The 144,179-nt window shown below is 43.1% G+C and overlaps 1 protein-coding gene across 5 annotated transcripts; it reads left to right on the forward strand.

The window, feature by feature from the left end:
* Nucleotides 1–13,094: 13,094 nt before the first annotated feature.
* On the forward strand, nt 13,095–101,889 carry MTMR14 (myotubularin related protein 14). 5 transcript variants are annotated; one of them, XM_056524685.1, is made up of 19 exons: nt 13,095–13,401; nt 28,272–28,420; nt 31,752–31,860; nt 32,800–32,875; nt 34,705–34,762; nt 35,757–35,876; nt 36,096–36,169; nt 37,142–37,212; nt 41,035–41,109; nt 44,753–44,819; nt 46,548–46,633; nt 65,884–65,960; nt 66,070–66,106; nt 69,547–69,620; nt 72,428–72,486; nt 72,652–72,790; nt 74,374–74,544; nt 83,823–83,978; nt 98,752–101,889. In XM_056524685.1, the coding sequence occupies exons 1-19, from the start codon at nt 13,312–13,314 to the stop codon at nt 98,930–98,932; spliced, it is 1,869 nt and encodes a 622-aa protein (XP_056380660.1). In that variant the 5' UTR covers nt 13,095–13,311; the 3' UTR covers nt 98,933–101,889. The 5 variants fall into 5 exon arrangements, with proteins under 5 accessions (XP_056380660.1, XP_056380659.1, XP_056380662.1 ...); XM_056524684.1 differs by having other exon boundaries at nt 13,096–13,401; nt 74,374–74,571; XM_056524689.1 differs by lacking the exon at nt 13,095–13,401 and adding an exon at nt 13,822–14,151 and having other exon boundaries at nt 74,374–74,571.
* Nucleotides 101,890–144,179: the final 42,290 nt, after the last annotated feature.

Consider the following 144,179-nt stretch of genomic DNA (forward strand, 5'->3'; position numbering starts at 1 on the left):
AGAGCAAGTAACAGGTATGGGCAATATAAAAATCACACCTGAAAACATAAAAAGGAGAGAAGTTCACTTAGTCTTTGTATTGCTTGTCTGTGTGTGCCACACTAAGCATGGACAACAGAAAGAGGAGAAAAGAACAGTCTGAGGACTTGAGAACCAAAATTGTGAAAAAAAACTAACAATCTCAAGGTTACAAATCCATCTTCAGAGATCTAAATTTGCATTTGTCCACAGTGCGCAACATTATCAAGAAGTTTGCAACCCATGGCACTGAAGCTAATCTCCCTGGGCGTGGACGGAAGAGAAAAATTTATGAAAGGTGTCAATGCAGGATAGTCTGGATGGTGGATAAGCAGCCCCAAACAAGTTCCAAAGATATTCAAGCTGTCCTGCAGGCTCAGGGAGCATCCGTGTCAACGCGAACTATCCATAGACATTTAAATTAAACACTATGGCAGGAGACCCAGGAGGACCCCACTGCTGACACAGAGACATAAAAAAGCAAGACTACATTTTGCCAAAATGAACTTGAGTAAGCCAAAATCCTTCTGGGAAAACGTCTTATGGACAGATGAGACAGAGATAGAGCTTTTGGTAAAGCACATCATTCTACTGTTTACCACAAACAGAATGAGGCCTACAAAGAAAAGAACACAGTACCTACAATGAAATATGGTGGAGGTTCAATGATGTTTTGGGGTTGTTTTGCTGCCTCTGGTACTGGGTGCCTTGAATGTGTAAAAGGCATCATGAAATCTGAGGATTACTAATGGATTTTGGGTTGCAATGTACAGCCCAGTGTCACAAAGCTGGGTTTGCGTCCGAGATCTTGGGTCTTGCAGCAGGACAATGACCCCAAACATACGTCAAAAAGCACCCAGAAATGGATGGCAACAAAGCGCTGGAGAGTCCTGAAGTGGCCAGCAATGAGTCCAGATCTAAATCCCATTGATCACCTGTGGAGAGACCTGGAGCAGTTTGCAAAGGAAGATTGGTCCAACATTCCGGCTGAGAGGTGTAAGAAGCTTATTGATGGTAACATAGTAACATAGTTCATAAGGTTGAAAAAAGACCAGAGTCCTTCAAGTTCAACCTATATCCCTAATGAGTCTCTACTGAGTTGATCCAGAGGAAGGCAAAAAGCCCTCATACAAGAGGCAAAAATTACTTCCCGACTCCAAATATGGCAGTCAGAATAAATCCCTGGATCAACATTCTGTCCCTATGATTATAGGAAGCGACTGATTTCAGTTATTTTTTCCAAAGGGTGTGCAACCAAATATTAAGTTAAAGGTGCCAATAATTTTGTCCAGCCCATTTTTGGAGTTTGGTGTGATATTATGTCCAATTTGCTTTTTTTCCTCCCTTTTTTGGTTTAGTTCCAATACACACAAATGGAATAAACGTGTGTAGCAAAACATGTGTCACTGCAACCCATTTCTGTGAGAAATACTTCATTTCCTTGAAAAATTTCAGGGGTGCCAACATTTACGGCCATGACTGTAGCTTTTCATTTTATGATCTTGGAGTCAATACATAACTTTCACATATTACCCACTAGCAGGGTTAATGCATTTTAAAAGTAAGGGACAAAGTCAATGATATTTTTTTACATCCAATTAGTGTAAAAGCTGAGCCGGGCCGAGTATATGATGAGGTGATGAGATGATCTAGCCACCAAGTGATGAGATAATCCAGCCACCATGAGGACACAAGGGACAAAGAACATGATGGCATCTAGCATGTGCAGACCTTAAGGAACTATAAGATTCGGCCCACACATCTTGCACATGTTACGTGCTTAAAGGGGTACTCCTGTGCTTAGACATCTTATCCCCTATCCAAAGGATAGGGGATAAGATGCCTGATCGCGGGAGTCCCGCCGCTGGGGACCCACGTGATCTTGCACGCAGCACCCCGTTTGTAATCAGTCCCTGCAGCGTGTTCGCTCCTGTCTGATTACCGGCGACCACAGGGCTGGTGTCGTGTTATGTCACGCCTCCGCCCCCATGTGATGTCACGCTCCGCCCCTCAATGCAAGCCTATGGGAGGGAGCGTGACAGCTATCACACCACCTCCCGTAGGCTTGCATTGAGGGGCGGAGCGGGACGTCACACGGGGGCGGAGGGGTGACGTCACATGCCACCGCCCCTGTGGTCGCCGGTAATCAGACTCGGAGCGAACACGCGCCGGGGACTGATTACAAACGGGGTGCCGCGTGCAAGATCACGGGGGTCCCCAGCGGCGGAACTCCCGCGATCAGGCATCTTATCCCCTATCCTTTGGATAGGGGATAAAATGTCTAAGCACTGGAGTACCCCTTTAAAGGAGTAGTCCAGTTTAGGAAATAGGGGGATAGTTTCTGATTGCGGAGGGGGTGGGTTATCTGACTCTTCCAATGCGCATAGCTGTGTCAACCACTACATGAAGTGGTGGTCAAAACGCCATCCATGCATCTCTCTGAGAGATCTGGAGTACAGCATGGAGAGTGCCTAGAGACCCCCTCAGTTCAGGAGGAGAGCCAGAGGTCTGTGCAGGAGATTGCGGGGGGTCCGACTGCTCCCACCCTGTGATCAGACACTTCAAAGGAAAGAGGATACATTTTCGTAATTTGGAGTTTTCCTTTAACCCCTTAAGGACTCAGCCCATTTTGGCCTTAAGGACTCAGACAATTAAATTTTTACGTTTTCATTTTTTCCTCCTCGCCTTCTAAAAATCATAACTCTTTTATATTTTCATCCACAGACTAGTATGAGGGCTTTTTTTGTTGCGCGACCAGTTGTCCTTTGTAATGACATCACTCATTATATCATAAAATGTATGGCGCAACCAAAAAACACTATTTTTGTGGGGAAATTAAAACGCAATTTTGCTAATTTTGGAAGGTTTCGTTTTCACGCCGTACAATTTATGGTAAAAATGATGTGTGTTCTTTATTCTGAGGGTCAATACGATTAAAATGATACCCATTATTACATACTTTTATATTATTGTTGCGCTTAAAAAAAATCAAACTTTTTAACCAAATTAGTACGTTTATTATCCCTTTATTTTGATGACCTCTAATTTTTTTATTTTTCCGTATAAGCGGCGGTATGGGGGCTCATTTTTTGCGCCATTATCTGTACTTTTTTTTGATACCACATTTGCATATAAAAATCTTTTAATTAATTTTTTATAATTTTTTTAATAAAATGTATTAAAAAAGTAGGAATTTTGGACTTTTTTGTTTTTTTTCCGTTCACGTCGTTCACCGTACGGGATCATTACCATTTTATTTTAATAGTTCGGACATTTACGCACGCGGCGATACCAAATATGTCTATAAAAAAAAATGTTGACGCTTTTTGGGGGTAAAGTAGGAAAAAACGGACGTTTTACTTTTTTATTGGGGGAGGGGATTTTTCACTTTTTTTTTTACTTTTACTTTTAAATTTTTTTACATTTTTTTTTACACTTGAATAGTCCCATAGGGGACTATTCATAGCAATACCATGATTGCTAATACTGATCTGTTCTATGTATAGGACATAGAACAGATCAGTATTATCGGTCATCTTCTGCTCTGGTCTGCTCGATCACAGACCAGAGCAGGAGACGCCGGGAGCCGGACGGAGGAAGGAGAGGGGACCTCCGTGCGGCGTTATGAATGATCGGATCCCCGCAGCAGCGCTGCGGGCGATCCGATCATTCATTCAAATCGCGCACTGCCGCAGATGCCGGGATCTGTATTGATCCCGGCACCTGAGGGGTTAATGGCGTACGCCCGCGAGATCGCGGGCGTCGGCCATTGCCGGCGGGTCCCTGGCTGCGATCAGCAGCCGGGATCAGCCGCGCATGACACGGGCATCGCTCCGATGCCCGCGGTTATGCACAGGACGTAAATGTACGTCCTGGTGCGTTAAGTACCACCTCACCAGGACGTACATTTACGTCCTGCGTCCTTAAGGGGTTAAAGGGGTACTCTGCTGCCCTGAAGTTTATTGTCCCGAACGCTGTGTGCGGGCTTCCGTGTTCAGGGCCATCCCTCCTGACGTCACGCCCGCCCCCTCAGTGAAAGTCTATGCGAAGGGGGCGCGATTGCCGTCACGCCCCCTTCCCTTAGACTTTCGTTGAGGGGGCGGGGGCGGTCGTGACGTCACGAGGGGCAGCCTTGAACACGGAAGCCCGCACACAGCGTCCGGAACAATAAACTTCCGGACGCTGGGGAGCGGAGCTTCCAACACAGGGCAGCAGAGTACCCCTTTAAATTTGATGCAGACTTTAGTGAAGATTTTGCTCCTATATATTGAGCGTGAAATCCACTGTGAAAATCTGTGACAGAATCCACTACCAGCAGATGTATTTGTCTAACACCCCATCTGCATGTATTTAAAAATATGTAGCAATTCTGCAGCGTTTAAATTCACCTTATGGTCTCATTCACACTTCTTCATTTTGAATTACTTCTGTATTATTTCCATTTTGTTAATTATAAAAATGTTATGTAATGGCAAGTAAATGGTATTATTGCTATTCAAAAATGTATCAAATTGTAAAAAATACAGAAAATGATCCAATCTAAAAAAAAATCATGAAATTGTAAAGACTGAAGAAAAAACAAAATCTGTATTATTCATCCCTATTTTATTTGCATTTTTCTACAGACATTTTAGTATGTTTAGAGAATTTTTTTTATTTATTATTTAGTGGCTTCTACAATGCGCAGGATCATTGCTTACTTATGGCTCATCCTTACCTTTGCGTTCACCAAACAGTGTGTCTCCAGCTGTTGGAAAACTATAATTCCCAGCATGTCTGGACAGCCTTTGCTGGGAGTTGCAGTTTTGCAACAGCTGGAGACACACTGTTTAGAAACCACTTGTGGTGTCCCAGCACCAAAGGCTGTCCTGTGGGTTACGGACTTCCTCTGGCAGACCTGCGGCACAGGTGTTGGGCCTCCTAAAAGACTTTATTATTAAAAGTAATTTATTACTAATTATTATTAGCGATGAGCGAATCGAATCTGACAAATCCGAATTCGTTACAAATTTTAGGGAAAATTGCAGTGGCAGTTTTCCAAAAACTGACAGATAAAAAAAAAAGTGGAAACTTAGCCTCAGGACCTTTTCAGAACCCGAGTGACCTGGAACAATCTTCAGTCTTATATCAAGTCAGTATTAAAGGGGTATTCCAGGATTTTTTTTTATTTGACTATGCTACAGGGGCTGTAAAGTTAGTGTTGTTCATAATATAGTGTCTGTACCTGTGTGTGACGGTTTTCTCACAATTTTGCTGTGATTATCGCACCAATATTTATTTTTAACAGCATACAAAATGACTCAGGTCTCAGGATTTCCCAGGTTGCAATGTGTCCAGACCGGACATCACAAGTCAGGTGATCAGAGGGAGTCTGTCCTGCTTCAATGGGTGTTCTTTTTTCTTCAATGGGAGATCATTTTGCAATAGCTGTAGGCACCCTAATTAGGAAGCACTTGTGTACTGCCTTGAAGGGATGACAGGTGTGTTTCAATGGGTGGGTGGCTGATGTGTGGGAGGGAGGAAAGTGACCTCATATTTACAAGCATGGAACTATCGAATGTGTAGTTTAGAAAAAGAAATTCAACAGGAAATACCCAGTTCTGGCCGATACGTACCACTAAAATCACCTTATGGTGGATAACCCCTTTAATCAATTGGGGGAAAAGCACCATAAGTCCCAGCAGTGCAACAGGGCTCCCAAGGGGTTACACTGCATCCTCTCCACTGAGCACCATACTGATGGTGTATAGAAGGATGCAGTAAAGTGGAAGCTTGGATCGCGCTGCTGAAGAGGATCAGTGATCAAAAATGGCAAACATGGGAGACTTGAGATATCTTTATGATGTATTTTATTCACACAATGCGTTTCTGGGTATATAAAACCCTTTCATCAGGCGTGATATAACAGAAATGAAAGACAAACTTTTAGATGATGAAAAATAAGGTAAATACCGTAATATAAATAAAACCTTATAAATAATATATCTAAATATACATTTATAATATTATATATACATTTATATTCTTATATATTGATATAGATATTTTATTGTTAAGGTTTTATTTATATTACTTACCTTATTTTTCATTATCTAAACGTGTGTATGTAGATAGTATTATGACGTTTTTCCATAGCCAGATACGTCACTTCCGGTGATGATGTCCCTGTTTTTCGTGTATAAAGTTTGTGTCTTTCATTTCTGTTATATCACACCTGATGAAAGGGTTTTTTTTATACCCAGAATAAAATACAGCGATATCTCAAGTCTCCCACATTTGCCATTTTTGAGCACTGATCCTCTTCAGCAGCGCGATCCAAGCTTCCACTTTCCTGCATCGTTCTATTGTCCATTACACACCAATGTTCCTGGCATGGGAAGCCACAGAAGCTGGTTTCTTCAATGACATGCCCTTGTAAGTGTTGTGCCTGGATATTGCACAACCGTTCTAGGTGAGCGCATTACTTATTCAAGCGCAGCTACAACAATTTTTTTGGTGATCCCAGGCAAGAAAGCACTTTGGGGGAGATTTATCAAAACCTGTGCAAAGGAAAAGTTGACCAGTTGCCCATAGCAACCAATCAGATCGCTTCTTTCATTTTGCAGAGGCCTTGTTAAAAATGAAAGAAGCAATCTGATTGGTTGCTATGGGCAACTGGGCAACTTTTTCTCTGCACAGGTTTTGATAAATCTCCCCCTTTGTGTTTTTGTGTTTTCTATACTGTTGGTGTGATACTATAGTAGGATAAAACACAAGACAGAGCTTCTCATTGGGCAGTATGTTTTGTATGGTTGGCACTACAGGTGAGTCGCATAGGCGGATCACTCACCTTGTAAGGTTGTGTTTGGCACACAGCAACCTTGAGAGCCTTTTGATGTATTCAGAGTTAGCAGGGTGGCGGTGCAGCCGTCTGGGTATTTCGAGTTTATCCTCTTCACACTCGATAGTAGATTCAGTAAGTAGTAGATAAAAATTTCCGGGTGATCGGCGCAATCCGCATGATGTAAAAAATACAAAGTATGCTGGTAAAAATCCAAAGGTTCTTTTATTTGCTTGCGTCAGACGCGTTTCGAGGTTTCATACCTCTTTTACAATGACTACAGCAGTGATCTGTTGGTACTGTTGGTGTGTAATACCATCTGCACCCTGCTCAGTAAAAGGCAGTTATCCATAACCCAACATCAGTGTGTTTCATTACTCCCCGTGTCTGGCCCAGGAGAAGCTGTCTCCAGCCTCGGACTGTGTATAGGCTAACGGTGCCCTGGCGTCACAAAGTAATCAGGTATTCCTAGCGACCCCGTGGCACCACACATTGCCTTGGCAATATATGCATAGGCCTATTGTTAAGTCTGGGCAGGGAAGGAGTGCACACGATTCTCGCCCACTCCCCCTATCCCTGCCTACTTATGTACTCGCCCTAGGTAGCGGGTCCGTAACCACTGTGACAGTCCCTACTTACAATAAGTGAGGGCAGTCCAGTCAAAATAATAAACTATAATGCAGACGGAGGTCGGGACACATAGTGGAATCACTCAGAAAAACAACAAAACATACACACAATAAGTCTCTGTCTACAGTTCGAGTCGATACCAAGAGGTTACAGATAAGCCAATTCGCAAAACCAGGGTCAAAATGTCAGATCTAACAGATACAGGTGCAAGGTCAGCTGACCAGTCCAGACAGCTGAGTGTAGCCCAAACCAAAACAAAACAGAGAGAGCAATCAGAACCGTTTAACCCCACGGGTTCTGACAGTACCCCCCTTTAGGAGGGGCCACTGGACCCTTCATAACCTGAGAGTAAAGAGGTATGGATGAATCATCAATTTCTACATCAGTATCCTCACCCTCAATGTCACACCACTCAAAACTGGTTCTAAGACAGTCTATGGTATAACATCAGTTTGCACTGAAGATGAAACAATGCCCCCCAGAAGAACTTTGCCAGGCGTAGTTCTCTGAGGGACATGACATACCTGTGCGCCCAAGTGGCCTCCCTGAATACCACTTGGACGCGGATGCTTGATACAGGATGCGATAAAAAATGAGTGTCCTCTCCACACTAAAAACACAGACCATAGAGTTGACAAAACCTCCTGCATTCTTTCAGGGTACAAATGGACTTTATCTGCATAGGTTCATCCATTGGCAAAGATTTTGAGACAGGAGAGGAATTAAGCAGGATAGGAGAGACAGAGGATGGAGATCACTCCCGTTTGCGTTCTTGCAAACATCTATCCAAACGCACAGCTAAAGTCATGACTTGGTCAAGGGTGTCAGGAGAGGAATAAGTAACAAGCAAGTCTTTTAAGGTGTCAGATAACCCTAGTCTGAACTGACAAATCAAGGCTGGAGTATTCCAGTTGGAGGCCACACACCACTTTCTAAAATCCGCACAGTACACCTGTACTGGTCTGCGACCTTGCTTTAATGTACGCAGTTGACTCTCAGCATATGCAGCGCGGTCCGGTTCAGCGTACGAGAGACCCAATCCCGCAAATAAGGTATCCACTGAGGACAACTCCGGAGCATCGGGACCAAGGAAAAACACCCATTCCTGGGGACCCCCTTGCAAAAGAGACATAAATATACCCACTCTCTGGGCCTCAGTACCAGATGTGTAAGGACTTAACTTGAAGTACAATTTGTAGCTCTCACAAAAGGTTTTGAACATTTTGCGGTTACCAAAACCAGGAGCTGGAGCAGGAACAGATGACACCTGAGTTTGGGCGGACTCCAGCTCCTGAATTCTGGCTAGCAAGCTCTGAATTAACTGCTCCTGATCTTGCAACCTCTGAGTCAAGGTCTGGACTAATACTGACTGAGACTGAGAAGACTCATATTGCTGAAGTCTTTCAGCTAAATCATGGACAAGCTGAGTCAAGCCCTGCATTTGCTCCACCAAAGCAGACATAGCTTCCATAATGCAGGAACAATGCAAATGCAGGTATGTGTGCCTGCTATAATGTCACGTCTGGTCAAGGAAGGAGTGCACACTATTCTCGCCCACTCTCCCTTTCCCTGCCTACTTACATACCCGCCCTTGGTAGCGGGTCTGTAACCCCGGTGACGGTCCCTTCTTACAATAAGTGAGGGCAGTCCAGTCAAAATAAGTAATAAGTTGAGGTTACAGATACGCCAATTCGCAAAGCCAGGAGAAGAGTCAGAGAGCGGAGACAAAGGGTCAAAATGACAGATATAACAGATACAATATAAATGCTAGCGAGGAGTACACAGAGCTCTAGAGCAGGCAAGGATTGGGAGTAGACTGCCAGCTTATATAGGCCCAGACCAGGTGCTCACGTCAAGGTCATCTGACCAGTCCAGACAGCTGGGCGTAGCCCAAACCAAAACAAAACAGAGAGAGCTGTCAGAACTGTTTAATCCCACAGGTTCTGACACCTATATCACACTGATTGCAAAAATAGAGAGACCTCTGTCTGTTCTAAATAGGAGGGGATGTATTGTATGGAGAGGTGGCCACAATCCCCAGTCTATAGGGCATGCTGGGAGTTGTAGTCTTGCATCAGTGGGAGGCAACCTGTGTGGGAAACACTTTTATAAGAGATATACAAATGGGGGACATTTTTAGATGTTAGATTCATAGGAGAAACTCTTTTGAAGTACCCAAGTATATTTTAGTAGTCGGATCATGAAACTTATCAGTCAAAAATGTCCTGTGTCCCCACCGCTGACCATGTCTAATGGACTTAATGTTACTGCTGTCTATCCATCACTATTAATATGTGCTGTGTTTTCTCCTATGTCACCCAGTCTAAGGGGTATTCCAGGATCTTTTCTTCTTCAGCCTTTGAGCCCATGATGCCAAGTTATAATACTGTGATATGCTTCTATTACCTCCGTGCGCTGCTTGTTTTTATATTTTCATGCACTAATCTCTACCCATAAGTGTTGTATTTTTATTTTACTGTAGCCTCTCACCTTTCCCAGCATTCCATGCGGCCAGAGACAATAGGGGACATTTATCAAAGTCTAGGTAAGTGTAGGTGCACTGATGTTATACACAGGTTTTGATGTTGTAATTGGAGTGTACAAGCACCAAATTATTGATGCAGGGCCTGTGATAAATATGGGGCTAGTACGAATCTTTGGGATATTTCACTTCAGAACACCACTTTGTATGACTCCTTCTCTGAGATCTTTTTCACCTGAGCGAATTTTGTGCGACTTAAGAAAAAATAAAAACATTTCTGTCTATTGATGGTAGGGTTGCCACCTGGACGGTATTTTAACGGCACAGACTGTATTTTGGCCACCCTGACAGTATTTTATAACCTCTTGATACGCCCGGTCCCGGTATTTAAAACGGGGTCACGCCATGACCCTGCATCATACCGGGTCAGTTCCGGCGGCTAATGATAGCCGGGACCCTGGGCTAATACTGTGCGGCACCGATCATTGTGCCGCACACTATTAACCCTTTAGACGCTGCGATCAAAGTTGATCGCCGCTTCTAAAATGAAAGTGAAAACTTCTCGGCAGCTCAGTCGGGCTGATCGGGACTATCGCGATAAAATTGCGATGTCCTGATCAGCTAGGATGCGAGTGGAGGTCCCCTTACCTTGCTCCGTCGCGTCCGATTGGCGTTTGATTGCCCTAAGCCTGAGCTACAGGCTTGACCAATCGACCACCTATGACGCTGATCCATGCAAAGCTATGGCTTTGCAGGGATCAGTGTAAAAGATCAGTGTGTGCAGTGTTATAGCCCCCTATGGGAGCTATCACAATGCAAAAAAAAGTGGAAAAAAAAGTCAATAAAGGTCATTTAACCCCTTCCCTAATAAAAGTTTGAATCACCCCCCTTTTCCCATAAAAATAAAAACTGTGTAAATAAAAATAAACATATGTGGTATCACCGTGTGCGGAAATGTCCAAAATTTAAAAATATATCATTAATTAAACCGCACGGTCAAAGGCGTACGCTCAAAAAAATTCCAAATTCAAAAATAGCGTATTTTTTTGTCACTTTTTATATCATGAAAAAATGAATAAAAAGCAATCAAAAAGTCCAATCAATACAAAAATGGTACCGATAAAAACTTCAGATTACGGCACAAAAAATTAGCCCTCATACCAGCCCGTACGCAGAAAAAAAAAAAGGTATAGGGGTCAGAAGATGAGAATTTTTTGTGTATAAATTTTCCTGCATGTAGTTATGATTTTTTTTCAGAAGTACGACAATATCCAACCTATATAAGTAGGGTATCATTTTAATCGTATGGACCTACAGAATAAAGAGAAGGTGTCATTTTTTACAGAAAAATGCACTGCGTAGAAACGGAAGCCCCCAAATGTTACAAAATTTCTTCAATTTTGTCGCACAATGAATTTTTTTTCCGTTTCACCGTGGATTTTTGGGTAAAATGACTAATGTCACTGCAAAGTAGAATTGGTGGCGCAAAAAATAAGCCTTCATTTGGAATTTTATGGGAAAAATTGAAAGCATTATGATTTGTAGAAAGTGATGAGGAAAAAATGAAACTGCAAAAACGGATAAACCCTGCGCCCTTAATGGGTTAAAAATACCGGCAATGCAATGGCCGGTATTTATCCAACCAACCCTCAAACTCCCGGAATGTTGCGCCATAACCTATATCAGATTTTCCAAACCAGAGCGCCTCCAGCTGTTGCAAAACTACAACTCCCAGCAGGCAACTAAACTACAACTAAAGCAGTAATGCGCATGCGCAGCACTATGCAAATAGCGGAGGAAAGGACAACTGAGCACGCGCAATACTAACTTTAGCCCTACGCTATTTGCGTAGTGCTGCGCCTGCACAGTACTACTTTACCTGCGCCCGATGCTCTACTGTATGTTCCCAGCTCCCTGAGAGTTAACGGGGGACGGGGAGTAGAGCTGCGGGCGTGGGGTGTAGTAAGCGCTCGCGGGGAGGCACGCTGATGACAGCGCTATCGGGCATAGGGATCCCGATAGCGCTGTAGATCTATAAAGCAGTAAATGTAATAAAAGAGTAAATGTATGAGCCATATGAGCTGAGTAAATGTATGAGCTTCTGTGGCCCGATTGAATTGGGCCACAGAGCCCATGTGAGCTCCGTGCAGCTTCAGCTATCACAGGGAGAGGAGATCCTCTCCCTTTGATAGCCAAACTGAGACTGCTGTGCGCGTCGATGCGTGACGGTTATATATGTCACGTGACAAGAGAGAGCCAATAGGATGTGATGGAGGCGGAGCATCTCATTCTATGGCAAATCTCATTCTATGGCAAATGAGACAGCCAACGGCCGGGCCTCCTGGGAGTTGTAGTTTTGCAACAGCTGGAGGCACTCCTGGTTGGGAAACAATGACTTACACTATATACTACTATTTAGTTCAACATGCTGGGAGTTGTAGTTTTCGTTTGGGGCAGCTGCTGAGTCACAGGCTGTATCAGGGCATGTTGGGAGTTGTGGTTATTAACTAACTGCAACTCCTGAATTTATTTATTTTAAAAAGCGATCAAAAAAGTCACATCAAAACAAAAATGGTACTGTTAAAAACCAGAAATCGGGGCACAAAAAATATGTCCTAATACAGGCCTTTTAAGAAATAAAAAAGTTATAGAGGTCAAAATAGGACAAAATTATCCCCTGCATATGTGTATCCTGTGATTTTACGCATATATAATTATTGTGAAAATTTGCATGGGCGGAATTTTTTTTTTTTGCAAGAAAAGTGGCAACCATAATTGAGGGCCATGCGACAAATCTGTGACTTTTTGAGAGAAAACTCTTACCACTGCAAAGTAAAAATAGCAAAAGTGGGTACCTAAGTTATTTAGTTGTTTTTTTTTATATATATTAATGTCCCCCCAGTGAGTGCATATTTGTTTACTTTTTATCCTTTTCTTTAGTTTCCTCAGACTATGCCAAATGGAAGAAAGCTCCACACTGCCAAACAGTGGCCATACACGGTATTACAATAACAAGTCTCCACCAACACATCCGCTGTAATGCTTTACACTGAGCCGAGTGCTTGTAAAACAGCAGACATCCTCTATGGCAGCTGTCCTACTCCCCAATAACTTGTTGTCATACATAACCAAGAGTGATGAAGACATCTATACTTTCACTTATCTCTTTTCCTTACGAATCTCTTATTCCTCAACCAAGATGGCGACGCGGCCGGGCCGTGACGTCATCATCATACGCCCTGACAGATGTCACTTGGCGCATTATTAAAAAGCGACACGGTGCTGCGGATGTCCTGTCAGGCGAGCACCGGTGCCTCGGTTTTCGGGATGGGCCAAGCCCTCTGATACCAGGGTGGGCGCTATGGAAAACCCCGGCCGGGTGACCAGGCTGGAGGAGCTTTTGGAGGAGTTCTCCCGTGCTCAGTTCCGGGCCAAGGATGTGGGGGCAAAGGTGAGAAGCTCGGTACAGCCCACCAGAGGGCAGCAGAGTGCAGGGCAACGGGTTGTGTACACGGGGCGGAGCGGTGATTCACTGCAGGGGGCTTTGCGCCGTGTATGCGCAGTAGCAGCGCCACCCACTGTCTATAATCACACATGACAACTGTCATTGCTGCCATGTTTACCACAGGCAGCTGAAACTGTACACCTTACACTGGGGCAAACCTCTGCACCTCACCCCTGGAGGCCGACCCCCTGCACCTCATCCCGCCCCCCAGGGCAACCCCCTGCCTCACAACTGTCCCTGTTCCCCCATATCCTGGGGCCAGCTCCCTGTGCCTCACCAACCCCCCCCCCCCCCCCCCTCTCAGGGCCAACACCCTGTGCCTAACTACCCCCTCCCCTGGGGCTGACACATAGGTACTTCTTCTTTTCCCTTATTTGTCTGGCCAATTACAGCTCAGTACCTATTACTTTCTTCTGTGCCATGTTACAGTGTTGGAGAAAGTGCACTGGACTAGACTAAACAGGCTGGTACTGTTGATGGGGATAATTTACACAGTACAGTACTATAGAAGGCCCGTGGGCGGGAGAAGGGATTATTGTACTGTGTCCCGTCAGTTGAAGATGACCTGCTCCTTGCTCGTGTCTATATAAGCTTCTTAATGTAATGGAAGTAACTTGACATCTTGGAATATTTCCTTTTTTCACTTCTCGCTACCTGTTTCACTTCCTCCGGTTGTCCTTTTGCTGACTGTAGCAGGTTGGTATATTTCTTTATTGGAGCCATTACACAATCTGCTGGCCACTTGCATAGTTGTGTCTCTGCCAAAGTTCAGCTAAGTGTAAACTCTCATATGGAGTTCTAGTGCAGAGGGTTGTCCTCCGCCAGCCATAGTAGGTATCGAGGAGGATGGACGAATACTGGTCCATTCTTATATATATTAAGCATAAAAAAAAGGCTTGAGTGTTTTTTTTTTTTTTTTTTTTTTTTTTATGTGTGTATATATTTTTATATATATATATATATATATATATATCATAAAAAAAAATATTTGAAAATGGTGAAAAATATATATTTTTATGTTAACACATTTATGACCCCCCCCCCCCCCCCCACCCATGGCCTATTATAAGAAATTGATCTGTTGCTTATATATGCGGTGTCCATTCTAAGACATTGTCAGCCGTACCTCCGTCAGGCAAAACAACGTCCCGCCTCCTCCCTTGGAACAAGCTCCGTCAGGCGTCAGCCGCAACTCCCTCCTTTGTCATCCTAAAGTCTCTCATCCAAAACTCTGTCATCCCTCAGACGAAAAACCTTCCTACCGTGTAGCAGAGCAGAGTCTGTATCGGCTCTCTGCTATACGGGTTCTGCTGTACATGCTATTCTATGTCGGCAGTGCTATACAGTGCTGTGCAGCGTCGGCTCTGCTATGCGGCAGGAAGTGGCATCTGAGAGAGAATAGTCTGAGGCAGGAAAGCGTTTTGGATAAGGAACTTTCAGATGAGAGAGTTGAAGGATGACAGCGATTGGTGTGTGGGACACCGTTTAGCCTGACGGAGGACGGAGTTGCAGCTGACAACTAACAGCGATTGGTCCGAGGGAGGAGGCGGGACATTGTTTTGCTGGACGGAGGTATGGCTGACGCCTGAAGATGTCCTAAAATGGACACCGTATATATAGATCAATGTAATGCATAAGTATTACGTTGATCTCGGAGATCAGCGTTCTATTGCTACAGCCTGTCATAGGCCAGCTGTATCAATCGCCGACTCAGGGCCTGCACTGAAACACCTTGATTATTTTGATGTTTGTCATTACCGGCAGGTATCTGCTGCAGATAACAGCTGGGACCTGCTGGGTATAAGGCGTGCCTGGCTCCTGGACAAGCTCCATACTGCCCCATGCTGATGCTGAGCAGCCCCGTCTTTGCACAAAAATTGTAGACATTTTGCTGATTTAGGCCATTTTCTCCAAGTTGGCGGGACTTAACGTAAAGGGATCATGACATCTCATGCCCACCAGATTTACTAGACCTTATGCCAGGGAGCTCCGAGCTGCTGTAGATTTTAAAGCGTAGCGCACAGCTCGAAATGCCAGTGTTTAATAAATTTCCCCATTCAGTCAAATGATAAAATCCTGGCTTCCTGCAGCCAACACTAGAGGGAGTGTGGGAGCTGACTGTTTAACATATTATGGCATGGCCACAAGTTGTGGGGCCCACCTCTGGCACCTCTATCATAATAATGGTCATATGGCCTGGTTGAGATGTTTTGCAGTTCACATGTAGAAAAATGACACTTTCACAAGGATTGCGTTTATATGTCCACTTTATCCAAACACTTGTTCACTTAATACAAAAGTGTAGTATAAAGGACCTCACATTCACCCGGTGCAATGATATCGCAGATAACAAGCTCTGCACGGTGTCTCCAGAACATATTCATCCCCTCCTGGGCAGTGCGTTCCTGGCCTCTGAGAGCCGCCTTCCTGAGGGCTGAATAGAAACGCTCGCTGGCGTCCGAGCAACAGTCGGGACGTTTCAGGAGTTGCCTCCCTTCCTCAACCTAACTTCTGTGCACCCATCACCAAAATACATACAGGTATAATCTTGCGAGATCTTCCTTTCTGAAACATTAAAATTGTATAAAAACGTACTTAAATTAGTAACGTTGTATGAAGTACAAAACTCTGACCAAGATAGTATTAACTTCTACGAAAACACATTAAAATTACCGTTCCTAACCGTTGAATCCAATAAAATTCTCTTTGGTTCAGCTTCCTTTTAACCTGTTCTTTGCCGTTTCCTTCCACTTCTTCCAAAATTAACCACCTTAATTCACATTTCTGGTGTTTTTATTTTATTTTTTATTCCCCCCCCCCCCCCGCCTATGAAATGCCTCGTTAAGCTTGTTTCCCCATATTTGTCACTCTGTTCGTCATCTTTCCCTTCTAGTTTCTTTTTAACCCCTTAAGGACCAGGCCAATTTTCACTGTAGGACCAGAGCGTTTTTTGCACATCTGACCACTGTCACTTTAAGCATTAATAACTCTGGAATGCTTTTACCTATCATTCTGATTCCGAGATTGTTTTTTCGTGACATATTCTACTTTATGTTATTGGTAAAATTGTGTCGATACTTGCATCGTTTCTTAGTGAAAAATTCCAAAATTTTATGAAAAAAATTGAAAATTTTGCATTTTTCTAACTTTGAAGCTCTCTGCTTGTAAGGAAAATACATTCTAAATAAATTATATTTTGATTCACAAATACAGTATGTCTACTTTATGTTTGCATCATAAAGTTGACATGTTTTTACTTTTGGAAGACTCCAGAGGGCTTCAAAGTTCAGCAGCAATTTTCCAATTCTTCACAAAATTTTCAAAATCGGAATTTTTCATGGACCAGTTCAGGTTTGAAGTATTCAAAATGACATTCGGTAAGTATGTTAACCAATTAGGTTAACCCTTAAGGTGTTTCACAGGAATAGCAGCAAAGTGAAGGAGAAAATTCTAAATCTTTATTTTTTTTTTTACACTCGCATGTTCTTGTAGACCCAGTTTTTGAATTTTTACAAGGGGTAAAAGGAGAAAAATCCTCTCAAAATTTTTAACCCAATTTCTCTCGAGTAAGGAAATACCTCATGTGTATGTCAAGTGTTCGGTGGGCGCAGTAGAGGGCTCAGAAGGGAAGGAGCAACAATGGGATTTTGGAAAGTGAATTTTGCTGAAATGCTTTTTGGGGGGCATGTCACATTTAGGAAGCCCCTATGGTGCCAGAACAGCAGAAAACCCCCCACATGCCATACCATTTTGGAAACTACACCCCTCAAGGCACGTAACAAAGGGTCCAGTGAGCCTTTAAACCCCACAGGTGTTTGACGATTTTTCGTTAAAGTCTGATGTGTAAATGGAAAAAAAAATCTTTTCACTAAAATTGCAGTTTTTCCCCCAAAATTTACCATTTTTATAAAGGGTAATGGGAGAAAATGCCCCCCAAAATTGGTAACCCCATCTCTTCTGAGTATGGAAATACCCATTGTTAGGACGTAAAATGCTCAGAAGAGAAGGAGTCACATTTGGCTTTTGGAAAGCAAATTTTGCATAAATGGTTTTGGGGGGGGGGGGGGGGTGTCGCATTTAGGAAGCCCCTATGGTGCCAGAACAGCAAAAATACCCACATGGCATACTATTTTGGAAACTACACCACTCAAGGAACGTAACAAGTGGTCTTAACACCTCACAGGTATTTCACGACTTTTTGTTAAAGTTGGATGTGTAAATGAGAAAAAAAAATTTCACTAAAATGCTGTTTTTTCCCCAAATTTTTAATTTTTACAAGGTGTAATAGGAAAAATTACCCCCAAAATTTGTAACCCCATTTCTTCTGAGTATGGACATACCCCATGTGTGGACATCAAGTGCTCTGCGGTCGAACTACAATGCTCAGAAGAGGAGGCGCGCCATTGAACTTTTGAAGAGTGAATTTGTTTGGAATGGATTTCAGGGGCCATGTGCGTTTACAAAGCCCCCTTGTGGTGCTAGAACAGTGGACCCACCCCATGTGACCCCATTTTGGAAACTACACCCCTCACAGAATTTAATAAGGGGTGCAGTGAGCATTTACCCCCCACTGGCTTTTGACAGATCTTTGGAACAGTGGGCTGAGCAAATGAAAAATAAAATTTTTCATTTTCACAGACCACTGTTCCAAAAATCTGTCAGACCACTGTGGGGCGTAAATGCTCACTGCACCCCTTACTACATTATGTGAGGGGTGTAGTTTGCAAAATGGGGTCACATGTTGGGGGGGGGGGGGGTCCACTGTTCTGGTACCATGGGGGCTTTGTAAACACATGTGGCCTTCAATTCCGGACACATTTTCTCTTCAAAATCCCAATGGCGCTCCTTCTCTTCTGAGCATTGTAGTTCGCCAGCAGAGCACTTTACATCCACAAATGGGGTATGTTCTTACTCAGAAGAAATGAGGCTACACATTTTGTGGGGCTATTTTCCCTTGTGAAAATGAAAAATTTAGGGTAACACCAGCATTTTAGTGATTTTAGCATTTTCCCATCCAACTTTAATGAAAATTCGTCAAACACCTGTGGGGTGTTAAGGCTCACTATACCCCTTGTTATGTTCCGTGAGGGGTGTAGTTTCCAAAATGGGGACACATGTGGGTATTTATTTTTTTGCGTTTGTCAGAACCACTGTAAAATCAGCCACCCCTGTGCAAATCACCAATTTAGGCCTCAAATGTACATGGTGCACGCTCACTCCTGAGCCTTGTTGTGCGCCCCCCGAGCATTTTGCGTCCACATATGGGGTATTTCCGTACTCAGGAGAAATTGCGTAACAAATTTTGGGGTCTTTTTTTTCCTTTTACTTCTTGTGGAAATAAAAAGTATGGGGCAACACCAGCATGTCAGTGTAAAATTTTTTTTTTTACACTAACAGGCTCGTGTAGACCCCAACTTTTCTTTTTCATAAGGGGTAAAAGGAGAAAAAGCCCCCAAAATTTGTAGTGCAATTTCTCCCGAGTATGGGAATACCCCATATGTGGCCCTAAACTGTTTCCTTGAAATATGCAGGGCTCCAAAGTGAGAGAACGCCATGCGCATTTGAGGACTAGATTAGGGATTGCATAGGGGTGGACATAGCGGTATTCTACGCCAGTGATTCCCAAACAGGGTGCCTCCAGCTGTTGCTAAACTCCCAGCATGCCTGGACAGTCAGTGGCTGTCCGGAAATGCTGGGAGTTGTTGTTTTGCAGCAGCTGGAGGCTGAGTTTTGGAAACACTGCCGTACAATACATTTTTCATTTTTATTGGGGGCAGTATAAGGGGGTGTATATGTAGTGTTTTACACTTTATTTTGCGGTAGTGTAGTGTTTTTAGGGTACATTCACACTGGCGACAGTTTACAGTAAGCTTACCGCTAGGAGTATGCGCTGCGGCAAAAAATTTGCCACAGCTCATGATGAAGCAGGAAACTTACTGTAAACCTGCCTGTGTGAATGTACCCTGTACGTTCACTTGAGAGGGTGGGGGGAACAGAAAGTGCATGCTGGGAGTTGTACTTTTGCAACAGCTGGAGGCACACTGGTTGGAAAACCTTCAGTTAGGTTCTGTTACCTATTCTGTTGTCTATTTATTTATACATATCCAGGAGGAATAAATAGAGCAGTATTTACCAGCCAGTGTGCCTCCAGCTGTTGCAAAACTACAACTCCCAGCATGTACTGACCGCCGAAGGACATGCTGGGGGATGTAGTTATGCAACAGCTGGAGGTATGCAACTACAACTCTCAGCATGGCGAGACAGCTGTTTGCTGTTTGGGCATGCTGGGATTTGCAGTTTTGCAACATCTGTAGGGCTACAATTTAGAGATCTCAAAACTGTGGACCTCCAGCTGTTGCAAAACTACAGATCCCAGCATGCCCAGACAACAAACTGCTGTTTGGGCATGCTAGGAGTTGCAGTTTTGCAACATCTGGAGGGCCACAGTTAGAGATCACTGCCAGTGATCTCCAAACTGGGGCCCTCCAGCTGTTGCAAAACTACAAATCCCTGCATGCCCAAACAGCTGTCTGGGCATGCTGGGAGTTGTAGTTTTGCAACATCTGAAGGGTTACAGTTTAGAGACCACCGTATAGTGGTCTCAAACTGTACCCTCCAGATGTTGCTAGGCAACTTACCGGCTTCCGTCGGATCCAGGGAGCCTGCCGCACGACATCACCGGACTCTGATCTCCTCCAACGATGGTCAGCGCCGGTCCTCTGTCGGTTCCCCGTTCTGCCCTGCCTATTGTGGGTGGGCAGAACGGGGAAACCGAAAGTAAAGCCCCCCCCCCCCCTGCCTCCAATCTGCTATTGGTGGTCGTGTCTAGACCACCAATAGGAGGGGTGGCACCCCTGCCACCTCACTCCTATCAGTTCAGGGGGATCGTGGGTGTCTTGGACAACCGCAATCCCCGTTATATTCCGGGTCACCATAGACCCTTATGACCTGGAATAGCCCCCGGGGCATTTGCGCGGGGTGACTGCTGATTGATATCAGCAGTCACCCCCATTCGGTCCCCGCCCGGCGCGCGGCAGGGACCGAAATTTCCACGGGCGTACGCGTACGTCTTTGGTCCTTAACTACCAGGGTGCTTAGACGTACGTCCATGGTCCTTAAGGGGTTAAAGGTCCTAATAGAGCTTTTATGTTCATTTAGTCTGACTCTTATAGGTCTGGATGTCTGGCCAATGTATGCCATCCCACAACGGCATTTCAACGTATAAATGACTTGTTTAGATTCACAAGTGTAGTGATCTTTTATTGGAAACCTGTTCCCTTTCATAGGATGTGTAACAGCATCCCCTCTTATTATGCTATTGCAATCCTGACAGGCCATACAGGGGGAAAGTATTAATTTTTTTCTAGTTTTTAAAAACTTTGTTTAGACTTTCTCTTTTCAGTAATATCGGAACAAACCAAACAAATAATTTGCTATGGATTTGTTTTTACGGTAAGTGAACCTAGGTCTCTGCTTGAATAGATTCCCATATTTTTCATCTGCTATCAACACATTCCAGTATTTATTAACCACCCTTATAAGTTGTGAGTGGCCATCATAAGTAGATAGAAAGGTGAAACCCCCTCCTTTTCATTTTTTAGTACCTTTCTTCTCTCTTAACTGATCTCTGGGTATCTGATCCACTATTCTACTCACTTCTATCAATTCGGACCTCTCATAACTTCGTTGGCCAAATTTATCTGTGATTTTTCTCTTTATTTTTGTGTATTCCTCTTCTGTACTGCAAATTCTTTTTGCCCTTTATGAATTGCCCTTTAGGAATCCCTTTAAAAACTTGCGGAGCATGTCCGCTATTTTTGTAGTAGGTTGTTCCTATGACTTTCCTTAAAGGGTTATTCTAGGCAAAGACTTTTTTTTATATATATCAACTGGCTCCGGAAAGTTAAACAGATTTGTAAATTACTTCTATTAAAAAATCTTAACCCTTCCAATAGTTATTAGCTTCTGAAGTTTTCTGTCTAACTGCTCAATGATGATGTCACATCCCGGGAGCTGTGCATGATGGGAGAATATTATCCCCATAGGAGCTGGACAGCTCCTGGGACGTGAGTCATCAGAAAGCAGTTAGACACTAAACAGCCACTCGACTTCAGAAGCTAATAACTATTGGAAGGATTAAGATTTTTTAGCAGAAGTAATTTACAAATCTGTTTAACTTTCCGGAGCCAGTTGACATATAAAAAAAAGTTTTTGCCTGGAATAACCCTTTAAGGAAAGTCATAGGAACAACCTACTACAAAAAGAGTGGACATGCTCCGCAAGTTTTTAAAGGGATTCCTAAAGGGCAATTAATAAGGGCAAAAAGAATTTGCAGTACAGAAGAGGAATACACAAAAAATTAAGAGAAAATTCCAGAGCCAGTTAATACATAAAAAAAAGTTTTGGCCTGGAATACACCTTTAATATATAATGTAATCTTGAATTTCCCTTCTCCCTTCTCACGAGACGTTCGTGACTAATCAAATTTACTGTAAGTTCGCTCATCTCTAGTGGGGATATTCATATACAGGATTTTTTATATCATGCGTACATAATTGGCAATTTCTTGACAATTTTTTTGAAGAAAAGAATCAACATACACTGCTAGTGGGTAAAGGACTGGGTCTACCCCCAAGACTATGGGATGTCCCGTGGGCTGACTCATGTCCTTATAAATTTTCGGCAAAAGGTATAGCACAGGAACGTTGGAATTTGTGTTAGTAAACATTTCTTTTACCTCCTTTTGAAATTAGCCCATTATTCAATGCATCATCTAGTACCCCATCTACTTCATTTTTGATCTTGCTCGTGGGATCTTTTTTTATTTTTTTTTATTTCATATACACACTTGTTTCACTCAATTGACTATGGGGCTCTGTCAAGTACGCTTGATATAAAAATCCTGTATATGAATATCCCCACACAGGAAGGCATGTCTGCTATTAGAGAGGAATTGATCAAGGATGTAACATTGGATAATGCGCAAATTGGATTCCTAATTACTTTGCTGGAATAATACTATACATAAATTATTTTGGTTTTGGGGCAGATTTTTATTTGCAGCAACAGGGGACTTTGATGGGGTCCTCTGTGGCCCCCAGTTTAGCTAAAAATTTTATGAATAAGTTTAAGGAAAAGTGTGTTCCCGCACACTCATTAGGGATCCACGTCAAAAAGATATGTGGACGACATCTTCGTCCTGTGGACGGGGACCCAAGAAGAACTGACAAAATATTTAGGGTATCTGAACAGCTACCATCTGCTAATAGAGTTCACATGTGACCTTAGCCCTAATCTTATACACTACCTTGATGTTGAGGTGTGTGTATATAAGAGAAGGGAAATTCGAGACTACATTATACACTAAGGAAAGTGATAGGAACAACCTACTAAATAAAAAGAGCGGACATGCTCCGCAAGTTTTTTTTTAAGGGATTCCTAAAGGGCAATTATCGTAATAAGGGCGAAAAGAATTTGCAGTACAGAAGAAAAATACACAAAAAATAAAGAGAAAATCACAGATAAAATTGTCCGAGGTTATGAGAGGTCTGAATTGATAGAAGTGAGTAGGATAGTGGATCAGATACCCAGAGATCAGATAAGAGAGAAGAAAGGTACTAAAAAATGAAAAGGGGGTTTCACCTTTCTATCTACTTATGATGGCCATTCAAAACTTAGAAGGGTGGTTAATAAATACTGGAATGTGTTGATAGCAGATGGAAAATATGGGAATCTATTCAAGCAGAGACCTAGGTTCACTTACCGTAAAAACAAATCCATAGCAAATTTGATTCTGATATTACTGAAAACTAGAAAAAACTAAAAGTACTTTCCCCTGTATGGCCTGTCAGAATTGCAATATTGTAATAAGAGGGGATGCTGTTACACATCCTATGAAAGGGAACAGGTTTCCAATAAAAGGTCACTACACTTGTGAATCTAAACAAGTCATTTATATGTTGAAATAAGGGATCGACTGATTATCGGTTTGGCCGATATTCACGATTTTGGATGTTATCGGTATCGGCAATTACCTTGCTGATAATCCGATAATGCCCCGGACCCCAAACCCCTACGCCCCCCCCCCCCCCCATCATCGCACAGCACCGCACCCCCCACCGCACTGCACTGCACCGCCCCGGCCAGACACCACCGCCGCCGCTGCCCCATTGCCTCCCCCCAACCCCGGTTTTATAATTACCTGTTTCCGGGATCCGCGCTACTTCAGGCTCCTGCGGCGTCCTGAGTTATGCTGTGCGCTGCTCAATGACGAGTGACATCCTCAACGCGACGTCACAGTCAGTGCGCACAGTGACAGCTCAGGACCCGCCGGAGCCAGAAGTAGCACGGACCCCGGGAACAGGTAATTACAAAACCGGGGATGCGGGAGGCAATGGGGCAGCGGCTGTGGTTGGACTAAGGACCGGCAGGGGGAGAGAAGGGGGCGGTGACTGTCTCTGGCCATAAGATAGGCAGGGGGGACAGCTTTGGTGGTTGGACTCAGGAGGACCCCAGGACAAGCAGGGAGAGAAGCTGGTGGCGGCGTCGGTGCTGAAATAGCCGATAACTTATACCGAAATATTGGTATAAGCTATCGGCCTTAAAGGCCACAGATTATCGGTATCGGTATCAGCTCTAAAAAATAGATATCGGTCGATCCCTAGTCTTTTCAATCTTATCAAAGGGAGGGGGTGTGTCCATCTCTTGCCTGCTTTGTGCGGACTCCTTCCCCTCTCACACTCTGCCTACAGCTTTTGGAAAACTACAACTCCCTGCATGCCCAGACATCCTTTGACTGTCCAGGAATGCTTGTAGTTGTAGTTTTGCAACAGCTGGAGGCACATGATTGCTTAAACTCTGTTATAGCAGAGTTTCTTTCAGCTGTGTTCCTCCTGCAGCCTTGTCAGTCAGCCATCTTGTGTCCATGACACTTGGACACGCTCATGCTGCTGTGGGACTCATCAAGCGCATACAATGTGAACAGAGCCAAAAGCAGATGGCTCCATACACTGTGTAAAGGGTCACTCATTTAGAAAAACTTTTGACATGTTATCCAGACATCTCAAAAGTATAGATCGCATCAGGTCCTGACTGACTGCAAGCTATAACCTTGAGAAGTGCATGGCAGTGCTCTTCACTCCCCAGCCAGCTGCTCTGTCTGACTCATTCACTGCATTAGTCTACGGTGAGCGAGTCGGGTTTGAGTGACAGTCAGGGAGTTAGGTGCTCGCTGCCACACACTTCACCCGGTTGTAGCTGGCGATCACAGCGGTTCTCCAGCCTGATACCTGGTGCATGACAAAAGGTTTTTCTAAATGAAAGTAACCCTTTAAAAAAAAGTGTTCTCCAGGGAAATACAACTGATGGCCTATGCTCAGTTGATCGGTGCCAAAGAGCTAAAGTGAATAGTAGCATAGGCTGCACTAACACTGCGCAGCCACTACACAGTCTACGGAGCCAATGGCTTCCGTACTCATGCTCTGTATAGTGCGGTGTCGAACAGCTGATTGGTGAGGGTACCGAACAACTAATGATGGCCAATCTTGTGGATGTTCCATCAACAGGATTTCCCTTCAATCCCAAAAATGCTTGTGGTACAGGTTCCTTACACGTCAAAATCTCCTGGCACATAGGTTAAACATATACATAGACCCTCATTCCCCACCCAATGCAAGGTAAAGTGTCATTTTAGCCTTTATTCAGGTGGTTTCCATTGGGTTTGTTTATTTGATGAATGGAATAGCACAGACTCACTCCAGATTTGTGCAGCAGCAGCTGCTGTTGTATTTCACAGACCCCTGTCTAGACTGGATAGAACTGTATCCAGTATGTACGGGTTACCGGAGTTATGGAAACAGTGTTCTTTGCCATGTTAGTCTGTTTACACATCTTCCATTAATGGGGTATGCCCAGACATAGGTAAACCTGTAAGGCATATCAAATTAAATTCATTTTTGCATATCCTCTTGATATTTCTGCTCCTTGTTGTCAGCTTATAGCCTACAGGAGGTTAAAGACCACCACTCCACTACAGAAGAGGGGTGTGTGTGTGTGTGTGTGTGTATATACATATATACACAAAGTAAGTGTCTCATCACACCACCATATAAGGTAGCATGCCCTCTGATCAGGACTGGCTCTGATTACAAAGTCTCAGAAGCTGATTGGGATTAATGCCAAGTCAGAGATCTCCCCAGAAGGGAAGAGAACCCATCTGCAGACAGCTGTTTCGGCGTGCTTGCCCCTCGTCAGTACAGAGCAGGGTGTTCTGGCTTGGTTGAGGATATGAGACCTGTAGCGACTAGCTAAAAGGGACAAGTATTTTCCTCAGGGAGAGGCACCTTCCAGTGTAAAATGGTGTGTGTGGCCATTAGGTTCCTCACCTCCCTGCAACCCCTGGGCATCTTGGCTTCGGTCAAGATGCCATCAGTATACGGCTCCTCGGCTGATACCTTGGCTAACGCCTGGGTTGAAGCCAGGAGCATTTTCGGCCCCTTAGTAGCTTCGGTGAAAAGGGGCATCGAACCTGGATCCTTGCAGGTGCCTTTTGGCCCGGAGGTGAAAGGTAGGTTTGTTGGGGGGGGGCCTCTCTCATGTCGGAGAAGGGCTTAGCGATAGACCGCATCCTTTGTGCACGTTTTTTTTAGTGTGACACGTTTGCACTTTTTCTTGCACTTTGGGTGATAGAGAGCACTTGCACCCCGAAACAGATGGGTTCTCTTCCCTTCTGGGGAGATCTCTGACTTGGCATTAATCCCAATAGGCTTCTGAGACTTTGTAACCAGAGCCAGTGCTGATCAGAGGGCATGCTACCTTATATGGTGGTGTGATGAAACACTTACTTTCCATACTTCTTACCCAGAAAGCCCGCGGAGTGCTAATGGCCTTTTTGAATCTCAGTTTTACACCGGAAGCGGTGCCTCTCCCTGAGGAAAATACTTGTCCCTTTTTAGCTAGTGTATGTGTGTATGTGTGTATGTGTGTGTGTGTGTGTGTGTATGTATATGTATGTATGTATCTATATCTCATGTGAACGAGGCCTAACTTGATGTGTCCTACAAGCTTACCTATGTTAGTTGAGATGGGAATACCCCTTTAAAGGATTTTTATTTTATTTTATTTGAATATACTACAGGGGCTGTAAAGTTAGTGTAGTTCAGAATATAGTGTCTGTACCTTTTGTGTGACGGTTTTCTCACAATTCTCATGTGATTTTTCACCCCAATATTTATTCTTAACAGCATACAGAATGACTGTCGTCTCAGATTTTTCCCAGGTTGCAATGCGGCCGAGACCTGACTCACTAGTCAGCTGATGACAGGGAGCCTGTCTGCTTCAATGGGTGGAGCGGTCGATCGCTTGGTGGGAGAGAGATCAATCTGCAACAGCTGTAGGCACCCTGATTGAAAACCACAGGTCTTTTGAATGGATGCAGCTCATTTATGTTTCAATGGGTAGGGTGGCTGATGTGTGGGAGGGAGGACAATGGAATTATGGGATTTTTAGTCAAAAAAAAAAAAAAAATCTAACAGGAAATACCAGTTCACAAACAGCTAGCCACAGTGTTATGTAATCTCACAACATAGCTATTTGACCCAAAGACAAGCGCAGATTCTTCCTAAGCATGTCCATTACTGCCTGCCAGGTATGTACTAAAATCACCTTATGGTGGAGAACCCCTTTAACTTCTGTGAAGTTTACACAAATGGCACAAAACAGACCTCATACAATCATATATAGACTGACAGCTGGTGTAAAGCACTGTGGGTGGCTCCCTTGTGTCTAGCTAGTGGCTCCGTATTCCCCAGCCACATAAACCAGTTCACATGAAGAAAAATGACACTTTCACAGGGATTGCGTTTATATGTCCACTTTATCCAAATGCTTGTTCACTTAATATAAAAAAGTAGTATACAGGACATCATATTCACCCGGTGCAATGATATCGCAGATAACAAGCTCTGCACGGCGTCTTCAGAACATATTCATCCCCTCCTGGGGCAGTGCGTTCCTGGCCGCTGAGAGCCGCCTTCCTGAGGGCTGAATAGAAGCGTTCGCTGGCTTGCGAGCAACAGTCGGGACGTTTCAGAAGTTACCTCCCTTCCTCATCCTAACTTCCGTGCACCCATCACCAAAATACATACAGGTATAATCTCGCGAGATCTTCCTGTCTGAAACATTAAAATTGTATAAAAACATACTTAAATTAGTAACGTTGTATAAAGTACAAAACTCTGACCAAGGTAGTATTAACTTCTACAAAAACATGTCGGTGCCAGCGTTCCTAACCGTTGAATCAATTACAGCTTCCTTTTAACCTGTTCTTTACCGTTTCCTTCCACTTCTGCCAAAATTAACCACCTTAATGCACATTTCTGGTGTCTTTTTCTATAAAATGCCTCGCTAAGCTTGTTTCCCCATACTTGTAATTGCCCATACCGTCCAAAATCGTGAATATCGGCCGATAATATTGGCCAAACCGATAATCGCCAATCCCTAGAAAAGACAGTGAGCAGCTGTAATATGCTTCTTTTTTTTTTTTGTGTGTGAAATATTGATGATAAATACATAAAAATTACATGTAAATGATCGGGATGCGGTACTGAGTAACATGTAACAGTTTTTTGTTTTTTTTTGGGGGGGGGGGGGGGGGGAAATCTGACAGGTACGCTTTAACTGTGTTCATTCATCAACTAAATATCACTGGTGTTAATACGAGTATGCAGTATTAGGGAACTGCATATTGTGCCTGTCTTCCTATGGACTTGAGTTGCACTGCTGTCCTGTACTTATCTCTCACTGGTTTCGCTCCTCAGGTGGAGAGGATTGAGCAGCGATGTCTGGAGCTGTTTGGAAGAGATTATTGTTACAGCATCATCCAGAACCCCAATGGGGAGCTGTGTAGCCACTACCCCCGACAGATCGTCTTCATGGAGTACGAGAGCACAGAAGATGACAAGCACATGTATGTAACTTATACTGTATAACTCCTTATTTCCATCTGCAGCATTTATGCCATATCCAATGATATGGCTTTCTATATCTTTTATTGGCCTCAAAAAGGAGAGCTGTATGCAATCGTGCTCATTAGAGAGGAGCGAACTTACAGTAAGTTCGATTCGTCACAAACTTCTCGGCTCGGCAGTTGATGACTTTTCCTGCATAAATTAGTTCAGCTTTCAGGTGCTCCCGTGGGCTGGAATAGGTGGATACAGTCCTAGGAGACTCTTTCCTAGAACTGTATCCACCTTTTCCAGCCCACTGGAGCACCTGAAGGCTGAACTAATTTATGCAGGATAAGTTATCAACTGCCGAGCCGAGAAGTTCGTGACAAATCGAATTTACTGTAAGTTCGCTCATCTCTCCACTCCACATGAGGCATTTATAACATATCATGTGAATGCTTAGGCCAGCGTTTCCCAATCAGGGTGCCTCCAGCTGTTGCAAAGCTACAACTCCCAGCATGCCCGGACAGCCGTTGGCTGTCCGGGCATGCTGAGAGTTGTAGTTTTGCAACAGCTGGAGGCACCTTGGTTGGGAAACACCCGCTTAGGCTGCTCTTACACTCATTGCTAACAGCTAGGGCTACCAAGGCTTTTAAAGTAGTGGCAAGTCAAGGTGCAGCCCGCAAGAATGGATAAATTAAAGATCAAATCCCAGTCCAGTCTGCAAATAACATTAACGTCGCGCTAGCCATAACTATTAGTCAGAGCAGCCTTAGGATCTGTTTACACGTACAGTATCCTGAGCATATTTGATGTGCAGAATTTGAAGCTGCAGATTTTATGCTGCAGAGTTCAATGTAAACTAAATGACTGAACGCAGCTTCAAATATGCCGCTTAAAAATCCTGCACATGAAATTATGCGCATGATACTTGAAGGTGTGAAAATACCGCTGTAAATAAGACATCCAATAATCAAAAAGATCAGATAATACCGCAATTGTCCCCAGTTCAGATCCACAAAATATTATGTGATTTCACTAGACCAGAAAAAAACTGAGGATATTCATCTGGTGTCTGAATCATCATAACACAAAGATGAGGACAAACAGTGTTAACACTTTTCATTTAGGTGTGTTTTTTTTTTTTTTTTTTTTTTTTTTTTTATCTTCAAAAATATGTTTCTAGGACTGTCCAATAGTCCACAATACCGTATTTTTCGCCGTATAAGACGCACTTTTTCTTCCCCAAAACTGGGGGGGGGGGGGGGGAGAAAGTCGGTGCATCTTATACGGCGAATACACCCCTATCGGGGCTGTCCCTGCGGCCATCAACGGCCGGGACCCGTGGCTAATACAGGACATCACCGATCGCGGTGATGCCCTGTATTAACCCTTCAGACGCAGCGATCAAAGCTGACCGCCACGTCTGAAGGGAAAGTGACACTATCCCGGCTGTTCAGTCGGGCTGTTCGGGACCGCCGCGGCGGACCCGAACAGCCCGACTGAATAGCCGGGTAAGTGCTTACAGGACACCGGGAGGGACCTTGCCTGCCTCCTCGGTGTCTTCCCCATTCAGGGATCCCCTGTATGGCTGGCGCTCTCCTTCCTCGTCATCACGTCGACGCGTACGTGCGTCGGCGTGCGTAACGACATGATGGCGGTGACGGAGAGCGAGGATACCCGGCCGGCAGCAGAGACGTTCCGGAGCGAAGTGGTGACGGGTCTGGAGCGGCAGGGACAATTGAGTACTACCTCCTATGCAGTGGTCTTCAATCTGCGGACCTCCAGATGTTGCAAAACTACAACTCCAAGCATGCCCGGACAGCATGCCCACCATTGTGTTCAAAATCTTTATTTTTTTTTAATTTTGCACCTATAAATTGGGTGCGTCTTATACGCGGTGCGTCCTATAGGACGAAAAATACGGTATTAGATATCGTATTTATCGGCAAATAAAACACAATTTTTTTATTTATTTATTTTTTTAAGCCAAAATGTTTAGCTTAAAGTCTACCTGTGTTCCGCTGCAGGAGCGCGCCCTTTTCCAGGTAAAAATGAAAGCAGTTATCGCAGCGGCTTTTGCAGGGCCAGAGTTTATCGGAGTATACAGGCACCCTCATTTTAACAAAGATATTTGGGTAAAAAACCTTTTTTACCCAAATTTCCTTGAAAACATTTGGGTGAGTTATAGGCTGGTGCATGGTATACCGCCATAAATACAGTATTTAATCAAAACTTTTGTCATATTTGTGAAGTCCCTTCACCTTTTTATACATTCTTTTCTTTTCCAGCTGTCACATTTACCTTTGTGCAGGAAGGGGGCAGCACCTCCATACAAAATAAAACCTGTAAAGCAGATTTAGCAAAATACTGGTGTTTATCTCCCATGTATCACGCCTGGATTAGTGTCTGCTGTGGTGCTAGCACTGGTAATCCGCTATGTAAATATGATACTTTCTCTTATGACTTGTGTAATCTGGTCACACTGCAGGAGTAATGTGTAATTGCTTATCCAGCAGTCCAGTTCTCTAGGGCAGTAGGATGAATTGGTGATATCGGATATATTTTTACCTGCACTGATACATTGTAGAGGAGAGGGATTCTGGGAGAGATTTATCAAAACCTGTCCAGAGGAAAAGTTGTTAATTGCCCATAGCAACCAATCAGATCGCTTCTTTAATTTTTAACAAGGCCTCTGCAAAATAAAAGAAGAGATCTGATTGGTTGCTATGGGCAACTGGGCAATTTTTTTTTCTTTGCACAGGTTTTGATCTCCCCCTCTGTCTTTTCCTTTTCCTTGTGCCAGTCTGTCTCCATCTCTCTTGTAGTGACCATACACCATAGATATCTGATCGCTGCACAGCTATTCTTGCTAGAGATGAGCGAAGTTGCAGTGATTCGATTCGTCACGAACTTCTCAGCTCGGCAGTTGCTGACTTTAGTCTGCATGAATGAGTTCAGCTTTCAGGTGCTCCAGTGGGCTGGAAAAGGTGGATACTGTTTTAGGAGAGAGTCTCCTAAGACAGTATCCACCTTTTCCGGCCCACTGGAGCACCGGAAAGCTGAATTAATTTATGCAGACTAAAGTCAGCAACTGCCGAGCCAAGAAGTTTGTGACGAATTGAATTACTGGAAGTTCGCTCATCTCTAATTCTTGCTTACCAATTCAGAAAACATAATTTGAGGGGGATCTTGGAAAGCGGTCGTCGGACATCTATTGTATGTGTATAAGGGAAGGAAATATTAGAGAGTTATCAGCTGTATCAGCCTCTGTGTCTTATTGGCCTCTTGATCCATCACTTTCATCTCTTTTATCGTATTCCATAATAATTCGGTGATTTCATGTTGCAGGTTTGAGAGTACGGTGCATGTCAGCAAATTACAAGACCTTGTTAACCGCAGTAAAATGGCGAGATGTAGAGGACGCTTTGTCTGCCCCGTTATTCTTTACAAGGGAAAGGTGAATATTTATTTTCTTGCATTCCCTAGTATACACAGTGTCTGGCAGCTGCTCGTTCTTCTCCCCCACCTTCTCACCATTCTCAGTCGTCCTCTTTTTACTCGAGTAATTCCTCTTGAATTCTCCGCTCCATATTAATGCCCATCTCCTCTGCCCATTGACTCTAATGTTTTTTCTGCTGTCCTGTTCACACTGCGGAAATTCTGCTAGCAGAATTCCGACGCTGAATTCCGTTCTGCTTGAAGAGCATGTTTATTCTTCAAGTGGAATCCGCTAGCTGAAATCAATTAAAGTCAATGGAAAAAAAAACTCCGCCCGACATCGTTTTCGCACGAAATTTGCGCAGAATTCGCGTGCAATTTGCGTGGAAATGGCTGAAAAACCCTTCACTTCTTTCTCCCCCATGTCCGTGCGCAATTCCGCGCAAATTTCCCGCAAATTGCGTGCGAAAAAAAAATTTCCGCCCGTAAATTTTTCAGCGTGAATTACTCTTCATTTACTGTGTGAACGCACCCTTACAAGATCTTAGCAGATAGAATGTCTAAAATTTTTTCCCCCTTAAAGTCTGCATACAACCCAAAAAAACAAACAATGCGAACCCCCCCCCCCCCCCCCCCCAAAAAAAAAAAAGCAGCTACAGATAGTCAGTCAGTCAGTCAGTCTGTCTCTAAAATAGATATGTGTGTAAATTATTTAATATACCATAAGGTCTGACACCTGTTTCCAGGAACTGCAGAATTTTACTAAAGGAGAAAATACTGAGGCAAAATTTGCAAATTCCTCTAGATAAAGTAGTGTGTTTTTTAACCATACACCTTTCTAAATTGAAATATCAGTGATATATATATATTATATAATATTTTTATACATTTGCACACATTGAGGACATGTCAGATTTATATATTTATCTGAATGATGTTTCCTGCTTTTCCATTGCAGCACATTTGCAGGTCAGCAACTCTGGCCGGATGGGGGGAGTTGTATGGACGCACCGGGTATAACTACATATTCTCAGGTAAGTTTAAGCATTTACAGTCTTAGGTTCTGTTTCTGTTCCCAACTGTGATGTAGTTTCTAGTGGTGCACTGAAAAAAATAATTTTGGCCGAAAATTACTTGTCCCGCCCACTTTTTAAAATTGTTTTTGTGTAATTGTATTATCTTATAGTGCAACATGCTGGAAGTTGTAGTTGTGGGAATAGTGACCTATAGCAAGGAACCTACTGAGCACGTGTCTGTGAGTAGTGTCGATTAAAAGTTCAGTGCTGAGGTTCAAGGTCAAGCCCCCTGCCCATGAGACTACTACTTGCTGACCATGTAACCTGCAGTCCTTCTATCAGGTTATCAGTAACAAGGCAACAATAACTCGAGAAAAAACATGTGCTTCTCCACTGCTGATGCCCTCCTAGAGATCCAGCAGCTGGCATTGTGACCCCAGGTCTTTGGTGTACTCACCTAGGAGTCTTTTCCTCGCAGCTCCTGCTGGCTCTGTGCTCATTGTCCTCCCCAGACCACTTGTTGCCTTCTTCTTTTCCATGACATCCACAACATGCACTTCACACAGGAAATTACGGAATGAAAATGTAGTCCCACAGAAAACCGATGCAGTATTAGGGTAGGTTCACATGGGCGGATTATAATTTTTTAGATTTTCCGCGGCGGAATTTACACTCCAGAAAAATCCGCTGCAGTCCCTACTGACTTCAATGGGACTTGTGGCGGATTTTCTGCATCGTAAATTCCGCCGCGGAAAATCTAATGTGGACAGCCGAGAAGAGCCCGCCCACTTTCAAATACGCAGTGGAAAACCCGCAAAAAAAAAACTGCCCGTGTGAACGTACCCTTACAGCTAAACAAAGCAAAGGTTCCACAGCAGTTAGGCAGCAGATATCTCTGTATACTCAGTAATGCTCCCTGTACCTTGAATCACCACAGTCTGTACAGGATGTCCTGGCAACAGCTGTTATTAAAATCTGTATCGTTGGTTCCATTGCAGCTGTATATGATGTCCCGCCCCATTTTTGGCACATATTTTCCTTTCGGTTGCTGAAATTTCACTGCATCCTTAGTGGTTTTCTTTTATAATAGAAGTCTCGAAAATGCCAGCTCCGTTATGTCATAGATGCCCAGAGGACCAGACTTGCTTAAAATGGATTCCGTCATGTCCCTGACACAACCTTAACGGGAAACTGAGAGCCTGTTCACCCGCACTTAACCCAATACACTGGGTTGTAGTGCGGGGGAACAGGAGTAGAATGAGGGGGTCACTTACAGAAATGTGTCAAAGTACTTTAGAAGCTATGGTCCCTGTTGCTTGAATGCAAAGTAGCCTCCTCCTAGGGGCTGTGCAATGCCCACCTATTATTTAATTATTCATTAATATACACTCACATCCCATTGACATGAGAGCCTTCGGTCATGTGATCGCTCTGCTACTGTCTTATGTATTGTCAGGCTTTTAAGGGGTTATCAAAGAATAGAAAAACAGAGCTACTTTCTTTTAAAAACTGCTCCCCGACTGTCTCCCAGGATGGGTGTGATTCTGAAGCTCAGGTCCATTAAAGCAGGGTTTCCCAACAAGGGCGCCTCCAGGTGTTGCAAAACTACAACTCCCAGCATGCCTGGACAGCCAAAGGCAACATCTGGAGGCACCCTGGTTGGGAAACACTGCATTAAAGTGAATAGTTGTAAAACCACACACAACCTGGAGACAGACGTGGAGCTGTCTTTTGAAAGAAATTAGCTGTGTTTTTCTATTCCTGGATAACCCCTTTAATATTGGTCTTTGTTAAGGTATTAGAAGGTATGTTGTTGTTATGGATTTAATCTTGCTGATTTGCTGCAGGGGGCGCTGATGATTCCTGGGCAGATACAGAAGTTGCTGAGGATGATTCTGTAGCCAGGTATGTATGAAAAGCTCTAATATTTCTTGACTAGGGCCTTCCAGATATGCTGGGAGTTGTCACTTTGCAATAGCTGGAGGCACCCTGTTAGGAAACACTATTAGAGAGCTACTTTAAGAGGTTCTCCAGCTTTGCAAAAATGGTGTTTAATTCTTATCAAGTATCACATTGATGTGGTCTGACTCTTGGCACACATACCGATCTGCTGTCTGCAGGGGCACAGCTCTGTTATAGCTCAGAGCAGTGTTCTCCCATGGGAGGGTAGAATATTGGTGTACTGTGTGTGTCTTTTTGTCTTTTTTTCCATTTTAGGTCTGCTTTTCTTTGTGTTTCTCAAGTGCAATAATTGCAATATAAACCTCTTCCTGGGGTCTTGTCCTGACTTGTACAAGAAATGTATTTATTTATTGGTGAAATCACAATAAATAAATACAACATTGACAATAGCTTTTAACAAAGTTATAGCTGACATAATGTATGAAGGCAAAAATAAAAAAATACATTTTTATTTTAGAAGGGTATTCTCTTCTGCAACATTTGTCGTAAATGTCCCATGGGCTATATCTAGGATGGCTTATTTTTTTTTTTTTTTCCCCCTCTGCTCTTTTTGTGGCCTAATCAGCTGTTTTGCGCAGGCTCCATAACTCCCATTGACTTTAGTGGGAGTCACGTATACAGTGAAGCACTACTATTACAAACGAACATTGTAGGCGGTGGGGAAAGCGAGTCATGAAGGTATGCAACGTCTCAAAGAATTCTAAGGATGTAGTTTTGACGTAAAAGAAGATGATCCCTTTTGGCTCAGCCTCTTTTATCTCACTTGTGCTGAGCTGCAATACCCAACAGTCTATGAAGAAGTGGGACCATGTTTTTTAAAATCAGTACATACCCTTGTCTGGTCATAGAAAATCTCTTGTCTTCTGTCATTGTGGTAATGGCTGCACCCAGAATTTTCCCAATTATTTAACCACTTTATTCTCATGGCTTTTCTCAGGAATGGAGACTCTCAGTTTGACAAAGTTCGGGGCCATGACATTAAATTGTTACGATATCTGTCTATCCGATACATCTGTGACCTAATGGTAGAGAACAAGAAAGTTAAATTTGGGCTCAAGTGAGTATTGTTTGTTTGTTTTTATTTTTTTCCCTTTTGCCTATAATTTTGGTATATAAATGTTCATGGATAACTTCTGTAGGCTGGAGTACTGCCCTAACTTTTTTTTTTTATTTTTTTTTCCTCTTTGCAGTCAATAGAGGGATGGCTTGTAAAACAAAATTCTACTGTAAAAATAAATAAAAACAAAACAATAATTTTTTTAATCTTTTTATTCAGTGTTACCTCTTCTGAAAAGGTAGACAAAGCTCAGCGGTATGCAGACTTCACGCTTCTGTCTATTCCTTACCCAGGTAAATCACTTCTCATTTGGATTACACATCTTGGTTTGTATGAGAGAACAGTAAGGCTATGTTCACACAATGGAATTTCCATGCAGAATTCCGCATTCAAATTCCACATGTAGATTCTGCAGCAGCCATTTCAATGGGATTCTGCTGCACTTTTCACATAGCAGAATTTCCATGCTAGATATATCTGGCGAGGAAATTCAAATTCCGGTATCCACAGAGAGAATAGATGTCTATTATTTCTGCAGCCTCCACAGGGAAATGCATTACTAGACGCCAGAGACGGCAGATTTCTGAGTGGTCCTAGCGCCTGCATGTTCTTCCAGCACTCCACTCCCATGTCATGGGAACATAGCCTAATTACTTCAAAGGGAATTCCCATTTCCCTAAGAGGGCTCCCTGGTTCCCTCTGGCCTGGTTACAGCCACCAGAGGTTGTCAGGAAGTCAAATACAGTAGAGCTGAATGTTTTACACAGCTTGCATAACCCACATTGACTTTGATAGAAACAGTGTTGCACAATGAACTGCAATGTTAATGTAAATCTCTGAGTTGCATAAGCAGTTTAGCTCACTGTAATTTATTGTTGGAAATACCTCCTTATGGGTTGTGTCACGTGTAGCGTATCAATTATGTGTGACCTAACCCTTAAGGGCCAAGCAGTTTTTCTGTCAATGGGACCATATAGAGGCTTGTTTTTTGTAGGACTCGTTTTAATTAATTAAACTAAATCATTAGTGTAATATTTGGGTGCTTGTAACTCTGCTGGGCATTATACTGTTGTCTTGACAAATGTACTACATAACATGCTGCAGTGTCTCTTCACACACAGTCAGGATAGGAGAGAAGAGAAGGCTTTTAGTGGTGACATACTTTTATCACTATATCTAATAGCTTTGTTTAGTGTTGTATACACCCTGCAGATCTAGTGGGCTCATATGCTGTTTACATTACATTTATTGATCCACTCTTGCAGGCTGTGAATTTTTTAAGGATTACAAGGATCGAGACTATGTTGCAGAAGGCCTTGTATTTAACTGGAAGCAGGTAAGTTCAGCTTGATAGCATGGCCATGGTACACACAGTGTCAATATGTACTATAAGGTATGCATGTTGAAAATATGTTTTGATATGTTAAATGACAAATATATGCACAGACAATGCAGTTGGGCTCCATCACAGAAATCGTATGTTTTACCTTTTTTAAAATGTAAATTTGGTGCTTTTCTGCTTACTGGTGGCAAGTAGTAGTAGTAGTAGTATTGCCTGGATGTTACTGTAAACAGTACCAGCTCAAAGGCTATGGACACTATTGAACGTGAGGAGGAGAGAGGATATAAGGCCTGGAGACAGCCACTAGGCAGAAGATTTTGAGATCAGAACGCTGAAGTCTGCACTGTATGTGAAAACAAGGAGGCCATAAAGGAAGAATAAATAAAATCCATTCAAAGGTGTCCATAACCTTTAACCCCTATAAGTGTACCCGTCGCCAACACAAAATTTTGATATAATGTAGATAATACCATTATATGTATATTTGTAATATACATTGATTAAAAAATTTGTATATTTTTGGGTGAAAAAATGCTGTCCCTTCAGCTATTGTCTGTGTGTGTCTGAGGAGTCCAATAACTGGAAGTGAGAGTAGGACAAGCAGGAATCTGTGCAGACTCCTGGATTGTCAATCATCCTGATGTATGAGCCAGAAGCATGTTATAGAGCCTCAGTGCACACTGTCCTACTTTTCCTCAGTGCACAGATCCCTGCTTGTCAACCCTCACTTGCTGTATTTAGACTCTTCATTGAGTCACTCATCTGTGTCGGAGTGTGGAGGAAGGGACCTCAGCCTCTTGTGTCCACCTGCAAACACTGCAGGCGGCCACAAGAGTGATTGACAGGGTGAGGAGCCAATGGCTCTTCGCTCTGTCAAACCCAGAAGTTAGCCCTGCAGGTGATGTGTCAGTGACATCACCGGCAGCGACCCACTATGGGGGCAGCCAGGCACATGCCCAGCGTGCCCGATGGCCAGTCCAGCCCTCATTCCGACCATTGAGAACCCATGTGCCCAATGTATACAGACATGTCAAATGTTTTCAGTGATCGCTAGAAGTGGGGAGAAAAGTGTGCAGCTCAGTGCTTCTCTTCCTGTTCTTTGTGAGTGTGACGGAGTCCTATTGCCTTACATTGTGAATCTGCTGAGAGAGAACGCACTTTTCCAGGCTCCTTCTTTTTTTTTTTTTTTAAGAAATTGGTTGGGGTCTGAACAATCCGACCCCAATTGATCAAAACTTTTGCCGTCTCTAATACATAATAAAAGATTATTTAAAGTGAAATTGCCCATTTAAGTTGTTATAATGACCTCCCGCCCAGAATGCAAGATATAAATCCTTGTATGGTTAGGACCAGTGTCACTTTAGCCATATGACAAATGCTGTGCTTGCGCTGGTTCTCTTTGCTTAGTGTCACATGGAGATACCTAAGGCAGGCACTTTGGGAAGCATCTATAGATGGTGCATACTGTTGACAGATTTTTATTTTTTTATTTTTTATTTTTTTGTGCTACTGTTTACGTAGCTACAGTTTTACCTCCAGTGGAAAAAGAGGTGCATGGCTACAAGCTTTTTAATCGGATAGTGGATCCCGCATGTCACTCAGTCAGAGGCTATGTGCCCAGCAGAGTGAGTAAGGCTAAGTTTCTACTTGTTTTTTTCCTGCATTTTTTTGGTTTGAAAAAAACGCAAGAAAAAATGGCAGTGCAATTTCCTGCGTCTGGTGTTTTATTTTTTCGTTTGTGTGGAAATTGCATTTTTGTGACCTTTTTGGCTTTATTTTTTTTATTTATTTTACGGTATTGTACCAAAAAAAATTAATAAATAACTTAAAAATAAAAAAGGATGCAGTAGTGAAAGAAAAAAAAATGTACATTTTTATAACTAAATTTTAATAGTGTGTGTGTGTGTGTGTTTCACATTTTTTTTTATTTTTTACATTTTTTTTTAGGTAGTACTATTACTACTCCCAGCATTGAACAGACTGTTCCATGATGGAAGTAGTAGTACCTGTACTAATAGACATATCGCCCCGGGTGTCAGTCGTGACACCCGATGCGATCGTCCATAATATAGCAGAGATGCGAGCGGCTCTATACAGCTCTCGCATCTCTGCTCTGTAGAGCAGTGATGCGAGAGCCAGAGATGCGAGAGCCAGTGATGTGAATAAAACACCCAGAGTTTTTTCCACCCAGAGTGGGTATTGGCCGGATGGTTTCAGCCAATCACCGATCTCTGAGGGAAATATGAATAAGAGGCCAGCCGGAGTATAGTACAGAGATGCGAGCACTGTATACAGCTACTCTGCATCTCTGCTATAGACAGGACAATCGCATCGGTTGTCAGTAGTGACATCCGCTGTGATCTGTTCATACCTGCAAGGTACTACTACTCCCAACGTGGAGCACACTCTGCTCCATGCTGGGAGCTGTAGTACCTGCATTAAAAGACGGATCGAGTGTAACTTCTGACACCTGATGTGATCTGTCTATTAATGCAGGTACTACAGGTCCCAGCATGGAGCAGAGTGTGCTCCATGTTGGGAGTAGTAGTACCTGCAGTTAAGGAAAGATCACAGTGGATGTCACTCCTGACACCCGCTGTGATCCTCCTGTATAATGGATAGATGTGGGCGGCCGCTCTTCTAATGTCCCCTGCACTGCCGTATATATACACATATTCCTATTTCCCACAGAGGAACAGGAACCATCCGGCCAATCACAGCTCTCTGCGGGAAATATGAATAGGTGTGTGTGTATATATACGGCAGTGCAGGGGACCATAGAAGAGTGGCGGCCGCATCTATACATTATACAGGAGGATCGCAACGGGCGATCTGTCAATTAGTACAGGTACTACTACTCCCATCATGGAACAGTGTGTTCCATGCTGGGAGTAGTAGTAGTACTACCTAAAAAAAAATTTAAAAAATAAAGAAAAGTGAGAAACACACACGCTACATTTTTATTATTGGCTGTATTTTTAGGCCCCCGGCCACCCACATAAATTGATCCCTGTGTAAAAATATATAAAAATTTTGTTATAAAAAAGATACATTTCATTAGATACATTTTTTTTCCTTCACTACTGTATCTTTTATTTTTTTTTAAGTTTTTTTTTATTTTATTATTTTTTTAATGGTACTCTACGAAATTTTTGTAAAAAAAGGTATCTCCATCACTTTTTTGGATCCAAAAAAGAATAAAAACCGCCTGCAAAAAAAAAAAAAACGCCAAAGTTAAAACCCACATCGTTTTTCTTGCCTTTTTTCACTCCCATAGACTTCTATGGGAGAAAAACGTCACAATTTTGAAAAAAAAAATCGCCAGTGGCTCAACATGCTGCGATTTTGGAAAACCGCCAAGGAGCTGAAAAACACCAAAAGGATGATGATAAAAATAAATAAATAAATAAATAAAAAAACGCCAAAGTGAAAAACGCCAAGTGGAATAAGATTTTTGCGATTTCTCATTGATTTACAGCTAACATCTAGCCACAGCATTTTTTTGCCCGAAAAAACGCCATGCAGCAGAATTGGCGTTTTTCCTCCAAAAAAACAAGTAGAAACTTAGCCTAAGGGTCCCATCCGAAGTGAGGCCACTTCCAAGCTAGCTATAGAATTGCTGTTTAACTTGTTTTCAGTCACGAACAGCAAAATAAAGTAAGGAATTTAATGAAATGGCTCAGTGAGGAGTATGCGCAGGGTCAGTTTAGGTGACAGTGGTTTATTTTTTTTATTTATTTTTTTAATTTTTTTTTATAAATTTAATGAGATCATCATCGTAACATATATATATATATTTTACTTCTCAACCTCCAGGATTATGTTGATGCCCCTTTAAGTATCCCAGTCTGCTTGACAAGACACTTAAACATTGACTGGAGGGAATACCAGGTAAGCCCCATAATGAAATGAGTATTCTGGTCATAGAGCGTATTAGTCATATGGTATGCTTTCCGCTTCTCGTACATCTGCTTAGAGATGGGAGCTGTGCTGTCATTTGCCCTTTCTAATTCCCCCTGAGGCTCTGTTGAGATGCACAGCAGAAGACAAAATGATGAAAGTAGACACAGTCAGGAGCGGCGCCTCTCCACCATCGCTCTCAGTCCTGATAGGGCAGGTTTCCCCACTTTAAAGCCTCTGGGATATTCCAGCAGAACTGGGGACCAGCATGTGCTAAGCTGGAAAAAGTGGGTCAGCACATGGCAGGAAGCGCTGCAGGCTGCTCATATTAATGGATTTTGCTCAGAAAAGTCTAATTGTGAGTCATTTTGCAGGTGCCTTTCTCAGTCTACAGGGACAAGACTGAATATTCTTATTTATTTTAATATAAGTGTGTGTATATGTAACAATACGCTGCATCTTGTGTCCATGAAGAAAAATGAGACCAATCTGCATTTATTGAAAGGGGTAATGCTGTTTCTTTCCATGATGCCAGCAGAAAGGACACCTTTTAAGATGCCAGATCTGCAGGCCTCACATACATTGTATGGTGGAGTCTCGGCAGCTCCTGTTTATTAGTAATAGGCGGAGTGTATTTTAAAACTGGTGCAGATAGAAGTCGGTAGAGTGACCTCTCTAAATTACTGCCCGTATTCCTCTGTTGCATATACAATTTAGCAAGTGTATGAAAACCCGTCAGCAGACACCCCCTTTTACGTCATCATTGTAAAGATAAGCTCTGAGCAAGACTAATAATGATCCACAAAGTAGTAAAGAGGCACTCACCACTTATGATGCTAAATCTTCTTTATTCGTGCATGAGGTAAAACAGTCAGGTCGGGTTAGGACGCCAACAGGGAGCTTGCAGTGACAACGCTGTTTCACACCATCCGGTGTATCATCAGACTACGCCCCCCACCTGGTCCGGTGGAGGTGAAATCCTCTTCCTCCCATGACGTCAGGAGGGGGGCTGTATCAGCTAAATATACACACTTGTTACCTGTGTGTGAATCGGTACATACCAAAAATCGTTAAAAACATATAAACATATAATGAATGATGGCTATCATTAATCAGAGAGATCTCCTATTCTGTTTTGGTAAATAAATCTCTGTATTCTGCAGTTCCTCTATTTTAGTGTTTCACAACCAGGATGCCTCCAGCTGTTGCAAAACTACAACTCCCAGCATTCCCAGACAGCCTTTGGCTGTCTGGGAATGCTGGGAGTTGTAGTTTTGCAAGAGCTGGAGACACCCTGGTTGGGAAACACTGCTCTATTTATTCCTCCTGGATATGTATAAATAAATAGACAACTGGATATTCGCATTCCCCTTTCATTAGGGTGCGTCCCTACAAAATCTGACACTGTGCAAGCGGAGTTGACCGTTCACGTTGCGTAAGGATATACCTTATTGACTAGTGGAATCATTAGCACATATTGTTGTCGGTTCACTTATACATTTCCTGCAGGAATGACAGAGAGAACAGAATAGAAAAGATGCTCCAAAATTATGAATTCATTGGGAACGCAGACCTATCCAGAGAGATGACAGATCCTCTTCAACCCTGTTTCCACATTAGAATGTAAATATATGTTGCAGCTACAGACCCCGTACCCCCAAAGGAAGGATGAATGAACAAAGCGGTAGAGAAATTTACATTCTTGAGCTGAAGGTGCCTTTTATAGTGATGCCCTAAGTTCTTTCTTTCGGTCACATGTTTGGAGGCTCTTGTGAAAGTTTCTTTTAGGAAAAATTTTGTACGAGGCGTGACTGATTTAATCATCTTTCAACAGGCAGAATTAGGACAGAGCCCAGCAGGCAGCGGGCAAGTGCTGAGTTGGCACTTGATATACATTGCGAGAGGATCACCCAGGGAACTGTCATGCAGAGGAATATATATGTGTCATGAATACATTATTACTGTTCATTCCGGCATCTCTTTAAAAGAGACTCCTCTTAAGGGGTTGTCTGGTGTGTGTGTGTGTGTGTGTGTGTGTGTGTGTGTGTGTGTGTGTATATATGTATATGTGTGTGTGTGTGTGTATATATATGTATATATATATATATATATATATATATATATATATATATATATATATATATATTAGTGAGAGATAGAGATAGATATATATATTAAAAAATTCATATACTCTTTTAGGGAATTCTGAATTAATAGTGGGGTAGCGGGTGGCTTTCATTCTCTGATATAATAGCTAGAAGGTAGATCCACTACAAAAGAGCGTGTCTCCCTGGAGGACCCAGAACATTACATACATTACATATACAGCTCGTTGCTTTCATTAGAAACTGTATAATGCTTCATTTCCTCTGATGGTCGTGCAGGAAAATAAAACCCTTTCTGTTCTGCAGTGTTACCATTGATCAACCGGGATCTCAGTATCAGGACAACCTTTAAGGAAAATTAAACAATTGGATTGTTCAGTGGGGAATCCTTTTAAATAGTCTATTGTACATAAATGTTGTTAGTGAGCTATTCCCTCTATCATCAGGATATGTGATACATGTATGATTCCTTGGGTCCGATAGGAACCCCAGTAATCATGAGAATGGCAGTCCCTTGTGTGACTAAGTCGCAAGTATGCCTGCAAGAAGACGTACAGCCTCCCAAATCATTTACTTTTGCCTGTTTGTAAAGCAGGTAACTCATATATTCTTTTTCACTAGTGGTTTAGTTACTTGTACTTCTCTTTAATCGAAATCTGCTCATGCCCTGAATTGCATAGCTGCAGTGTAAAGCATGAATGAAAACCCAGACTAGCTTGGACACGATCAGTAGACAATGGTACTAAAATGGAGCCTATGATTGCATCTGTGCCTTCATGGAGAACAATGTGTGATTTTCAGGGAGAAAGTCATCTTTTTATGTATGTGAAGCACCCTGTAAACAGTGCAGCACACTGATGTAGAGTAAGGTTGGGTTTACACGGTAGATGATGTGCGGAATGTCCAAACGGAAAACACATGCGCTAGAATCAAACAGCAATTTCCTTGCGGAATCCGCAGAAAGAATAGACAAATGCCAGGATAGGAATTTCCGTGGCAGAAACATCTGATGCGGAAATTCTACCGTGTGAATAGTGCAGCACAATCCCAATGAAATCAATGGGATTCTGCTGCAGCGGAATGTCCGGGCGGAAATCTTCTGCAGATCTCTGCATGAAAATTCTGCTGTGTATACATATTTAAAAGAAGAATCTTGGACAACACAGGTAGACTGTATTAGAGATGAGCGAAGTTACAGTAATTCAATTCATCACGAACATCTCGGATCGGCGGTTGCTGACTTTATCCTGCATAAATTAGTTCAGCTTTCAGGTGCTCCGGTGAGCTGGAAAAGGTGGATACAGTCCTAGGAGACTCTCTCCTAGGACTGTATCTACCTTTTCCACCCCACCGGAGCACCTGAAAGCTGAACTAATTTATGCAGGATAAAGTCAGCAACTGCCGAGGTTCATGACAAATCGAATTTACTGTAACTTCGCTCATCTCTAGACTGCATCTTTTTCTTTTAACAGTAGAGTTCTACTATATAGTACTTACTTTTTAAATGTATGTATTTTTTTGTATTGCAGAGTTGGGACTTGGTAAAGCAGACACAAAATTACTTGAGGCTCCTCATTCACCTCATCAATGGGGATGGTAAGAGCCTCCTGATAGAAATGCCGCACTGCTGAATGCCTATTGTTGGTGATCTGGAGATCTTAGAATTTTGGGCACTATGTGTAAATTAAGCTTTTGGGTAGCTAACAAGCCCGTTATTAGATGGTCTTGGACTCCATAGTCCTAATTGTTTATTTATTAGTTGGAATTGGAATTATAGATCTTAGTAGGTTGGTATGAATAAATTTTGGGGGGGGAGGTGGCATTCGCCATGCCAACAATCCCAGTACTTGGAATATAGATAGAGGCTGCAATACACTTAGCATATAGCCAGCTGTAAGACTGTCACCGCGGAGGGAATTTTATAGCCACTCCAAGGATGAGTCAGGTAACACATTTATCCATTGTGTTCTTCAGGTCCGTGGTAAAATAATATGCAGATTCTCAGCTAGAGCTCACATGGTGCCTGCAGCCAAGTCACACATGACTAAACACTTACATTTAGCTTTTGGAGAGGGAGGAACAGTAATTTCACAGTTCTTTGTGCCACCTGAGTCCAAGAGCATGAAAAACATTTACCGAGCAAAATTTTAAAGGCGATGTTTACATTACCGTAGATATGCAGAAACGGGTGTACTTGTGTCTAGGTAGATCTAAAAACGACTAGCCCGTATTTAGGGGACTTTCTCTGTTATCACGGGGTGAGCCCTTGTCCGGGCAAAGGTTGTCCGTGTATGCTGGGAGTTGTAGTTTTGCAACAGCTGGAGGCACCCTGTTTGGAAAACACTGATCTATCTGTTTACAAGGTAAGTGGCAGCTCTTGTTGTTTCCAAAAAAAAAATAAACAGACTTTGAGCCAGAGTATCCAAACCGAGGTTTGATGGATCCTGAGACCAGGTATAGGCAACCTTCGACACTGCAGATGTTTTGGACTACATCTCCCATGATGCTTTGGCAGCCTTTTGAGTGTGACAGCGTCATGGGAGATGTAGTCCAAAACATCTGCAGTGCCAAAGGATGCCTATGCCTGGTCTAGACCAATGTGGCATTCCTCGTGGGGGAAAAAAATTACTTTTTTTTTTATTTTTTGTCTTAAAGGAGTACTCCGCCCCTAGACATCTTATCCTCTATCCAAAGGATAGGGGATAAGATGTCTGATCACTGGGGACACCCGCGGATCTCTCCTGCAGCCCCTGTGAAGTTCGGTCCGTGCCTGATGACTCACTATACAGGGGCCGGAGGATCGTGACGTCACAGCCCCGCCCCCTCATTGCAAGCCTATGGGAGGGGGCGTGGCACCTGTGATCTGTGCAGCTGATGACAGTGGGAGCTGCAGGATAGATCGACATGGGTCCCCAGTGATCAGACATCTTATCCCCTATCCTTTGTACCCCTTTAAACATGGAAACCCCTTTAGGTATGTGCCTTACATGTAGCCTATCAAATGGGTTTTTCAACCTCTCAAACACCTGTGAGATATGGAAAAATGTAACCTTTTATATTTGCAGTTCCTCTCCTATCCTGACTGTTCTCTAGTCCTGAAAAACATGATTAATGTAATCTCATGACTTCTCATCCACTTTAGCCTGTAAACAGCATGGCCACATGAGGTTACAGCACCATGGATGTCAAGATAGCCAAGAACTAGTGAAAATACAGGAACTACCGTGGGGTGGGGGGCTGGAGAAGACTCTGTAATACTGAATACAGCTATAGCTGAATATATCCAGGGACTGACATGTGCTGTTCTCTTCTGTTTCCCTGCAGATAACAGTGGGTTGCTGGTGCACTGTATATCCGGGTGGGATCGCACACCGCTGTTCGTTTCACTCCTGAGACTCTCACTCTGGGCTGTAAGTAAATTTAAAGGAAGAAGTCTTTTCTTCTTTCAGCCATCCACTACTTAAAGAGCATCTCTTATGATCTTGCTAAACGTTATAATCCTCCCAGTTCACTGCCCACATCATGATAAACCACCCCCTGCCTTTTATTTTTATAATATTTTTGTTTTCTACTTTGATACTGCTCTGTATTTTCTGCAGTCTGTCGGTGTGTGGGGGGAGGGGGGGGGGGGGGCAAGGGGAATGTGCTCCTGACAAGTAGGGAGACACCTAGTGGCAGCTTTTTTAAACACAAATAAAACATATATATATATATATATATATATATATATATATATATATATATATATATATATATATATATATATATATATATATATATAATTTCCATAAGGAGTGCAATAGCAAAATGTTTTTTTAAAGATAGTGTCCATTTAGCTTCTTGGACCACAGGATTTCTTTTTAGTTTTAGATCACTGCATTCCAAGATCTATTAAGTTATTTAATTTTTTTCTATCGCCATAGCTGTATGAGGTTATGGTGAGGTTATTTTTTTTTTATTTTTTTTTGTGAGATTACTTTTTATTTTCAGTGGCATCGTCCTTGGGTTACATATCTTGTTGTTTGAATTTTATTAACTCTTTTGGTGGTGGTGGACGGTGTTATCTTAATGGAAGGAAAAATAAAACCGAAATTTTATTTCTGTTTTTATTTTGCACTGTTATACCATGTAACATGACCCCAATCCATGTTCATGTTTTTACATTTTTTTTTTTTTATTTTTTTTTTTTTTACTGCTTTTGCACAATAATAGCACATTTCATGGAATGAGGTGACAAACATTTTATTTCAAGAGCCATAACTATTGGCTTTCATTCAATGTCACTGTCAGGGATGGCTCGAGGTGAGGCTTTCAAATGTGATTGACTGTGCTGCTATATACTGCTAAGTGTCGACATAAGAAAATATACACCAGACAGGTTGTTGGTATGAACTCTCTCTTAGCAGGAAACTCAGCTGTTCCCCAAAAGAGTTCTGTTTAATCCAGGAAGTACATTTTAGTTTTTACATTGGACAAAGGAGGTTTAGTTATGAAGTCAAAATTATTATGTTACATTTTGATTGGTTGTTTATTGCGTCCGTATATATTAGCATCTCTAGTGTCCTAAGTTTCGTGGCAGAAGTTCCTCTACTGGGAAATTCCAGAGTTCTCTGTCCGTCAGATATTTTGTCTTTTTCTCAGTTGTATCGGCATCATGGCAAGGCCACCATCATAGTCACGAGCATATTGCAAGCTGATGTATATGGGTTAAGGGGTAGGTTACAGATATATTTTTACAGCAGCAATGACATATTAGTATTAATATATTGATCATTCATTAGAAACATAAGGGTCATCCCTATCATCGCCATATGTGTTATGTGTCATATATTTTCTTTTTTTTTTTGTCCCACTTGGGGACTTCACATTGGAATTGCTTCTATACTGCCTTGATGGGCAGTCTATTATTCTGTGCATTTTGCATTGCCTAATTTCCTTTTATAGACATTACAGACCTGAAGGGCTTTGATAGGCCCCTTGCCGACATAGCAACCCAACAGCACTTCACAACCTGTGCCCCTTTTTATACTGCCTAGATGCCGTTGTCACTAGGGTCCATGGCATCTAAGTGGTTAGTTTTGATCCTTTGTTGCAGTTTGTATATTACAACCAGCACCTGCTACAGATGATGTACATGTCTCTCCTGTGCCTGTCATTCACTGTTTGTAATGGTACATCCATTTTCTGTAATGCTCTGATGAAATAGACTACCTTTAACCCCTGTCAATAGACTTTTATATGTTCATTTCAACCCAATGTAAAAGTGGTTTTGGGTGCAGTTCAGTTACAATACCCAAATGCAGTAAAAATCCTATAAGCTTAGTGGCATGTCCCAAGTGTGCTCTCGCCAGAGCTGACTTAAAATTGTGTATGGCTGTACCTACATGTGCAAACTTTCTGGACTCTGCTACTGCAGTATTTTTACAGGATATGGAATATTAATTTATATCTTAATCCTGTCTTAAATATTGTTATATACTGCTCCTGATACAGAATGTTGCACTCTTGATAGCTGAGAACCTTTCTGCAAAGGTAGCTTTCTGCAATACTGATGACCCATGACCTATGGTCCCAGCTTAAAGGGGTTATCCAGAAACAGATCTAATTTCTGTCAAAAACCACTCCCCGTCTGTCTCCAGGTTGGGTGTGGTTCTGCAGCTCTGTTCCATTGAAGTAAATGGAGCCAAGTTGTAATACCAAACCCAACCTGGGGACAGACGAGAAGCTGTTTTTGAAAGAAATTAGCTCTGTTTTTCTTTTCCTGGACAACTACTTTAAATCATGCACGGAGTTGGGGGAAAAATGAGTTGCTAAGCCATAAAGAGACAAGGACTAAAATCCTCATCTCCTTTCTTCTACCTCCTTGGTGTTTATGCAGAGTGGTGATGTGGAGCTTGTATTAGGGTTTTTGTTTTTTGTTTTTGTTTCTCTTTTTAGCTCTATTTTGCTCTGTATTTGCTAGTTGAATTAATTTTGATTGCAGCTGATTGTGTAGCCATCCATATTGATGGGACACAATCTTGATCCCCATTTCCTTTTTTGCTTGCTTACTTGCCACTGCTGTCTGAAGATTTCTAAGGTCTAGCGCAGCCATTCTTCAGAAAAGTGATTTGATATAATCAAAGATATATTATGCAACTCTCAGACCTTCACCTTTGACTTACAAAAACACCCAGCCACTGCCACAGGGCACATTACTAGCATCTGTAGAGGTGCCAGCTCATGGACCACCACTAAAGGGTTATCACTGTGACAAAATTTCCGCTTTTGTAATAATTTGCTTTTGCTTTTACACCAATGCATCTAAACTAGTTTTATTTTGTGTGTGCAGCTGCTGTGCAGACCTTTGTGTACAAGGCTACCTAACAATCTCTGAAGAACTACTCTGTAGAACTACTTTGCTTTTTGCTGTAGAGGCATTTATAGCCAGAGCAGGACAATAATTATTTACATACTCAAAGTTACAGATCCTGGTGGTCTGAGTCGCATATTCTTATAGGGCAACATTTTATCATTGTTAGCTCTGGTAAGCGAGTTCTGAAGTAATTTTTTTTTTTCTTTAGTTTTACTTATGTGCAACATATTTCTTAATATCTCAGGGGGTTGATAAATTTGGCACACATAAGCACAATAAATCACTTTTTTTATTTAAAAAAAAAATATTAATTTACCACTTTTTTTTCTTTTCAAAGTTTATTGAAAGATTATTTAGAATTGAGATATATCAACAGTGCAAGATAAAACAATGTATATAAGGCAGGAGGTCATGGTGTGAATCCATAACCACATACAACAAGGTAATCCAAGCAGTGTCTTGATGTCCTAATCACAATCGGGTCCCTTGGCTAAGGTGCGATCATGGGCCATTAACATATGGCAGAACTTATCTAACGGAGAGAGGTAGAGGACATTTCCCACCCCCCAAATCATCAAGTATAAAAGAAGGGCCTAGGGGTTCTTGTCCATATAGGCATCCTAGAAGGTATATCCACGGTAGGTGACAAAAACCTTAACCCGAGTCAGATACACTGGTGTGCTTCAAGCAAAGTATAGGGAATAAGGGAACAGAAGGAAAATAAAGGAAAAGAGGGAGAAGGAGAAAATGGGAGCAGAGGAAGAGAAGATGGGGGGGGGGGGGGGGCGCAAGAGCAGAGATGTAGCCAGTTAGTCTGTAGTATCATAGGAAATGTAGAAAAGTACCTGCGAGTAGGACCAGTTCCAGACCTCCGCGACGAGCAGCATTATATGGTAGACAAAGCAACCCGTACTAAAGGATGGTGATATATGAATGTCAGGGGGGGGAGGTAAGCGGTGGTGACTGGTTCATAAGTAGAGGCGCACTCCCAATTCAGTCAGTGAGATGCAAGTTAGTGAAGCTCCGGGAGGCCAAGAAAGCATTCCATAGGCGCCATGTCATGGTGTAACGTAATACTTGATTGTGAGTGTCAGCGGTCAGTTCCTCCATGCTATGGATGTGGAATACTTCCTGAAACCACGAGGAGATCGTGGGAGGGGCAGTTGATTTCCACAGTCTCAGAATAACCGTTCTAGCGGCCATCAGAAGGAAGGTGAGGAGTCGGGAGGAGTCTGTAGGAAAAGGGTGGGGTAAGATGGAGAGGAGGGTGACCTCTGGGGTGGATGGGAAGCGGACTGAGGTGATGTGGTGTATGGCATCCAGGACTTTCGTCCAGAAGGTAAACAGAGGTGGGCAGGTGAACCATATGTGTAGCATAGTGCCTTTTGCTGAGTTGCATCTCCAACAGGTGTCAGGTATTCATGGATAAAAGGTCGCTAGCATGGCAGAGGTTTTGTACCATCTTGTCAGGATTTTATAGTTGGTCTCTTGGGCTTTGCATGATATGGATGATCTGTGGCATTTAACAATCGCTGTGTGCCAGTTCTCATCCGAGATAACGTGGCCCAAGTCTTTTTTTTTTTTTTTTTCCAGCCCGATTTGAATGGAAGAGGCCGGTCAGTGGTGGCATTGAGTAGTAGGTTATATAGGATGTTAATTGGAAGTGTCTTGGGATTTGCAGCAATATACAGATTTTTTAAAGTGTGTTAGCGGGCAGTGAAGTTTAAGGGTATGTTTGTTAGTTTGAGAAGTGTCTCAATTGTGTGTATTGTAGCAGTTGTGTGAAGGAGGGGGTGGGGTCACGGATTAATTCAGTGAGCAGTTTAAGTGAGGTTTGGTTCAGGAGATCATGAAAAGTAATTCCACGGCCTCTTTGGTAAGATAAAAAGCTAGAGTTTGAGAGTGGTGGAGGAAAAAGGGCCTTATCAAGGAGAGAGGGGTTAAGGGACCTTCTGGGGAGAAGAGTCCCAATTGGGACAGATATGAGCGCACACAGTGAATTGAGGGAGGGATGAGAGGAGGAGCGGTTCACAGATCACAGCCAATCGTCTGTCCCTCCATTGATACCCATTGCTTGGCTGCCTTATGATGGCAGCAGTCCAGTACTCTAGTCAATACAGATATGAGGTAATAGGAGAGGAAATCTGGCAGAGCAAAACCTCCCTCTTGTTTCCTCCTAATGAGGACATGTCTGGCAAGTCTGGAGTCTTTTTTTTATTTTTATTTTTTATTTTTTTATTTATTTATTTATTTTTTAAATTTTTTTTTTTAGCCCAGACAAAGCTCGATTGGGGTGAAGGGAGTTCTTTAAAAAAGGTACGTGGCAAGTGGAGAGGGATGCACGAGAAGAGATAAAGGAGGCGAGGGAGCACATTCATCTTAAAGATGTTGATTCTGCCCAGCCAAGAGAAGTCCCTTCGCTCCCATCAGGCCAGATCTTGCTTGAGGGAATTTAAAAGGAGGGGGGGGGGGGGGGGGGGGTTAGTTGAGACGATAAGCTTCAGTCAGTTTAGTCGGAACCTGGATCCCCAAGTACTTGAGGGATGTGGCCTTGTCACTTAAAGGAGTAGGAAGAGCAGAGATGGGAGACGGTAGGTAGGGGGAGGGGTCACGTTAAGTGCTTCACACTTGGATAGGTTCAGTTTGTAGTTACTGTGGAGGGGAAAAACGAAGAATCGTGGACATGAGAGATGGCAGAGAAGTGAGGGGAGAGGATAAACATAGGAGTAGGTCGTCTGCAAATGCTGAACATTTGTTATGACTTTTCCCTGTGGAGAGGCCCCGTATGTCAGGATGTTGACGTATGGCAATTAGAAGATGTTCCATACAGAGTACAAACGAGCGGGGATAAGTGTCATCCCTGGCGGGTGCCATTGCAAGTATCAAAAGGGCGGGACAGCCTACCATTGATTCTGAGTTGAGCCTGTGGACAGGAGTAGACTGCTATTATACGGGACAACATCACCCCACCCACCCCGATCTTTGACAATGTAGCTGACAAATTCCTAGTCCACCCGGTCAAAGGCCTTCTCGCATCGAGGGAGAGGAGTGTTATGCTTATGAGCATAATGGATGGTCCAGAAGGTTCGAAGAGTGTTATCTCTTGCCTTTCTGCCAGGAATTAAGCCTACTTGGTCCGGGTGGATCAGGGAACTCATGTGTGGTGAGAGTCTGTTGGCTATTAGTTTGGCAAAGAGTTTTGTGTACGTATTGATTAAGGAAATGGGGCGATAGCTTGAGCACAATAAGGGATCTTTGCCTTCTTTTGGGATGACGGTCACATATGCACGTAAAAAAGAGGTGGAGGGAGGAGAGCTCGCGGATATGGAGTTGAAGGCGGTCAGCAAATGGGGAGATAAGTCAGACTAGGGCATTTTATAGAATTTGGCTGTATAGCCATCGGGTCCAGGGCCCTTACCCACCGACATAGAGGAAATAGCCACCTCCAGCTCCGTAGACATGAGCGGGGCCTTCAGGTCCTGTATCAAGTGATCAAGGCGAGAAAGAGCAGTTTCTGCAAAATAGTCAGACAGGGGAGTGTGGTTTACCAGACGAGGGCTGGCCATGTGGGGGCTGCAGATTGTATAATGAGGTGTAGTATTGGCGGAATGCCTCGAGTATTTCAGGGGTCAGGTTACATGGGGTGCCTACGTGCGTCTTTAATGGAGGGAATAAACAGGGAAGACCTCTTGTCTCTGGGAGCTGATGCAAGAAGTTTTCCAGATTTATTGCCCCATTTGTAGAAGAGACGGCCAGGAAGTTGTTTATAGTACTTATGTTTTGAGGACAGTTGGTCTAGAAGTTTGCTACGAACTTGAATGAGTTTTTTTGCAAGACATTGTCCTGCTGAGACTGTTTGTGATGCGTCTCAAGGAGTTGCAGAGAGTGGTAAAGGTTAGATGGTTTCGCTGACTCTTCCCTTTTCAGACCATCCCCATGCTTAATCAGTACACCTCTGAGGAAACATTTCAGTGCCTCCCATTTAGTCAGAGGGGAGGAATTGTCTGCGGCATGGTCAATAGTAAAATTTTGGATGGAATCCTTACTATCCTGTAGGCACACTGGGTCCCTCAGGATGAATTCATTAAGGTACCAGGATGACTGAGGTCTCGAGAGAGGGAAGCATCAACGTGAAGGAGACTGGGGCATGATCTGACAGTATCCTCAATCCGATGCTTGTCGATGTAACAGAGGGCAATAAGTGGTGGGGGCAGAAGATGTAATCAATGCGGCTATAAGTTTGCCTCTGGAAGGCGTAAATGGTGTAGTCCTTATCTTGTGGGTGATAGGATCTCCATGTGTCACTCATTTGCATGGAGTGCAATTTTTCCCGCAAAGCCCTAAGCTTATTATGGGAAAGGGTTGAGGAGCATGATGATGTATCAAATTTAGGTAATAAGGGAAGGTTGAGGTAGTGTATTAAGGGTCCGTAAGAGAAATGGTATCTGATCTTTGTTGGGGGCATAGATGGATGCTACGGTGAGGGGATGATTAGAAATTTCACAGTTCGCGAATATAAATCTAGCACATGGGTCTGGGAGGGAGGAAAGGATTTTGAGGGGGAGGGATTTGTGAAATGCCAATGAGATGCCTTTCGACCTGGAGTCCCGATTAGTACTATGGACCCAGGTGGGAAAATATTTGTTGGACAGGGTGGGGACATGGTCAGATGTAAAATGGGTTTACTGTAGTTCCACAATGTGTTTTATGTTTATGTAGCATGTATAGTATTTGAGCGCGTTTTTCCGGTGTGTTAAAACCCTGAGCATTTAGGGTGACTAGTTTTGTCAGCTGCCATGGAGATGGTTGGGGGATGGGAGCGGCTTACCAGCTGCGTGGCAAAGGTCCAGAGCATCCAGGTCGCAGATTGGTTGGTCAAGACGAGAGAGGATCCTAAAATTAAGTAAAAAGAGAAGAGGTGTGAGTGAGGGAGAGTGAGAGATAGGGCAGGACAGGGTACGAAGCAACCATAAGGAAATGGTAGCAAGGGGTCTAAGAGGAAGGGCCATAAGGGCCAGCATTCGGACCGGGACCAGCCCAGTCAACTCGAATGGGAGCCAAAATGGAAGGATTGTCAGGAGTGAGGACAAGCCCGGCGGCAGGGGAAGCTAATATGGGTAACATAAAAAAATAGTTCGTAACGTACAGTAACAGGGCCTAGAGAAATATCAGGGAGATAAGACTCTCCGCTAGGGGAAATAGCAATGGGTAACCAGGATTAGGAGGCTTTTTAACAATAGGAGAATAGGTTAATTCTCACAGCAGTATTAAGGTGGGAGGCAGCAATGAAACGGTATAAAAACAGCAGTAATGTGTGGCAAACCTGCAAATGCATAACAGTGGGGGGCGCCTCTAATAGGCGCCATCAAGAGAAGATATAATATATTACCGGATAATAGTAGAGTAGGGTTCAGCATTCCAGTTCAGAGTGGGGGGGGGGGGGGAGGAAATACATCTGGCAGTAGCACCAATGGGGTGCGTTGCATACGGGGAACAGGTAGTCCCTCAGGTCAGGAAAGTCAGGTCTTGTGGTGATGGACCGGAGTTTTTGGGCCAGGTTGTAGTCAGGAACAGTCCATCCCATTCCGACAGAGGCAAATGTGGCAATTTAAACTCTGCTGGGAAGGCCGGTAAGTCTTCAGGATGTTTGTGTTGCAGTCGTTCGGCCATATCTCGCCGTTAACGAGAAGGGGAAGCCAAACTTGTAGTTGATTTGGGCATTTTGAAGCATGAGAATGAATGGTTTGAGAGCTGCCCTTAGTTTGAGGGTTCTCACGGAGAGGTCTTGATACAGGTAGATAGGAGAGCTGTTAGAAGTAAGAGGTTTCAGTTTCTGGCTTTGCGCATGATTTCATCCTTCACTAGGAAATGGTGTACTCTACAGATGACATCCCATGGTTTAGACTTGTGGGAGAGATTAATAAATGGCGCTGCTGGGCCTAGGGGGTAACAGGCTGGCATTATTTAGGCTGGGGCGGCCCAGTAATAATGGTCCTCACCCATCCTGGTAATGTCAGTGCTTGGTTGGTATCTGGCTTAGAATGAAAATACAAGTAACTCCACACGTTATTTGCATAAATAATTGAATATTTTAATTCTTAGCCAGATGTCAACCAAGCAGCAACTGCCTGACATTACCAGGGTGGGCATGGACCATTGTTACTGGCCCTCCTCAGCCTAAATACTGTCAGCCTGTTACTGCCTAGGAGCTCCATTTTTGATGCTCCGGCCCGATTGTCACCGGCTCTTCCTGCCACCCCTTTGGTGGTGGGTACCTGGTAATAATTGGTGTTAGTGCTAGCTGTTTATGAGGAAAAAACTAAGCCCCAACTAAGTAATGGACAGCTTCCATTACTAAGCCTGTGAAGTAAATAAAAAATAAGCACAACACGTTGAAACATTTTTTATTTATTTTTTATTCCAAAAAACACTCCCCCCCCCCCCCCCCCCCCCCACAAGCCGCCGTCAACCATTAAAAAAAAAAATATTAAACCTAAAAAAAAGCGGGTCATGGACGTATGCGAAGTCCTCTGCATACACAGATATGAAATGATATATATATATTTTTTTTAAACTACGAAAATAGGTTAGTACATTTATGGCGCTCTCCCCTGGAGAGAACTCTCAAAAAGCGGCATTTCCAAACAGGTAGCCTTCAGCTGTTGCTAAACCACAACCCCCATAATTTCCACACACCCTTTGGCTGTCTGGGAATGATGGGTGTTTTAATTTAGCAACATAGAGCCTTCAGTTTAGCTACAGCTGGAGTCTCGCTGTTCCTAAACTACAACTCCCATCATTGGAGTTGTAGTTTAGCAACAGCTGGAGGCACCTTGTTCAAATGCAAGCCAGAGAAGTAGGCCGCACAGCTCCCCCGCTGGCCGGCTCACACGAATATGAAACATCTGCACTGTAATTTCATATGAGGAAGGCATGGATGCTATGGACTGGCCCACCCGTTCCCCAGACCTGAATTTGATTGAGCACATCTGAGACGTCATGTCTCGCTCCATCCACCAATGCCACGTTGCACCACAGACTGTCCAGGAGTTGGCGGATGCTTTAGTCCAGGTTTGGGAGGACATCACTCAGGAGACCATCCACCACCTCATCAGGAGCATGCCCAGGAGGTCATACGAGCACGTGGAGGCCACACACATACACACACTAATGAGCCTCATTTTGACTTGTTTTAAAGGACATTACATCAAAGTTGGATCAGCCTGTAGCGTGGTTTTCCACTTTGATTTTGAGTGTGACTCCATATCCAGACCTCCATGGGTTGCTAAACTTGATTTCCATTGATGATTTTTGTGTGATTTTGTCAGCACATTCAACTACCGTATTTATCGGCGTATAACACGCATTTCTTAGGCTAAAATTTTTAGCCTAAAGTCTATCTGTGTGTTATATGCCGATAAGCCGCTGCAGTTCAATGATTTAAAGTGGGCGCTTTAAATCAATGAACTGCAGCGGCTTTTGCAGGTGCAGAGACCTGCCGTCGCTGCCGGCTTCTCTGCCGCTGCCTGTCCTGGGTTCTAGAGCCCTGCTGCCGCCACTTCTCTCCCGCTGGCTATCGGTGCCGCTGCCCCATTGCTAGCGCCGATAGCCAGGGGGAGAGAGGCGGCGCCGGCAATGGGGCAGCGGCGCCGATAGCCAGGGGGAGAGAAGGGGCAGCGGTGCCGATAGCCAGGGGGAGAGAAGCGGCGGCAGCAGGGCTCTAGACCCCAGGAAAGGCAGGGGGAGAGAAGCGGGCAGCGACGGCCTCTCTCTCCCTGCCTTTCCTGGGGGCTTCTGTGGGATCAGAAACAGTGTATCGGGGTATACACATGCGCACACACACACCCTCATTTTACCAAGGATATTTGGGTAAAAAACTTTTTTTACCCAAATATCCTTGGTAAAATGAGGGTGCGTGGTATACCCCGATAAATACGGTATGTAAATACAAAAGTATTTCATCCTGTTAGTCATTCATTCAGATCTAGGATGTGTTTTATCTTAGTGTTCCTTTATTTTTTATTTTTGAGCAGCGTATGAAATTGAAGTGCCGTAGTTTCATATTCCTGTGAGCCGGTCGGCTCTGTTCCCCAGCCACCCGGCCACATCTACCAAACGCCCACCCTTGCACATCAACCTCTTGCACACCTGCCCGCATCTACCACTAAACTGACAATGCAAAAATTTTATGATCTTAGCCTTATTTTGAGTTTAAATGCAGGGTAATGTGCTGCAACGCTAGTCAGTACATTGTAAATTGCTATGGTCTTGTGATGTGTACGTTGGCTATGCAGTTTTTACAGATAACTAACATACAGCCAAAAACCACACTGCAAGACCCATCCGTTTGTTAAAGGAATTTTACTGTAGTTGAAGTAAACTTCATGTAGCGCCCATTTCGCTGTTCTCTTACAAACTTGATCACAGCTGGTGATAAACGTATATCTGCTCTAAACTATTTGCCCTGTAAGACTTCTTCCTGGTACTGATGCATATAATGAGCGATGAGCTCCTGCCCTGCTGAGATACTGAACATCGATCCTGCTGTGCCATTGAGCCAGTTTATTCCCCTGGATGCTAAGACAAAAATGAAAAGTAAATGCAAGCTGTGAACTCACAATCCCAGAGTATTGCGAAATACGTCTTTTAAGGGATCGCTGCTTTTCTTAATGAGAATATCACAGAGAGAAGCTTCAAATGAAAGATTGGAAGATTCTCAGGCAAGCATGGCAGATGAATGTCTCCTCTACCACCCAGATGGGATGCAGGTTAAAAGAGGGCACTAGAGTGCCCCTCTATACTGCCTTCTCTTGTGCCCATGATATTTAAATTCAGGGATTATCTGTCAATAAAGTGAGTTGCACAATTTAAAGAGGTTTTCGAGGAAAACCTCATAGTTAAGCCTATGACTCCCATTGCAATTAAACAACAAAAGCCTATGTACTTGCCTCACTAGCTTCCCCCGCACTGCAGCTGTCATATCTTCTGGCTCCTGTGTCGTTCTTCCTCCTTTTGATGATGTCCCACTTAGCCAATGACAGTGTAGGGGAGCGGGCCATCACGTGAAGAGGTGAGAACAACACAAGTGGTGACTGAAAGCTATGCAAGCAGCTGTGCTGGGGTAGCAGGTAAGGAAAGTATGTAGGGTTAACTAGAATATTTTACTGAAAAAAACTCTTTAAGGTACCCTGTTTATCCCTTTCATGCTGCCTGAGCCACAATACACCAGGGAGGCCTTAATCAAGGCCTATGGGGTTGGAAGAAGAAATTGACCAGTGCTCCAACGACTTATGTTTCAGGCAGCATGAAAGTGTTGACTGGTTCCCCATAACCCCTTTAAGGACTCGGCCCATTTGGGCCTTAAAGGGGTACTCCGGTGGTTAAGATTTTTAGCTATATTTCATTTTCTTTTAATGTTCATGTATTTTGCAATTGACATGTATTATATGTTTGTGTAGCATGTCGTTTTTTTTTTGTTTTTTTTCTTACCTGTTTGTGGGCCAGGAAGTTCTGTAGTTCTATGTTGGATCTCTTACTGTTGTCCACAGGTTAGGATTAGGCTGTGGACAACATGTCATGGCTTTTTACTATGCAGGTGTGCATGAGCGAAAGAAGCCAGAACAGGGGGAGAGAGGACATACACAGCTCCTCATCTCCCCTCCCCCCTGCTCTGTCTTCTGAGGATGCAGGTCTGCACTGATAGATGACAGAAAAGATAAGAGTGTTATCTGAAGGGGAGGATAACAAGGTGCACGGTCTGGGGATGTATAGACTGCAGGGGAATCAATCTCGGACCGGGGATGATTTCTGTGTGTGAAGGGAGGGGGGACTCCTGAATGACACATGCTGGGAGTTGTAGTCCCTGTTATGTGTGTGTATTCTAGTGTTTACAAACCTGTGTGCCTCCAGCTGTTGCAAAACTACAACTCCCAGCATGCCCTGACAGCCTTTGGGCATGCTGGGAGTTGTAGTTTTGCATCCGCTGGAGGCACACTGATTTTTAAACTGGCCTAGCCTATTCAGTATATTACAAACAAAGTGCATTGTTTCCCAACCAGGGTGTCTTCAGCTGTATCAAAACTACAACTCCCAGCATGCCCGGACAGCTTTTGGCTGTCCGGGCATGCTGGTAGTAGTTTTTTAGCAACACCTGGAGGCACCCTGGTTGGGAAACACTGGTGTGTGGTGAACTAAAACCCCCAGGAGCATACAGAGGCAGCATGCTGATGTTATACCACAGACTGAAGACTCCTGAATGACACATGCTGGGAGTTGTAGTCCCTTTTGTGTGTGTGTGTGTGTGTGTGTGTGTGTGTGAGCCAGTGTATCCCAACCAGGGCTGATTATATTAGTGTGCTGTGTATAAGGGGGCCGACCCGGGAAAATAGTAGTGTGGGTAAAGGGCAGAACAAACAAAAAAAAAATAAAAAAACATGTGGCATGCTGGGATTTGTAGTTTTCAGCACAGCAAGAAACAGGAAATAGAAGCAAAGATAGGAAAACAAAGTGGGGGATAAAAAGACAACAAAGAACTAAAATCGCCTAAAAAACAAGAACAGAAATGAAACAAAACAAATAGGGTAAGTCAAAAACGGAAAAACACGTTGACCACCGGAGAACCCCTTTAAGGACTCGGCGATTTTTATTTTTGCATTTTAGTTTTTTTTTTTTTCCCTCCTCGCTGTCTAAAAATCATAACACTTTTTTTTAAATATTTTTATCCACAGACAAGTATGAGGGCTTGTTTTTTGAGGGACCAGTTGTCCTTTTGTAATGACATCACTAATTTTACCATAAAATGTATGTCGCAACCAAAAAATACTATTTGTGTCGGGTAATTTGTAAGAAAACCACAATTTAGCAAATTTTGGAAGGTTTTGCTTTCACACTGTACAATTTATGGTAAAAAGGACATGTTTTCGTTATTCTGTGGGTCAATATGATTAAAATGATACCCATGAGTACATACTTTTCTATTATTGTACTGCATAAAAAAAATCTCAAACTTTTTAACCAAATTAGGACATTTAAAAATCCCTCTATTTTGACAACCTATAACTTTTTTTTCATTTTTCCATATAAACGACGATATGAGGGCTAATTTTTTGTGCCGTGATCTGTACTTTTTTTTTTTATTGGTACCACATTTTTTGTATATAAATATTCATAGGGCATAGCACTGATCAGTATTATCAGCTGTCTTCTGCTCTGGTCTGCTCGATCGCAGACCAGAGCAGAAGACCCGAGGAAGATGGCGGAGGCAGGTGAGGGAACCTCCATACGTCGTTCTGGATGATCAAATCCCTGCGGCAGCGCTGCGGGAGATCCGATCATCCATTTTAGTGACCGCACTGCCACAGATGCCGTTATATATATTGATCACAGCATCTTAGGGGTTAATGGCACAAATCAGCGCGATCGCTGATGTGCACCATTACCGGCGGGTCCCTGATAGCAGCCGGGAACTGCCGCGCATGGCGCGTCGTTAATAGGTTAAAGGGGTACGCTGGTGGAAAACTTTTTTTTTTTTTTTTTTTTTTTTTTTTTTAAATAAACTGGTGTGAAAAAGTCACACAGATTTGCACAGTACTTCTTCTTCTAATCCTTCTTAATCCTTCATGTACTTACCAGCTTTTGTATGCTCCAGAGTAAGTTGTATAGTTCTATTCTGTCTGTCATGTCAGACAGGAGCAAATCCCCATATCAAACCTCTCCTTCTGTGGACAGTTCCTGACAGACAGAAGTGTCAGCAGAAAGCACTGTGGTCAGGCAGAAAAAAACTATAAAACTTCCTGTGGAGCATACAGCAGCTGAAAAGTACTGGAAGGATTAAGATCTTTAAATAGAAGTCCTTTACAAATTACAAAACTTTTGGGCACCAGTATATTTTAAAAATATATTCCACCGGGTACAAGCCACTAATCCAGGGACTTAACAACATACAGGTGACAATTGATAAGCAGAGACCAGTCAGTGGTGATCATCCAGTCAGTAGTGGCGCTCTACATAAAAATGCATCCTGGGGTAAAAGAATACCATACCCTAAACCCACTTTAACACCAAGTAATATGTAGGTGGTAGTGATTTCTTTTGTGCTGCGAAAAGGCTATACATAAGAGAGTCCGGGACCGAGTCACATGTGCAGGCCATGGGACGGGAATTACATTGGAACGGGCAAATAACTTGGCACTTTGAAAGATGAACCTGCCAATGTGAGTAAGCCTGACACGTTATGGAGTGCTTCTTTAAAGGCTATGGACACCTCTTCCCATTTTTTATTGTTTTGTTTCCTGCAAGCAAAATGAAGCAATTTTCTAAATAGTCTTCATTAGAAATTTTCTACTATTTAGCTGCTGCTTAAAAGAAAAAAGTCAAGATAATCAGACTTCTAATATTGAGAGAGCAGATACTCCATTAGAAAACTGTGACCAGTAAGTCTACAATTATCTGTTTTCCATATCAACCCTTAGCATCAATGAAAAAAAAAAAAAAACAGAAAACCTTCCACCTTCATAGCGGAATTTAAATTTTTTTATTTAATCTTTTGCATTTTTTTGTCTTTCTTTCTTTGTTCAAAAGATTCAAAAGATTTTCGTAATACTTTTTAATTTCGTTCCCGTTGTTTGATGAATTATTAAGCTCAAATAAGGATGTCTATATTCTGATTATCAGATGTGTATATATATGTATCTATTTTTCACTGTGCAAAAATCCATTACAAGCAAGGATCTCGGAGCCAAAATGAATATTTGACATTAATTTGGACGAATGACCCGTCTTGCCGTACAGCTACTGCATTCTTAATGAGATGTTCAAATCTTCAGTATAAACTGCCCTGCCTGTAATTCTCTTTTATGCCAGTATTCATAATTTATTCTTTTTACAAGGCACTTTGTCAGCAGATGGGTTAAGCCTTGAGAAACGGATTTCATTTATGCTTATGTGATTCAACACTGGTTGATGGTAAAAGGCAATTTTAGCATCAGGGCTGTAGATTTGTGTGTGATATGTAGTGATTGAAGGGTTATGTCTCCTGGCATTTGCCTTAAAGAAAGCTATACAAGTCAAACTCAATAATACTATGCAGGTTTGATTGTTAATTTATCAAAAAATACTTCTTACTCCTGGTCTTCCAATGCCTATGATGATGTGATCCAATAATGACCGATGTGGATGATATTGTTGGCCAAAATTATCTAGAGCTTTCCAAACAATTGGCTGAAATAGACTTGACAGTCTAAGAATTGGCCAGATTGCGCTGCAGTTTTAGCAGTCTCAACTTAATCTGTGCCTCTCTCCAGTGAAGCCACACTCTTTGTACTAAAGCTCCACCCCCTTGTCGAACATGGAACAAAAAGAGCCTAAAATCACAAACTGTAGGGCTTAACGGGTTGGGTAGTTGGGTGGTGTCATGTTGCATATTGTTTTACTGAAATTCAGTGTATGAATGTATGCCTAAAGCTCCCCCCCCCCAATGGTCGCCGCAGACAACCAGAATTGTGGATTTGTAGCTTTTGTCTATATTGTATTTAGCGTTAATTATATTGTGTATATTCATATTTTAACAAAAAGAAATATAATAAGAGAGAATTATATAACCAGTCCTCAAGAAGTAGTGAAAATAAGTAGTGAAAAAAGGGGAAAGAATAAAAAAGGGGAAAATTAGTGGTTAGGAATAAAAAATGTACAATGATATGTGAAATAAAAATAAAAATAAAGACAACAGTAAAAAATAAAAAAAAATAAAAAAATAAAAAATAAAAAAAAATGAAAAAGAGAAAGGGGAGAAGAAAATGATAAATAAATGAGGAAAAATAAAAAATAAATAAGTGCACAGTATCGAAGAAAAAAGAATGAAATCAAAGTGATAAATAGAAAAAAATGTGAATATTAATAATTTGTTAAAAAACAAAAAAATAATGAATAAGCCTGCAGAAAATGATAATACTTAAACAATCATATGCATTTATTAAAAATAAAACTGATTGATGCCTGGGCAGGGCCCTTGCTCAGGCATGCGATAAAAATATACCAATAAAATAATAAAAAAATGCCAACTATCTCAAATTACAAAAATAGTCCTTTGTAGCCGAAAAAATGATGTGAATAGCAACAATATTAAATGAAAAATCCGGTGATCGGAGAGACTGTGTGCTCCAATGATACTCCTATATAAAATACAGTCACCTTGAGCTGTGATAAATGTTTCAATGTTTCATTGTAATTGCTCGCTCTTATCTACTTGTGTCCCACAACAAATGTTTGTAGAAATAACAATATTGATAGCAAGATACAGTTGCTTATGTGAGATCAGGCACAGTACCTTATGCTTATGTTCACCGTGATGATCGGCGGCTGTATATCTCCAAAGTTGCAGGCTCCGGGGAGCCCAGTGCCCGCACGGACCGGATCGATCACTGCCCTGGTATGGGTAAAGAGGTACTTATCGTGCCGTGGTTGGGACGATGTGATGATCCCGATTACGATAATGTAAGCCGCTGGGTAATAGATCGTAGCCAGGTGGGAGTATCGTGCTTCGCACAGCTTAATGGCCGGTCTATGGAGAAAACGGCAGCCGCTGCCCGGCGTCCTCGTGGCGTGTGAATGGCGCGTTAATTCACAGTGGTCCACTAGTCTGGGTCCTACAGCGCTGTCCAGGTAGTATCGGCTGATACAGGTGTCAAGCCAAATTTGAGATAGGGATGGCAAATGGATGTAAGACAAGGCTAAACGCGTTTCACGACTTAATGTCGCATTCCTCAGTAGCCTGATTAGGTTAAGACTTAACTTAACCTAATCAGGCTACTGAGGAATGCGACATTAAGTCGTGAAACGCGTTTAGCCTTGTCTTACATCCATTTGCCATCCCTATCTCAAATTTGGCTTGACACCTGTATCAGCCGATACTACCTGGACAGCGCTGTAGGACCCAGACTAGTGGACCACTGTGAATTAACGCGCCATTCACACGCCACGAGGACGCCGGGCAGCGGCTGCCGTTTTCTCCATAGACCGGCCATTAAGCTGTGCGAAGCACGATACTCCCACCTGGCTACGATCTATTACCCAGCGGCTTACATTATCGTAATCGGGATCATCACATCGTCCCAACCACGGCACGATAAGTACCTCTTTACCCATACCAGGGCAGTGATCGATCCGGTCCGTGCGGGCACTGGGCTCCCCGGAGCCTGCAACTTTGGAGATATACAGCCGCCGATCATCACGGTGAACATAAGCATAAGGTACTGTGCCTGATCTCACATAAGCAACTGTATCTTGCTATCAATATTGTTATTTCTACAAACATTTGTTGTGGGACACAAGTAGATAAGAGCGAGCAATTACAATGAAACATTGAAACATTTATCACAGCTCAAGGTGACTGTATTTTATATAGGAGTATCATTGGAGCACACAGTCTCTCCGATCACCGGATTTTTCATTTAATATTGTTGCTATTCATATCATTTTTTCGGCTACAAAGGACTATTTTTGTAATTTGAGATAGTTGGCATTTTTTTATTATTTTATTGGTATATTTTTATCGCATGCCTGAGCAAGGGCCCTGCCCAGGCATCAATCAGTTTTATTTTTAATAAATGCATATGATTGTTTAAGTATTATCATTTTCTGTAGGCTTATTCATTATTTTTTAGTTTTTTAACAAATTATTAATATTCACATTTTTTTCTATTTATCACTTTGATTTCATTCTTTTTTCTTCGATACTGTGTACTTTTATTTATTTTTTATTTTTCCTCATTTATTTATCATTTTCTTCTCCCCTTTCTCTTTTTCATTTTTTTTATTAATTTTTTTATTTTTTTTATTTATTTTATTTTTTTTTATTTTTTACTGTTGTCTTTATTTTTATTTTTATTTTTATTTCACATATCATTGTACATTTTTTATTCGTAACCACTAATTTTCCCCTTTTTTATTCTTTCCCCTTTTTTCACTACTTATTTTCACTACTTCTTGAGGACTGGTTATATAATTCTCTCTTATTATATTTCTTTTTGTTGATTACTGGGTCTTTTGTTTTTTTTTAGACCTACCAGTTAACCTCGGAGTAGATGGTAGATTGAGCTGCACTGCCTCTTTGTCTTCTATTATATTCATATTTTGTTTACTTGCCCTTTTTTCTATCCTTGTCTGTTTATTTGCATGGAGGAGCTTTGCAAGGCCTAATGAAGGAATAAATGTAGATTTCTTAGTTCTTTTATGACCTTCATTGGAATACATCTGCCTCTAGCATTATCAGGTATAGGCATATTTCTCACTTGTTCTTGGTTTTTATAGGATGGGATGGTCCACAGATCGTTGGAGCCGGCCGAGATCCTTTACCTGACAGTGGCCTACGATTGGTACCTCTTTGGGTGAGATAATTTTAATTTTATTTATTTATGTAATCCCCTAGTCAGTATGTGATTGCACCCTCTGTAACTGTAAGGACAAGTACTCATCGTGCATCTTCCTAATTTTCAGACACATGTTGGTTGACCGTCTCAGTAAGGGTGAAGAGGTAAGTTTTGCTTATTGTTATATTCTATATGTTTAATACTTTATTCACATTAAAGTGTGCACTTTACTGTGAATAACTATTGTGCACTTTTAGCAAGATGTATAATAACATATAAGTTTCTGCTTTCATTCTTAGTAGCATTATATGGCACAGATGATTATTAGCCTTGTAGCACATTTGATTTGTTACTATTCTGGCATATATATATTAACACTGATATTTGACTACAAAATATCTCCTTATTTTACACTCTTATAAGTGGTTACATAAGTGTTAATTGGAGATTATGTAATTTTAGCTATATACTATTGCATAATTTATGAATATTCTTAATAGGCCACAAGAGCCCTTTGACCTATCAACTATACAATTTAAATGGGCACTGTCACCAACTTTATTTTTTGATATGTTGTAGTACTTATGTACTACAACATATCTCTAATATACTTTTTATTATTATTTTTTTTCATTAAAAAGGTTTAATTTACTTTTAAAAACCGGCCACTGAAAAAGGACTGATTTTGGAGTGCCAATCAGTCCTTTTTCAGTTACACTGCACCTCGCTCCCTGCCTGTCAATCAGACAAGTGGGAGCGAGCGCATTGGCTCCCCGGCCACTGGCTGGGAGGCCACTCCTCCCGCACATCGCCGCCGCCGCCTCGTTGCCACCGCTGTGTAATGAGGGAATGGGGTATGCGGGGCGGGGTGGGGGGGGTGGGAAGGAGGGAACGTGCTAGTGCCGTAACGGGGGTGGGGGGGAGGGGCTGGGGTGGGGGGTAAACGGGCTAGCAAAAAAAAATAGGATGGTGGGAGCTACCATTTAAAAGTACAAGATTACCTTTTTTTTTTATTATTAAATTATTTTGATTTAATAAGTCCAATTGACCCCAGAGCACCAAAATTCTGGTATTTTTCTGCTTTGGTTACCTGTTGCCTGACAACTATTTGAAAATTTCTAAGGTTGGTATTTAGCCAGCTGACACACAAGAAGCAGCCCATGCCCTTCTGAAATTGTCTCCATAAGTTATTATTCACTGTGTATCCTATAGGCCAATAGTCTCCAGCTGTTGCAGTATTGCATCCCCTGCCATACCTTGACAGAATGTGACTGTTATAACATACTGGGAGTTGTAGTTATGCAAAAGATGGATAGCAACAAGTTGGAGACCGCTGCTGTAAGTAGTGAGTATCTCCCTGAATACCTTGATGCCATATATGTACTGTCAGTCAGAGGGGGGGGGGGGGGGTCTGGCTGCTGTGACCTTTGCTAATGGCCAGAACAAAGTGACAGCTAGGCTAGGGAAGCATCATACCGACTTCAGTTGGCTGACCCATGCTAGCTCCTGAAATAGCTGAGCTGTGAAATGCTGAGGGGTGCCCAGTGTTTTTAGTGCAGCTGTCAGTGCATTCTTGTGATCATTGGGTCACGATGATTGACCCCTCACCAATTGGACAATGGTGGCATATCCTATTGGTGAAAATCTTTCCTTAGCATTGTATTTCTGGATTGGAGTGTTCACCTTTTTGTGGAACTGGAGTTGAACTGCAGACATTGATTTATAGGGTAACACTATATAGGTAGAGTTTTCTTTCTTCTGGAGTTGAGCTGTTTTGCATATTTATCCCAGGGTACATTACCTTTTTTTTTTTTTTTTTTAAGGGGTTAGCACCAGGTTGATGTCCTGAGTTTGTGTGTGGTATTAAAGCTTAGTTCCATTGTAGTGAATTGAGTCAAATTGTAATACTGCATATAAACTGCAAGCAGGTGTGGTGCTGTTTCTGTAAGCCATGTTTTTCTAACCCATTTTAGACTCACAGCTAGCTGGATATCTCCAAGAAAATGGAAAACTACATATAACTCCTCCATGTTGTATTACAACCTCGTATTACAACCTCTGCTAAGTCAGGGTTAATTTCTCTCTTCACATTGGGTGGTTCAGGTTGTGTTTCCACGTTCTGGTTTAGTTGGACGTACATCTTTCCTATAATTATATAGTGATTACTCAAGCATGATGAAAGGCAGTGCTGCCAGACTGGCGGCTTTACACAGACCTACCGAAGATTCCACGTTCCTTCCTCAATCTAATGAGCAAGATTCGTCAAAGGCAAACACTTCTCGCTACAAATCAAGCCGGCATCTGTCTGCGAGGGCTCAGCTGCAAAGTTTTTGCTTTCCCTTTCTTGTCTCTGTTTTTTTTTTCTTTTGTTCCTTTTTAATCATCGACATAAACACGATCCGCACTCAGACTATGAGCAAGAAGAGGTTGCTGTTCATTTCTAGCAATGCAAAGGCAAGCCAAGGAAAGAGGAGTACAGTAATCAGTTTACATAAATCAAGAGCTATGGTTGGAACTAGTAAAGTTCTAATACACCAATAAACCTTCTAGTGTCCCCTGTTGTAGTAATTAAAATTATTGGTAGGTTCGGTGTCTGGTACTTGCCATGTAGAAAAGAAAAGGTATGTTCCTATAAGATGGGAAAGATTTGTCACTAATATTACTGCCCTGCATTCATCTGCACCTGTCTGGAACATACTGGTGTAGCCGAGCCGGTTGGATTCCAGTTTGCTGTGTGTCGGCTTTCACATAAAAAAGATTGTAATATAGCTTAAGACTTGTTAAATGAGCTCTAGTTAAATCATTAGTTGTCTTAGCCCCAGAACATTGTAATTTTTCTGACTTTTAGAAGCCTGACACCCCATCTCGTATACTGTATGACCATAGTTGATGACCTAATTCTGTCAAACTTCCTTGCCAATTTTCTGCTCTCAGCTGAAGACGTGACTCATTTCAAAAGGACCAGTTGGTAGAGAAACGCCACCTAACAGCTACCTCCATTTAATTGGTTGTCAGGCATCATGGCCCCTAGAAACCAGTCTGTCACAGATTACAAGGTTTAGTTTTTAAGGGCTGAACTTGCACTGAGCTAAGGAATTTTGGTAGCACTAAAAACCTGTCTGTCTGTCTCTCTGCAGCTGGCTATGGGCACTATAGGAAACAGAATCTAAGATGTAATTTCATTGGTATTCTAAGAATCCCCCTCAGGCCCCTTACTAGATATTGCATCAGTTTTCTTGGAGTACTTCTAATCCGATGTCGGCAGACAACATCTGTGATGCAGCCTCTTTCTTGGGTCTAGTTACTGTTGGATTTATGACAGTGACAACCACTGGAGGCAGTCATTACAGTGACCTTGGGGAAGTTGTCAACCAGCTTTTTGCAGACTCTAAATACTGTATAAATGCACATAATTGTCTAGTTACATCTCCTCCATCCCCTCTTTTTGCTTCCTTATCGTAACTAGGCAGCATGGATAAAAAAAAAAAATTTTCACTATTAGACAGCTGCAATGTATAGAATGGCTGTGAAATTCTTTGCACATACCTAATTTGACATGTTTTCTGCTATTCCTTAGTTAATGATTCCTTTTTCTTCCTTTCAGATATTTTTCTTCTGCTTCAATTTTCTGAAGCACATCACATCGGACGAGTTCTCCTCGATAGGGAGGAAAGCACGGTAAGCAAACGGTGTAGAGAAAGCCATTGACCTGGTTAGCAAAGCGGGTGATGGGATATTGATGGAGGCCACGAAACCTCTAGTGTCCTGACCCAGTTTATCTAATTTATTCTCTGCTGGAAATGCTCCCAGCCCGGGACCTGCCTCACATGGAGGTGTGCATGGAAGTACGCAACGCAATAAAAAAGCAAGACCACATAATTAGAGATATATATTATTAGCTTTGCTGGGTTGTACGAGTCATGCATGGGTGGGAACTGTGTGTTTATATTGTATTAGCACGCAGTCAGAATTTTTTCACAGGTTTATCTTATCCAATCTGTAGCTAGAAGTGTCTGATATTAAAAGCTGTCATTATGGTTTTTATTATTGTTTCTTGATTATAAGAGATGGTCAAGTCAGTTGCTTATTTAAATATTATGTCAAGATTCTCAGTCATGCAGATGTATTTGGTTAGGGAGCTTCCTGGACATCCTGTCATTTATCCCATTAAAAATAATTAATGTCCCATCTAGGGATCAACCGATATCGTTTTTTTGGGGCCGATACCGACACTCTGTGGAGGTTAGGGCCGATTGCCGATAACTTATACCGATATTCCGGTATAATTTAACGGCTATTTATCCTCCCCCCAACTATAAAACCGGGGATGGGGGAGGCAATGGGGCAGCGGCGGCTGTCTGTTCCGGGGGGGGAGGGGCACAGTGCGATGGGGGGCGGGTCATTATCGGATTATCGGCAAGGTAATTGCCGATACCGATTACATCCAAAATCGTGAATATCTGCCAAACCGATAAACGGTCGATCCCTAGTCCCATCTTTAAATGGCTGGTTACAGCTAATGTTAGAATTGATTCTGATTTTACGTTTAGAGTCATAGTTAGTTTAATAACCTTTTATTAACCCATGTTTATGTTTACCTCCTACTTCTATTAGCAAGGTTCCTATCATATCCTCTGTGTCAAAATTGGGTGCCCTCAAAGCTCATTTTCAACACTGAATGGGAGATGGCAATAATGCCAAAACAAAATTGACAGTGGCATTTAAACAATGTTAAGCGCATGTCATTAACGTCATTAATGGTGCAGTGGCTGGATCAGCAGCCAAGACTTTTTCTAGGCCTCTGTGGCTGCCATGACCTATGTACTGCTACAGCATGCCTGTGGCCAATTTAACTGTGTGTAAATGGATAAACATTAACCAAAAACTAAGGTTTGGTGTCCCACGTGGTCAACAGCAAACCCCAAAAAAATAAGGCAAAATTGTTTTGTTTTTTTTGTATAGATCATAAAAAGGAAATAATAAAAATCTAAGTCCTATCTAAATCAAAATAAATAGTACTGATAAAATCTATGAATTGTGAACAAAAAATTAGCCCCCCTACATCTACTTTAGACAGAAAAGTAAAGTTATAGAAGTCAGAACATTATCTGAATATTGTAAGCATATATATTTTTTTTTTATAAAAATGTATTTTCTTTTAAAATAATTGCCAAAGCCTGGGGTAAAAAAAAAACTATTATGTGCCCACCTCTAAAATTATCATTTTTATTGATCAATATTAAAAGTCCAAGTGTGAATTAAAAACCAAAGGTCTGGTGTTATATTGTGAAATACTGATGGTCTGATTGACCACTAATATACAGGTAGATCTCAGTCTCCACCTTAAGTACTAACACCAGAACCTATTGTTAAAATTAACAACGTGCCCCCTCTACATGTTTTGTTGCATTCTGAAGGAATTTTTAATCTTGACCCTTATGACCTCATCAGACTTCCTCTCTAATAGACCTATTCTATTCCTCAGTACTTACTGACTCATATGTGGTCCAATCAGTATCCATCAGACATCTATTGCCTTTCTTAATTAGTCCCAGCGGTCTGTATGGGTACTTACATCCCCTCCCCTGCGTGACTATACTTCCACTCCTGTGTGCACGTGCACATGTTCGCGCTTGCACTGTTCTTTTAAAATAAAACGCTATATAGTCTTGATATCAATGTTATTGTTCCCACACACAAAATGCATATAGCATGTCAGTTTTACTTCTTATCGTGCACAGCATTAAGACAAAACGATAAACCCCCCCACCCCACCCCCGGGATTACCAAATTTGTCTTTTTATTTTTATAAATTTTTTATTTTTTTATTTTACCCCACAAATCATTTTCTTGGTAAAAATAAAAATACATTAGATAGTACAATTAATTCAACAAAAAACAAGCCATCACATGACTCTGTAGATGGAAAGGCATGGCTTTTAGAAAGCGAGCAAAGAAACTTTAAAATGCAAAAAAGTATATTGGCCCAACCATTATTACATACAGGGATCTGTAAGTTAATCAGAGTGGCAGAAAGGTGAGGAGGAGTGGAGGCGTGCCAAGCTGTGGCACTTTAACAGCTCAGCCCCATCTCCTTGACACTTGGCTGAGAAATAAAAAAATAAATAAATAAGTGGTAAGTTTGGCAGCCACCATCAGCTCCAGGAAAGGTACACTTTGCTTTTATATCCTAAAATGCTATCCAATGGTGTCTGAAGCTCTTAGCAGCAAATACAGCTGGCAGATCTTTAAGCTGGTGTATGTATATTGGCAGTGTATATATATGTGTGTGTGTGTGTGTGTATGTATGTAATAGATAGATAGATATAGATATAGAGAGATATAGAGAGAGATATAGATATAATATATCTCTATCTATCATATATCTCGTTTGTTTTACTGATGAAAGTTGGGTGGCATGAGACAGGGAATGTTGTTGTGAGAACAAGATCAACGGTAAATATTATGAACTTTCTGTATTGCAGGCTGAAAAGTTCACAGCCCAGGGATCCTGGTTTAACATTAGAAGATTTCTGTGCATTAAGTAGGTGTCCTATGTTTAATTCATGTATCCTAATGGAGATAATAAAATGGTGAAAAAGTATGCTAGAAACTTTTTACCTGTTGCCCTCCTGGTCCCACTGTTGCCAGAATTGATGTATTTAGTTGTATGTGTGGATTAATTGACTTTATTTTCCGATTCCACTAGAACCTCGTGATCGTGGCAGTGCCACCAGTCTAAGTAGCGACTTCTCAGTTATTACTGAAGATTCTCCTAGTGCCTTCGGAAGCTCAAACTGTGAAGCTGTAGACCTCATAAATTTTGGAGTGCAAAGCCACGCAGTCTGGTGAGGATTGGATTATATTCTTGATAATTTCCTAATACAAGGAGCATATTTCTAATCTGTTGCCAAAGAGGAAAAGCTTTTATTTATTTATTTTTTGCAGTCCCATATGTTGTGGCTCTGGAACAGAAGCACACATATGTAACCACTACTGCACTCCACCAGGAGACTTGGGACCCCACTATTCCCAAGCTTGTGGGGGTCTCGCAGTCTTAAAGGGTGTTGGAGGGACATCCCCTTTAAAGGCGTTTAATGTACATAAAGCTTCATCACTGTTAAAATGAAAAGTTATACAACTCTATTACTTTGTGTTTCAATTCCTTACTTCTGTCAATTATTTGCTTTCAGTCAGTGAATGAGAACACTCTTGTTTACATTCACAGGCTGCAAACTAGTACATAGCCAGTCCTACACTAAGCATGGCCGCAACTCTAACCAGTCTAGGCAGTGCTTTTGTAAGCTGAACAGCCTAGACTCCAGACTGATACTTTTTGCAAACTCTCATAGATATGTGCAGCTGATGTACAGATATGTACCAATTTGTTGGTACCTTTCTGTTAAAGACAATACCTATGATGCTTCCTGAAATACCTTGAAACTGACAAAAGGAATAATAAATAAAATTTACTTAAAATTAACTGATGAAAATCAGATATTGCTTTGAATTATGGTTCAACTGAGCCATAAAAAAAAAAAAAAAAACACAAAAAAATAAACTGGGCAACCTTTTGAGGTACTCACTGCAATCACATGATTTCTGTAACTCTCATTGAGACTTCTGCACTTGTCTCCAGGTATCTTGGCCCACTCCCCACTCCCCATAAGCTTAAGTTTGGTCTCCTGTCCAAGTCACACAGCTTCTGGAAGAATTTCCTTTGGACAGAAGAGAAAACACTGAAGCTTTTTGGAAAGTCACTTTATGCAAACAAAAAAAAATTAAGCATACAAAGAAAGGAACACTGTACTTACTATAAAGTATGGAGGAGACTGGATTCTATTTTAGGTCTGCTTTGCTGCATCTGGCATTCTGGACTGGAATGTGCGGCCTTGTGTCAGAAAGCTTGGTCTTACTCGCAGGTCATTGCTCCTCCAATAGGATAATGACCCAAAACTCACAGCTAAAAAAAAAAAAGAATAGATAAGAGATATGAAAATGATTCTATTGAACCACCATTCAAAAGCAATGTCTGATTTTCATCGGTTAATTTTTAGTACATTTTATTCTTTATTACTTTTGCAAATTATTTCAGTGAATTTTTCTGTCTTTAATGGAAGAGTACCAACAAATTCGTCCACGGCTGGTGGTCTGGATTTGCAGGGTCCCTATGACCAGCCTTAACAAGCACAGGACAGAAGTGCTGTCATGGAAACATACAGCTGCTATAGGATTTAGGGCAATAATACCAGGCTGTAACAATGTAATGTAACTAGAATCTTTTTTTTTTTTTTCTATACCAAAGGATCTGAAAATTTAACACACCTTGTACATGTATTGCTCCTGTTGGAAAGTTTGAAGCCACAAACTAGTTATAGTTTCCCATCCATATAATGATATGTACTTGCTTCCTTTTCACCCACCATGCCAGGAAGAAGACCCATACCTCCTCCCCGCAAACCGCAGCGTGGACCCGGACATCAGAAGACCTCTTACACCAGCCGCCAGGAACTGAAGCTAAATCCTCCAGCTCCTCCTCATCAAACCACTCAGACATCTTCCTGAGAGCAGGAAGTAGCCCTCTGGAGGTGCCGCAGCGCAGGTGGGACACGTGGCGAGCCCTTCCTACGTACGTGTGATTATTTCATTTATATGGTTGTTTGCGGCTGTTATAAGTTTAACTGTAATACTACATCATACAATGCATTAATATAAGTTTACTGTATGGCCATGTTAGGAGCATTACAATGTAATTGAGAGACTTGGTGACCTTTACAGTGGGTAAAACTGTCTCCCCAGTATACCAGAGAATACCGCAGTGAATACAGGCACAACACTGCGGCTAGGTTCACACAGCGGAATCTTTGGGCAGAAAATTTCCGCCCGGAGATTGAGTGCGGCCAGCGCTGACTGAATCAGTCGGCACTAGGACTGCATGGACACTGCAGTCTCCAATAGACTGCAATGTGTTCCGTGAGTATTTCCGCCTGAAGAATGAGCAACGCCATTCTTCAGGTGAAAATTTTCAATCGGATTTTCAGTTCACAAATTCCAAAGCGGAAACCCATTCACTACACTATACATTTTAGTAAGCGGAATTGCAGGTGGAAATTTCGTAGTGTGAACCTACCCTAAAGGTCCAGCTGAAGACAACCCCATTTGGAAATGACTTAAAGGGGGTACTCCGGTCGAAACTTTTTAAAAAATTATAATTTTTTATTTTTTTAAATTTTTTATGAACTGGTGCCAGAAAGTTATACATATTTTTAAATTACTTCTATTAAAAAAGGAAATTCTTTGATTTTTTTTTTTTTTTTGTCGGGCATCAGGTCTCAGCAGAGAGCACTGTGGACAAGACAAAAAAGAAATTCAAAGAGAAAAGAATTTCCTCTGTAGCATACACCCGCTAAAAAGTACTGGAAGGATAAAGATTGTTTAATAGAAGTAATTTAAAAATCTGTTTTAACTTTCTGGCACCAGTTGATTTAAAAAGTTTTCCACCAGAGTACCCCTTTTAAGAGCCAATCAGTTTTCACCTGGGTCTCTTTCTTATGTGATAATTTACAATTAAAAATTCTGGACTTGGACACATCCACATATATAGATAGGTGGGCCTAAAAATCTTTTTCTTTTGGGCCTGAAGATTCCCAGTCCATCAGTCTGCACCTTTTGATGCTTGCAGTTTCACCATATTGTTAGGCTTCTAGCCCATTATTCTGTAGGGAGTTTAAACTGGCCTGCTGCTTTCACAACCGTATTGTTTTTATGTCCATCCATATACCGGAGAATGGAAAGAGAACGGTGGGACTGCTCCTCATAACTGAATACTGTTCAGACTATCAGCAAGAGCATTAAGCAGACCTAGTAATACTGCTCTTTTTGGTGGTGCTTAGTGAGAACCATATAAAAAAAAAAAAAAAAAAAAAAATTAAAATCTCAAGAAGAAAGATGTCCATGGCACTCTTAAAATCTTTGTTGCATGGCAGATCTTAAATGTGGAGTGAAGCCAACAAACGTTTCACGCAGCATTGTACTTCCTCAGAGCCACCTGGGGAGGTGCTATGGTAGATAAAACAGCTGTTGGTTTCAATCCACATCTGATTTGTATTAATACCTGAACATCGCACCCATATAACTTGGTATGTCCATTCTAGAGCCCACCTAATAAAGAACTTGCTGCTAATGATGCTAATCACAGCACATCTATGTTCACGAGTTTCCTTTTAACAACTTCAGTGATGTCATACAGGTGGTTATAATGTATGTCTTGACACTTAGCCATTAATACTATGCAGTATTACAGATCATTAAGTGTTCTATAAATATGTTGGTTTCCACAGCATTCGCAGTATTTGCCTGAAGTTTAGCTTTCATTCCTGTGGTAAGTCACAGGAGAATGGCTCCTAAGAATACTTACTAATGCTCACCTGGCTTTTTTTACTGCATAGCACATAACAGATATGACACAAAACAAGTAACAATATCAAACAAATCTAAAAAAAATATATATATTTTTTGGTAGATGTGTTTTCAGATCTAGTAGAAAAAAATTTAAATATCAACAAGGAGCAATCCTTATACTTTGTTGCTTCTCCAATTATTATTTTTTTTTTGATACCCAAATTCTTTGATGCATTGACTTCTCTGCTGGTTCTTAATGTTCTTTCTAAAAGAATGGTGACCGATCAGCTTTGCAGGACGGAGCCTTGTCTTGGGCCAAATTATTTTCATTTGTCATAAGTTTTCAGTCTCATTGAGATCCAGACTGCTCACTCTGTCTTCGACTTGATATGCCTTTCCTGCTCTGTGGAAAGATGCTTTATCATCCTGAAGAAATGAACCTGTTTTTTATGGATGGACTGAACAAAGTGTCCAACATTTCTATGTCCAGCTGTGCATTGACTTTTGAGAGCACAATCTCTCTAGGTCCGATACCTGTCATGTAGCCCTATACAATACATAGGTGGGGAAATTGAAATCCAAGAAGGAAGCGGCACTCCAAAAAAGTCAAAGCCAAAAGTGGATTTATTCACCCAAACGAACAAACAGGCATAGATATGTTTCGGCTCTGCAAATGAGCCTTTTTCAAGCACGCTTGAAAGGCTCTATTGTAGAGCTGAAACATAGCTATGCCTGTATGTTCATATGGGTGAATAAATCCAGTTTGGCTTGGACTTGGAGTGCCGCTTCCTTCTTGGGTTTCAATACTGTGATTTTTGGAATGCAGGGTCAGGTCCTGGAGCTGAGCACCTACCCGGATATCTAGAAGTCCAGACACAGTGCCCAATCTATTATGAGTAGATAGGGGGAATGGGTGGGTCTTTTCCAGCATTTTCTCCATGGTCAATGCAGATTGTTGATTAATCATAAAGTATCACCTTTATCCAATTCTCTGCACACCATTATCTCTTCTCTTTTGCTCACTGTAATCTTGTTTCTCATTGAGAACAACTTACCTCTTTTGCCATACTCCATGTAGGATTTTCATCTTGAAGGATTTTTATAATCCTTTAGGCTTTATCAGTTAACATCTTTCTTGTTGGGACCATGTTTTCTCCTTATTAGCCAAGTCCACAACTTGTTCAGATCTGTATGAGAACAAGGGCCATGTTCACATCACGAATGTGCCTTGTGTGGCAAGTATATGTCAGCAACCTGTCACAATGTGCTGCAAACATACATGAGCATAGATAGGCACAGGACCCATTGACTTTAATGGCTCAAGCTGAATTAGGTAGTGAATACTTTCAAGTAATTTCCTGAGTATACATGTTTTATTTTGGACTTAAAAGTATGGCGTGCTGCGCGTTTGAGTCAAAGTACAAACATGTAAACAGTCTGGAAATTAGCTGAACATAGTCATGACTGACTATGGCTGACCATGTTTGGGTTGTTGAAATCAATGTGACCCATGCCTGTCTGTGCCTGAGTACATTGACATCCCATTGTGACAGGTTGGTGACAAGTAAGTGCAACGGAGAACACAATTGGGATTTGAACATAGCCGTGTTTGTATTATTACTCTTGTAACTTTGAATGCTTTTGGAAAAGGAAATTTACAAGGTGAGTCTATACTTTTCATAACATTGAGTTATTCCATCATTTTTACCTCTAATAGTATTTTCTGTCATGTGTTGTATCAATGTTTCATAAAGCCAGTGATAATCTATTAACCCTTTAACGACCAAGGATATAAATGTACTTCCTGGTGCGGAGGTACTTCGCACACAAGGATGTACATTTACGTCCTGTGCATGAACGCGAGCATCGGAGCGGTGCTCACGTCATAAATGGCAGGTAGGTGATAGCAGCCGGAGACCCGTATGTAATGGCGGACATCAGCGATTACGCCGATATCTGCAATTAACCACTCAGATGCTGTGATCAATACAGATCACGGCATCTGCAGCAGTGCGGCACTTGTAATCGCTGATCTGAACGCCCGCAGGGCACTGCCGCGGGGATCAGATCAGCTAATATGGCGGACGGAGGCTCCCTTACCTGCCTCCGTTGCCTTCCCGGGGTCTTCTGCACTGATCTGCCTTCCAGCAGACCAGAGCAGAAGATTGCCGATAATACTGATAAGTGCTATGCATATGCATAGCACTGAACAGTGTTGGCAATCTAATGATTGCCTTGAATAGTCCTCTATGGGGAAATAAATTGTAAATATAAGTAAAAAAAATTGTGAAGCCCCCCCTCACAATAACATTTTAAACCACCTCTTTTCCCCATTTTACCCCTAAAAAGCATAAAACTACAGGTCATGGTGCAAAAACTGAGCCCTCATACAGCCCTTAAAAATGAAAGTTATAGGTGGTCAAAATAGGGGGCGATTTTATACATAAAAAAAAAAATAATTTGGATATTTTTTAAAAGCCATAATAGAAAAGTATATAAAGATGGGTATCATTTTAATTGTATTGATCCACAGAATAAAGAAAACATGTAATTTTTACCGTAAAGTGTACAGTGTGCAAACTAAACCCTCCAAAATTAGCAAAATTGGGGTTTTCATTTAAATTTCCTCACTAAAAAATATTTTTTTGATTCGTTGTACATTTTATGGAAATATAAGAGTTATGGATTTTAGAAGGCGAGGAGGATAAAAAGCGAAAATGCAAAGATAAAATTGGCCTGGTCCTTTTTAAGGTCAAAATGGGCTTTGTCCTTAAGGGGTTAAAGGAGTACTCCGGAATAGGAAAACTTATCCCCTATCCTTAGGATAGATCAGTGTTTCCCAACCAGGGTGCCTCCAGGTGTTGAAAAACTACAACTCCCAGAATGCCTGGACAGCCAAAGGCTGTCCAGGCATGCTGGGAGTTGTAGTTTTAAATAATCTGGAGGCACCCTGGTTGGGGAAACACTGGGATAGGGGATAAGTTTCAGATGGCAGAGGGTCTGACCGCTTATCTTACCTATTGGGGATATAGTTGTATGTTCTTGAAGTGTGAGAGCACCATATTTTATATTGAGGTATGTACAGAATGTGAATGTTCGGTGGTGTGAAGAAATGATGTCTTGCTCACTTAATATTCCCACACTGCTGCTAATATAAACCTAAGAAATCCTTGTCCATCATTGGGTTCAGAGATCCCTAATTCAATCATGTCCCTACCTATACAGTAATTTATTCTTGGGATGCTGTACATCTTCTCTCTCATGTCATTGCTCTCAATACAACTCCTTTCTATGTATCTGGAGCACCACTGATCTAAGAAAATTTACTCAAGAGACCTAGTGAGAGATCATAAAACCCTTTCAGTGTACATTAAAATTAGAAATCTCGACTTTTTATTTTTATTTTTTTCTAATATCTAGGTTGAGATATGATAGCAAGTTACAGGCCCTAAGCCTAAGGCTGCACTACTGAGAGAATCTTTTGCTTCTTAAAGGGGTATTCCAGGCCAAAACTTTTTTTTATATATATCAACTGGCTCCGGAAAGTTAAACAGATTTGTAAATTAATTCTATTAAAAAATCTCAATCCTTCCAATAGTTATTAGCTTCTGAAGTTGAGTTGTTGTTTTCTGTCTAACTGCTCTCTGATGACTCACGTCCCGGGAGCTGTGCAGTTCCTATGGGGATATTCTCCCATCATGCACAGCTCCCAGGACGTGACATCATCATTGAGCAGTTGGACAGAAAACTTCAGAAGCTAATAACTATTGGAAGGATTAAGATTTTTTTAATAGAAGTAATATACAAATCTGTTTAACTTTCCGGAGCCAGTTGATATATATAAAAAAAGGTTTTGCCTGGAATACCCCTTTAATTTTTGTCAGGTGTTATGTTGTCATGGAGACCACGTTTGAATCTAAATCCTCTAAGGCTGGCTTCACACCACCATTTGAGTGTCCGCGGCACAGATAGGATTTTGTAAGCTCAAATTGTTTGAAATCGTATCTGTGCAGGGCCAGGTACTGACAGATATGGAGCCATTAACTATTATGGGGCTGCGGACCCGATCGTAGTCTGCTAGTAACTACAATCTGGTCCTTTTCTCATCATGTCCGATTTTTGACACAGACTGAAAATTGTGGTCTGCCACGATTTTCAGTCTGTGTGTCAAAAATCGGACATGCTGAGAAAAGGACCAGATTGTAGTTACTAGCAGACTACGATCGGCTCCGCAGCCCCATAATAGTTAATGGCTCCGTATCTGTCAGTACTTGGCCTTGCACAGATACGATTTCAGACAATTTGAGCTTACAAAATCGTATCTGTGCATCGGAAGGTCAAATCGTGGTGTGAAGCCAGCCTAACACATCACTATCTACATTCTATATGGCTGTTATGTGCATTGATATATCTGGTGATTGGAATGCCTATATTTATGATTTTATAACTAAATGCTCATTTCATTATAGGAGGTAGGTTAACTTGTTAGGGTCGTGTCTGATCAGCTTGTTAACTGTTTCCTGTAGCAAACAACATAAATATTTACTTGTGAATGTAGTTTTATTCTGCATTTTTTTGGGGCCATTTTTCTCTCGTCTGAGAGTTTAAATGAGTATTCCATGGAGTATTTTTTCCTATTCTGCTTAGCCTGCTGTTAAATAGAAAAAAAATCTATGCTCAGCTTCCCCGCTGCTGCTGTCCTTATAGAGCCCAATCTCCCTGGGGTCAGCATGAGAAATTGCCCACTCTTCTAATCAGTGGGTGAGGTGGGATACTGCTGGAGCCGCTGATTGGCTAAGTGGGCAGTTCCTTATGCCACCCCCAGGAAGTGTTTCACAGCAAGACCGGGCTGCATGAGTGGTGTTGATGGGTAAATGGGAAAAGCGAGTATTTATTTATTTTAATTTAATTTAATTTTTTATTTATTTACAGCAGCCAGAGCTAAAATTATTTAGAAAAAAAGGTTTCCCATTTCTGTGGGCAGATTTTTACTCCAACCTTGTGCTTGAACCCCCAAGTTCCACATGTTTAGATTTTCCACAGATTTTTGTTTTACAATCCTTCCTCCTCTACAGGACGTTGGCTGTAATCTGTTTACATAACCCATCATTACTTGAGCACATGTTCATACTATGCTGGTAGTAAGTGGCTTATACGACAGTCTGATTGAAGCAAGTCTGACCCTGCAGCTATCGGACACCGAAGCTTGATTTTACGGCTAGTTACTCTTTGCATTTCTAGCTAACACAACACTGCGCTCCATTCCCCAGTGGCAATACTGGAGCATGAGCGGAGAGAATGCAGCAAGTTGGCATGTGTTTTAGTAATAGCAGGTGCGGTGGGTTCTGAAGCCCTGGCTGCAGCTTACACATTCCCTATTCCAGATTACATTGATTTGAATGGAGACCTCTGAAGGCTGACCTCATTTTATAGTGGTGTGTTGATTTTTCTGGCCCACAGGAAAATAATGCTAAAGTGTAGATCTGCTCAGTTACATACAGCTAAAGAAATGGATTGTCCTGATATTGTGTGGATTTATGAAATGTGTATTTAATTTTTATTTCTTTTTATTGTTGTATAAAACTACATGTGTTGCTGGCACCTATGTCGTGTGTATATGCAATGTAGTATATATCATTTTTATCAGTAGTTTATCAGTAGTACTGTGTGTGTATATAACACTTTGTAATCTATTTTATTAGAGAAATTCACATATTTTTAAACTTCCAGCAACCAGAGTAATACATACTAAAGTAAATAGTAGACAGAGGAGGGGGTTGAAGGTTTGGGTTACTTTCAGATTACATGCTGTGAGGGGAGGAGATATAAAGTATACACATATAGAAACCATCACACAATTTGCAGGTTAGCTTTTTTCATGGTAATATACTTCAAAGAGGTCTAAGTATCTTCTGACATGTCGTAGTCTTGATCACATCAGTTGGGGTTCTTGGTTCTCAGTTTGGTGGGGTTATGTTCAGTCACCTCTTTGCTGAAGTCATTGGTGGTTATGTAAACATACCTAATAGGTGTTCTTAAGGAAAGTACATACCGTAACAGAACAGTTTGGTTTGCTGCAACTATCAATGCTGACCTTGGCTTTTTCCACTTTGCACTTGACTTGACTTGGTCCTTCTCAGCATGTAGGGACTAATGCATGTGTGTTACTAAAGCACAATCTTTATGGAAAATTTATGTTACAATACAACATATTTTGTATAAGACATTGTACATTTTATGTAGTTTATAGACTGTTATATATTGTATCGTTACATTTCAACTACCTTGTGGGTATATATTATATGAAAAGGAATGTAATGTAACACTTGTCGTCTTTAGGCCAACCTATTAACTGTACAAGAGGCAACAGTTTGTCTTCAGGATTTTTGTTACTTCCCAAGCCGTTACTTTTGTTTAGAGATGGCAAATACTAGTTAAATGTATGCAAACTTGGTGCATTACTATGACAGTCGAAATATCTTTCTGCATATTACTCTGGTAAGAAGAACAAAAAAGTGATCCCACTTGGTTCAGCAGGGGCCCATCAATGCAGTTATTGCCAGCAATTCACTTATAGGCAAGCATTCTTTGTGCCTTTTATAGGGACAATCTCCTATGCGCCAGAGTAGTGAACTATTGACATGGAGCTTCCTTACCACATCTGGCCTTGAATGACTCATGTAATTGTACAGTTCACCTGTAGTGGCCACTGCTAGAGAAATGCATTGCCGGATGGGGCTTCAATCTGCAATAGGAGCTGATCAATGGGGTCTGGCCTCATCAACCCCAAATGATCAGCTGCAAGCACTAACCTAAAAGGGGGTTTCTTCTTTAGACTGCCCCTTAAACCTCCAATTGGGCCCACTTAAAGAAAAAAAATGGTTTGTTTTTATGCAAAAAAAAGTACATTTACAGTAATACCACTTTATATTGTGCATTGTGCTATTTTTAATTATTGTGCAAACCCAATGAATAATTTGCCTTGAATGTAAAAATCCTAATTCTCAACTAATCATGACCCTGACGTCTTGTCTAAAGATTTCTTTTCTAAATCTTCACTTCTTGGGCAGTGGTGTGTCTTTTTTTATTTTTTTTATTTCTCCAAAGTCCTATTTGCAACTTTTGTATTGTATTCAGTAGCTTGCTTATGGCTGTTGGTCTGGATTTCTATTAATATGGAGACCACAAATTTTTTTCACGCTTTGTGTGATGGTTTCTGCATGCACCTTGGCTTTGCAGTAGCTCCGCATTACAAGAGAACCGTTGACCATCTCCTCGAGAGAGCAGTTCCTCGGCCCCACGTCTCTCCAGTTTCCTCCTGGTGGACAGCTTTGTCTGCAGTTCTCTTCACTGATGCAGAGTGACAAGAGCTTCTGCACACCGCTTCTCTGGAGACTTAAAGGGGACGGGACAGTTTGATTCTGTTTTTAGTAGAAGACACTCATCCTACGGTCTTCCCTTTCTTTCTCTTCGCCTCAGATCAGCGGACCATTCCCTTCCTGGATCTTCCGTCTCTACAGACTATGGCAGCTGGCAGATGGTATCGGAGGGTGGGAGTGTTCATGACCATGGTATCCTCAGTGCCGGTACCTTCCTCCCCTTCAGCTTCCCAGATGAGAAACCTAGCAGTGGCCTGTAAGTGGATCCTGTGTCAGCTGCTCTTCACCCCAGTGAATGAGCTTTCTGACTGTTATATTGCCCAAAGTATAAAATTGTGAAGGGCTGCAGATCTCTTGAGATTGCATTAGAGATATTCACTACATAAGAACTTTACTTAAGTTACTCATTGGTTCTTAAACTCCAAGTATTGATGATCTGAATGCTGCAGACACCATTGGATGAGCTTCTGGCGGTTATGAGAAATCCCAATAGGTAAATGGGATTCTCAGGATTTTACCTAATGCACAATGATGTAACAATAATCATTTTTTGTATACAGTTTACCAAGTTTTCTTTTAATTATTACTTGGAATTAACTGCTTATAAACCTCTATTATTGTACTAATTCTTCCCATGATTCTTTAAACTTTCCAGAACTCACCAGCTATTCCAGACCCTCAGTGCAAGGGCCTGGTGTAAATGAATGAATGATGAAAATTTGGTTCTGGTTAGACCTCCTCAATAAGCAATCAGTAGTACATTTGTAAGGACAGCTAAAAGAAGTTATATATGGAGGTATCTTTTTTTCCATTAGAATATCCTCTTGGTATTGTTGGATCAATAATTTATTAATTACATGGAGTCTTCATTATCCTACTCCCATTCCCAATGGCAATACAGTAAGTGACGGCAAATTCAGTACTACACCAAAAAAAAAAAAAAACTATAGCCACTAGGGATGCACCGAAATTATCGGCCGAAAATGCCGGCATTTCCGGCTAAATGAATTTTCCCCCGATTAATTTCGGTGGCCGTGGCCGAACCCTTTCCCGACCCATGACATACATGAACGTCATCGGGTTCGGGTCCTCATCATAACATGAGATGTCAGTAATTTGACTGGTTGCCACTTTTGGCAGTACCTGATGGCCCACTGCTGATTCTTGTAGCAGGGGGCCGCAGCTAATTGCAACACGCCATGGCTGGCTTTTAACCCTTTAGATCGCCACTGTCAAAGCTGACAGCGGCGTCTAAAGGGTGCTGTAAACACTCCCTGGTGGTCCAGTGGGGTGGATCGTTGGAGGGGGTGTGTGATCCACTGTGGAGGTAGCCAGAGGGCTTACCTCTGCATCCCTGGGGTCCGTGAGTCTTCATATGATTTGAGCCTGGCTAAGCAGGCTCAACCAAATGAGCACACAGATCAATGGGGTTCTATGAAACTTCATTGATCTGTATGAGGAATTTAATGATTCCACCTAAAAGTCCCCTAAGGGGACTAATAAAGTGTAAAGTTAAATAAAAGTTTAAAAAAAAACCTCCATTAACACCCTTCCATAAAAGTTTAAATCGCCCTGCTTTTCGCATTTTCCATATAAAAAAATAAGAATAAACAAACATACAGTATTTGGTATCGCCATGTGATCCTGCCGTGTGAATGGCTTGAACACAAAAAAAAAATTACGCAAACATTGCTGATTTTGGTCACATCACATCCCCCCAAAAAAGTAATAAAATGTAACAAAAACTATATTAAAAATTAAAGTGGCCGAGGCATTGCAGTTTCGTTTTTTGGCCAAGCACAGCCAAAAGTTTTGGTTTTGGACCAAAATTTCCCCTTTGGTTCATCCCTAATAGCAACTATACTGTTTCTCCTATACACTCTGCCTTTATGTAGAAAAAATTAATAAATATAATACTGCCCCTTGTGTACCAGAATAGAACTCCTTTTTATACTGCTCCCTATGTGTCGAAATATTCAGTTGCAATCAAAATTGATCACCCCACCATTTTAATTTAGTTTTATTTGCAATATTTACAAACTTTAGTGGTTAAAAAAAAACAGCTAAACACAACTAATATAAAATGTGAAGCCTATCTAACTATGACTAAACACCAAATGAATATAATTTAAAACCATGGTCAGGTAAAACCGATAACCCATAAAGACCTACAAAAAAAAAGTTACATGTTGTATGAAAATCACATGACTATCTTATTGAAAACTCCTTATACACAAAACAGCTAGGCCCAAAAAAAAATGCAACACGATGGACATATTAAAAACAGAACAGTGAGGGAACACCACAATTTCATATACAGTCATGGCCGTAAATGTTGGCACCCCTGAAATTGTTCATGAAAATGAAGTATTTCTCACAGAAAAGGATTGAAGTAACACATGTTTTGCTATACGCATGTTTATCTCCTTTGTGTGTATTGGAACTAAACCAAAAAAGGGAGGAAAAAAGCAAATTGGACATAATGTCACACCAAACTCCAAAAAATGGGCTGGACAAAATTGTCACCCTTTGAAAATTGTGGGTGAATAAGATTGTTTCAAGCATGTGATGTTCCTTTAAACTCACCTGGGGCAAGTAACAAGTGTGGGCAATGTAAAAATCACAACTGAAGGTAGATAAAAAGGAGAAAAGCTCACTTAGTCTTTGCATTGTGTGTCTGTGTGTGCCACACTAAGCATGGACAACAGAAAGAGGAGAAGACTTGAGAATCAAAATAGTTTGCAACCCATGGCACTGTAGCTAATCTCCCTGGGCGTGTACGGAAGAGAAAAATTGATGAAAGGTGTCAACACAGGATAGTCCGGATGGTGGATAAGCAGCTCCAAACAAGTTCCAAAGATATTCAAGCTGTCCTGCAGGCGCAGTTCGCGCTGACACCGATGCTCCCTGTCTGTTGACATTTAAATGAAATGTAATGCAGTGGAAGGAGACCCAAGAGGACCCCACTGCTGACATAGAGACATAAAAAACAACACTACATTTTGCCAAAATGATCTTGAGTAAGCCAAAATCCTTCTGGGAAAAATGTCATGTGGACAGATGAGACCAAGATAGAGATTTTTGGTAAAGCACATCATTCTACTGTTTACAGAAAACTGAATGAGGCCTACAATGAAAAGAACCCAGTACCTACAGTGAAATATGATGGCAATTCAATGATGTTTTGGGGTTGTTTTGCTGCCTCTGGCACTGGGTGCCTTGAATGTGTGCAAGGCATTATGAAATTTGAGGATTACCAATGGATTTTGGCACCGTTTAGCCCAGTGTCAGAAAGCTGGGTTTGCGTCCGAGATCTTGGTTCTTCCAGCAGGACAATGACCCCAAACATACATCAAAAAGCATCCAGAAATGGTTGGCAACAAAGCACTGGAGAGTTCTGAAGTGGCCAGCAAGGAGTCCAGATCTAAATCCCATTGAACACCTGTGGAGAGATCTTAAAATTGCTGCTGGGAAAAGGCGCCTTCCAATAAGAGAGACCTGGAGCAGTTTGCAAAGGAAGAGTGGTCCAACATTTCGTCTGAGAGGTGTAAGAAGCTTATTGATGGTTATAGGAAGCAACTGATTTCAGTAATTTTTTCCAAAGGGTGTGCAACCAAATATTAAGTTAAGGGTGCCAATAATTTTGTCCAGACCATTTTTGGAGTTTGGTGTGACATTATGTCCAATTAGCTTCTTTTTTTTCCTCCTTTTTTTGGTTTAGTTCAAATACACGCAAAGGGAATGAACATGTATGTATAGCAAAACATGCTGTGAGAAATACTTCATTTTCTTGAAAAATTTAAGGGGTGCCAACATTTACGGCCATGACTGTATATATTCTGAGGGATGGAACCCCTCCTTGCACCCCTCCCCCCTCCTCCTCTATCCCTGTCCCTGCGTGATTGACAGAAGTTGAACCCTATTTTCAAACCTCACACTTGTGCACAGTTTCTATGCACATTGCAGGGACGAGATCTGGAAACAGGGCTTTGCTTCAAGCTCACTGTCAGTCATGCAAGGATAGGGATGGGAGGGGTAGATAAGAGGCTTCTGTGCCTCAGCACTTCATGAACTTGGAATCACCTCTGACTTTTTGCACTGGAGAATAAAACTATTTTTCTGCAATACAGAAGCACTGCCATATAAAGTATATGAAATGTACCATGTCTCCATCTCCTAACAGCGGTCTAATAGTGTCAGCATTTTGAAATTGAAATTTCAATAGATTCCCTAAAAGTGCAAGGGACTTTTTATGGGCCTTAAATTTACCAAAATAGTCTCATTTTGTATTTCTTGTTTTTTGGCTGACAAGCAAAGACAGAAAAATTGTCTGTTTTACAGGCACAAAATGTCTTGAAACTTTCAAACAGTATATAATTTTAAGCCTTAAAATATAGCCATACATTACGAAGTTAAGTAGTTTCTCAGTACTAAAATTCCCAAATTCCCAGAATGTAGTGTTTTCCCCCAGCTGTTTATCACAGCTCTTTCACAGCACTCCAGCCAGTTTTCCACGCAGAGCATTGCTCCAAAGAGCAAACCAGTCTGCAGAACTGCTGTATCATTGTATTCATTTGGTGTTGAGTTATTTTGTGATGGGCGATGGTAGTGCATGCACTATTTCTCCCGTTCATTCGCCTGTCACAAAATAACGCCCGTTATTAATAATGGGCGATAACTGGTTAAAACGGCTATTTGAAAAATCCCACTATAGTCTATAATGGGATTTTCGAACGGCCATTAGGGATTTTGTACCGGCCATATAACTGCCGATTTCCTAACGGGTGTTCATGATGGAAGTATTTTATAATGTGAAAGGGGCCTTAGTAAGTTGTATGTCTTATTATATATCTTTAATTACATACATTTATATAAATAAAAAAAATCTGATACTGAACTACCTCTTCATTAGTTGCTTTTAGGTGTGCTGGAGATAGAACCCCTCAAATGCCTGGACTGGGTAGGGCTTTGGTAACTGACATTTGAAGATTTGTTAGACATATGATGAAGTTAAGAAAATAGATTGTTGCCTTGCACAAACAAGCAAAAAAAATAAAACACACAAGATAAAAAAGGCACTGAATTATCCTAAAGATACAGCAGACTATGTTTCGCAAGTTCAAAATTAAACACTGTCTACACTTCCTAGACATGGGAGAAGGATTTGGTAGCAGGCAGTGAAAGCTTCCTCTCTGAGGAGACAAGTGGTCAAAAAACCCTTAAAAGGTACCGGTCACCAAATAAATTTTCTAAAATCAGGAGTTGTTCTCTAACTACTCCTAACACTCCTCTCACCCTAAAAAAATGTCAGAGCTTTAAAAATCTCTGTATCATCCTTTTTTTTTTTTTTTTTTTTTTTATTCCTGCTCACATAGTGCAATCTCCCAGCAGGAGAAAGTGGGCACTTCCCAGCAGGCATGACCTCACTGAAGCCTGCTGGGGGACCACTTCTGCCCTCACATTGTCACAGTGCTGTGATTAATAAAATACCTCAGGCTTTGTGCTGCTTTCAGTGAGGCTCTTTGCAGCTTTCAATCAAGCTCAGTGCATACAAACCCTTCCGGAGCTTGATCCACAGGAAGTTCTTTTCTTTTTGAACTTTCTTTCTGCCTGACCACAGTGCTCTCTGTGGACACCTCTGCCCATTTTAGGAACTGTCCAGAGCAGGATAGGTTTTCTATGGGGATTTGCTCCTACTCTGGACAGTCCCTAAAATGGACAGAGGTGTCAGCAGAGAGCACTTTGGTCAGGCAGTAAGGAAATTAAAAAAGAAAAGAACTTCCTGTGGATCATAACAGCAGCTGATAACTCCTGGAAGGATTAAGATATTTTAATAGAAGTAATTTACAAATCTGTTTAACTTTCTGGCACCAGTTGATATAAAAAAAAAATGCTTTCCAGTGGAGTACCCCTACTGCCGGCAGTAAAAAAAAAATAAAGATGTACATACCTTCCTCCGCTCCCCCTGGGCCTCCGGTAACCGGCTCCGGTCTCCGCCGTGATCCACTCCCTGGTGGTCGGATGAGTCCTACTGTGCTCAGCCAATCACCAGCCGCAGCGAAGTCCGACTCAGCTGGCGATAGGCTGAGCGGTAGTGTGAGAGCGCTTCAGGACACACAATTATTCACTACACCGGCACCTGCGGCCAAAAACATCACGCTGCCGCTGAGCCTATCGTTGGCCGAGTCGGGACTTCACTGCGGCCGGTGATTGGCTGAGCGCAGTATGACTCATACAACCACCGGCAACCAGGAAGTGGATCGCGGCGGAGACCGGAGCCGGTTACCGGAGGCCCCCGGGGGAGCGGAAGGAAGGTATGTACATCTTTATTTTTTTACTGCCTGCACTATGGGGGACAATTTTTATGTTCTGGAGTTCTCCTTTAAAGGGGTACTCCGCCCCTAGACATCTTATCCCCTATCCAAAGGATAAGATGTCAGATCGCGGGGGTCTTGCCGCTGGGGACCCCCGGGATCTCTGCTACAGCACCCATCTGTTGCGGCTTCCGGCACCGCTGGAGGCGCTCATCCGAACGCCTCACGACCACGGTGACGGGAGATCGTGATGTCTCGACTCTGCCCCCGTGTGACGTCATGCCCCGCCCCCTCAAGGCAAGTCTATGGGAGGGGGCGTGACGTCACACGGGGGCGGAGTTGTGATGTCACGATCTCACGTCACCGTGGTCGGGAGCCGAAGCCTCCAGCGTTTCCGGAAGCCGCAACAGGTGGGTGCTGCAGCCGAGATCCCGGAGGTCCCCAGCGGCGGGACCCCCGTGATCTGACATCTTATCCCCTATCCTTTGGATAGTGGATAAGATGTCTAGGGGCGGATACCCTTTTAAGCTCCATGGAAAATAGTTGGTATTTAAAGAAGGTGGGTAGAGCCAGCCGTATCAAAGTGTGTGAGAAAATTGACTAATCATTTTTTTTTTTTTTTTTTTCCACAACAACCAATCACAGCTCAACTAACGAGCTCTGGTAAAGTGAAAGCTGAGCTGTGATTGGTTGCTGTGAGAATCACTAAATATTTTTTTCTCTGTAGCAAAGCATCACATTTGCAGCAGAACATAGCAGCAAAAGAGTATTTACAGGTTTTTTTAGTTTATTTATTTTTTCCAGACAGTTTAATGTAAATTTGGCAAATAACACTTATGTCCAAACGGGGTTGAATCATTTTGATCTCTATGTATAGGAATATAACTAATACAATACTGATCCCTATGTATATGTACAGTCATGGCCGTAAATGTTGGCACCCCTGAATTTGTTCAAGAAAATGAAGTATTTCTCACAGAAAAGGATTGCAGTAACACATGTTTTGCTATACACATGTTTGTTCCCTTTGTGTGTATTGGAACTAAGCCACAAAAGGGAGGAAAAAAGCAAATTGGACATAATGTCACACCAAATTCCAGAAATGGGCTGGACAAAATTACTGGCACCCTTTCAAAATTGTGGAAAAATAAGAATGTTTCAAGCATGTGATGCTCCTTTAAACTCACCTGGGGCAAGTAACAGATGTGGGCAATATAAAAATCACACCTGAAAGAAGATAAAAAGGAGAGAAGTTCACTTAGTCTTTTCATTGTTGTCTGTGTGTGCCACACTAAAAATGGGCAACAGAAAGAAGAGAAGAGAACGGTCTAAGGAATTGGGAACCAAAATTGTGGAAAAATATCAACAATCTCAAGGTTATCTAGATTTGCCTTTGGCCACAGTGTGCAACATTTTCAAGAGGTTTGCAACCCATGGCATTGTAGCTAATCTCCCTGGGTGTGGACGGAAGAGAAACAAATTGATGAAGAGTGTCAATGCAGGATAGTCTGGATGGTGGATAAGCAGCCCCAAACAAGTTCCAAAGATAGTTCGTGCTGACACTGCTGCTCCCTGAACCAGGATAGCTTGAATATCAGTCGCAATTTATATGAAATGAAACGCTATGGCAGGAGACCCAGGAGGACCCCACTGCTGACACAGAGACATGAAAAAAAGCAAGACTACATTTTGCCAAAGTAAGCTTAAGTAAGCTAAAATCTTTCTGGGAAAATGTCTTGTGGACAGATGAGACCAAGATAGAGATTTTTTGGTAAATCACATCATTCTACGGTTTACCAAAAATGGAATGAGGCCTACAAAGAAAAGAACACAGTACCTACAGTGAAATATGGTGGCGGTTCAATGATGTTTTGGGGTTGTGTTGCTGCCTCTGGCACTGGGTGCCTTGAATGTATGCAAGGCATCATGAAATCTGAGGATTACCTAATGGATTTTGGGTCGCACTGTACAGCCCAGTGTCAGAAAGCTGGGTTTGAAGCCGAGATCTTGGGTCTTCCAGCAGAACAATGACCCCAAACATCCGTAAAAAAAAAAGAACCCAGAAATGGATGGTAACAAAGCGCTGGAGAGTTCTGAAGTGACAGCAATGAGTCCAGATCTAAATCCCATTGAACACCTGTGGAGAGATCTTAAAATTGCTGTTGTAAAAAGGCGCCTTCCAATAAGAGAGACCTGGAGCAGCTTGAAAAGGAAGTGGTCCAACATTCCGGCTGAGAGGTGTAAGAAGCTTATTGATGGTTATAGGAAGCAACTGATTTCAGTTATTTTTTCCAAAGGGTGTGCAACCAAATATTACATTAAGGGTGCCAATAATTTTGTCCAGCACATTTTTTTGGGAGTTTAGTATGACATTATGTCCAATTTGCTTTTTTTTTTCTCCTCTTTTGGTTTAGTTCCTATACACACAAAGGGAATAAACATGTGTATAGCAAAACATGTGTTACTGCAATCCTTTTCTGTGAGAAATACGTCCTCTTCTTGAAAAATTTCAGGGGTGTCGTTTACGGCAAAGACTGTATAAAACTACTATAATACTTCCACCACATACAAAAATATAACTACTATAATGCTTATTTACAAGAATATAACTTTTTTTTTTTTTTTTTTTTTTTTAAGATTGTCCCTATGTACAAGAATATAACAACTAGAAGACTGCCCCATGTGCATAATATTTCTAAGGTTAATTTGCAGCTAATAACCTCCATGCAATATGGTGATGTAAGAGGGAAATATGTTGACCTGGTGTAGAGATGCTCACACATGCATATTTCGGGCAGCTGGAACAACCGGGGAACAGCTGCTTCTAAAAATAAAACACTTGACATTTGACTGATTTTCAGCAGCCTAGCAATTTAGGAGAAGTATACTTGGCTAACAGAATCCCCATAGACCCGGCATTGTGTAACTGCAGAGGCTCAACTGTAATTGCTCATGCCTGTCTGCGGGGCAGTAATGGACTGCTTATCACTCTAATTTAGTGGTGTCCAAACTGTGGCCCTCCAGCTGTTGCAAAACTACAAATCCCAGCATGCCCAGACAGTCGTCCGGGTTGCCTTTATGCTCTGAAAAAAGGTGGTGGATCAGAACTCAATATACCCTTTATGAAAGAAAAAATTTAAAGTGACTCTTTTTTTTTTTTCTGTTGCAAATATCTTTAAGCTTTGCCCATTTTTTGTGTGTCGCACACATTGCTGGTAACTTAAAAGTGTAGTGCCGAAATGTAGTCACTTACCATATTCTGAGAGGGCACATTACCATCCTAAGTTTATCTCTCTGGATTAGAGGAGCCTCAGAAATAAAGTTCTCTAAAATATCCAGCTCTTCTCCATTACATGGAAAGATCATTAGTGGTATGCCTTCATTTCACATGTCCTTATAAAGAACATGTCGTCCCTATCGTGAGAGGTCTTATTGTACCCCTCCCCATGATACCAGGGGAGCCTCTGAAACTGCTCCACTGACATCCACCTTTTTAATTCCCAATGACGCCGTCCACCAACAAGTTTTGCAAGCTGTGGCATCTCCACTTCTCCTATACATAGTATGTAGAACTGAGAGAAAGGAGAATAAGAGGAACTTTGCAATAAGTAAAGTATCTGTGGAAGAACAGTTATCATTTTTGTCTCCTATCAACCAAACTATGAAATAGTACAATTCCCCAATCCAGTCCACAATGATGGAAAATTGTTGCTGTAGAATATTGCAGAATCTGATGTCTGATTTATATGCAGATATGCCAATGTTTAAACTGACCATCAGAAAGAAAAGGAAGATTCCAATCATGCCTTCAGGCCAGAGGACAGATTTATATTTAGAGCCTCAGATTCCACCTCATTAATCTAAAACATCTAAAGAGAAGAACATCACCTGAATTTAGACAGCAGATTCTGAAAACTGATCAGTAGGTAAAAAAAAAAAAAAAAAAAAAATCATCAATGTAGTGGCTGTCTTGTGAATATCAACCAGTGCTATTTTTGAAAAAAAAAGTTAGTGTAGTTCATAATATAGTGTCTGTACCAGTCTCTGATGGTTGGTCTCGCAATTCTTATGTGATCTTTTGCTCTGGATGTTCATTTTTAACAACATACAAATGACTCCTGTCTCAGGTATTCCCAGGATGCTGTGCGTCCGAGACACGTGCTCACTAGTCAGGTGATGCCAGGGAGCCTATTCTGCTTCAATGGGTGGAGTGAGCACAGAGAATTTGCAACAGCTGGAGGCACCCTGATTAGAAAGCACTTGGCTTTTGCATGGAATTCAGCTTGTTTGTGGTTCAATAAGTGGAGTGGCTGATGTGTGGGAGGGAGAAAAGTGGAATTATGGGATTTTTAGTAAAAGAGAAATTTCCTGTTATGGAGTTATCTAGTTCACAGAAAGCTAGCCACAGTATTATGGTAATCTCCCAACATAGCCATTTAGCCCCAAGACAAGTGCAGATCCTTCCTAAGCATGCCCATTATTGTATGCCAGGTACATACTAAAATCGCCTTTATGGGGAATATCCTCTTTAATACTGGACAGTCTCTTTACAGATCAATGGCAATTTGTCTTTACACATACAGTTAGGCTAGGATAAAAAGACAAGATCCTTGAGAACCTTTCAGAACCTAACCCCAATTGAGTCATGGCTTTCTCCAAAAAAGGGCCATTGTAACCTGTCAAATGCCCTTTGGCATCAGTGGACAGTACCTACATTTTTTTCCCCCTTGCTTATATAGTTTAGCATAGGCTATTATTAGCACATAATGCCAAGGTTCTCGTGTATACCTTGTGCTTACCTCTTATAGCTGATGTGACCGGCATGAGTTGTGCTCAATGATAGGTGTAAGTTGATCCCTTAAGCTTTTTACATTTCCCATTGATCCTCTGGCTCCTCCGAGAAATTAGTGGGTTGGAGCCAGTTTACATTTTGTGCAGGTTAGATGCACTTTTGTATTCAAAGTGTGGTGTTTTTTTTTCTGTTGTCAGCTGACCCATTTAAGCATTAGAAGGTTTGGAGAGTCAGCCTGGTGATCACATGACCAGGTAACTAATGAAATGCAGAGATGTAGGCGTGCCAGAAGTGGTGCTGTAGGATTAGTGATAGTAAGTGTGCATTATATGGGTTAAAACCAAAACAAACCTTGCTTCTTTAGTATCCAGTGCATGGATTTTCGCAATCCAGCTTAAAAAAAAAAAAAAAAAAAAAAAAAAAAAAAAACCTGGTTGTCAAGTCATGATTCAAAATCGTTAATCAACCATTGTTATAGTAAAGAGGAATACACTTGAATGCAGAGTAATTCATACTTGAATACATATTCAGTGTGGAATAGAATGTGTAATCCCCCCCCATAATGTAGCATACGTCCATCAATGTAGCATTATTATTATTATTTTCTGTAATGCATCATATGACAGTTGTGAAGCTCTTCTGGAAACCTCTACCATTGGGTCTAAGGCTAGATTAGTCTTTCCTTCTCCTACCAACATCCTCTTCTTTTTAAATTCAGTTTTTCCAATTGGATTTCTGTATTTCCAATATGATTGATGTTTGGAAGATGCAGACCTGTCTGCCTGTGTAATTGAGTAGGATAGACGTTCTAGTATACACCTTATTTAACAGCTTGTGTCTTAGAAGCCCCCTGTAACTTGGAAAATTGGAGCTGTAAATCAAAACTGCATCTCCAATAACTGCAGGATACAACCATTTCTCTCACAAGTGAAATATCCTTACTATGACATTTCCATACAATTGGAAAAATTAGGTGTCTGGCTTGGCAATTTAACAGTGGGAATCTACCGCAGCAATATCTTAGGTTTTTGTCTGTACATTCGTTCCCTTCTTTCTTCCTTAAGAAACAGTTCGGATGCTGTTATAATCATAGCTTCTCCAGATTTCAGATCCTCATATTTTGTTTTCTGGCGCCATTAAATGTTGTTTCCCAAAGTAAGAGTAGTTTGGATGAAGTTAGGTGGATAGATTAAAATTGTTCTGTATAATTCACTTCCTCTGTTACAGCTCTTTGTTCTTATAAAAGGCTTATCAATCCATCTTGAGGAGTGAGCAGACATTGGGTGAACACTACCTTTAATTACACTTACAGTCCCTTGACGAACGCTGGATGATCCACTGGAGTATCTGTAAAATGGAATTATAGAGATGAAGCCCTATGACTAAAGTTCATTAGTTTCCTCTGTGTTGTGCTGTTCTTTTAGTGTTCCGTCAGGAAATGTATGAATCAATAGACACCTGGGTGTAACCATTCATGTGAATAGGGTATTTACTAAGGGAGACTTGTCAGGCAAGCTTCTTGAGTCAGTTATGTTCTAAACCAGGCTTTCCGAACCCCAGTCCACAAGGCCGCCATCATGTCACATTTTCGGTATTTTCTTAGCGTTTTGCAGAGTGTTCTTTATACTACATATCCTCAGACCATGACCTGTAAGGAGTCCTTGAGGACTGGAGTTGAGAAACTCCACTCTAAGCTAGGGATGAACTGTAACTACCACCCACTCATCTTTTCTTGGCAGTTGTTGCTTTCCTTCACAAAGCAGTCATAACATATAAAAAGACAAAAAAAAAAAACACGAGCATTACTAACCTAATAAAAGGAATTTTCATGGGAAAAGTCAGCTCAAATTACAAAAACAAGTCCTTGAGTTAGTGGTCAGATCAGTACTCCAGATGGACCCCACATATCCCTGCTGTGAGTAAGGAGTATGTATGTGAACTATTTATTTATTTTTTTAATCAGGGCCAGATAAGGATACATGGTCGCTTTTTTTATTATTCATTCATTTATTTTTTTCCGATGGTAATGGTTTCACTCAAAGGGTTATTTCAGTGAGTGGGGATGCTTAAAAGCATACTCATCTGCCCCAATCCCCCACAGCTGCCGTTCTGCCAGCATACAGTCCCCACAGCTCTCTGTTCCTGTCTGCTTTCTCTGATGTGTTGACCCTGCAGGAAATGCAGTACATTCTCAGCCAGTCTCTGGCTTGGGCAGAACACAGCTGTGGTCACTTCCTGCATGGGCAACAGATATCGGATAGGAGGAGAGAGCTGTGGGATCTGGAAGCAGTCAGTCAAGTGCTTACCTTTTTTATTTAGCTTTTTTTTTTTTTTCATTTTTTTTTTTTTTTTTTTTTTAATAACCCAATGGAGTGAATGCTCTCAAAAGGAAAAAAAGTATGTTGCTGAAATACCCCTTTAATATTTTTGGTCCTCTTACTAGCATTTGGAGCTATACTTTACAACAGCCACATGGACCATAGGAAACAATAGACTGGAGATGACTCATTGATTTCTTTGGTAGGGTGTTTTGGGCATGCTTTGTGACCTGTACAGAGATCACTGGGGGGGGGAAGGTGGAGGAAGTGGTGTCCCTCCTCATCCAATCTTAGGCTATGCAACAGTGTGATGTATTGAGCGCAGCCCTGGTCTTCTTCCTGGTGCCAGGGCCCAACACCTAACATTGTTATTCAGCCTATAACTGACCGTGGTGGGACAACGATGCAGCCATCAATTAGCTGAGCTGCAGTCTGACATCTTGACACCAGGCAACCAGGAATAGGACCGCATTGGGGACCAGAATAAATTCCTAAATATGTTTAAAAAAAAACTTAATTTAAACAAAAGGTCATTTTCTGTCACATTCTTGAACAAAACTACATACATTGCTGTTGGTAGGAAAATTACTAATGGGTGTTTTGGTGGTGTAGAAGTCAGGGACGGATCCAGAGTCTAGTCTCTGGAGGGGCACTATCAGAGTATCGTGCAGTGGTCAACACACCCCCCTCCCATAGACTTGCATTGAGGGGACATGGTGTGATGTCACAAGGGGCATAGCTGTGACATCACAATCCCCAGAACGCTGGGGCAGTGGAGTACTCCTTTTTAAGTAGGCAGCATAGTCCCCCCCCCCCCCTCCTTATTAGGCTGGCAGTATAGTTCCCCCACATTAAACTGCCAGCCTAATGTGGGGGGGAACTACACTGCCAGCCTAATGTGGGGGGAACTACACTGCCAACCTATAGTTCCCCCCCCCCCCCCATATTAGGTTGTTGTTGTTCCCCACATTAGGCAGGTAGTATAGTTCCCCCACATTAGACTGGCAGTATAGTTCCACTCCACTTTTGGTAGGCAGTGGCCCCCACAGACATATAGCCTTCAGCCATATACAGTGTACGGCTGGAGGCTGTGTCTGTGTACTGCGCCACTTCAGTGCTCCAACCACCGCTTCTTCGGACAGCGGTCCTGATCTACTGCTATGGCCTATAGACCATAGCAGTAGGTCACAGGACCGGAGGAGCGGTGGTGACTTACCAAGCGCGTGTCCTTCTCCTAGCTGCTCTGTTTCTATGGCGCACGCACGGGACGTCAGTGACATCGCTGCGTGCGCTACCTCCCAATGGCCCCTGCGGTTTTAAGGTTTAACGTGGGGCCGCAAAAAGGTAACCGGGACATCCTTGTGTCCTGAAAAGATCTTTAGGGACACAGGGATGTCCTGAATGTCCCCCCCCCCAGACCCGCCACTGGTAGGAGTGCAGAGTTTTGAATGCAGCTCTGAGTGAAATTTACCAGCAAACTATATATAGATTTGAATGATGTAAACTGTAAATTGATGTTGGACAGGTTTTAAAGCTTTTTTTTTTTTTTCATGATGTTGTCCTTTTGTCAACCAGAATTTTTAATGTTCTGTTCCTCCTTTACAGACACACAGCACAGACAGAACGGGCGGTCCGGCTAGAAGCTGTCCAGTCCATCTTTCTATCTGCCTACAACACCATCATAGGCCTAAGAACAGTGCCACCAAGCCCCTCAGGGGCAATCGGTGGTCTCTTAGAACAGTTTGCTCGAGGTGTGGGTCTTCGAGGAGCAAGTTCTATAGTGTGATGAACTTCCAGGAAACTTGGGAATCTAAAAGCCATGATTTCACACTTGCGTTCTACATTCACCTATATCGAAGCCATATAAGACCATGTCCAGGACGAGTTTGGGCTTCCCCTTTTAAATGTTGTGATGCTAATGAAAGTGAACAGATCTTCCAATCATAGAAAACTGAGCGATCAGCGGCCAAGACGGTTTTAAAGTTGTTTTTTTTATATTCATTCACCTGTATCCATTGTCACATAATCCTAAATTTGATAAAACTGTGGCTTTTTAACTATGAAATTTATATATTTAATCACACGTCCATGACAAGCTGCTTATTCAGTACTGTACCTCAGAAGTAGGTTATACATGGCTTGTAAGTACAAGTCCCAGCATGCAGTGCTAGTTGGACTTTTAATACCCACCTGTTACTTAAGAGTAGGACTTTTCTCGTCTTAAAGTTTTCTAAAACAAGGTTTTAAATTGTTTGCTTCCATTTAGACAGTTAAATGAAAGCTATTTTGGGTTCTCACAGTCACCACTAGGAGGAGCTGCCTTCATGAAGAACCTAAGCTCCCCCAATGATGGCTGTAGACAATCAGAAATCAGTCAGAGTCTGCGCTGAGCCCTCCATCAATCATTAGAACAAGAGGGGTAGGGTCTTTACTCCCCAGCTCGCAGTGATCTACATCCTAATTGAGCACTAAGACCCCGACCGATCAAAACTTTTCCCTGGGAGATGTCAAAAGGTTTTTAAAATGACAGGGACACTTTTATCTCATGCCTTTTGAGAAGTGAAGCAGAAATTAAGAGCTTTGTATTAGAGTGGAGCTCTGACCCCACATAAAAAGGTATAAATATATGAGCCATGTTAAACAAAGAGGTTTTATTGTAATGTCCCTGTACTTCAGCAGTCTTGAGTATGTAGCTGTGGGCTGTGAAGGCATGCTGGGAATTGTAGTTTTGCAACTGGAGTCAAATGATGTGACTTTTGCTCAGTAGACTATATTCCAACTAGAATAATTGCTTCTGTATATTACAAAAGCCACCACACTCTGCCGGATCTGCAACATGATGGACACCTCCAGCACCCAATGGACCCCATTGACTTTTATAATGGGGTTGGTTGGACTCCTACAAGGTGTCGGTCTTTTCCTGTCAATTATTACAAACCTGCAATAATGCATGCTCTGAACTGACTTTAGCCACATACTGTGACATATATGGCATGCACTGTGCTACAGTACAGCAACAAAGCAACTAAAAGTTCTGCGACTTCTAAATATACTTTGTTTTCACTGACAGCAAGTAGAGATTTTGAACACAAGGTATTGAAGCAAACATTATTGTTTACATAAAGGTGCTGAAAACCTGTATCACAAGGGCATGTAGCTTCCTTAGAGATCAAGTCCATCTGGAATGGGCTTATGGATCTTCACCGTATCTGATCAGAACTGCTTTGAAGTCTCTGCACACAAAAATGTAAGATTTCTCTTGCATTCACTGACAGCAAGCAGAGATCTTGGTAAACAAAATATGTAGCAAAGTGGCAGAACTTTTCGTTACAAGTTTAAAGTGGTACTCTGATGGGAATTACATTTTTTCAAATCAACCGGTGCCAAAAAAGTGAAGCAGATTTGTAATGTGCTTCTATTTAAAAATCTAAACCCTGTCAGTACTTATCAGCTGCTGTATACTACAGAGGAAGTGGAGTTGTTCTTTTCAATATGACCACAGTGCTCTCTGCTGACACCTCTGTCCATAGCAGAAACTGTCCAGAGTAAATGCTTATTGCAAACCTTTATTGCTCCGGACAGTTCCTGACATGGACAGAGGTGTCGGCAGAGAGCACCGTGGACCGACAGAAAACATCTACACCACTTCCTCTGCAGCATACAGCAGCTAAGTACTGGAAGAAATAATTTACAAATCTGTTTAACTTTCTGGCACCAGTAGATTTGAAGAAAATAAATGTTTCCCACACCGGAGTACCCCTTTAATAATACATAATACTGGAAATTCCTTTTTTTACAGGGCAATCATTATGAATGTTATTGTTCTGCAGAGGCAGCTGTCTAGTTAGGCCACATGCTCCAATGTACTTTACCATTTAAGTCACTGAGCACAAGAACCAGCTGTCAGTGAGTGTGACCCACACGGAGTTCCTATACAATGTCTATGACTTTTGGAGATGAGCGAACTTACAGTAAATTCGATTCGTCACGAACTTCTCAGCTCGGCAGTTGATGACTTTTCCTGCGTAAATTAGTTCAGCTTTCAGGTGCTCCGGTGGTCTGGAGACTCTTTCCTAGGACTGTATCCATCTTTTCCAGCCCACCGGAGCACCTGAAAGCTGAACTCATTTATGCAGGATAAGTGCCGAGCTGAAAAGTTTGTGACGAATCGAATTTACTGTAAGTTCGCTCATCTCTAATGACTTTCTTTACAACAATGGTTGCTATCATGTGCCTCTTGTTGCAAAACTACAACTCAAAAGTTACATGTCACTGCTTAGCACAATGATGCATATTGAAAGAGGTGGTTGTTTTCTTATACATAACCTGTCCGGCCAACTGTTAACACTTTGTGGGAAGTTCCATATAAACTGATGCACTGCTGTGCCTAGTGCAGGGCCTGAGGGATGGAGCATGACACGCAGGGATATTTGGTGTTCTTTGATTCCCTGTATCTTGCCTCACCCCCTCATGCCTAGTGCAGGGCCTTACACTTATCCTTGGAGTGGTGTTTTAATAAAAGCTCCACTGGGATACTGGGATTTGTAGTTCAGCAGCCACAGTATAACTTCTAGCCCTTTTATTTTGCTGCACACACTGATTTTCCTCATTGTATCTGTAATTGAATTTCTGATGAACAAAGTAAGAATTTATTTTTGCTATTTTCCATATTGCTTATTTGCCTACTGTTTTTTTTTTCTATTTAATTCTGCAATCAATTCAATTAAAGAAAACCATATTGTTCATTTTTTTTATATTTGAATCCCATGTGAGTTATCTCTAGCAGCTAGAGGGGGGGGGGTCACATTCACCACAGTGTGTAATTGTCAAAGGGGTTGTGCCGGATTAGAAAAGCATGGTTGATGTGTTGCAATACAAAGCATGTGGACAAGAGTCACCAAGTTATGGAAGATAAAAATGTTTTCTAATCTTTAATGTCCTCTTGATCTTGGGACCACAAAACATCTGTATACTAATAGACATGTCTGGGTGACATTGTGTCTCCTGGCATTCTCCTTAGCATGTAGGCAGTGCCAGGAGGGCGCAGATGTGTACCACTGGTACATTACTATATGTGCACTTGTACAGATTGGTATTTTTTTTATTGCTCTCTGACTAAATTGACTTATTGTATAAAAAAAATCTGCATCACTCCTGTGCCATTGCTTGGTTTTTGAGAAGCCTGCTGGAGGGGTACATCTATTCCACCTATACTGAGCAGTGGCATGGCTACCCTATTGGCAGTTTGGGGTAGGGCGATTGTTGTGATAACTTTATGGCGTCTAAGGTAAAAGCCTCAAGTGTATTTTTCTCAACTCCTCAAATTGTCCATCCTGCAGAGCCTGTGGAAGTGGGAGACAATAGTCACTGTAGTGCTATATGTTCTGGTGGTTGATGTTTGGTGCCACCATAATTGGTAACTGATTGTAGAACAGATCCCATTCTGTTGAATGGGACAGTTCAGTCATGCAGCATCTCAAGTTTTGATGCTGGATGGTGGAACATGCAGCATGGGTGCCAGACAGGGAAAAGCATCATGCTGCCTTCCCCTGTCCAGCATGCACAACTAAATAAATGCTGGATCTAAACAAATCAGGCACTTATGTTTTCAGTTGTGGCATCAGTTTAGGTTGAGCCAGACACTGAACATATGTAAAGGGGGCCTAAGCTTAATAAGTGCACAGTGTATATGTGGCAAACAGTGGGTGGAACAAGAAAATAAAAACCGCATTGGAAACAAGGTACCCAAGCCTGCATATAGTCTTAAAATTTTTTTATTTTTTAGCGTCATGTTATTTTAGGTTCATTTCTACAGGGTGGGCCATTTATATGGATACACCTTAATAAAATGGGAATGGTTGTTGATGATATTAACTTCCTGTTTGTTGCACATTAGTATATGTGAGGGGGAAACTTTTCAAGATGGGTGGTGACCATGGCGGCCATTTTGAAGTCAGCCATTTTGAATCCAACTTTTGTTTTTTCAATAGGAAGAAGGTCATGTGACACATCAAACTTAATCGGAATTTCACAAGAAAAAAAATGTGCTTGGTTTTAATGTAACTTTATTCTTTCATGAGTTATTTACAAGTTTCTGACCACTTATAAAATGTGTTCAATGTGCTGCCCATTGTGGTGGATTGTCAATGCAACCCTCTTCTCCCACTCTTCACACACCGCAGGAGAAATGCTAGCACAGGCTTCCAGTATACGTAGTTTCAGGTGCTGCACATCTCGTATCTTCACAGCATAGACAATTGCCTTCAGATGACCCCAAAGATAAAAGTCTAAGGGGGTCAGATCGGGAGACCTTGGGGGCCATTTAACTGGCCCACGATGACCAATCGACTTTCCAGGAAACTGTTCATCTAGGAATGCTCGGACCTGACACCCATAATGTAGTGGTGCACCATCTTGGTGCAAAAACTCAGGGAACGTGCCAGCTTCAGTGCATAAAGAGGGAAACACATCTTCATGTAGCAATTTCGCATATCCAGTGGCCTTGAGGTTTCCATTGATGAAGAATGGCCCCACTATCTTTGTACCCCATATACCATACCATCAATTTTTGTGTTCCAACAGTCTTGTAGGGATCTATCCAATGTGGGTTAGTGTCAGACCAATAGCGGTGGTTTTGTTTAACTTCACCATTCACATAAAAGTTTGCCTCATCAGTGAACAAAATCTTCTGCGTAAACTGAGGGTCCTGTTCCAATTTTTGTTTTGCCCATTCTGCAGCACCTGAAACTACGGGTACTGGAAGCCTGTGCTAGCATTTCTCCTGTGGTGTTGCTATCAGTGTGTGAGTTGGAGAAGAGGGTTGCATTGACAATCCAACACAATGGGCAGCACATTGAACACATTTTAAAAGTGGTCAGAAACTTGTAAATAACTCATGAAAGAATAAAGTTACGTTAAAACCAAACACATCATTTTTTTTCTTGTGAAATTCCCAATAAGTTTGATGTGTCACATGACCCTCTTCCTATTGAAAAAACAAAAGTTGGATTCAAAATGGCTGACTTCAAAATGGCCGCAATGGTCACCACCCATCTTGAAAAGTTTCCCCCCTCACATATACTAATGTGCCACAAACAGGAAGTTAATATCACCAACCATTCCCATTTTATTAAGGTGTATCCATATAAATGGCCCACCCTGTAGTTCCAAATCCCATGCTCAGACATAAGGACAAATGTATTGACTAGTGTTTCACATGACAGCCATATGCAGAGTTCACACATCGGAAAATTTACTGATGTATTTTATTTTACACATGCATTTTTTTCCGTAAAATGGCCATGTGAAATAAAATGTGTTGGTTAATGTTCTGATGTGTGAACTGAAGTTTATAAGATTAAGATGCAAACGGAGGAGGCACCTATATCGTACTGAAAAACGTATCCCCTATGCAAAGGTTTGGTTTTAGATATCGGGGATCTGAACGCTGGGACCCCATGCAATCTCCTGTATGGGGCTTCAGTTCTTCTCGTGAGCCGGGCTTGCCAACCCCTGCACGAAACGACAGCCGTCAGGCTTCCTCCATATATCTCTATGGGAGAGCCGTTTAGCTATCTTAGGCTCTCCCATTGAGGTATATGGAGGGGGAGTGTCGGCCTTGTGCAGGGGTTGTGACTGTCTGTGCCCAGGGAAAGCTGGAGTCCCTGGGGTCTGACCCCAGCAATCTAAAACTTTTCCGCTTTTCTGCAGATAGGGGATACGTTTTTCAGCGTGATACTTCTCCTTTTAAGGGTGCAGATTTAATGCTGTGTTCACTCAGTTTACATTGAAATCTCCAGCATCAAATATGTGCAGAATAAAGTGTGAATGGATCGGTCTAAAACACAAATGCTGGAATTGTGGCACCTGTAAAGTTGTTGTCACTTTGGTGTCCCCTGTCAGGCCTGCTGTCATGACATCATGTACGATGTTCATGTAATGCTGCAGCCAATGGCTGTTCTCGGTGCTGACATGCCATACATGCACAAAGACGTCTGGGGGCAGTGTTTGGCTTCTTGTCACATAAACAATGTAGGTGACATCCCAGCTGTTGTGATTTGGGACACCAGGTTGAGTGTTGTGCTGCTTCCATCCTCTATGTGCTTTTATAAAAATCCAAGAAAACCCCTTAATGGTGTATTCACACGTACAGCGTAGCTTTGATGTGCAGGATTTTCTGCTGCAGATGTCAATGTAAACTAAATGACTGCCCATCAAATCTGTGCAGGATACTGTACGTATGAATAGACCCTAAGAGAACATTTACATCTGTCTGCATATTTTTACCTCTGGGTAGCAAAAGTGCCCTCTCTTTGATGACCACAAGCAGCTAGAAATATACACTGCTCAAAAAAAAATAAGCTAAGATAACACATCCCAGATCTGAATGATTGAACTAATCGTATGAAATACTTTCGTCTTTACATAGTTGAATGTGCTGACAACAAAATCACACACAAATTATCAATGGAAAGCAAATTTATCAACCCATGGAGGTCTGATTTTGAGTGTGACTCCATATCCAAAGTGGAAAACCACACTACAGGCTGATCCAACTTTGATGTAATGTCCTTTAAAACAAGTCAAAATGAGGCTCAGTAGTGTGTGTGGCCTCCACGTGCCCGTATCACCTCTCTACCATGCCTAGGCATGTTCCTGATGAGGTGGCAGTCTCCTGAGGGATGTCCTCCCAGACCTGGACTAAAGCATCCGCCAACTCCTGGACAGTCTGTGGTGCAATGTGGTGTTGGTGGATGGAGCGAGACATAATGTCCCAGATGTGCTCAATCGGATTCAGGTCTGGGGAACGGGCAGGACAGTCCATAGCATCAATGCCTTCCTCTTGCAGGAACTGCTGACACACTCCAGCCACATGAGGTCTAGCATTGTCTTGTATTAGGAGGAACCCAGGACCCAACCGCACCAGCATATGGTCTCACAAGGGGTCTGAGGATCTCATCTTGGTACATAATGGCAGTCAGGTTACCTCTGGCAAGCACATGGAGGGCTGTGCAGCCCCCAAAGAAATGCCACCCCACACCATTACTGACCCACTGCCAAACCAATCATGCTGGAGGATGTTGCAGGCAGCAGAATGTTCTCCACGGCGTCTTCAGACTCTGTTACGTCTGTCACATGTGCTCAGTGTGAACCTGCTTTCATCTGTGAAGAGCACAGGGTGCCAGTGGCAAATTTGTCAATCTTGATGTTCTCTGGCATATGCCAAATGTCCTGCACGGTGTTGGGCTGTAAGCACAACCACCAACTGTGGACGATGGGCCCTCATACCACTCATGGAATCTGTTTCTCATCATTTTGCAGGGCTCCTCCTGCTCCTCCTTGCACAAAGGCAGAGGTAGCGGTCCTGTTGCTGGGTTGTTGCCCTCCTACGGCCTCCTCCACGTTTGCTGATGTACTGGCCTGTCTCCTGGTAGCGCCTCCATGCTGACAGACACAGCAAACCTTCTTGCCACAGCTTGCATTGATGTGCCATCCTGGATGAGCTGCACTACCTGAGCCACCTGTGTGGGATGTAGACTCTGTCTCATGCTACCACTAGAGTGACAGCACCACCAGCATTCAAAAGAGACCAAAACATCATCCAGGAAGCATAGGAACTGAGAAGTCATCTGTGGTCACCACCAGCAGAACCACTCCTTTATTGGGGGTGTCTTGCTAATTGCCTATAATTTCCACCTGTTGTCTGTTCCATTTGCACAACAGCATGTGAAATTGATTGTCAATCAGTGTTGCTTCCTGAGTGGACAGTGTGATTTCACAGAAGTGTGATTGACTTGGAGTTACATTGTGTTGTTTTTGTTCCCTTTATTTATTTTGAGCAGTGTATAATTCACCTCTGTGACAATGCTGGAGATTTAGAGCTCTGAGTCAGATAAATAACTCTTCTAAAAATATACTAAAAATTAATTGTCACAGAAAAGACCAAAATGTAATGGTTCTGTTTATATTAATCGTTCGTTCTCTCTCCTTGTTATCTGGAAAATTTCCGCCCGGAGATTCCGAGTGCGGCCAATGCCAACTGAATCAGTCGGTGCTAGGACCGTGCAGATACTGCAGTCTCCAATAGACTGCAATGTGTTCCGCGTGTATTTCCGCCTGAAGAAAGAGCAACGCCATTCTTCAGGCGGAAATTTCCAAGCGGATTTTCCGTTCACAAATTCCACTTCACAAATTCCGAAGTGTGAATTTGTGAACGGAAACCCATTCACTACACTATACATTTTAACAAGTGGAATTTCCGCCTGCAATTTCAAAGCAGAATTGCAGGCGGAAATTCTGTAGTCTGAACCTAGCCTTACTGGTATACTGACTGTGAGAAGTGTCCATTGCCTGTCTCCTGATAGATAATATTGTTCTGTTGCACAACGAATTACATTCTAAAACTGCAACCGTGAAATAAGTTTAATTGAGAGAGGAAGGAACCTTTCTGTGACCCTCTGAGAAGTGTGCCCATAGGAGCCCAGGTAATCGAGATATCTGTGCTGACATACCAGCAAGCAGACACCAGAAAAATACAGCTAACAAGGACGCTGGAAGCTCTGTGACATGATTATGTGTTACTTAAAGGAGCTTGGTGTAAAGATCTGGGAATCGAATGAGTCTGCAAGAACATGTTAAAAATATGTATTCCCACAAGAATGTATGTATTAAATGCATTTTATCTATAGCAAAAACTTCTGTTATTAACTGTCTTACATTGATGTCAGTGGTAGCGCCCTCTGCTGTTTGTTCTTCTGATTTGTGTACACCTTCTGAAGCGCGCAGTGGTGGACACACAAGTTTCATTGCTAGCCTTCTGTTCAGGTGCTGTATGTTGATACCTGAGTAGGAATTTGTACATCATATACTTTCTTTATACTCTTCAATAAGGCTATGTTCACATGTTCTGTATATGCAGAGGATTTTCTGCTGGTAAGCCAGTGATATATAAGCTGCAGATTTTAGTACGTGCGTCAACATACCTTAAAGGGGTACTTCGCCCCTAGACATCTTATCCCCTATCCGAAGGGTAGGAAATAAGATGTCTGATCGTGGAGGTCCCGCCGCTGGGACCCCCGTGATCTCCCTGCTGCACCCGGCATTCATCTAGAGCGTCGTGTGCAGCACCGGACCGCTGGAGGCTTGTAATGTCATGGCCATCACGCCCCCTCCCATAGACTTGCATTGAGGGGGCATGGCCGTGACGTCACGAGCCTCCGCCCTGCATCGCCAGTCAAACAAATGCACAAAACAAATTTCGCTCTGCACTGGATGTCTAAGGTTCAGCAGCCAAGATCACAGGGGTCCCTAATGGGTAGGGGATATGGTGTCTAGGGGCAGAGTACCCCTTTAAAGAATATCTGTAGTGCTCTGAACTTTATCACGGAAGGATAGGGGATAAGTTTTAGATTGCGGTGGGTCAGAGCACTGGGGCCCCCCGCGCTCTCCTGTACGGGGCCGTGGCAATGTACAGGAAAGGGGGTGTTCCGTCCCCGCATGACGCGGCATGCCCCTCCATGAATCCCATAGAGATACATTGTACATTGCCATGGCCCCTTCGGATAGGGGATAAAGTTCACAGCACTACAGATCTCCTTTAAGTCTGTGTAGGTAAAGAGTAGGGAACATTCATACTGAGGAAATTCCTTGCTGAATATCCTCTGTGGACCTGCGATCTCCTGTACCAAGCAAAAATAATCCGTATTCAATGCTTATGTCTGCGGCAGATTATGTACGTGATATCTGTCACAGACAGGACTTCTCTGGCAGATTCCTCATCAGACGTTCCTTATCAAAGCAGCAGAGTCCCATTGAGATCACTGCAATCGGAATCCACACTGAATTCCCTGCATGGAATCTCTGTGGTGTAAATGTGGCCGTAGGATTTTTTCCCCCTCTGTTTACATGTATAGATTTATAAAATTGCATCCAGGATACATTGTATGGGATAGTGGAGAAGACAATTTATCATTGTGTTTACACATTTTTTTTCCTGTCCTATATTTGCCACTATTTTGGCGCAAGTGTCCTTTTTTGCACCTGTTGGTTTACACATTTCTGCTGATTTTGAGTGGCAATCCACTGATTTTGGCAATACGCATGATATGGACAAGTTTTATGAATTGCGCCTTTTTGTGAAAAGGCACACAAAAGGCACAAAGCCACCAAAAAGGCGCAAAACCACCAAAAACCTACACCAGTCCAGCTTAGCTTTTTGGTGTATGTGAAGAGTGAAATTTCAGAAATTGTGTACCTGCACAAAATGTATCAAATGCCCTGCGACCATTTAAATTTGGTGCTCCTACATATTACAAGCGCACAAAAAAAAGTGTAGAAAAATACTTCACTAAGGCTGGGTTCACACCACATTTTCAGCCATACGGGACTGCATGTGGCTGAGGGAGCTAAAATGGGCTCTCCCGTATCCCTGCCGTATGTCGCCCGTATGTAATTAATTTCAATGAGCCAACCGGAGTGAAACGCTGACTCAGTTCGGCTCATTTTTGCCCCTGTATGCGCTTTTCTACCAGACCTAAACCCGGGGCAAAATGAGCCGACCGGAGTCAGCGTTTCACTCCCATTGGCTCACTGAGATGAATTACATACGGCAGGGATACAAGAGCGTGCGGTTTTAGCTCCCCCCAGCCGTATGTGGTCCCGTATGGCTGAAAACGCGGTGTGAACCCAGCCTTACACCTACAATGATGAATGCTGGCCAATTAGCTTTCATAGCATTGTGTACTAGTGAGAGACTTCTTTCTATACAGGTCAGTGGAGGGAGACAGGAGAACTGAGCCCTGGTGATTAGGGAAGAAAAGTCACCAAGAGCCGGACTGCAATGCATCATGGGAAATGTGAAAAGACTGAAACTGTATTTTTTTTTTCCATTTTGGAGGATAGCGCCAGAAAGGAATTTTCCACTTACGGTTACCAATAAACACATTTTTGTTTCGCCTTTTCTTGGCCTACAAAAAAATAAATAAATAAAAAGGCAATCAACACAAAAAACAACACAGAAAACAACAATTCTTAAAAGTGAAAATTTTTCAAAACAAATCTTGTGATATCTTCATCATGTGGCTCTTTTTGTGATTCCCCCTACAATGATGAATGCTGGCCAATTAGCTTTCATAGCATTGTGTATTAGTGAGAGACTTCTTTCTATACAGGTCAGTGGAGGGAGACAAGAGAACTGAGACTTCACACTTTTAAACAAAACCGGGGTGTCTGTTTCTCGCCTTAGCACACCATTTCTGGAGCAGAAATGTGTCGAAATATACCACAGAACTAAGCACCAAATTTAAAGTGTGCAAAGGGCCCTTGGGTCTAAAGTTGTGTACACATTCGGCTCATATTAGTGATCAAAGATCATTTTTCGTATGATACATTTGGGCTCTATGGTGGACATTTATAAAAACCTGTCCTGAGGAAAAGTTGACCAGTTACCCATAGTAACCAATCAGATTGCTTCTTTAATTTTGCAGAGGCCTTGTTAGAAATGAAAGAAACAAGCTGGTTGGTTGCTATGGGCAACTGGGCAACTTTGCTTCTGCACAGGTTTTGATAAATCTCCTCCTATAGACGGAGATACTCAGAACTCCCTCTTTTTTAGTTACAGTGGAAAGAAACTTGAGAGATCTTTTCTGGGTTCCACCACTATAATACATGGTTTATAGCAGTGGTCTTCAATCTGCGGACCTCCATATGTTGCAAAACTACAACTCCCAGCATGCCCGGACAGCCAACGGCTGTCCGGGCATGCTGGGAATTGTAGTTTTGCAACATCTGGATAGTGTGATATAAGGTCCTATGGAAAAACCTCCCTGTGATATCACTGTGTCACATGACAAACTAAGCTCTGCTGCATCTGTACAATACTCAACAGCTGGACCATTTACTAGAACTATAATCCTTGCATAGTGGGAGGAGGATAGTGTATTCTGGGAATTAGGATCTGTACAGCTGCACATAATAGAGAACTAGTGATCCCTGCTCGCTTTCTGCTTTGCATGTCATCTCAGAATGACCATCATTCTACGTGTGAACAGTCTCCAAAATAATAATCTAGTCCAGTGATCACCAACCTGTGGCTCTCCAGTTATTGTATAACTATTTAGCAGTGTCCATCATAGTTACATGGCTGGCTGATCCCTTATTGTATACCTCTGAGAGATACTCCTAAGTCCCATCCGACATACATAGGGCTCCCATGTTAAAGGGGTTCTCCGGTGCTTAGACATCTTGTCCCCTATCCAAAGGATACCCCGTTTGTAATCAGTCCCCGGAGCGTGTTCGCTCCGGGTCTGATTACTGGCGACCACACGGCCGGCGGCAATCAGACACTTATGCAAGGATCCTGAATGGCCACCTAGCTATGTAATGACGGGGACGTAAACTTGAAACATTAGGGAGAACTACCCTTTAGTCTTACTACGTTCCGGTGTATCCTATTTTACTGATGCCTGAATAAAGACGTGTTTTACCTGCCTTCCTGGTGCTGGATACTTTCCCATATTGCTGTTCTTTTTTGGAAGAGCATGCCACCCTCCAGTCCTAGCACGGGAACAGGGGGCGAGGATCTGAGCAGGTCCCCACCATATCCGTAACTACCCTTTAGTCACTCACCTTTTCTTAAATTCTGAATAATAAGCCTACACATTAACATTAGATACGGGAGCATGGGATGTATCACTTCATCACTAGACAGAGGGAAAGCTGAGTGACATCCTGCATGATTACCAAAAGCTGCGGCAGGGATTTTCACCCAACTTTTCGAGAATCGTGAATGGTAAGTCTCTATAGTTATGTAGTGATGCAAGAGCAGGGGACCTTTCACTGCACCTTAATGGGATCTGGAAAGCTGGGAAGGAGCAGTCATTGACAACCATATTGGTTTTCACACAATCTTCTCAGATATAATGGATTTATCCATGACTCATTTTATTGTTGCTACATTAAGGCAGCTTTTTAATACAGTCCTAAATTTAGAAAGCATTAAACTAGATGTGACAGACACAATCTGCCTCAGATTTATCATAGCGGTGCACACTAAATACTAAACTTGGCGACCCCTACTAGACGTTTTAGACCATTTTCTTGACAACACTTCTTGGTTGCTTTTAATTCGCGCCATTATTTTGCATCAATTAAATAGCACACATCATTATTTATTTTGTCCCCTTTATGATTTCTTATAGCCACGCCAACTTCTCTAGATATGTTCTAACTGTCTAATGAGGTATACAATGGGTTAAGAACACAAAATAAATTTGACGCACAGCATGTACACCATTTTTTTTTGGTGCACTTCTAGAATTCTTGCGTGATTTGATTAGTCAATCTCCCCCGCTATTTCTAGACATTCTCCCTGCACTCAATCCTAAAACAGATTTCTCTTTCATCCCTTCTAGAATTCTACCGGTTGGTATCGGCAATCCCCGCTGCTCCAGTGAACTTCCAGCTCTTCACATCTGTTGCTGTTTACAAACACACATCTCCGGCTAATCTGTCAGGGATTGTCATTTTAATCTATGTATTAGGGATAAAGCTGAGCCACGTGACCTCACAAGATGGCATCAGGCAGCCGAATAGAGACTCTGCACAAAAGAAAACATATTGGGGGAGCTTTACTTAGCAAAATGCGCACAATTGTGGCATGAATTGAGCTAAAAAGTTAAATATATGTCATGCACCAAATTTAATATATACGCACATCACCAAAGAAAGGGTCCATGGTCATTGGTGTGCAGTAAACCAGAAAAAAGGTGGTGTAAAGAAGAAAGGTACCATCATTTAGAACAGTATCAATTAATCTTTCCCATTGTAGTTGTGCTGGAAAGCCGCAGGTTGGAATTACAACCCCCCACATGCCCTGATGGTCACAAAGCCATGATCACTGACTGATCATTGACCCAGTTCCCATGCTGGATCTCACAGCGTAGAACCCAAGAATATATAATAATAAGAATAAGGCTATGTTCACACAAGGGAATGTCTGCACGAAAATTCTCAGTTTGGATATTCCCCTAACAGCTAGGACCGCTCGGAAATGCGTTGTCTCATAGACAGCAATGCATTTCAAAGTGGAGTCCACAGAAAGCATAGACAAGTCTATTCTTTCTGCGTACACCGGAATTTGAATTTCCATGCCAGATGTTTCCGGCACGGAAATTTTGCTATGAGAACATAGCCTAAGAAAGAAGCAAGTATATACAGCTCTGGGATTCTATTAAAAAAAGAAACAATACCAATGCTGTCTGGACAAGTATTTGGTAGAAACTGAAATTTATTCTGGCACACATCATAACAGACAGATTTATTATAATTGTGAGGCAAAAAAAATACAAAATTTTTCGACTAATGCACATTTTGTATTGTCCACAGCTTTCAAAGATGGCATTCCCACCTGATGAGGTCTTGTTTCAGATAAGATTTATTAAGAATGTGGACAAATAATGTAATTTTTGGCACACACTTTAGTCATAGTTGAGTATTAATTTTATGGCCAAAATTTTCCACTCGATCCAATCAAAAAAATGCACCACATTAATAAAGTGTCAGAAACAACATCTAGTGTGTCAGAAACAACAACAACTATAAATCCGGCATTATTGGTAAATCCCACCCCTCCCCAAAAGTCCCTCATTCATTTTAGTTTCCTACTAAAGTGGTTGCTGTCATTTTTAACAACTTTTCTCCTTTTGATAGCGTATGTGATTTCTGACATACTTTTAAAACACTTCCTTTACAAAAAAAAATGACTCCTTACACCGGAAAAGAAGACCTAAAGTCTAGGCCAGTAAGTGTGAAATCTTCTTTTCACTGCATGTTGTTAGGGGAATTTCCTCTCAAGCTGCAGAGAGTCCAAGATGAACAGAAAGTGGAGGCAGGGCTTAGATAGTGCTACACAGGGAAGAAAGCCTGAAGTGTGAACATGCAAGCTGAGCCTGTCTGTAATAAGTCCACCTGAAATGTATACAAAGACTGCCCTTTTATTGCCTACCTTGCATGAAGTTCTGAGCATCTTTCCCTTGTGTAAATATTGTTTTTCTTACTGTTCACACTGTGCTGCATGTACAGTAATTGTTCCTCCCTTTAGTCTTCATCATTATGAGCGGCATAGCTAGGGTTGGTGTCACCTGATGCGGTGGAAAATAGTGCCCCCCAAGTAATTTTTACCCATATAACACTGACAGGCTAGAAAAATGACAGGGAGCTTCCACAGGGTTGGAAATATACACAATTTTGTATGTTTGCTCACTGACAAGAAATGATCCGTTTATTTTAAATGGTAGGTTAATTTGAACAATAAGAAACAGTATAACAAAAAAAATCTAGAAAAATGCATTTCAAATAAATTATGAATTGATTTGCATTTTACTCATATAAAAAGGTATTTGATCCACTATCAATCAGCAAGATTTCTGGCACCCAGGTGTGTTTTAAACAGGTAATGACTATTTCTAAACGGTTATTTCTGGCCTACAGAGAGCATCTATAGGGGTGTAGAAAACTTTGCTTTGTTCTAACACGCATATGGAGTGTGCTGGGGTAGTGAAATAATACTGTTATTCAGTATGACATGCAGATTACAGGCATCGCTTTTAGAATCACTGCCGCACAGCAGCACAATGAGAGAGCGTGGAGGTGTTGGCAGCATGAGGAGAACATATAGTGACTGAACGACACAACGTGGAGGTGTTGCAGCATGAGTGTCACGATTCGGCTGGCAGGAGGTGGATCCTCTGTGCCAGAGAGGGATTGGCGTGGACCGTGCTAGTGGACCGGTTCTAAGTTACTACTGGTTTTCACCAGAGCCCGCCGCAAAGCGGGATGGTCTTGCAGCGGCGGTAGTAACCAGGTCGTATCCACTAGCAACGGCTCAACCTCTCTGACTGCTGAAGATAGGCGCGGTACAAGGGAGTAGACAAGAGCAAGGTCGGACGTAGCAGAAGGTCGGGGCAGGCAGCAAGGATCGTAGTCAGGGGCAACGGCAGGAGGTCTGGAACACAGGCTAGGAACACACAAGGGAACGCTTTCACTGGCACGATGGCAACAAGATCCGGCGAGGGAGTGCAGGGGAAGTGAGGTATACATAGGGAGTGCACAGGTGAACACACTAATTAGACCAACTGCGCCAATCAGCGGCGCAGTGGCCCTTTAAATCGCAGAGACCCGGCGCGCGCGCGCCCTAGGGAGCGGGGCCGCGCGCGCCGGGACAGGACCGACGGAGAGCGAGTCAGGTACGGGAGCCGGGGTGCGCATCGCGAGCGGGCGCCACCCGCATCGCGAATCGCATCCCGGCTGGAGGCGGTATCGCAGCGCACCCGGTCAGTGGATCTGACCGGGGCGCTGCAGTAGCGAGGATGTGGCGAGCGCTCCGGGGAGGAGCGGGGACCCGGAGCACTCGGCGTAACAGTACCCCCCCCTTGGGTCTCCCCCTCTTCTTGGGGCCTGAGAACCTGAGGACCAGACTTTTGTCTAGGATGTTGTCCTCAGGTTCCCAGGATCTCTCTTCAGGACCACAGCCCTCCCAATCGACTAAAAAAATTTTTTTCCCTCTGACCGTCTTGGAGGCCAGTATCTCCTTAACTGAGAAGATGTCAGAAGAACCAGAAACAGGAGTGGGAGAAACAATTTTGGGAGAGAAACGGTTGATGATGAGTGGTTTAAGGAGAGAGACATGAAAGGCATTGGGAATACGAAGAGAAGGAGGAAGAAGAAGTTTGTAAGAGACAGGATTAATTTGGCACAAGACTTTGAAAGGACCAAGATAGCGTGGTCCCAGTTTGTAACTGGGGACACGAAAGCGGACATATTTAGCGGAGAGCCATACCTTGTCTCCGGGAGCAAAAATGGGGGGAGCTCTTCTTTTCTTATCGGCAAACTTTTTCATGCGAGATGAAGCCTGTAAAAGAGAATTTTGGGTCTCTTTCCATATGGTGGAAAGATCACGAGTCACTTCATCTACAGCGGGCAAACCAGAGGACAAGGGAATAGGGAGGGGGGGAAGAGGGTGACGGCCGTACACCACGAAAAATGGGGATTTAGCAGAAGATTCAGAGACTCTAAAGTTGTACGAGAATTCGGCCCAAGGTAGAAGATCTGCCCAGTCATCCTGGCGGGAGGAAACAAAATGCCGTAAATAGTCACCCAGGACCTGGTTAATTCTTTCTACTTGCCCATTGGATTGAGGATGATAAGCAGAAGAGAAGTTTAATTTAATCTTGAGTTGTTTACAGAGAGCCCTCCAGAATTTTGACACGAATTGGACACCTCTATCCGAGACAATCTGCGTGGGCAAACCGTGAAGACGAAAAATGTGTACAAAAAATTGTTTTGCCAACTGAGGCGCTGAAGGAAGACCAGGAAGAGGAATAAAATGTGCCATCTTGGAAAATCGATCAACGACCACCCAAACAACAGTGTTGCCACGGGATGGGGGTAGGTCTGTAATAAAGTCCATACCAATCAGAGACCAAGGCTGTTCGGGGACAGGCAGAGGGTGAAGGAGACCAGCAGGCTTCTGGCGAGGAGTCTTATCCCGGGCACAGACAGTACAGGCCCGCACAAAATCAACAACATCCGCCTCCAGAGTCGGCCACCAATAGAAACGAGAGATGAGTTGCAAGGACTTTTTGATGCCCGCATGGCCTGCGAGGTGGGAGGAGTGACCCCATTTGAGAATCCCGAGACGCTGGCGTGGAGAAACGAAGGTCTTCCCTGGAGGAGTTTGCCTGATGGAGGCTGGAGAAGAGGAGATCAGACAGTCAGGAGGAATGATGTGTTGCGGAGAGACCTCTACTTCCGAGGCATCCGAGGAACGAGAGAGCATCGGCCCTAATGTTCTTGTCGGCAGGGCGAAAATGAATTTCAAAGTTAAAACGGGCAAAGAACAATGACCACCTGGCCTGGCGAGGATTCAGCCGTTGGGCAGACTGGAGATAGGAGAGATTCTTGTGATCGGTGAAAATGATAACTGGAAATTTTGATCCCTCCAGCAGATGCCTCCATTCCTCAAGTGCCAATTTAATGGCCAGTAAGTAACAGCATGCCCGGAAGAATTTTTTTGTAGAAGGACAGCTCCAGCTCCCACTGAGGAGGCATCAACCTCCAATAGGAAGGGTTTAGATGGGTCAGGTCTGGAGAGCACGGGAGCAGAAGAAAAGGCAGACTTGAGCCGTTTAAATGCGTCTTCCGCTTGAGGAGACCAGGACTTAGGATTGGCATTCTTCTTGGTTAAAGCCACGATAGGAGCCACAATAGTGGAAAAATGTGGAATAAATTGTCTGTAATAATTGGCGAACCCCAAAAAACGTTGGATAGCACGGAGTCCGGAGGGGCGTGGCCAATCTAAGACGGCAGAGAGTTTATCTGGGTCCATTTGTAGTCCCTGGCCAGAGACCAAGTATCCTAGGAAAGGAAGAGATTGACATTCAAACAGACATTTCTCCATTTTGGCATAAAGTTGATTGTCTCGAAGTCTCTGAAGAACCATGCGGACATGCTGGCGATGTTCTTCTAAGTTGGCAGAAAAAATCAGAATATCGTCCAGATACACAACAACACAGGAATATAAGAGATCACGAAAAATTTCATTAACAAAGTCTTGGAAGACGGCAGGGGCGTTGCACAGGCCAAAGGGCATGACCAGATACTCAAAGTGTCCATCTCTGGTGTTAAATGCAGTTTTCCATTCGTCCCCCTCCCTGATGCGGATGAGATTATATGCACCTCTTAAGTCCAGTTTGGTAAAGATGTGGGCACCTTGAAGGCGATCAAAGAGTTCAGAGATAAGAGGTAGGGGGTAGCGGTTCTTTACCGTGATTTTATTAAGTCCGCGGTAATCAATGCAAGGACGTAGGGAGCCATCTTTTTTGGACACAAAGAAAAATCCAGCTCCAGCAGGAGAGGAGGATTTGCGGATAAACCCCTTTTTTAAATTTTCCTGGATGTATTCAGACATAGCAAGAGTCTCTGGGGCGGACAGAGGGAAAATTCTGCCCCGGGGTGGAGTAGTGCCCGGGAGGAGGTCAATAGGACAGTCAAAAGGCCTGTGAGGGGGTAAAGTCTCAGCTTGCTTTTTGTAAAATACGTCAGCATAGTCCATATAAGCCTTAGGGAGACCGGTTACAGGAGGAACCACAGGGTCACGGCAGGGAGTACTGGGAACCGGTTTAAGACAGTCCTTGAAACAAGAAGTACCCCAGCTCTTGATCTCTCCTGTGGACCAATCAAGGGTTGGGGAATGGCGTTGAAGCCACGGTAGTCCAAGGAGAATTTCGGAAGTGCAATTGGAGAGGACCAAAAACTAAATTTTTTCGTGATGAGGTCCGATGCACATTAGGAGGGGTTCCGTGCGGTAACGCACGGCACAGTCCAATCTTTCATTGTTAACACAATTGATGTAGAGGGGTCTGGTGAGACTGGTCACAGGGATGTTGAACCTGTTGATGAGAGAGGCCAAAATAAAATTTCCTGCAGATCCGGAATCCAAGAAGGCCTTAGTAGAGAAGGAGAAGGTAGAGGCAAATATCCGCACAGGCACAGTAAGGCGTGGAGAAGCAGAGTTGACATCAAGAACTGTGTCACCTTTGTGCGGAGTCAGCGTACGTCTTTCCAGGCGGGGAGGACGGATAGGACAATCCTTCAGGAAGTGTTCGGTACCGGCACAGTACAGGCAAAGATTCTCCATGCGGCGTCGTGTCCTCTCTTGAGGTGTCAAGCGAGACCGGTCAACTTGCATAGCCTCCACGGCGGGAGGCACAGGAACGGATTGCAGAGGACCAGAGGAGAGAGGAGCCGGGGAGAAAAAACGCCTCGTGCGAACAAAGTCCATATCCTGGCGGAGCTCCTGACGCCTTTCGGAAAAACGCATGTCAATGCGAGTGGCAAGATGAATGAGTTCATGTAGGTTAGCAGGAATTTCTCGTGCGGCCAGAACATCTTTAATGTTGCTGGATAGGCCTTTTTTAAAGGTCGCGCAGAGGGCCTCATTATTCCAGGATAATTCGGAAGCAAGAGTACGGAATTGGATGGCGTACTCGCCAACGGAAGAATTACCCTGGACCAGGTTCAGCAGGGCAGTCTCAGCAGAAGAGGCTCGGGCAGGTTCCTCAAAGACACTTCGAATTTCCGAGAAGAAGGAGTGTACAGAGGCAGTGACGGTGTGGCCCATGACAGAGCTTTCCCAGACAGAAGGCTGACTACGAAAGCCACCTTAGACCTTTCAGTAGGAAACTGGTCCGACATCATCTCCAAGTGCAGGGAACATTGTGAAAGAAAGCCACGGCAAAACTTAGAGTCCCCATCAAATTTATCCGGCAAGGAAAGTCGTAGGCCGGAAGCGGCCACTCGCTGCGGAGGAGGTGCAGGAGCTGGCGGAGGAGATGATTGCTGAAGCTGTGGTAGTAGCTGCTGTAGCATCACGGTCAGTTGAGACAGCTGGTGGCCTTGTTGCGCTATCTGTTGCGACTGCTGGGCGACCACCGTGGTGAGGTCGGCGACAACTGGCAGTGGAACTTCAGCGGGATCCATGGCCGGATCTACTGTCACGATTCGGCTGGCAGGAGGTGGATCCTCTGTGTCAGAGAGGGATTGGCGTGGACCGTGCTAGTGGACCGGTTCTAAGTTACTAATGGTTTTCACCAGAGCCCGCCGCAAAGCGGGATGGTCTTGCAGCGGTGGTAGTAACCAGGTCGTATCCACTAGCAACGGCTCAACCTCTCTGACTGCTGAAGATAGGCGCGGTACAAGGGAGTAGACAAGAGCAAGGTCGGACGTAGCAGAAGGTCGGGGCAGGCAGCAAGGATCGTAGTCAGGGGCAACGGCAGGAGGTCTGGAACACAGGCTAGGAACACACAAGGGAACGCTTTCACTGGCACGATGGCAACAAGATCCGGCGAGGGAGTGCAGGGGAAGTGAGGTATACATAGGGAGTGCACAGGTGAACACACTAATTAGACCAACTGCGCCAATCAGCGGCGCAGTGGCCCTTTAAATCGCAGAGACCCGGCGCGCGCACGCCCTAGGGAGCGGGGCCGCGCGCGCCGGGACAGGACCGACGGAGAGCGAGTCAGGTACGGGAGCCGGGGTGCGCATCGCGAGCGGGCGCCACCCGCATCGCGAATCGCATCCCGGCTGGAGGCGGTATCGCAGCGCACCCGGTCAGTGGATCTGACCGGGGCGCTGCAGTAGCGAGGATGTGGCCAGCGCTCCGGGGAGGAGCGGGGACCCGGAGTGCTCGGCGTAACAATGAGGACACCATATAGTGCCTAAATGACACAACTTGGATGTGGCTGAAGCATGAGGAGACAATATAGTGGCTGAATGACACAGTGTGAACATGTTGGCAGCATGAGGAGAACATATAGTGGCTGAACGACACAACGTGGAGGTGTTGGCAGCATGAGGAGACCATATAGTGCCTAAATGACACAGCTTGGATGTGGCTGAATTACACAGCGTGGAGGTGATGGCAGCATGAGGAGACCATATAGTGGCTGAATGACAGCGTGGAGGTGTTGGCAGCATGAGGAGACCATATATTTTGCATTATATTATCTAAAGTTAACATTTCTCGCCAGTATTTCATTTTTATAAGCAAAATACTTATTTTTATATATTTTTCCATTTTTTATACAAGAGTTTTCTTCAGGGCACTTGCTTAAAGTGTCTATAACTATTTTATATATTTGTTTGTTAGGTGTCACAATATATGATTGTGTTGTTTTGTAATTGTTATTTATATTTGAAAGATTTTGTGATTTAAATAATTATGTGTTTGCTGTCTTGCATTAGAAAACTGAATTGACATTTTTCAGCTCTTAAGTGAAAAATGAAGTCAGCACCCTTATCATCTGTTGAGCAGTGAAAAAAAAGTGAAGCAGTTAGTTTAAAAAACATGCCCCTTTAAAAAGTTTGGGGGGTTTGGTGTTCCCCAACAAAGGGGAAAAAAATGTATTTTTGCACAACACCAGCAGTATACAACAGTGCTGCAGCACACAGTCGCAGTGTAATAAACCCAAAATTGCACTCTCTCACAGACTATTTTAGGAATGGTCTGGGTATGTATTATACCATCTACAGACTAGTATAACCAGCAGACCATTTGTTATGGAACAAAGAGGGCAGAAAAATGTGCTACAGTATGCTTAAAAAAAGTATTTTAGAAAAACACCAGCCAGTGATTACTTTTGCCTGGACTTTCAAAGTATCTAGGCCCTTGACAGATTAACAGGTACAAAATAGAACACTACTTAGATGTAGGTATGTAGTATGCACTTATGAGGGCAGAAAAATGCGCTACAGTACACTTAAAAAAGTATCTGAGTACAAAACCAGCCGGTGAGTACTTTTGCCTGGACTTTCACAGTATCTAGGCCCTTGACAGATTAAGAGGTACAAAATAGTACACCACCTAGATGTAGGTATGTGCTATGCACTTATGAGGACAGAAAAATGAGCTACAGTACACTAAAAAAAAAAAAATGACCCACAGCACCAGCAATACACAACAATGCTGGAGCACACAGTCACTGTGTACTAAACCCAAAATTGCAAAAAGACTCTCTCTCAAATACTATTTGGAATGGACTGCTGGGTATGAATTACACTGTCTACAGACTAGTAGAACCAGAAGACCAGTTGTTGTGGAACAAAGACACAGATTTGCCCTATAAAATTATTTCTCCGTCCTGTGAAAACGTTTCTGCGGCTGAGGCAATACCCAGCTCTCTGCCCCTCTTTGTAATACAATGCTGTTCACAGAGACTGAGGGGTTAATCGCTACAGTAAGAATTAATTTCTGTGCAAATATGCTGTGCTCTGTGTCCTACAGAAGGCTGAGGTGACTAAGGTGAAAAGCTGCTGCAACAAGCTTTTCTGTGTAACACACACACAGCGATGTCCGTTTTATCTCTATGCAGTGTAGTGAATGATATGACGAGCCGCAAAATGGCTGCCAAATATATAGGGCTGTGACATCACAGGGGTGACTGGCTGCTGATAGGTTGCATCCTGCATGTGATTCAGGGTCATCCCGCCTACTTCCCTTACCGCCTTCCCAGCGTTCCTTGCCCCATGTACTGACATGTGGATCCACGATTTTAGATGCCCTGGAGCCTGGACCACAGTAAATGGAGTTTAATGAAGTGATTCGTGTGATAGAATGGCAGCGATATTCGTATTCATTGAGAATCGAATCTTTCATGAAATCTGTAATGAATTTGAGTTTGTCAGCTTCGATTCGCTCATCTCTACTTGTCATCATTGACAAGATCCTTCTGTGTGGGTTTAGGTTGATTCCTCACTGTTCCCATGATCATTGAAACTGCACAATGTGAGATCTTGCATGGAGCCCCTGACCAAGGGAGAATGACGGCTATGTTGTGTTTCTCCCATTTTCAAAAATCGCACCAACTGTAAACTTCTCACCAAGCTGCTTGGCGTTGGTCTTGTAGCCCATTCCAGCCTTGTGCAGGTGTATAATCTTGTTCCTGAAATCCTTGGACAGCTCTTTGGTCTTAGCAATGGTTGAAGGTTTGTAACTTGTTTGATTGATTTTGTCAACAGAGGTCTTTTATACAGGTAACAAGCTGAGATTAGGAGCAGTGAGCCCTAAGCTGTCCATTAGACCACTCCCCCTGCATACTTGCCCATCCACCCTAAATGATGGATCGACAAATTGGAGCCGGTCCCTTCCTTGCACTAAAGTGCATTGGCGTCAAAGTCAAACAAAACAAACAGAACTGTACACGTCGGGGACAAGTCAGGAACTTAACGGGAATACAATAACCAGAACAGATATCAAAATACAAACTAGGCAGAATATAGCATCCTAACATAAAATGGGTCAGGAAAATCAAGAGTATTGTTCACACTGGACACAGAACAATGAACAAACTAGACACCCCACTCCAAACATGGAGGGACATCAGTACCAAATACAAATAGACTCCTAGCTAGTGGGCACTCTCCACTGAGTGATCAGGATACTGACCTAGGAGGAAAACAAAAATCCTAAATACAAGCTAATACGGGTGCAGGCACAAGACACACTTAGATAGGCTCAGGAATTCTATCCTAGGAGTAGCAGGATCACAAAAGGTCAAGACAGGACTGACAACATCCGGTGTAAATACAAACTAAGGCAACACAAAGCAAATGCAGGACGAACTTACACAATACTAAAACCCGACAAATGTACTGAAACAAAGCAGGCTAAAATATATATATCAAGGGATTTAACCATTTAAGGACTGAGCCCTTTTTCACCTTAAGGACTGATGCTTTTACCGATTATTCTGATTCCGAGATAGATTTAAATACATTTTTGTTGTTACTTACATCCTTTCTTTGTGAAAAATCCCCAAATTGCATGAAAATTTTGAAAATTTAGCATTTTTCTAACTTTGAAACTCACTGCTTGTAAGGAAAATCAATTCACATAAACAATATGTCTACTTTATATTTGCATCATAAAGTTGATATGTTTTTACTTTTGGAAGACATCAGAGGGCTTCAAAGTTCAGCAGAAATTTTCCAATTTTTCACAAAATTTTCTAAATTGAAATTTTTCAGGGACCAGTTCAGTTTTGAAGTGGATTTGAGGGGTATTAGAAATACCCCATAAATGACTCCATTATAAAAACTGCACTCCCCAAAGTATTCAAAATGACATTCAGAAAGTGTGTTAATCTTTTAGGTGTTTCACAGGAATAGCAGCAAGGTGAAGGAGAAAATTCTAAAACTTCATTTTTTACACTCGCATGTTCTTTAGACCCAGTTTTTGAAATATTACAAGGGGTAAAAGTAGAAAAATCTCCCCAAAATTTGTAACCCAATTTCTCTCGAGTAAGGAAATATCTCATATGTGGATGTCAAGTGCTCTGTGGGTTCACTACAAGGCTCAGAAGTGAAGGAGCGACAATGGGATTTTGGAGAGTGAGTTTTTCTGAAATGGTTTTTGGGGGGCATGTCAAATTTAGGAAGCCCCTGGTGCCAGAACAGACCAAAATAAACAACATGGCATGCTATTTTGGAAACTACAATAAACATAAAAATGGGTCCAGTGAGCCTTAACACCCCACAGTTGTTTGACGACTTTTCGTTAAAGTCGGATGTGTAAATTAATTTTTTTTTCACTAAAATGCTGGTTTTCCCCCCAATTTAAAATTTTTACAAGGGGTTATAGGAGAAAATGCCCCCCAAAATGTGTAACCCCATCTCTTCTGAGTATGGAAATACCCCATGTGTGGACGTCAAGTGCACTGCGGGCGCACTACAATGCTCAGAAGAGAAGAAGTCACATTTGGCTTTTGGAAAGCAAATTTTGCCGAAATGGTTTTTTGGGGGCATGTCCCATTTAGGAAGCACCTATGGTGCCAGAACAGCAACAAAAAAATTAATAAATAAACACATGGCATATTATTTGGGAAACTACACCCCTCAAGGAACGTAACAAGGGGTACAGTGAGCCTTAACACCCCACAGGTGCTTGACTAAATTTCCGCTAAAGTTGGATGTAAAAAGGAAAAATTAGATTTTTTTCACTAAAATGCTGGTTACCCCAAATTTTTCATTTTCCCAAGTGGTAATTGGAGAAAAAGTCTCCCAAAATGTGTAACCCCATTTCTTCTGAATATGGAAATACCCCATATTTGGATGTAAAGTGCTCTGCGGGCAAACTACAATGCTCAGGAGAGAAGGAGCGCCATTGAGCTTTTGGTGAGAGAATTTGGTTGGAATCGAAGTGGGAGGCCATGTGCGTTTACAAAGCCCCCCGCGGTGCCAGAACAGTGGACCCCCCACATGTGACCCCATTTTGGAAACTACACCCCACACAGAATTTAATAAGGGGTGCAGTGAACATTTACATCCCACATTTTTCATTTTCACGAACCACTGTTCCAAAAAATCTGTCAGACACCTGTAAATGCTCACTGTACCCCTTATTAAATTCTGTGAAGGGTGTAGTTTCCAGAATGGGGTCACATGTGGGGGGTCCACTGTTCTGGCACTATGGGGGCTTTGTAAACACACATGGCCTTCAATTTCGGACACATTCTCTCTCCAAAAGCCCGATCTCGCTCCTTTTCTTCTGAGCATTGTAGTTCGCCCGCAAAGCACTTTACATTCACATATGGGGTATGTTCTTACTCAGGAACAATGGGGCTACAAATTTTTTGGGGCTTTTTTCTTATTCTCCCTTGTGAAAATGAAAAATATAGGGTAACACCAGCATTTTAGTTAAATTTAAATTTTCACATCCAACTTTAACGAAAATTCGTCAAACACTTGTGGGGTGTTAAGGCTCACTATACCCCTTGTTACATTCCGTGAGGGGTGTAGTTTCCAAAATGGGGTCTCATCTGGGTATTTATTATTTTGCAATTATGTCAGAACTGCTGTAAAATCAGCCACCCATGTGCAAATCACCAATTTAGACCTCAAATGCACATGGCACGCTCTCACTCCTGAGCCATGTTGTGTGCCCGCAGAGCATTTTACGCCCACATATGGGGCAGTTCTGTACTCAGGAGAAATTGATTTACAAATTTTGGGGTTCTTTTGTTCCTTTTACCGCTTGTGAAAATTAAAAGTATGGGGCAACACCAGCATGTAAGTGTAAAAATTATGATTTTTTTATACTAACATGCTGGTGTAGACCCCAACTTTACTTTTTCATAAGGGGTAAAAGGAGAAAAAGCCCCCTAAAATTTGTAACGTAATTTCTCCCGAGTACGGAAATACCCCATATGTGGCCCTAAACTGTTTCCTTGAAATACGACAGGGCTTCAAAGCAAGAGAGCGCCATGCACATTTGAGGCCTAAATTGGGGATTTGAATCCGCCACTAAAATACTCTTCGGCAGTGTTTCCCAAATGGGGTGTCTCCAGCTGTTGCAAAACTCCCAGCATACCTGGACAGCCAGTGGCTGTCCGGCAATACTGGGATTTGTTGTTTTTCAACAGCTGGAGGCTCCGTTTTGGAAACAGTGCCATACAAGAAGTTTTTGTTTTTAGGGTAGTGTTTTTAGAGTACATTCATATGGGCGGGTTTACAGTGAGTTTCTCGCTGGGAGTTTGAGCTGCAGCAGAAATTTTGCCTCATCTCAAACTTGCAGCAGAAAACTCGCTGTAAACCCACCCATATGAATTTACCCTGTACATTCACATGGGGGGGCCTTCAGCTGTTGCAAAACTACAACTCCCAGCATGCACTGACTATACATGCTGGGAGTTGTAGTTATGCAACAGCTGGAGGCACATTGGTTGTGAAACACTGAGAGTTTTTTACTTAACTCAGTGTTTCTCAACCAGTGTGCCTCCAGCTGTTGCAAAACTAGAACTCCCAGCATGTACAGTCTCTCAGTGCATGCTGGGAGTTCTATTTTTGCAACAGCTGGAGGCACACTGGTTGCAAAAGACTGAGTTAGGTAACAAACTCGGTTTCGCAAAACCAATGAGTCCCAGCTGTGGCAAAACTGCAACAATCAGCATACATTGACAGTCGAAGGGAATGCTGAGAGTTGTAGTATTGCAACAGCTGGAGGCACACTGCTAGAAACTCCCAGCATGCCCTTTGGTAGTCTGTGAATGTTGGGAGTTGTAGTTATGCAACAGCTGGATGCACACTTTTTCATAGAAAAAATGTGCCTCCAGCTGTTGCATAACTTCAACCCCCAGCATGCACATACTATAAAAGGGCATGCTGGGAGTTGTAGTTGGAACTCCATCTGTTGCAAAACTACAACTCCCAGCATGCCCTTTGGTTTTGCATGCTGAGAGTTGTTGCTAAGTAACAGCAGGAGGTGAACAGGCCTCACCTCCTGCTGTGTCCTGCCGCCGGGACCGTCGCCACTGCTGCCACCGATCCTGCTGCTCTTGTCGCCGCCACCGCACCAGAGGGGACCCCCGCCGGACCAGGGAGAGGAGACCCCCGCTGGCCCCGATCGCCGCCATGATCGCCATCCCGATCACCGCCCAGCAGGGTCGTGATTGGTCGGTCAGCAGTCACCCCAGTCCGGTCCCCACCCGGCGAGCGGCGGGGACCGGAATTCCCACGGGCATACCCATACGCCCTATGTCCTTAAGGACTTTGAAACGGGGGCATATGGATATGCCCAGCATCCTTAAGGGGTTAAGCAGCTTTTTTTTGCTTAAAAAAGTCGCACGTGCGCCTAAGCTATTTTTTGTGTGACTTTTATGGGTAAGCATTAAATACCAATCTGCCCTACCTAAGCAATTTTCAGTTGTTATTTTGCAGTGGTCCAGGAAGGAAATAAGTCGCAAACCCCCTAAAAAAAGTCGCAAGCGTAAGCAAGGTCAGACCTGACTTACAAACTTGCCTATGACAGCATTTTCAAAAAGCACGGGAAACTTTTTGTGCTCCTTCTTTTTCCTTTCAGTTTCTTATGCATGGCGGGACGAGTGGGTAGGAGATGTACAGGAGGGTGACAAGCCCACACAACACTACTACAACTCCCAGCATATCCTTACTGTAAGGACATGTTGGGAATTGTAGTTGTGCGACACGGGGAGAGTGTGTTAGATGAGCGGGCAGATGACAAGCTTGTCACCCACCCGCACCACATGAGTACAACTGCCAACATGTCCTTACTGTAAAGGCATGCTGGGAGATGTAGTCATGCAGTGGGGGCAGGTGACAAGCTCATCACCCGCTTGCACATCTCCCCCCTGCCCTGCTGCATGACTACAACTCCCATTATGTCCTTACTGTAGGGGCATTCTGGGAGTTGTAGTCGTGCGGTGCGGGTGGGTTACAATAAATGTACTAACCTATTTTCCTTGTTTTTTTTTATCTTCCTTCTCATTTTAGATCCGTGTATCCTGTGGACAACAACGATAACCAGTTTTTTTTTGTTTTGTTTAATGTTAATAAAATGGTTAACGAGGGCTTGTGAGTGAGTGTTTTTTGGAATGTGTTTTTTAAACATGTTGTTTTTTATTTATTTATTTACTTTACAGGCTTAGTAGTGGAAGCCATCCTATAGACAGAATCCATTACTAAGCCAGGGCTTAGCGTTAGCACCAACAGCAGCTAGCGCTAACCCCCGATTACTAGCCCGGTAACCACCGCCACAGGGATGCCGGGAAGAGTTGCTGCAAACAGGCCCGAAGCGTCAAATATGGTGCTAGTGGGCCTAGGCGGTAACAGGCTGCCATTATTTAGGCTAGGGAGGGCCAGTAACAATGGTCCTCGCCCACCCTGGTAACTTCAGGTTGTTTCTGCTTGGTTGGTATCTGGCTGAGAATGAAAATATGTGGAACCCTATGTGTTTTTTTTCTCCCCCATAAATAATTAAATAATAAAAGAAAAATGCATAGGGTTCCATGTATTTTTATTCTCAGCCAGATACCAACCAAACAGCAACAGCCTGACGTTACCAGGGTGGGCGAGGACCATTGTTACTGGCCCTCCCCAGCCTAAATAATACCAGCCTGTTATCGCCTAGGCCCAGGAGCGCCATTTTTCACCCTCCGGGCCTGTTGGTACCGGCTCTTCTCGACACCCCTATGGCGGTGGGTACCGGGGTAATAATCGGAGTTAGCGCTAGCTGTTTTTGGGGCTAATGCTAAGCCCCGGCTTAGCAATGGACTACTAAGCCTGTCAAGTAAATAAAATAAAAAATAAAAAAACACATTTAAAAAACTTTTATTCCAAAAAAATACTCCCCCACAAGCCCTCGTTACAAAATGTTGTTAATATTTAGGGTACATTCACACGCAGGATTTGTAACTGTGGATTAGAAGCTGTGCTCAGTCATTTAGTTTACATTGAAATCCTGTGCATAAAATCCAGTGGATCAAATCTACGTACGTACCCTTAGGGGGAAAAAGTGGTTAAAAAAATGTAATAAACGCACATACATTTGTTTTTGCTTATGTGTGCTAAGAAAATGATTTTATTAGTTTTTGCTTATGTGAGCCAAATTTATCAACCCCCTGTGATAGTATGATAAAATGATAAATATGTCAGTGTAGCAATTTTACCATGATATTCTGCAAATTGCGGCATAATGTATTATTGAGAGTATAGACCTTAAAAGGGTACTCTTCCCCAAGACATCTTATCCCCTATACAATGGATAGGGGATAAGATGTCTGATTGCGGGGGTCCTGCTGCTGGGGACCCCAGCAATCTCTCCTGCAGCACCCACTTGTCATCAGCTGCACGGAGTAAAGATCACTCCATGCCTGATGACTCACGATACAGGGGCCGAAGTATCGTGAAGTCACGGCTCTGCCCCCTCTTGACGTCATGCCCCGCCCCCTCAATGCAATCCTATGGGAGGGGGTGTGACGGCCACCACGCCCCATCCCATAGACTTGCATTGAGGGGGCATGAGGTCACAAGGGGCCGGAGCCGTGATGTCATGATACTCCAGCCCCTGTATCGTGAATCATCAGCTGATGACAAGCGGGTGCTGCGATCAGATGGCTTATCCCCTATCCTTTGGATAGGGGATAAGATGTCTAGGGGAAGAGTACCCCTTTAAGCTTTTCAAGGGGCCCCCTTTTGGATGGGAGCCCTGGGCAATTGCCCAGGTTGCCCCTCCCACCTTAAAGTGTACCTGTTGTTAGCAAAAACTTTTTATATAATGTAGATAGTACCATTATATGTAGATTTTAATATACCTTGGTTAAAAAATGTGTATATTTTTGAGTGAAAATATGCTTGTCCTCAGTGTAAAGAGCCCTGCTTGTCCTCAGTGTACAGAACCCTGCTTGTCTTCAGTGTACAGAGCCCTGCTTTTCCTCAGTGTACAGAGCCCTGCTTGTCCTCAGTGTACAGAGCCCTGCTTGTCCTCATTGCAAAGAGCCCTGCTGGTCCTCGGTGTACAGAGCCCTGCTTGTCCTCATCGTACAGAGCCCTGCTTGTCCTCAGTGTACAGAGCCCTGCTTGTCCTCATTGCAAAGAGCCCTGCTGGTCCTCAGTGTACAGAGCACTGCTTGTCCTCAGCGTACAGAGCCCTGCTTGTCCTCAGTGTACAGAGCCCTGCTTGTCCTTATTGCAAAGAGCTCTGCTAGTCTCAGTGTTCAGACCCCTGCTTGTCCTCAGTGTACAGAGCCCTGCATGTCCACAGTGTACAGAGCCCTGCTTGTCCTCAGTGTACAGTCCTGCTTGTCCTCACTGCACAGAGCCCTGCTTGTCCTCAGTACACAGCCCGGCTTGTCCTCGTGCACAGAGCCCTGCTTGTTCTCTGTGTACAGAGCCCTGCTTGTCCTCAGTGTACAGAGCCCTGCTTGTCCGCAGTGCACAGGGCCCTCCTTGTCCTCAATGTACAGAGCCCTGCATGTCATCAGTGTACAGAGCCCTGCTTGTTCTCAGTGTACAGAGCCCTGCTTGTCCTCAGTGCACAGAGCCCTGCTTGTCCTCAGTGTACAGTCCTGCTTGTCCTCACTGCACAGAGCCCTGCTTGTCCTCAGTACACAGCCCGGCTTGTCCTCAGTGCACAGAGCCCTGCTTGTCCTCTGTGTACAGAGCCCTGCTTGTCCTCAGTGTACAGAGCCCTGCTTGTCCTCAGTGCACAGAGCCCTGCTTGTCCTCAGTGTACAGAGCCCTGCATGTCCTCAGTGTACAGAGCCCTGTTTTTCCTCAGTGTGCAGAGTCCTGATTGTCCTCACTGCACAGAGCCCTGCTTGTCCTCAGTACACAGAGCCCTGCTTGTCCTCAGTGCACAGAGCCCTGCTTGTCCTCAGTGTACAGAGCCCTGCTTGTCCTCAGTGTACAGAGCCCTGCTTGTCCTCAGTACACAGAGCCCTGCGGGTCCTCAGTGCACAGAGCCCTGCTTGTCCTCAGTGTACAGAGCCCTGCTTGTCCTCTGTGTACAGAGCCCTGCTTGTCCTCAGTGTACAGAGCCCTGCTTGTCCTCAGTGTACAGAGCCCTGCTGGTCCTCAGTGTATAGAGCCCTGCTGGTCCTCAGTGTACAGAGTCCTGCTTGTCCTCACTGCACAGAGCCCTGCTTGTCCTCAGTGTATAGAGCCCTGCTGGTCCTCAGTGTACAGAGCTCTGCTTGTTTTCAGTGTACAGAACCCTGCTTGTCCTCAGTGTACAGAACCCTGCTTGTCCTCACTGCACAGAGCCCTGCTTGTCCTCAGTGTACAGAGCCCTGCTTGTCCTCAGTGTACAGAGCCTTACTGGTTCTCAGTGTATAGAGCCCTGCCTGTCCTCAGTGCACAGAGCCCTGCTTGTCCTCTGTGTACAGAGCCCTGCTTGTCCTCAGTGTACAGAGTCCTGCCTGTCGTCAGTGCACAGAGCCCTGCTTGTCCTCTGTGTACAGAGCCCTGCTTGTCCTCAGTGTATAGAGACCTGCTTGTCCTCTGTGTACAGAGCCCTGCTTGTCAACCCACACTTCCTGTATTTGGTCTCTTCATAGACACGCACAGGCAATAGCTGCAGGGACAAAACTATACACTTTTTTTAAACTAATGCGTATTTCAAATATACACATAATGTTATTTTCTACATTATATAAAAAGTTTTTGCTAATGATGGCCACACTTTACCGCCGGCCCTGCACAGGCCCGACCCTTGCTTAGTACTGTCTCCAATGCTAGAGTAAAATAACATCAGTTTGTGAATAACTTTATCACCCCTAGAACTTGAGTCTATAAGTCATAAGATGATCTTTGAAAATAAGTCTCCAAACACTACATGTCATGGGAACATTCTTCTAGTCATCTGTCCTTGTACTGTCACAACTTTGCTCACTCATTGTCTGCAGGATGATGTACACTGACAATCTGATAGAAGAGTTGGAATAGTTCCCACTGATATTCCAGACCTCCCTGCGATTCAACCAGTCTAGTAGGTCCCAGTCTAACACAGTGGCATTTAGTATGCAGTCTGATCTGACTGGCTCACAAGTATTTAAAAACTTTCATCTTGAGTCTTGTCTTCTTTCATAAGTCAAAGGGAAAGTTAAAGAACTTCTATAGTCTTACTTCAAACTAAACAGATTTAAAGGAACCCACCACATGGATATCCACAAAAAGCTGATGTTAGGCTATGCTACTTAGACTATCTATGTTCTCTTTGCTTCCATTCTAGATGTACAGATGATAAATGATACAATTTTGGCTGTCTACAATAACCACGAGATGGAGCTTGCCATTTTATGGTTTGCTGTTTAACTCCTTCCTGCCACAGCGATTTCTGTAAATGATTTCTTCCTTTTGCGGTGAACACTGAAAAGACATCTGATGCTATCTAGGGCCAGCTGGGAGATATAGGTCTCTAAACTGAGTTGATGATGTCACAATACCTAGAGGGCAATGGCTGGACCCCAGTCACCTTCCTTTTGGCTTTGTGACCTTTATTAATGGGGGTCTACAGGTGTAGAGCAGTTTGTAAACCCTGAGCACTCCTATAGTTGTAGCGTCTGGGTGCAGGCATGGAATGCCCACGATGAAGGTGCAAATATTAAAACCCAACACAGTTGTGAGCTTGAACAATTAACAAAGGCTTTACTGAATCAGTGTCTCTATATGTAAGCAAATACAGGATACAAATTCTCTTGGGCACAGAAGTTGTAATTCATGCAGAGTTTTCCTTTAGGGTGTGAGAGGAGATAGTGATCCCCTTGGTAGCTTGAAAGCAAGGTTAAGGAGTCTCTGGGCTAATACTTAAGTCACTTCTCTAACACTTTGAGGGTTTACTTGGAGATACAGTCTAAATATATATAACGATATAGCAAACAACATCTTGATCCCTGGTGTGTTAAGATATTGCACTGCACACCCGGAAGTGATATAAGTTATCCTTACATGTTACACATACCTAAGTTTTACACCAATTCTCAATTACTGGCCTTATCTTCATCATTGATGCATTAGGATATCTCAAAACAACACATTGATGAGTACGGTCAGATGCAGATAACAGCAAACAAGCAATGTATATATCAGCTACTGAGCCAGCCCTATACTCACTTTCTGACATTATGATGTAAACATATATTAAATGTCAGGTGGGGTTGCATAGTATGCAGCAAGCTCCCTCTAGTGGCTGCAGCAGACAAGCAGAATTTTGTTATTTATCACTAGGTCTATGCAGGGAATTTGGAACTCAGTGTCAGGAAAAAGAACTATATCTGCTATAGAAATAAAATATGAAATCAACCAGCCACTATTATGTTAGCACCCCAGCCCCCCTGCTCCCCAACAAGCTCCACTTAAAACTTTTCAAATCACCTAAATGTTTCGGTCGACTTGTATTAATACAAAGAAAGCCTTTTTTTTCTTTTTTTCTTTTACAAATACCTTCACAGCTCCAAATCCCGCTGCACGTTAAAGCCCGGCTCAGCCGTCGCCTGCGAACTGGTTAGCAATTGTCATCTTGCAAATGACAAATAGACAGTGGGAATAAAATCCTCTCCTCCCCCGCCCTCTCTGCTCTTCTGACATCTTTCACCTTGATGAGAACAGAAAGAAATCACAAAAATCCTCATTGAAATTCATAAATAATTTGCTGACCACATTATCAGCCCTGTAGACGCGTTCTTTCATTACCGGCGGCATGGTTAATTCAGGCCTCAGATTGACTTGTAATCAGCCTCTTATAAAAAATTGATTTCCCTTATCGGTAAATGGAGGCAACGTAAGGACATTCTGGTTTCCTTTCTATGTGTAATGAGCGACATCTGGGAGGCTCTAAAGACTCTTTAAACAGCTTTTGTGAGTTGTGCCGAGCCGCTGCTTATCTGAGCTGGAAATCGTATGGCAGATCTCCGCTCTCTGACTTGGAATTGATGTGGGGGGGGGGGGGGGGGGGGGGGTTACAAAACATACGGTAATACTTATTTAAGTAGGTTTTATACTATTATGCACATGAGAGTTAAAAAAAACTACTTCTCTACTACTACTGCCTCAATCATCAATAGACTTGACTTGTACAATATTCTAAGATAACTATATGTCTCCTCCACTCGCTGTGGTTTTAAATGCAGCCTATCGTTCTATGTTATCAGCCATTCCAGACTCATATCCCTTCATCTGAAGTCCATATGGAAGATTTGGAGCACTGGGTCAGGAGAACGGGTATCAGCCTGCTGTGAAAATATAATAAGAAATGATTCAGCACAGAACCGGTGCTCAAGTCTGGTATTTACTTTAAGGGTACGTTCCCACACGGCGTATTTGCTGCGTATTTGCTGCTGCGTATTTTATTTTTCCCTGTTGAAGTCAATGGGTAGGAAAATACGCAGCACCAAATACGCAGCAAATAAGCAGCAAAATACGCCATGTGGGAATGCACCCTAAAGGGGTACTCCGATGGAAAGCATTTTTTTTTTTCAAATCAACTGGTGCCAGAAAGTTAAACAGATTTGTAAATTACTTCTATTTAAAATATTAATCCTTCCAGTACTTATCAGCTGCTGTATACTACAGAGAAAGTTGTGTACTTCTTTTCAGTCTGACCACACTGCTCTCTGTTGACACCTCTGTTCCTGTCAGGAACTGTTCAGCGAAAGATAGGTTTGCTATGGGGATTTGCTTCTGCTCTGGACAGTTCCTGACATGGACAGAGGTGTCAGCAGAGAGCACTGTGGTCAGACAGAAAAGAACTATAAAACTTCTTCTATAGTATACAGCAGCTGATAAATACTGGAAGGATTAAATAGAAGTAATTTTTTTTCTGCGTATGGGATGGTATGAGGGCAAATTTTTTGCGCTGTGATCTGAAGTTTTTTGCGGTACCATTTTTGTATTGATCGGACTTTTTGATCGCTTTTTATTAATTTTTTCATGATATAAACAGTTACCAAAAATACACTATTTTGGACTTTGGAATTTTTTAGCGCATACGCCATTGACCATGCAGTTTAATTAATGATATATTTTTATAAACTGGACATTTCCACACGCGGCAATACCACATATGCTTATTTTTATTTAAACGTTTTTTTTTTTCTGGGAAAAGGGGGTGATTGAAAGTTTTATTAGGGAAGGGGTTAAATGATCTTTATTTACTTTTTTTTCCACTTTTTTTTTGCAATGTTATAGCTCCCATATGGGGCTATAACACTGCACACACTGATCTTTTACATTGATCAATGGTTTCTCATAGGAAACCATTGATCAATGATTTTGCCGCTTGACTGCTCACACTGATCTTTTACATTGATCAATGGTTTCTCATAGGAAACCATTGATCAATGATTTTGCCGCTTGACTGCTCATGCCTGAATCTCAAGGGGTTAACCCCAAAGGGGTTAAGGGTATGTTCACAAGGTGGAATGTCCGTGCGCAATTCCACCAAACTTTTCTGCTACAGCAGTATCCCATTAATTGCAATTGGATCCTGCTACATTGTGCAGGCTGTGATATTTCCACGGCAGTTGTTTCTGCAGCGGAAATCCCGATTCCGGCATCCGCAAAAAAGAATAGCGCGCGGAAATGCATTACCATCTATGAGGTGCCGCATTTCCGAACGGTCCAAGCGCCCGCCAGATGGTGCAAATGTGCAGAATGTCCACCCTAATTTCTGGGCAGACATTCCGCACATTTTACACTGTGTGAACATGGCCTAAAGGGGTTATTCAGTGTTAAAAAACAAAGCTGCTTTCTGTCAAAAACAGCACCATGTCTGTGTTAAGGTGGTGTGTTGTATTAAAATTCGGCTACGTTTACTTTAGTTCAACTTAGCTGCAATACCACACACAACCTAAAGACAAGAATGGCGGTGCTTCGAGAGGAATGCAGCTTTGTATTTCTAAAGCAATGTTTTCCAACCAGGGTGCCTCCAGCTGTTGCAAAACTACAACTCCCAGCATGCCCGGACAGCCTTTGGCTGTCCGGGCATCCTGGGAGCTGTAGTTTTGCAACAGCTGGAGGCACCCTGGTTGGGAAACACTGTTCTAAATCCTAGTGCAAGACATCTTTTATCCTGGAATCTTTAAAGCTCTCTCAATTGGTCCCATACAATTGTGAGCATTATCCAGGGTCCATGGTATCAACATTTTGTACATTCTATCAATTGTCTGGAACCATTAGGGGAGATTTATCAAAACCTGTGTAGAGGAAGAGTGGGGCAGTTGTCCATAGCAACCAATCAGAACCTTTTTTTTTTTTTTAAATGAAAGAAGCGATCTGCTTGGTTGCTATGGGCAATTGCCCCACTCTTCCTCTGCACAGGTTTTGATTAATCTTCCCCATTTTTACTCATGTTGACAAAATTCTGAATTATGCCATTCCTCTGTTACTCCGCCTGAAAATATGTAAATAGATTGGCAATCAGGCATTACCATAACACTTTTTGTCAGCGTGTTCTTCTACATCGAAAATGATTAGACAGTGTGTAAGGACATGCCCCTTTGATATAGGGAATGCGAACACCGACACTCACTGACCACTTTTTATGGTACACCTTGCCAGTATTGGGTTGGACCCCCTTTTTGCCTTTATTCTTCTTAACATACTTTCTACAATGTGCTGGAAACATTCCTCAGAGATTTTGGTCAAGAAGGCATCTAAATAAAAAAAATGCAATTTAGCAACTTTTTTGGAAGGTTTCATGTTCACATAGATACATGGGGGGAGCTTTATCAAAACCTGTGCGCAGGAAAAGTTACTGAGTTCCCCATAACAACCAATCACATCACATCTTTCATTTTTCAGAGGCCTTTTCAAAAATGAAAGTAGTGATCTGATTGGTTGCTATGGGCAACTCAGCAACTTTTCCTCTGGACAGGTTTTGAGAAATCTTCCCCATGGTATTCTTATTCTGTAGAACAATTGGTGAGCATTACATTCTTCTAAAATTATCTATCTATCTATCTATCTATCTACAGCACAAGGAAAGGTAGAGCAGCACATCCCACAATAATATGATAGCGGTGCAAGCAGCGAGTGGAGCCCCGGTCAAGGCAATTCAGACATCTAGGAAGGATGCCGCAGCACACGGAAGGTTCAAACGTATAAACAGTGGTTTATTCCATGATAACACAAGTTAGCAACGTTTCTGCTGCCAATGCAGTCTTTGTTAAGCCTTTGTTAAGTCTTTGACAAAGGCTGCATTGGCAGCAGAAACGTTGCTAACTTGTGTTATCATGGAATAAACCACTGTTTATACGTTTGAACCTTCCGTGTGCTGCGGCATCCTTCCTAGATATCTATCTATCTATCTATCTATCTAACTATCTATATATATATGTGCATTCAGAAGCAGAGCACACAGGCCTAGTGGGCTGGGCTCCTGCTGTCATTCACATCTAAACAATCGATGAAACTGCAAAGACTGAAGATCTCGCTGGTCTTGGCCATTTACCCTATAGATGCTGCAGTCAGTACTGACCAATGCATCTTTACGGTTGACGGGGTGGGGGCAGGAAATGAGGACAAGATATGATTTCGGGATATGAGGAAAGGATATAAGGTCAGAATATAAGCGTGAGATATGAGAACGGTATATGAGGTCAGGATAGGAGATCGATATATTGAGGCAGGACATAAAGACAGAATATGAGGTTGGGATATGAGGATGGGCTAAGGGGTCGGGATATGAAGCAGATAATGTCATTGTTACTTTTCCTCTCCCATAAGGTTAAGGGTTGGAACACACTATATTCTGGACCCTGTTTATCGTATCTGTCGGTATTCTGCCAAAAACGGGATGCTGACGTATACTGTTAACTGGAGCAGTGCACCCCATTCACTTCTGCTGCCAAACGGAGTCACCCTAGTTCGGGACATATGCGCACTCATGATAGGGCCTGTTGCGCTTTGGAAAATGCGCACACGTCCCGAAAGGAGTGACTAGGTGACTCCTTTCGGCCATAGAATTGAATGGGGTCCGCTGTGCTAGTTAACAGTATATGTCAGCATCACGCCAAAAACAGGATACGATTAACGGGGCCAAAACATAGTGTGTTCCTACCCATAGATAGGAAGATTATGCAACGCCAGGTATTCTGCCAATCTGACTGACAGTTACCAACAATTAAACACTAGTTTTGACAGGTTTTGTCCAATCTAAATAAGCTGAATCAGTGTGAAACAGAAGATTTTGCAGCTTTCTGATGTCATTTTCGAAATCTCTTCTTTCTGTCAGTGAATGAAAACATTCTTATTTACATGCTGAGGCTGAATTTCTGTACAGAACACCTGTATCCAGTCTAGCCAAGATTTTGTGACATTTTTACATACACTAATACATTGTAACAATCTTTCATAAAAGTAAAGAGGGAGTTTGCTGCTGTGGTATTTACCTCCGAGAATGTTGTCTAGACTGGATACAGTACTCAGCTTTGACAACAATAGTTATGTTCACACAAATAGGGTGTGTTCACACGGAGGAAATTCTGAATTAGTGCTTAATATCTGCAGCAATCTACCGCAGGCATAAGCTGTGGTGGACCACCGGTGTATGGTTGTGGTTTATGGTTATGGTTTAACGGAGGCTTCAAGACAGGCTTCAAGACAGATGGAATGATTTTCACAGTTAGGCCAGATTCCCAGAGAGCTGGCCAGGAACCCAGAAGGACCTCATAGCTTGCTGGAACCAATTATACTTGTAATCGACTTGAGACAATTATTTTCAGGCTTGACTATATGCAGGATTTGACTATTTGTAGTGACAGCAGACATATACTTTTGACTTACTGGTATGACTGTAGCTTTGTGGCCTTCCAGGTAGCTGATCACTAGCACTGAGATCTCTGGTGTTTGCTGTGCTCAGTAGCAGATGGAATCTGAGAGAAATTGTAATGGCCGCCCCTTTATATAGTGGGGGGCTGTACTATGGCCCATTGGTCAAGCTGTGGGTCATATGTTAAGCTGCTGCTCTCTGGGAGAACATGTGACAACAAATCATGTGACTGCATAACATGACATTTGACAGACTTACAGGTCCTTGAGACAAACTCTCACAGGTCCTCTGCTCTATCTATACATTTTGATCCTGTTTATACATTAAAGCAGTATACACAACATTCTGGAAACAACAGGGGGAGACCCTGCAGGGGAGCCCCAAGGTCACTGAGGGTCTCAACCTGACAGGGCCTAAGGGTAGTGAAGGACATTACAAAGTGTTGTTTCATTGACAGACAGCACTTAGATCGGGTAGGAGACAACTTGACCTGGTCTAGCGTGACCAACTGGTTAGGCCTTGCACCCTGGATGGAGTGGAGGGGTGCTCTGGCATCCTTGCGCACATTCTTGGTGACATTACAGACAGTACATTCACTGCACCATTTCTCAATGTCGTTCCGCATTCCGATCCAATAGAATCTGCTCCTGACAATAGCTTCGGTCTTGTGGATTCCAAAGTGTCCTGTCTGATCATGGTATGCGTTGAGGACCATTGCCGCATCTCTTCAGTGAACCAGAATCTGATGAAGTTGATCACCAGACACCGGATCCAAAGAATTTCGGTATAACAGTCCCTTGGGCACAAACAGTCGCTTCCTCTGTCGCCACAGATGTTTCAGCTTATAGTTGTTACGCCGAGCACTCCGGGTCCCTGCTCCTCCCCGGAGCGCTCACGGCGTCTCTCTCCCTGCAGCGGCCCGGTCAGTCCCGCTGACCGGGAGCGCTGCACTGACATGGCCGTCGGGGATGCGATTCGCACAGCGGCACGCGCCCGCTCGCGAATCGCATCCCAAGTCACTTACCCGTCCCGGTCCCCTGCTGTCATGTGCTGGCGCGCGCGGCTCCGCTCTCTAGGGCGCGCCAGCTCTCTGAGACTTAAAGGGCCAGTGCACCAATGATTGGTGCCTGGCCCAATTAGCTTAATTGGCTTCCACCTGCTCCCTGGCTATATCACATCACTTCCCCTGCACTCCCTTGCCGGATCTTGTTGCCTTGTGCCAGTGAAAGCGTTTAGTGTTGTCCAAAGCCTGTGTTACCTGAACTCCTGCTATCCATCTTGACTACGAACCTTGCCGCCTGCCCCGACCTTCTGCTACGTCTGACCTTGCCTCTGCCTAGTCCTTCTGTCCCACGCCTTCTCAGCAGTCAGCGAGGTTGAGCCGTTGCTAGTGGATACGACCTGGTTGCTACTGCCGCAGCAAGACCATCCCGCTTTGCGGCGGGCTCTGGTGAACACCAGTAGCCTCTTAGAACCGGTCCACCAGCACGGTCCACGCCAATCCCTCGCTGACACAGAGGATCCACAACCTGTAGCCGAATCATGACAGTAGATCCGGCCATGGATCCCGCTGAGGTGCCGCTGCCAAGTCTCGCTGACCTTACCACGGTGGTCGCTCAGCAATCGCAGCAAATTGCCCAACAAGGACAGCAGCTGTCGCAGTTGACCGCCACGTTACAGCAACTTCTGCCTCTGCTACAGCAGCAACCATCTCCTCCGCCAGCTCCTGCACCTCCTCCGCAGCGAGTGGCCGCTCCTAGCCTCCGCTTGTCCCTGCCGGACAAATTTGATGGGGACTCTAGACTCTGCCGTGGATTTCTGTCTCAATGTTCCCTGCATATGGAGATGTTGTCGGACTTGTTTCCTACAGAACGGTCTAAGGTGGCGTTCGTAGTGAGCCTTCTTTCAGGAAAGGCCTTGTCTTGGGCCACACCGCTCTGGGACCACAATGATCCTGCCACAGCCACAGTCCAGTTCTTCTTCGCTGAAGTCCGTAGTGTCTTCGAGGAACCAGCCCGAGCTTCTTCTGCCGAGACTGCCCTGCTGAACCTGGTCCAGGGTAATTCTTCAGTGGTCGAGTACGCCATCCAATTTCGTTCTCTTGCTTCCGAATTATCATGGAATAACGAGGCTCTCTGCGCGACCTTTAAAAAAGGCCTATCCAGTAGCATCAAGGATGTGCTGGCCGCACGAGAGATTCCTGCCAACCTGCAAGAACTTATCCATTTGGCCACCCGCATTGACATGCGTTTTTCTGAGAGACATCAGGAGCTCCGCCAGGAAAAAGACTTAGATCTCTGGGCACCTCTCCCACAGCATCCTTTGCAATCTACGCCTGGGCCTCCCGCCGAGGAGGCCATGCAAGTGGATCGGTCTCGCCTGACCCAGGAAGAGAGGAATCGCCGTAGGGAAGAAAATCTTTGTCTGTACTGTGCCAGTACTGAGCATTTCTTGGTGGATTGCCCTATTCGTCCCCCACGTCTGGGAAACGCACGCACGCACCCAGCTCACGTGGGTGTGGCATCTCTTGGTTCAAAATCTGCTTCTCCACGTCTCACGGTGCCCGTGCGGATCTCTCCTTCTGCCAACTCCTCCCTCTCAGTCGTGGCCTGCTTGGACTCTGGTGCCTCTGGGAATTTTATTTTGGAGTCTTTGGTGAATAAATTCTGCATCCCGGTGACCCGTCTCGTCAAGCCTCTCTACATTTCCACGGTCAACTGAGTCAGATTGGATTGCACCGTGCGTTACCGCACAAAACCCCTCTTAATGTGTATTGGACCCCATCACGAAATGATTGAATTCTTCATCCTTCCCAACTGTACCTCTGAGGTCCTCCTCGGTCTGCCATGGCTCCGGCTTCATTCTCCCACCCTTGACTGGACCACTGGGGAGATCAAGAACTGGGACTCTGCTTGCCATAAGAAATGCCTCTCCCCCCCTCCCAGTCCCGTCAGGCAAGCCTCAGTGCCTCCTCATGGCCCCCGTCCTGGTGACACACTGCCCCGTGCCAAGCTTCACCCTCTGCCCTCCCTCCCCATTCCCACTCCTGCTGTACTGCCTGCCTTTGAGGAAACCCTCCATTCACTCCCGGTGTCCTCGTCCCAGGTAAAGCAGTTGTCGGACAAAAAAAGGGGGAGACCTAAGGGGGAGGTACTGTTACGCCGAGCGCTCCGGGTCCCTGCTCCTCCCCGGAGCGCTCACGGCGTCTCTCTCCCTGCAGCGCCCCGGTCAGTCCCGCTGACCGGGAGCGCTGCACTGACATGGCCGTCGGGGATGCGATTCGCACAGCGGCACGCGCCCGCTCGCGAATCGCATCCCAAGTCACTTACCCGTCCCGGTCCCCTGCTGTCATGTGCTGGCGCGCGCGCGCCAGCTCTCTGAGACTTAAAGGGCCAGTGCACCAATGATTGGTGCCTGGCCCAATTAGCTTAATTGGCTTCCACCTGCTCCCTGGCTATATCACATCACTTCCCCTGCACTCCCTTGCTGGATCTTGTTGCCTTGTGCCAGTGAAAGCGTTTAGTGTTGTCCAAAGCCTGTGTTACCTGAACTCCTGCTATCCATCTTGACTACGAACCTTGCCGCCTGCCCCGACCTTCTGCTACGTCTGACCTTGCCTCTGCCTAGTCCTTCTGTCCCACGCCTTCTCAGCAGTCAGCGAGGTTGAGCCGTTGCTAGTGGATACGACCTGGTTGCTACTGCCGCAGCAAGACCATCCCGCTTTGCGGCGGGCTCTGGTGAACACCAGTAGCCTCTTAGAACCGGTCCACCAGCACGGTCCACGCCAATCCCTCGCTGACACAGAGGATCCACAACCTGTAGCCGAATCGTGACAATAGTCACCCTGAGCCCGATGTAGATGGGTTGGTATCTTTTTCGCAAAAAGGTAATCCAACAAATCCCCCATGACTCGACTTTCGTCCTGAAGAGTCTTCCAGGTGTATAGGTCTTCTTGAACCTTTTCGGACCTGGGTTCGCCATTACTGAGGGCGGTCACAACATTTTGGTTCACGAACGTTGATAAAATGGGGGCATTTCCACATCTTCCCACATGTCTTCGACAGGGGTTTCTTCGAGACAGTACATCAGCATTGACATTCGACTTGCCGCTTCTGTACTTGATGGGGAAACTATAATTGGCTAATCTTGAAGCCCAGTGTTGTTTGACTGGCGTGGCAGCCAAATAGTCTTTGAACTTACCAAAGCAAGAAGTTCTAATTTGAATGAGCTGTAGTTTGCATCGTTCTTCTCGGCTCCTTGCAGGTTACGACCGGCATGGGCAACTACCCGCTCCTGTCCTTCCTGGACTTGGGACAGGATGGCTCCAGACCATTGAAACTGGCATCAGTATATAGCCAGAATGGCTGACTGTAGTCTGGATGCGTCAGGATGGGTGGTTCTGTCAACAGACATTTAAGAGCTTGGAATGCTGTCTCTTGCTCTTTGGCCCATTCAAAAGGAAATCTTCAATTGTAGTTCTCCTTCGTCGTACCCCGTAAGAGAGCTGTGAGGGGTTCTGCAATCTGGGCAAAGTGGCTAATGAAGTGGTGGTAGTAGCCGGCAAATCCCAGGAAGCTCCTGACATCTTTCACTCTGCGAGGGGTAGGCCAGTTCTTGACAACTTCAACCTTTTCAGGATTGGGCTGGACTCAGTGCTGAAAACATGACCCTGGTAGTGTACCTGAGGTTTAAGCAAGTAATACTTTGATGGCTTGATCTTCAGCCCATGTTTGATCAGATCTTAGAAGACGTCTGACAGATGACTGAGGTGCTCGTGGTAGGACTTGGAATACACAATGACATCGTCCAGGTACAATAGGACACTTTGAAAATTCAGATGGCCCAGGCATCTTTCCATCAAACGCTGGAACGTGGGGGGGGGGCATTACATAGCCCAAACGGCATACTTTTAAACTCGAACAGTCCCAAGGGGGTCACGAAGGCGGTCTTCTCCCGGTCTTCTACGGTCATGGGCACTTGCCAATATCCGCTAGTTAAGTCCAGGGTGGAGAAGTAAGCAGCAGACCCGAGGGCTATGAGCGACTCCTCGATCCTTGACAGAGGATAAGTGTCTGTCACGATTCGGCTGGCTGGAGGTGGATCCTCTGTGCCAGAGAGGGATTGGCGTGGACCGTGCTGGTGGACCGGTTCTAAGTTGCTACTGGTATTCACCAGAGCCCGCCGCAAAGCGGGATGGTCTTGCAGCGGCGGTAGCAACCAGGTCGTATCCACCAGCAACGGCTCAACCTCTCTGACTGCTGAAGATAGGCGCGGTACAAGGGAGTAGACAAGAGCAAGGTCGGACGTAGCAGAAGGTCAGGACAGGCAGCAAGGATCGTAGTCAGGGGCAACGGCAGGAGGTCTGGAACACAGGCTAGGAACACACAAGGAAACGCTTTCACTGGCACAATGGCAACAA

This window comes from Hyla sarda, chromosome 6 (assembly GCF_029499605.1).
Source record: "Hyla sarda isolate aHylSar1 chromosome 6, aHylSar1.hap1, whole genome shotgun sequence".
NCBI classification, from domain to species: domain Eukaryota; kingdom Metazoa; phylum Chordata; class Amphibia; order Anura; family Hylidae; genus Hyla; species Hyla sarda.

Bases quoted from the DNA above. Each gene is read 5' to 3' on its own strand.
- MTMR14 (XM_056524684.1), top strand. From the start codon at position 13,312: ATGGAAAACCCCGGCCGGGTGACCAGGCTGGAGGAGCTTTTGGAGGAG. The intron at 66,107-69,546 runs GTAAGTTTTGCT...TCTTCCTTTCAG, and splicing joins GTCTCAGTAAGGGTGAAGAG to ATATTTTTCTTCTGCTTCAA. The intron at 72,791-74,373 runs GTGAGGATTGGA...CCACCATGCCAG, and splicing joins GTGCAAAGCCACGCAGTCTG to GAAGAAGACCCATACCTCCT.